General features: G+C 43.6%; 2 protein-coding genes, 2 long non-coding RNA genes and 2 other non-coding genes across 6 annotated transcripts in view; 5 read left to right on the forward strand and 1 right to left on the reverse strand.

Moving 5' to 3' along the window:
• The first annotated feature begins 3,590 nt into the window (after nucleotides 1–3,590).
• LOC119940557 lies at nucleotides 3,591–64,487 on the forward strand. The gene is made up of 5 exons (XR_005455015.1): nucleotides 3,591–3,706; nucleotides 6,207–6,273; nucleotides 12,581–12,654; nucleotides 50,286–50,398; nucleotides 64,382–64,487. It is a non-coding gene; the product is annotated as an uncharacterized LOC119940557 (long non-coding RNA).
• LOC119941117 lies at nucleotides 45,677–45,814 on the forward strand. Its single transcript, XR_005455145.1, has one exon. It is a non-coding gene; the product is annotated as a small nucleolar RNA SNORA7 (small nucleolar RNA).
• Nucleotides 64,488–68,758: 4,271 nt separating the features above from the next.
• Nucleotides 68,759–68,896, forward strand: LOC119941050. Its single transcript, XR_005455088.1, has one exon. It is a non-coding gene; the product is annotated as a small nucleolar RNA SNORA7 (small nucleolar RNA).
• Nucleotides 68,897–81,023: 12,127 nt separating this feature from the next.
• Nucleotides 81,024–94,218, forward strand: LOC119940918. Its single transcript, XR_005455064.1, has 3 exons — nucleotides 81,024–81,051; nucleotides 82,969–83,029; nucleotides 94,081–94,218. It is a non-coding gene; the product is annotated as an uncharacterized LOC119940918 (long non-coding RNA).
• Nucleotides 94,219–94,305: 87 nt separating this feature from the next.
• On the forward strand, nucleotides 94,306–109,971 carry HTR1E (5-hydroxytryptamine receptor 1E). The gene is made up of 2 exons (XM_038761311.1): nucleotides 94,306–94,692; nucleotides 108,645–109,971. The coding sequence occupies exon 2, from the start codon at nucleotides 108,803–108,805 to the stop codon at nucleotides 109,895–109,897; it is 1,095 nt and encodes a 364-aa protein (XP_038617239.1). The 5' UTR covers nucleotides 94,306–94,692; nucleotides 108,645–108,802; the 3' UTR covers nucleotides 109,898–109,971.
• A 24,366-nt stretch (nucleotides 109,972–134,337) lies between these two features.
• Nucleotides 134,338–144,179, reverse strand: part of CGA (glycoprotein hormones, alpha polypeptide) — an 11,048-nt gene continuing 1,206 nt past the window's right edge. The window contains exons 2-4 of the mRNA XM_038761351.1: nucleotides 138,521–138,639; nucleotides 136,970–137,154; nucleotides 134,338–134,553 (exon numbers count right to left, since the gene is read on the reverse strand). Coding sequence (XP_038617279.1) covers nucleotides 134,476–134,553; nucleotides 136,970–137,154; nucleotides 138,521–138,632 — 375 coding nt within the window. The 5' untranslated portion in view covers nucleotides 138,633–138,639 and the 3' untranslated portion in view covers nucleotides 134,338–134,475. The remainder of the gene's footprint in view (nucleotides 134,554–136,969; nucleotides 137,155–138,520; nucleotides 138,640–144,179) is intronic.

The following is a 144,179-nucleotide window of genomic DNA, read 5'->3' on the forward strand; positions in this document are numbered from 1 at the left end:
TTGATTAGGCAGAGATGCTGGTCAGGACCCTTGAAAGAACTTGGGAAGCAAGAGGGAGGAGCAGTCAGTCTGGAAATAAGCATTTAACATCACCATGCTGCCCAAGTGCATTGTATTTATTTGACTTTCCTCCCATGAAATACTTGTTCTTTCTGTACCTTGCTCAAGGTAAGTGATTAGGCTAAAGCTGAGTTCAAGGAATTTATAAAAGCATCAAGAGCCAGAACTATTTAACAAGCTTACATCAGATAGCGAGGCTCCACATGATTAGGTCACAAAGACGAAAAATGCAAATCTGTCTCTCGTCCTACATTTTCCCCTGAGCTAGTATCGCTGTTATTAGATGTTCTCAAAGGTTATTTCACTTGTCCATAAACTCACTGGGTTCCTCTCCTTGCCACGAGCTCTGCTGTCCGCCTGTCCTTCTTTCCCAGCTTCTCTACGGTCAGCATTAGAAAGCCCCAGAAGTCCCAACCTTCTTTAACATTTCCTGCATCCAGCCCACTTCCCACAACTCCTTATGGACAGGGATCGTGTCTGCTAATTCTGTTGCATTGTACCCTCCCAAGTACTCAGTACAGTACTCAGCACACACTAAGCTCTCAATAAATACCATTGATTGATTGATTGATTGTGTGAATGATCAGTCACTGGAGTTGATTTAGCAGGGGGCAAGGTCCTCAGCCCCCTCCAGATATCTTGCCCATTTGCTGGCTCAGAAAGCCCTCTGAAGTCAGGCAGTAGGCTCCAAAGGGCACACTATACCAATGACTCATCTGCCACCTTTAGCATTTATGTGTCAATTGATGTATTATTCCCTCATTCATCTATTCATTCGGTTTTTAGCTTACTTTTGCTATTGCAGGTTATAGCCATGTTTTTCCTTCTGCTCCCATTGTACGTTTGGGAAAAGGAGGAAATTTGTGTCTGCTTCCCTCATTGAATTGTGTACTACTCAAAGAGAAACCATGTCTTTTTTTTTATGGTATTTGCTACTGTGTATTAAGTAACTGTACTAAATGCTGGAGTAGATGCAAGCTAATCAGGTTGGACACAGTCCCTCGTCCCACATGGGGCTCTCAGTCTTAATCTCCATTTTATAGATGAGGTAACTGAGGCCCAGAGAAGTAAAGTGACTTACCCAAGGTCACACAGCAGACAGTTGGTGGAGTTGGGATTAGAATCCAGGTCCTTCTGACTCTCAGGCCTGTGCTCTCTCCACTGGGCCATGTTGCTTTTCTTTTATCTTTTGTATTTTGTTGTGTGCTCCCAACTACCTAGTTCAGTACTCACACATAGAAGATGATCAAGAAATCCCAATAATGAAGGAACCATTGAGCAGACAGCAAGGAAGGGAACTTGCCCTGCCCTCCCCACAGGGAATATGTATATCCATTCATTAATTCAATTGTGGTTATTGAGCACTTACTGCGTGCAAAGCACTGTACTAAGTGCTTGAGCACTGTACGAAGCACTACACTGTACCAAGTGCTACACTTGAACACTGTACTACACATCATCCCCTTTCACTATCTCAGAGTGTAGTGGGGTAGTTGTCCTCTAGCCCTCCTTAGAGTCAGAGATAGACCATTTACAATCCTGAACCTCCCCCTCTACTTCTCTTACTTTCCCTCTGTAGTAGTAAGGGTATTTATTGAATGCCCCCTGGAAGCAGCAAACTGTACAACTTCAATAGTAGCCCGAGGCTTGTTTCCTGCCGAAAATCAGCCAACAGTATTTATTGAGTACTATTGTGAGCAGAACCCTGTCCTGAGCACTTGGGAGAGTACAGTAGTGTTGGTAGACATGATCCCTGCCTACATGCTAATGCACGCTAATAAATATTTACATATAATCAGAATAAATAATCTATTATACCTACACACACACCACCTGCCACAGATACTTCCAAGCTCCTCTTAAACCAATTACTATCTGGAGTCTGCACATCTTCTTGGTGGACAGGAATTCCATCTTCTTTCCATCTGCTTACCACCTGCTGTCTGAAGAAGTGACAGTAAAGTAAAATGTGTCCTTCCACACTGGTGCATGATTATGGTGGCCCCTTTGAAGCCAGAGGGGTCTGGTTTAAGAAAGTCGTTGATGGAAGAGTGAAATAGCAGTAGCAATAGAGAGTCATGGGAACAGTTATTAAATCTTTCAAATAAAGGAAATCATCATCACTTGAACACTGTATTTGTAGTATATTTCTGGAAGATGGCTACTTGCTTGTTACACGGTGTATGTGTGAAAGTTGGATCTTTGCTGGGAAGTTGTATCTCCATCCATCAGTTTGGTTGGAGCAAGTGTCCAACCAACTAAATGGGAGAAGCAGCATGGCTTAGTGGATACAGCATGAGACTGGGAGTCAGAAGGATCTGGGTTCTAATCCCAGTTCTGCCACGTGTCTGCTGTGTGATCTTGGGCAAGTCACTTCAATTCTCTAGGCCTCAGTTACCTCATCTGAAAAAATGGGGATTAAGAATGTGAGCCCCATCTGGGATAGGAACTGTGTCCAACCTGATTAACTTGTATCTACCCCAGTGCTTGGAACAATGCTTGGTGCACAGGAAGTGTTTAACAAGTACCATAAAAAATAAGTGTCCCTTTACTAATACTGATGCCTTTAGAAGCTGTCATGCCTTAACCTATTATTTCTTCCGTAGCTATCTGTTACAATCGTTCCTTTTATCCCCTCACCCCACCCTGAAAGTTTAAGATGCTCCTATCTAGAAAATGATACCTTTTATGGGACAAAGAAAGTGTTTCCATCATTTATTCCCAAGCAGAAGCAAGAGTGTATGTGCTAAGAGAAAGCCATGAAAGCTAAAGCGGGGATTCTTCATTTAGAATGAAACAAAAGCTTTTTGTTTGGAAAGTACAAAAATCCTCAGAGTGGAGGCTTCTAACAAGGGCAGAACAGTTTATGCAGTCTTGGGTTCTCCCAGTTTTGACAGCTCAGTGTGCAGGTGTGAGAGTGAGTGGAATTTTTATATCTACCCTCTAGCATAAAAGGGTCAGAGGTTAATGTATACTAATGGGAACGAACAGTAGCTGGTCTTCATTTACGTTTTTCTCCCATGCTCTCATCTGGATTCTCCTATCCAGAATTATCTTACAAAGCAGACTAGCTTTTCTTGGCTAGCTCACAGACTTTTTCCTTGGCTCAGAAAGCAGTTCTCTGTTGGATCCCATGTCTCACCCCGTTGCTCATTAAACCTCACCACTGTCCTGTGAGATAGGCCAATCATTGGATTTATTCAGCCTCTTTTACAGATTGGGTAACTGAGGCAGGAAACCGTGAGTGCTCTCCTTAGCCCTCAGAGGGAATAAGGGGCAGAACCAAGATTCAAAAAACTAAGTGCTGTCTCTTTTCCCCCATCTCTCCCACTTTTCTGCTGCTTATAGCCAAGAGCAGGGAGGCTTGGAAATGCAGATTCAAACGTGACATCTCAGACAGAGGGAAAGAAAATCCATCCCCCTCAAAGTCTGCCTGACTTGTTCATTGAGTATCTATGCCTCTTTCCATTGCAAACTGCCTGAAACCTGACAGTACTGTGTCCTTGACCCTTTTCCCCATCCATAGCATCAACTTCAACCACAAAAGCCTCTTCTAAATCTGAAGGCCAGCATCATTCAGTGAAGTGGATTCACTCGGTGACAAGACACCTGTCACCCCTGAAGAATAAAGCCGGTCCACAGCTGGGTAAGTGATTTGCCTTTGACCAAAGCCCAGGGGTCTGCTTTTGGGAAGGGGGGAGAGCATGTCACCAGCTGCTTTGGAATCTGCTCATGCATTCAGGGAGCAGTCTCCCCACTGTGCGGTTCTCTTGCCCACTGTGATTCTGACCAAAGGGTTTTGAATTTAGGTTAGCCATAGTCCCCTCAAAATCAAGCTTCACATTCTTGTCAAGAACCATTCCTCCCACAAAAATTTTCCTGGACCTACAACATTTGCATGAGCTCCACCCACATTTATCAGTGGCACCCGATCAATCAATCAATGGTATTTATCGAGCACTTACTGTGTGCAGAGCACTATTCCTAGCACTTGGGAGAAGCAGCATGGCTCAGTGGAAAGAGCCCGGGCTTTGGAGTCAGAGATCATGGGTTTGAGTCCCGGCTCCGCCACTTGTCTGCTGTGTGACCTTGGGCAAGTCATTTAACTTCTCTGAGCCTCGGTTACCTCATCTGTAAAATGGGGATTAAGACTGTGAGCCCCACGTGGGACAACTTGATCACCTTGTATCCCCCCAGCGCTTAGAACAGTGCCTTGCACATAGTAAGTGCTTAACAAATGCCATCATTATTAGTATTATTACTACAATACAACAGAGTTAGCAAACATTTTCCCTGCCCATGATGAGCTTACAGTCTAGATGATCCCCTTTCCGATCTCAAAACCTTGTATCTTCCCCAGTTCTTACCACAAAAAAGAGTTGAACTAAATGCTTAATAAACACCATAATTAATTTGTACCACTATTAATATCCCAATTTTATGGATGAAGGAAACTAAGGCTCTGAGAGGTTAGGTGACTTGCCCAAGGTCCCACAGCAGGACTCTGGCGAAATTGGAATTAGAACCCAGATCCTCCAACTCCCAGTCCAGTACTTGTACCTCTATATTACAATGCCTTCTTAATTTATTAGTGTTCAACTTTTGCACCAGATATGGTCACAGAAGAAACCATGTCCCTAGGGACCTTTGAAATGGGGTCATTTGTATCACATGTGACATGTTTCAAGTAGCAGCGAATCTTCTAGATGAATATCTTCTTCCACAGAAATCGTACGTACTATTGATCATTCAAAAAAATTAATTTAGAATCCATCAGGTGTCCCTTTTAGCTGTGAGAGCCAAATTGATTGCATTACTTCACCCGCAAAGCTATTAGGTGATAGCCCTAAAGAATCAACAGCAAAAAAGTTACAGTATCAAGCTGAAGTGGTTTGTTAGATGAAAATGTCCACTGTCAGGGAAATTGAATTAATGAAAACTTAATGATGTTTCTGACAGGTCCATTAACCCAAGTATTTGCTTGTTCAGTGAAAGTGCACTAATGTCTGTGGAGAATATGGAAAGAATTGCAGGCCAAGTGTTAACAAGTTTGTGAGGAAAAGAGAACAGAGCATCATTCATTTTCTGGCTTGAATTTCTTTGGCTTTTGAAAAAAATGTTAAAAATGAAGCACTTGAGGCAATGCAACCCAGAGATGGGTGACACTTTTTTCCAGTTCAAACAGCTCCCTCATACACAGTAGTATCTTAGTCTTAACTGTGTATTTTTCCCATCCCTTAGTACAGCGTTTTACACATGGTAGGTGCTTAATAAATATTGTTACTACTATGCAGTTCCCTCACCTTGTCTTCACTCAATCACATCTGTGACTGTCATCTGTCAGTTTCTTCCCCAGAGTCTCAATTTTGAGTGAAGGTTTAAACCCTATCTATGGAGCCTAAATCTTTAGGAAATCCTCCCACCCCCCACATCTTCCTTTCCATAAAAGGGGATTTGATGGTATTCCACACATAGACATCATACCCTCTGAAGCCTGGGTTGAGTTGTTGGTGGCAGGACCTCTCCTGAGATTTAAAGTATATGAGGGTGTGTTGAGAGCCTTCCTTCATGAGTTATCTTCCAAAGACATACCTTTCTCCCGCCAAATACTCATGGATCCAAATTAGTCATCCCTACATAGAACTCTCCATTGTGTTTGGAAATCAATAGCTATTTGAGAACACAACATTAGTCCCTTGAGCTACTATATAATTGATCGAGCACATAAAATACATTCTCCAAACACCTCTTTTATTTCCAATACTCTTAGTTGCCAGTGAAGTTCATAAGGAAGTTGATTAAAGGTGCTTGTTTCCAAAAAAAAAAATAAATGAGGTGAAAATGTCTCCTTAAATCTGTGTCAGTCATGCCCTACCCTGAGAAATACTGCACAGTAATCTCTCACTGGAGACAAGTTTCCTACACAAAGAACAAACATCTCAGCATTTTCTGATATTGTCTAATGGTTGTGAATGAAGACACTGACTACTTAATACTATGCAGGAATTCAACATCAAATTTAAAATAAGAAACTTAAATATGAAATCCTTTATGAACAGTTAGCAGTGATTTTTAAGGTGCTATTTGTGTCTTTGTAGAGTGGTGCTTCAAGTTGATTAAGTGCCTGGGATTTTCCTTTTCTTTAGAGAAAACAAAGCGAGGTGGTTCAGCTTTAAAGGCAGTCTTTCGGGGAAGATCACTTTCTATTTAAAGGTATGTGAATTAACTACAAAATATGCTTTTGTTCTGTGCACAGGTGTGTATCTTTCCCTTAGCCTAAATCACCTAAAAATAATTTGAAAAGGGACAGTCATTTGGCAAAATGCTATTAATTCTTAAAAAAGTATCCTCAACCCCTACTTTAAAGGTCAGGTTGATCATCAGAAAAAGTTAAGACTCTGCCACAGAAGAAATATAAGGGTAACTGCCTCCAACTGTTGCCTCATTTTCCCACTAACTGGTTATTCGGCATCACCAAGTAATGGACTCGCTTACTGTTCCAGAAGAAAAGTCCATTCATTAGAACTTTTCCACCAGAAGACAAACCAAACTTCACAGGAGATAACCCAGCCCCTTAACAACAGCTCTCGGAAGCATGAGGACTATTTTATTCATTCATTCAATTCATTCATATTTTAGTCTCCTGAACCAGTCAGAAAATTTGAGGTAATGATGGCATTTGTTAAGCGCTTACTATGTGCGAAGCACTGCTCTAAGCTCTGGGGAGGATACAAGGTGATCAGGTTGTCCCACAGGGGACTCACAGTCTTAATCCCCATTTTACAGATGAGGTAACTGAGGCCCAGAGAAGTTAAGTGACTTGCCCAAAGTCACACAGCTGACCATTGGCTGAGGTGGAATTGAGGCTGAGTCTGCCTGGGACAAGCTCTGGGGAGCCTGAGGGGCCTCCGGGTGGAAAGAGAGTATGTGGAGACTGGAAAAACTTGAATTGTCATCTGTATCAACCAGGCAGACATACCTCTAAGGGTCTCAGGATGGAGCTTAGCGACAGGACCAATGGTACTCATCTCCAAAATCATTAATCTTGCCGGAACTATTCAAGAAGTCTTTCTTATGTAGAATCAATCAGCCAAGGAAATTTTCTGCTGGAAAATTCCTTCCCCAAAATACATCTGTGCAGGCTTTCCCACTCTGTTGTGATTTCAGATTCTTAATGACAAAATCAGGATTAGGGATAACAGATTCTGGGCTTTTAGGCCCTAAGTCATACTAACACTAAATCACTGACTGGCCCTTACCACTGAACTCATTATCATCGAGGGGACAGCCTTGAAAGGGGTTTTCTGAGGATAATTTAGAATCAGACCAGAACTACTGGTTGGATGGAAGATCTTCCCAAATTACTTCAGAAAAGAATGAAATGGATCCAAGAAAGGGAAGGAGACATCTCTCTCTCTCTCTCTCTTTCTCTCTCTCTCTCTCTCTCCTCAATCAATCAGTATTTTAAATCAAAAGTAAATTGACCCAAGCACTCGTTCTCTTCCGAAGTGCCCGCACTAGGTAAGAGAAACAGGGAGCACTTAAAATGGTCAATTCAAAGAACAAGAAAATATCCTTTTCTTAGGGGAGATTTGAAAAAAAAGATTAACTTGGACCCAATCTAGATCCATAGCACAGATTCTCCAGGGCCTCTGGAGACTGAGAGGAAGTCACTAGTGGAGGGGAATCAATCAATCATTGGTATTTATTGAGCATTTTCTATAGTAATAATGATAATTGTGGTATTTTTAAGTGCTTATGTGCCAATTGCTATATTAAGTGCTTGGATAGATACGAGATAATCAGGTCCCACAAGGGGCTCACAATCGAAGGAGGAGGGACAACAGGTATGGAATCCCCATTCTGTAGTTGAGGAAAGTGAGGCACAGAAAAGTTAAGTGATTTGCCCAAGGTCACATGGCAATTAGTAGTGCTATTAGGACTAGAACCCAGGTCTTCTGTCTCCCAGCCCCGTGCTCTTTTCACTAGGCCATGTTGTTTTACTGCTATGTGCAGAGCATTGAATTAAGGGCCTGGTAGAAAACGTCAGATTCAATGTGTATGTTCCTTGCTCTCAAGGAGGTTCTACTCTAACTAAGGAGGTAGACAAACAGAAATTACATGTAAAAAGTGAGATCAGTAGGAAGAATGAAGTATAGCAGATAGTGTCAGAATAAAAAGCTGAATAAATAATTGAATATTCAATTGTACATAAGCAATGAGGACAGGATTAAAATACATAAGTGTGAAACCAAACTGCACACCAAAATGTTGTGGTGGGTACATATAAGACCACAGGAAAATCTTGGCTTGAGAAATAGTTCTAGACCTCAGATTCATCACTTGCCGGCAACAAAGGGCCTTTGTAATGCAACCCTCTAAAACTGAATTAATCTGTCTGTGTTTTTATTACTTTCTGACATTTTCTCTGCCCTCCACACTCTAATGCTCTAGTTTCTGATTTTCTGTCTTTTGGAGCAGTAATATGTTCAGAAATCACAATCAAGTGCTTCCAGAAAATATTAATTGCTCACAGCTCACTACTCCTCTGAGTCTGTGTATGTCACTACATTTCATGGAGAAGGGTGAAGAGAGGGCAAACAGCAGTAGTTCATTCTGCAATTTGTTCACTAAAAGGATCTTAGAAGTCAGAAGTGTTCTAGTAACAAAAATCTTACCAAAATCACTGCTGAGTATAAACCTCTCTTTTTAAATATATGCTCGCCATAAAGCACCAGCCCACTCTGAGAGCAGAGAAAAATTCTATATTAATCATTAAATAAAATGTGAAAAGCCCTACTTCTTCTTTATAAAAAGAAAAAAAAACATACATTTGCTATTGGACGTTGCACAAGTGCTCAAAAATGAACTCACATATAATTCTGCCTTAAAATAGATTATATCAAATGGTTTCTGAAAGGCTTTAAGCAACTGGGTTTCACACTGTGGCAAAGAAAGTGGGATTTCTTGGCAATCAGTTAAATATCAATCTGTGCATTCCTTGAAAAAGAAAAAAACACCTACCCCAGAAATAAATATAATTGCTTTTACATCCTTCAGAACGTCATGTGGGGTTTTGCTTTTTCCTTTACCCAAAATAATATTCAACAGTGTTTTATTTTTCTTCTGCAAAAATATAATTTTTCTAATAGTTTGATCACAAGTTTTGCAAGCAGTTGATTTCCTGAACCCAGTACACATCCAGCTGCATAAGCAATTTCGCTGTGATCACCTGCGAACCATTTGCGATGTCAGATGGCTGGACAAGATTGCCAACAGTGAAGTGCTGAAATGCAGTCAGCTCTCCAGCTCTGAATCAATGCTCCTTGCAACTGAGCATTGCATTACTGAGCTCCTTCCTTCCTCTCCCCCTCGTCCCCCTCTCCATCCCCCCCCTCTTACCTCCTTCCCTTCCCCACAGCACCTGTATATATGTATATATGTTTGTACATATTTATTACTCTATTTATTTATTTATTTTACTTGTACATATCTAATTCTATTTATTTTATTTTGTTAATATAATAATAATAATAATAATAATAATGTTGGTATTTGTTAAGCGCTTACTATGTGCAAAGCACTGTTCTAAGTGCTGGGGTAGATACAAGGTGATCAGGTTGTCCCACGTGGGGCTCACAGTCTTAATCCCCATTTTACAGATGGGGTAACTGAGGCACAGAGAAGTTAAGTGACTTGCCCAAAATCACACAGCTGACAATTGGCAGAGCCGGGGTTTGAACCCATGACCTCTGACTCCAAAGCCCGGGCTCTTTCCACTGAGCCACGCTGCCTCTCTATGTTTGGTTGTGTTCTCTGTCTCCCCCTTCTAGACTGTGAGCCCACTGTTGGGTAGGGACTGTCTCTATATGTTGCCAACTTGTACTTCCCAAGCGCTTAGTACAGTGCTCTGCACACAGTAAGTGCTCAAGAAATATGATTGATTGATTGATTGCAACACAGATAATGGGAGACAATGATTAAGAGCAGGACACCCATACCATTGGTCTATGATGAACTGGGAGAAGTGCATAATGTGTGCAAGATATCAGGCTGGGCACAGTCCCTAACCGGCACAGGACTCACATTCGTTCATTCATTCATTCATTCAACTGTATTTATTGAGCGCTTATTGTGTGCAGAGCAAATTCCAAGTAGAAGGGAGTAGGATTTAATCCCCATTTTACAGATGAGGAAACTGAGGCACAGAGAAGTGGCTTGCCCAAAGTCACACAGTAGACAATTGGCAGAGCCAGGATTTCAACCCAGGTCCTCGAGCTTCCAGGCCCATGCTCTTTCCACTAGGCCAAGGTCTTCCCACTAGGCCACGCTCCTTCCCGAGAAGACAGAATAAACAATTTAAAGACATAGCAAAACACAGGTTCAAGCAACGATGCAAAGCAGGGAACTTTTGGGAGGACACTGAGCAGACAGACCAGCTTGGAGTACCACAATCACGAGAGATCTTGCTCTCCTTGAGCAAAGGCTTCAGGACACCAAGAGGCAGGTTCATAATCAGACAGGTCCTATATGGGACAAAACCATTAACACAACAAGGATCTATCTTTATATGCAAATAATGAGGCAGGATGTGTCAGTCATACGTTAATCTTTTTGGTTGTACTTACACACATGGATGGGATTATACCATCAGTAGCTCCGTTTTCAAGAACAGAAAACAAATGTAGACCCATTTCTTCTATACTGTAGGGATTGTGTTCTCTGAGGATACTTCATTAAGGAAAACTCCCATTGTATTACTAATTCCATGACTGACACTGCTCACATGAACATGTGACCATTTGTTACCAGCATCGCATCACATCGTATCCAGGCAGACATGAATTGTTAGAATGTTACCTAATTCTGCCATTGCAATCTGTCCAAAATAAGTAGTGAAAACACACATTCTGGAAGAACACAGCTTTTGTCTGCGTGTGTGTGTGTTTGTACATATTTGTCTACATTCACACTTTTGTATAAATGCAAGAGTAACAAGGGGGATTTATTGGCCCAGAGCCATTTGGGGACAGTGAGATGAGTAAAAAAGAGAAAACTGTATTGCCTTTCTCATTCTATTCTAAAAAAAGGAAATAAATTACCATTCTGCCTCCTCATTTTCCAGTTAGCAATGGGAAACTGAATCTTTTCTGTCGTTCTTAAACATTTTAAATAGCAAAAAATATCATTCAAATTCATCCAGACTCATTTGATACTCATTCTTACTCATTTCTAGTTAAGCATTTTTTCAGTTCCTCTAAAGGCAGTGTTAAAAAAACCAGTCAGTGGGACTTAATGAGCACCCCCTGCACTAGTCCTTAAAAAGCTAATAAGAGCCATACTTCAAGATTGCCTGCTGTGCTCAGTACAGCTTTAGACTCCAGAGGAGCCCAGCAGATTCAATTTTAGCTTCTCATAAGATAGAGAAGCGCAGGGACCAACATCAAGGCCTCTATGTCTTTAATTTTAATATCTGTCTCCCTCCTAGCCTGTGAGCTCCTTGAGGGCAGGGATTATATCTATCAACCCTGTTGTGTTGTACTCTCCCAAGCACTTAGGGCACTATAAATGTTCGATAAATGCCACTAATTGTTGGATTGCATCTACCCATTTCATCACATCGCCCAAATGCACAACTGCTTTTTCTGACACTGCAGTTCCCTATATCCAGACTGACCCATGTTGTCGAATGAACGTCTTCTGATTCTGTAATGGCATTTGAGCATAAATGAGTAGTGAAAGTACTCTTTGTGGTGGAATCAGTTAATCTTTTTTTTAGTAAGCTTTTACTGTGTGCACAGCACTGTACTAAGTACTTGAGAGAGGACAACACACAGAGTTGGTAGAGCAGGGAATCCTGCTCACAAGGAGTTTACAATCTAGAGAGGAGTGGTGAAACTCATAATGCTTTGTTTATTCTTTCAAGGAACAAAGTGTGCTTTAGCACCATCTTCAATCTGTACTCATCCTCCAAATTTCTCCATGATCCCCCTGTTTCAGAGAAGGAATGGGCAAGATTGCTTCCCCAGCATTCTACTGGAGTCTATTCCCGGCCCTGCCTTAATACTTCCTGGACCCACACCCTATCTTTCCCTCAACTGAACAAAACTATCTACCCAGGGGTAGGCTTGGCTGAAAATGTTTTCAATAGGCCATTAATGTGGGTGCCCAAGACAACAGGCATAAGTGGTCCATTTCAGAATATTACAATTATTATACCCATTACAGGTGATGTGAGTTTCTATAAGTTTATGTTGGGAAAATGGCCTCTGACTCACAGTGACATTAACTAATCCCCCCTACTTAGATCCCTGGGGCATTACAAAGCTCTAATTTCACTGAAGAATGGGCAGCGCAATATCAACCATCAGAGAAACAGCTGCCAGTACATAAAGGGGAAGTAACTTTTTAATTCACTGTTATCAGCTATAACGGCTTGTGGGCTGTGATTACTAATGTAATATTTTTCTCCCCATCCACGAGTTTTTTTATCGGTGAAAATGTTTCTCCTATTTTGCAGCTAATTCCAAAACTTCGGAGGAGGTGAACCCACCTTATTCAGAATGAGAGCAGCAGAAGAGTTAAGAGATAAAGGTAAGGCCATTCAGAGATAGGGTCAGATCCATGCCATGTACTGATGGTGAGCGCTCATTCATAATTCTTTTATCGTCAAGGTAAAAGTGCAAGAATCGAACAGCCCTTGCTGGGCACAGGCACCAAAAGGAGCTGGCCAAGTCATCCCGGAAGGTGGGCCGGCATCAAGCAGGCACATTGTTGTTTATGCCACTTCAAGGTTTAGGTTGCCACTTCTGAGATGGGTATTCGATCAATCAATCAGTGGGCATTTATTTGCCCCTTGCTTGTGCAGTACTAAATACTAAGCTCTTGGAAGAGTACAGTATTGTACAATACAAGAGAGTTGTTAGACCCAATCCCTGGATTTTACAGCCTAGCAGGGGAGACAGACATTACACCAAATTAAGGACAGGGGAAATAGAGTATAGGGGCATGCGCCTAACTGCTGTAGAGCTGGTGTGAATATCAGTGCTTATGGGTTACACAACCAAGTGCGTAGGTGATGTAGAAGAGAAGGGGGAATAGGAGAAATGAGGGCTTAGTCAAGGAAGGCCTCTTGGAGGAAATATGATCTTTAGGAAGGCTTTGAAGGTGGAGAAAGTGGTGGACTGCAAAAACCCCCACTTTTCTCCCTGTCAACCTCAGCAGCTTGACTCCCTGAGATCCAGTCGATCCATCAGTCAATCAGCAACACTCCTGCTGAGTGCCAAGCATTGCTTTTGGCTAAGTGGAATTCATTTTTATTATTTTCAGGCAAAACAACAGTATTTCCCTTCCAAATCTCTGAGCAGCAGGAGCTAGCTGCCAAGGCAGGGAGTTTAATGAAATGGCATATTATTAGCAATAATAAGAACATTCTGAATAATAATAATAATAATGATAATAATAATAACAGTGATAAGACAGGTTAGAGGGCTTCATACTCTACACAGTACTTTACAGTCATTTTAGATTTCTAACCTAATCTCAGTTTGCTTCAAGAGAGGCTCAGGGCACAACATAGCAGGGAGTTAGGAAAACAAAATAAATTAAAACAACCCTGAAATCCTAAAGGAAATAAACTCCAGGGATAGGGTGACCAAGGAAGGATTGTGTGAAGACTTGAATGCTGCTGAGGAAAATACTCCAATGATTTCCCCTTGCTGCCCGCCAGCTTTTTATAGAACTGCAGCAGAGGGTAATGATCCTGGCTGAGAGCAGAGAAAAGGATAAGGCTGTGTTTGCCAACTCTAATTGAACTTTCTTCTGTTTAATGTCAGTCTCTGTGATTTAAATCTCCTGGAGGTTTCATAAATAGACCTGGCAGAGAGTCTGTGGTAGAAATAAATGTCTTTCCATATCTCAGAAATCATGCCATTAGAGCCAATTGCTATTGATAGGCTGACTGATCCCTCAACTTTATTGACAGAGCATCTGATGTCTACCCATGAAACAAGAGCTGTTTAAGCTCCACTGAAACAGAACGAATTTCAAGTGTGTGCAGTGCTAGCTGCTTAATCCTTTCCAGTTTTCAGCAGTTCGTGGGTTCAACTTCACGTGAAAACTGTTCCCTGCAGACAGCCCTTGGGGAAAAAAAAAAATGAATCCAGTGTAAGTCAATAAAAGTGTTGCCTAAAGGGACCATTTGCAAATGTCATAGAAATATGTACATAAAACATTTGTTCTTCCAATTCAGAGATGAGATCTCTGTCAGTGAAGTTTACTTAAGGGTGTGTATGGTTGAAAAGGCCAAAGCGGGACTGGCAGTTCAAAGATTGTCCTTTGTTGTGCTGTCATTTTTGCCTATAGAGAGCCTGGTGCTGCTTTTGTTTTTGCCTGTTTGTCTCAGTTCTCAAAAACAGAACCACTCTTTTCTTGGCTGTGGTGTACCAGGTGGGTCTGCCCCCCAGCTGCATCTCGGGAACCACTTTGCCTGAGACTGCACTTTGGTGCTAAGTGTAAATTGAACAGGGCTGGATGAAATACGTAGTCTGGCTTTACTCCACTAGCAATGGGAAATGAATGGATCATACAAGACAACCCCAGCTCTGACATAAGTGGACATGCCATTTTATAACAGTCCTAGAATCCTCAAGGGAAGCCAAATTCACTAATTGTCTGAACCTTACTGATGGTGTCAAACTGTGGCCAAATGCCTTCTAAAGTAGATGAAGGAAAAAGAATCACACCAAACCCAGGTGCCCTTGCAAATAAGCCAAACAGAAGCAACCAGTGACTCTTTTGAAATTGAGAGTACATGGTAAAGAACCAAACTAAGCACTCAAAAGATCATTTGCGATTTTGCAAGCTGCAACAATAACACAAAACAAAAACTTTCATCCATTTTCCAAAGTTCTCAATGTTTGCGCGGGTGCTGCTAAGATGGGAGCAAAGATTTCTGGGGAAAAAAATGGATTTGAAAATGGAAAATGCAAGTTCCTTACCCAAGCGGCAGTAACTACCAGCTCCATATGACAAACAGCCTATCATTTTGCTTACTGTGTAAGGAACATAGCCTCACAGTTGGTATGTTTTGCTCACATTGGCTGTAATGTTAAGCCCCGTTCTCTCTTTTTCACCCACTAAACAGGCTAAAATTGAAGCCTTGTAATTTGTATTCTGGCTAAAGTAAATGTAAATCCTGACTTCCTGGCCAGCTGAAAGCATAGTTTCAGATGATAATAACAGCACTTGGTGGGTATACTTAGTGCCTTTCATGCAAAGATCTCAAAATGGTTTACTAACATTAATTGGTGGCTTTTATTATAGTTCCCATTTTGTAGATGGCACATGGTAAGTGATCTGCACAAAAATACTTAATAGGAAAAGCACATGAACAGAAAGAACCTCAAATTCCTGACCTAAAGACCAGTACTTTACTCAGCAAGGATAGATGACCAAATATTCTATTTTAGGTGGAACAGTCTCACTCTTCAGGATTCCATCCACCAAATGAGGGACCGTTAGGGTCATGCTTTGGGCCGGGATAGCGAAAGAGAGCTCTTCAATTTTGCCAGTGATGATAGTTCTCTGACCTCCTCTCTCTCTGCCTTTCCAATTGCCTGACTCTCTCATTCTCCCTCTTTCATTTCTCTTTCCTCTTTCTCTCTTCCATCTCATTCTTTCTTTCCCATCTTCTCTCACACATATCTTTTCCTTTTCTTTTCTCTTTCCCCTCACTCTCTCCCTTTCTCTTCCCTTCTTTTTTCCACTTCACTCTCTGCCTTCTCTTTAACTCTCTGATGAATGCCAAACAAAACTTTGCTCTGTGCAGTCTTGTGGGATAGTTCAAGGCATCTCTCTTAGTACAGAAGCACTTAGTACAGTGCTCTGCACACAGTAAGTGCTCAGTGAATATGAATTAATCTGTCCACCCCCAGCACATTTTTTTACCAGGAGGTGGGTTTCCCACACCGGTCCCTGTCGTAGTGACTATGAACAGCATGTCTCCGGATCTTGAGTACATTTACATCAGTCATTTGAAGCTCTTTGTTGAAGGAAATTAAGAAAAATATATGTGGGAGGGGAAAAAACAGGTAACTTAGTGAAGTAGCATGTTGTAGTGGATAGAGCACGGGCCTGATACTCAGGGGATCTAGGTTCTAAACCCGGCTCTGCCACTTTCCTGCTCTGTGGCCTTGGGGAAGTCATTTAACTTCTTTGTCCCTCAGTTTCCTCATCTGGAAATTAGGGATCCAATACATGTTCTCTTCCTGATTTAGACTGTGAATCACTTGGGGGACAGAAACTGTGTCCGACCTGATTATCTTGCAGCTACTCTAACCCTTAATATAGCACTTGGCACATAGTAAGTGCTTAACAAATGTCACAATTTATTATTATTATTCAGTTAGGCAGGAGAGAACCCCTCTGGGGTAGAGTCTCAAGACTCACCCTTTCCCTCCCCAATGAGAGGTTTTAGTAAACTCACATCGGACCTATCCAAACATTAAAGGGAAAATGTTTCTGGTAAAGTCTGCATTTGGGATGCTGAGCCCCATGTGGGGTAGCGCCTGAATCCTATCTGATTGTTTCATATCTAACCTAGTGCTTAGCATAAAATAACTGCTGAATAAATATCATAAATAACAAATAAATATTATTTTCCCCAAGTGGAAATCACCAGTAACGTTTCTCTCTCTATTTCCCTCTCTTTCTCTCCTGTCTTTCCTTTTTGTTGCCTGACATTTAGCATAACCTTTACGATGAATCTGCTCTGGGAAAAGTCTCTTTAAACAGTCGCTTTAAATCAGCCCAGGGAAAGTTTGCTGATGAGTCCATCACTGGCTCTAAAGAAACCACTTCCTGCCCCACAGTGCCCCTGAGAGTGGATCGCTGTACTATGTGCACGGCAGAATAGGATCTAAATTCTAGTTCCTTCCTGCAGAAAGATGGATTATGCCCCTGGCGTAGCTAGAGGAAAGCAAACAGAGACACGCAGGGCCAGAGTAGTGACCTGGTGTTCAGGAGACCTACAAGGATCTGGCATGCACAGTCACTTGAGGATGATGACATTCGCCTTAGGGCTGGTGTCACCAAGCCTAACCCTTTCAGGGTGCCAGAGCAAATAAGTGTAGGGGTGCTGGTCCTTTGAACTGGGAGGGTTTGGCTTTGCTGAGCTGTGAAGATAAGAGAAGCAATTGTACACATTCATGACTATTGGTTTAATCCTGAAGAGCTATGGTTGGGCATAAGGATAATTTTCCTCCTCCCTTTGTTCCTGGTTTCACCTCTCTGTTGTCACTAAGCTGTCCCTCTCTCCAGTGAGTTCAGACAGAACACTCCTTGAGTCAGCATCATGCCAGTTCTAGTTGTGGATTGACCCTCAGCCTCAGTTCTGAGTTCTGTCACTACAGAGGAGAAGCAGCGTGGCTCAGTGGAAAGAGCACGGGCTTTGGAGTCAGAGGTCATGGGTTCAAATCCCCGCTCCGCCAATTGTCAGCTGTGTGACTTTGGGCAAGTCACTTAACTTCTCTGGGCCTCAGTTACCTCATTTAAGACTGCGAGCCCCCATGGGACAACCTGATCACCTTGTAACCTCCCCAGCACTTAGAACAGTGCTTTGCACATAATAAGCGCTCAATAAATGCCATCATTATTATTATAATCACCGCGATGAAGTACTGGACTGGCCTATGAGAAGATGCCTGGGTTGTTCCTCCATCTTTCCTTCTTCCGGGAAGAAGCGCCCGCTTCCTTGTGGGAAAGTTGAGCCTGTGACTACCACCTCTTTCAGCTGTGTGTCAAAGCCCCTCACCTTCAATAGGGGCCCGACTCAATGAGTCTCCTTTTGTAAGGTTCTGCATCAGTCACAGGCTTGGATATACCTATTGACAAACAACCTGAACAGTGATTTTCCTCTGAAATGAGCAAAACCATCCTGACCCAACCTGAAACACGGTAGTGGCCCTGTAGACAGCTGGGGAAGAGCAGTGACTACTGTGAAATACTAGTGTTTCACGGTCAACAAGAGGGAGGCTTAGTGGATGACCATTCATCCAACTCTGCACCAGACAGTTTTGCAGCTGGTCTTTTCCTTGTTCAATACTGTAGCTGGTGGGTGGTCAGCAAAGGAAGTCCAGTAGGTTTAGATGCTGTAAGTGACCAGTCTGAGGAGAAATGCCAAAAGGTGGTAATGAACTGTTCAAATTTCTGTGTGGAATTTCTCCAGAGCCATGTCAGGTAGGCCCTCGGTCACAAGGAATTGATGGAGATAAATCTGTGAGACTAAATTCTGGAGTCTAAAGCCCAGACAGATCCCCTTCTAGAGTTCAAGAGCAATTCCTGAAGACAGACAGCTGTTATTTCTCTAAAAATATCTTCATTTCACCCACTGAGTTGAGGAAAAACTGAATTTGAATAGCTGCAATCTTACATCTCCTGTTTTCATTGATAAAAATCAAGGCTTTGTGATCAGGGCCCTGCATGGAGGAGAATACAGAAATGTCACCTCGACTCTCTCCACACTTTCCCCTCCAAGGCTTGAATGAAAACAACACAAGTTTGTCTCTCCAGTGCTTCTTTCAGAGGAATCTTTAGATAGCTGCTGTGGAGGGTTAAACATTTCATTATCTAAAGAAGGCCCTTGTTGTCAAGACTGACAGCATTTTCCAAAGCAAATGTACAATAGCTTTTCACTTCTATTCTTTCTCTGCCTTACTGAATTAAATGAATAGTCACCAACATGATAGGTGATCTGCTTGTCTATTCTCTTCAACCTAATGTTCTGGCTCTGAGAGTGGCACCAAAGAATATTTGCCTCCTTACATCCATGCTCATAGTTAGGGATGGACTTTCTGATGATCCTCACAGTTTTCTCTAAAATCCCATCGTGGGTTCCCCAAGCTATTCATCAATTTAACCAACTACTTACAACTTTCAGCTTCCTTAACTGACCTTTATTAAACCATAAGTGATCCATGAATTCATCTAAACCTTCATCAACCTTATTGATATTTCTGCCTCCCAAACTTCTCCTGCCAGAGGAAACAGATAGGTCAGATTGTCTTTCTCCATTTACCATTAATTGCAAATAATGAAAAAGAGGGAATTTTCTTCTGTAGAATGAAAATATCTGCCAACTAAGCAAGAACACATCATTTACCAGTCAGTAGTATTTTTTGAGTGCTTACTCTGTTCATTGTACTACATGAAGCATTTGAGAGGGTATACTATAGTTAGCAGGCATGATCACTGCTTTCCAGGGATTACAGACAATAATAATAATAATAATAATAATAATAATAATAATAATAATAATAATAATAATAATAGATAGTGGTATTTGTTAAAGCCCTTACTATGTGCCAAACAGTGTTCTAAGTGGCAGAAACAGACAGTATAAGTAGGGGAAAGCAAGAATATAAAGACATATTCATAAGTAGAAAGAGGAGGTAAGTGGCGGGGCGGGGGGAAGTAGCCGAGTCCTTCAGCCAGCTGAGGAGGAGGAGAGAAGGGATGGAAAGGGGGAAAAAGAGAGAAGGCTCTGTTCCCTCTCCGCCCCATCTTTTCATCCCTTCTCCACTCGCACCCACTCACTCTCAAGAAGAAGTCAAGAGCTGAAACTCCAGTGGAACTCATGATGAAATATCAGCACCAAAGACTAAGCTCTTTAATGAGAATAAGTTGTGAGAGTGGTTGAAATTGGTCCTTCAATAATAACTGTGGCATTTGTTAAGCACTTACTATGTGCCAAGGACTATATGAGGACTGGAGTAGCTACCAGATAATCAAGTAAGATTCAGTTTCTGTCCCAATTGGAGCTCTCAGTGAAAGTTTAAGAAATGAGCATTTCATTCCCATTTTACAAGTGAGGAAAACAAGTCTCAGAGAAATTAAGTGACTTACACAGGGACACACAGCAGGCAAGTGGTGCAGCCAGGATTAGAAACCCAGGTTCTCTGACTCTCGTCCCCCTGATCGTTATACTAGGCCTTGCTACTTCTCTTTCTTAAGGCCATTGGATGAAAAAAATCTTTAATTTGGGTGTTCGGGCATTTTTTTTTATCAAACATGTTTTTCAGCTGATTTATTTCTTAAAACATTCTGTTTTTACTGTTCATTCTCAAAACATTTTAAAAATCAGTAGTTCACAATTGTTAATTATGTATCACTGAATGTAATTGATTCATTAGTCCTTTAGAAATGCTATTTTTGAAAGCCAATTCACTGGGTTTAGAATTGGGTTTGGAGGATGGCACACATATTGATCCCAAGAACAGGGAAAGGAAAAGAGCCACACTGGAAAGGTGGTTCTGGGAAAGTTGCTTATAGGACAGGAAACATCCCTGGAAACATTCCTTGCCAAAGGCCTTGCAAGGATTAATTGAGGATAACTAAGGCAACAATCCTGACCAGGAAGGAATCTGGACAGTCCAACATTTTTTGGTTCAATTTTAAGATTGCAGCCTTCCCAGAAAATTTATCTGGGAAGAAAAAAAAATACAGGCAGTAGAGCCCTGGAGTAGTAGAATGAAAATTCCACCAGGAAGAAGATGACTCTTTGAATCTAGAAGAATTGAAATGATAATTTGTGTGAATCATGATCTAAAATTAACAAAGGCCAAGGTTTCTGGTTTGTTCAGAAATCACATTTAAAGCCAATTGCATAAATTATAGCAAAGGGCACTTCGAAAGCCTTAATTCTGCAGGTCTGGGTAAGTACTTGATAGATTTTTCCGCAGTAAATGAAAGTGAAGATAACTGGATCTTAAATTGTTTTCATAAGGGAGGATTCAGCCTGTTCAAGATAATTATATGATAGTTTCTTCAAAGATTTTGTGATTTTTTTAGACTTCCACTTTATTCCCTGAAAATAAGTGTTTTATGCATTTCTCACGGTAAAACCGTAACACTACAGTACTACTGTAGCACTCCTACCTTTAAATACTCGCTCACCACATGATAATTAGATGATCGTATCAACTCCCTCACTGGTCTCCCAGCCTCCAGTCTCTTCCCCATCTCTCCCTTCTGTATTCTTCACTACTGCCAATATCATCTTCTTGAAATATCTCTCCAGCATATGTCTCTGCACTCCTCATAAACCTTCAGTAGTTTCCCATCTTGTTCCCTATCGAGAAAAAACATCTTGCCATTGGCTTCAAGGGACTCCACCGGCTTTTTCCATCTTACATATTGAATCTTTTCCCCTGCTGCTCCTTAGCTCACATTCTTTGCTCCTCTCAACAACACCTTCTAACTGTACCCGACTCGTGGCTCTCTTGCCTCTGACTCCTTTTCTTGTGCTGTTCCTCCAACCTGCCACTCAGTGAATACTATTGATCGAATGACTGTTTGGAGGTAATAGCAGCGATCAATAGAGGGATACAAGGTAAATGCTGGGCAGAAACGAGGTAAGCAGGTTGTCCCATGTGGGACTTACAGCCTCAATCCGCATTTTACAGATGAGGTAACTGAGGCCCAGAGAAGTTAAATGACTTGCCCAAAGTCACACAACAGACCAGTGGCAGAGCCAGGATTAGAACCCAGGTCCCTTGACTCCTAGACCTGTGTTCCTTCCATTAGGCCATGTCCCTTGAGCAAAGGCTTTGGGAAGATGGGATCATCAAGAGTTTGGTTCCAAAATAGTGATAGGCACTTGAGTGGGAATGGTAGTGTATCTAGTGGATGGAACATAGATCTAGGGAATATGAATACTGAGTTTTAAGCCTGGCTCGGTCACTGCACGTTTTGTGACCACAGGTAAATTACTTAATCTCTCTCAGCTTCAGTTTCCTCATCTGTGAAATGGGGTTGATAATGCCCATCTCTTCCTACTCCTCAGGGATTCCGGACAGATAAAATGAGATAGCTAATGTGCTTGGGGAAGTAAAAAATGCCTTATTCAAGGTATTTACGAGTGTACAGTGAGGATTGGAGCATTGGTCATGTGTGGGTCTTTTCAGCCATGTTGGCATGTATGGACCGAATGTCAATGTCAAATTCAAAGGACAAGGGAAGGGTAAAAACATAGTGGTGATGCAATCCTTTGTTTAATCTGAGTTGATCGTAATTCTAGATCATAATTTCCCCTTTTTCCATTTATTTAAGATTTCCCGAAAGTATTTAACTAGAAAGATAGGAACCATTTCCATTTATGACTCTCCAGGAGCATGTGCCTTTTTAAAGTTAAAGGTTAGGAGCAGATCATTCACTAAAAATTCGTAATTACAGACATAACCATCTTTCTTTCTGATCAGCCTTATCTTTAATAGCAAGAATCTAAGAAAAAATGCCTTTCCTTTTGCAGTCCTTAAAGAAACGAAGTCTGTTTCATTATTCTTTTGGAATGAGTTTGAGCTACTGAAATGAGCTTATTCTTTCTCTTTGTTGTACCATGGTTTCTTTCAGACCATAAAGGCTTTCATCAGAGAAGGAAAGTACCTTATGGCAACTGGAAATCAGAGGGCAGTTTATCGATTATTTTGTAACCAATGCAGATGTTATCTTCCTTTGTTCCTGTTTAACAGTTTAGAGGAGTTGATTACACCAATACTTAGAAGTCAGTCTCAGTAAAGTACTATTTTGCAGTTGCAAAACTGTCTTTTACCAAGCTTCTTTCACTTCTCATTAGAAAAAATTAAATGAGACATCATTTTTCAACCATATATTAAGAAACTGTTTCTGTTTGCCTCCTTAGCAGACTATTTTCCTAAAACGAAAAAGTCACAGACTCGTAACACATTAATAATTGCTACTAATGATAATGCAGTTTGGGAAATGCTGTTATGACACTTGTTTGCTTTCATACTCAGGAGGGAAGCTCTTTTCATTAAGGCCCTCAAACACTTATGCTCCATTGGATCCACTTATGTCTAGGGTCCAGGATTTAACAGAATTGTCAAGCCTGCTTGGAGGAGTGGCCAGGGTCCCATTTCTTTCAAGACACTTTGTAGGTTTTGAAAATTTTTCATTAATTTCCTTTCTTCCCCTGGGCTGTGGAATCTAGGGGCAATGCTTACACTTCCAGTGCCAAAAAGGAAGGAAGTTATCCAAATGCCTTTTACAATCACCTTTATAATATTTATTATTCATATCTACCTTAAATGTATTTATACATAGCATTTAACATTTATTGATTAGCCTGTAATCATATATTTTAGCTATTTTGTTTTTGGGTGAAAACACTTAATTTCTCCTCTTCTCAGATTATAGCCTCCAATTGCCACTGAAACACTCTTATTCCACTCAGACACTTGTGTACAACTTCCTGTAGCACATATGTCTATAACTTATATCCCCTATAACCAAAGCACTACTCATGTACATAACTCCTCTTTCTTCTTCATCTTTGTAAAGAATATCTGTCTACTTCCTGGATTGTAAGCCCCTTGGGGGCAAGGATCATGTCTCCTAACTCTATTGTACTCTTCCAAGCCTTTAGTATATGTTCTGCTCACAGTAGGAGATAAATACTATTGATCAATTGCCTGATGGATTGCTTCCAACTTCAAGTAGCCTTGATGATGTTCCCCGAACACCCATTATGAGGGAGACAGGGATCTTAGGTCCTAATCCCAGCTTTGACACTTGTGTGCTGTGTGACCTCGAGCAAGTTGCTTCACTTCTCCTTGCCTCAGTTTCCTCATCTGTAAAATGAGGATTCAATACCAGTTTTCCCTGCTACAAGATTGTGAGTCCCAGGCAGTACAAGGACTATATCTGACCTGATAACTTTTTATCTACCCTAGTGCTGCTTAGAACAATGGCACATAGTAAGCGCCTAATAAATACCTTTAGTAGTAGTAGTAGTAGTAGTAGTAGTAGTAGTAGTAGTAACATTCTGCCCCCAGTAGGTTCTCATTCAATACTATGGATATTGACCAAGAGGATCTCCCCGTTGGCCCTCCCCTCACCTCCCCACCCCCCCAAAAAGCCCTCATGGATTTCTTTTAGGTCTTGGGCAATGTAATAATAATAATAATAATAATAGTATTTTTTAAGCGCTTACTATGTGCCAGGCACTGTACTAAGCACTGGAGTAGATACAAGGTGATTGGGTTGGACACAGTCCCTGTCTCACATCTGGCTCACAGTCATAACTCCCATTCTACAGATGAGGTAATGAATAATAACAATAATAGTATTAGTTAAGCACTTACTATGTGCCAAGCATTGTTCTAACCACTGGAGTAGGTACAAGGTAATCAGGTTGTCCCATGTGGGGCTCACAGTCTTAACCTCCATTTTACAGATGAGGTAACTGAGATACAGAGAAGTTAAGTGACTTGCCCAAAGTCACACAGCTGAAGAGTGGTGGAGCCGGGATTAGAACCCAGGTCCTCTGACTTCCAAGCCCGTGCTCTTTCCACTAAGCCACGCTGCTTCTCTCAGAAGCAGAGGCACAGAGAAGTGTACCAGCTCTTATCTTGTTTTTCTTGACTGGTAAGGGCACTTCATAAATTTGAAGGTTACAATTAATTCGACCCTCAGACTTCTGTTCCTCAGGCTGCATAATCCTAAAACCTTTCTCCTTTCCTCATAGCATCTATTTTCAATGCCTTTAGTCACCTTCATGGCCGTCAGCGGTAGGTGTCTAGCAAAACCATCCCAAGCAAGGAAGAGAAGAAGGGGATGGTCAGCAATTGAAGACAACTCAATGAACAGTTGGTATCTTCCCTACCCCTTTCCCTTTCTCCAACCCTTCTAATCTGAGTAGTGTCTTCCATCTCTACAGATGGAAGAAAGGGAATGTTCCTTGAGGGAACCAGAAAAACTTGCAGTGATTTGTTTGACTGTGTATATTATACCAGGAGTGAACTGAAAACAGAAAATAGTCTGGGGAGTGCGAAAAAAGGTTGTAGCAAGATTTGCGACAGCTAAAATGTGCCAAGTAATCTGAACTGACCTTGAACACTGCACTGGATTGGAAATAATTTTTTCAGGGATTTGACTCGTTCTATGAACAAGTGGACTAAATCAAAAAGAGAATTCTCCAATGATTTTAATATTCCTACATGTAGCTGGTGGAGAAGCCAGCTATTGTTCACTATCTTTTATCTACCAGAGCCTGAAAAAAATGACTGTAACCTGGCAAGTTGAAGATTTGAGAATTATTACTTACCAAAGGACCTTGAAATGGCGGGAGATTCGTGTTTCATGTAAGATCCCAGGCAGTAGATAACACAAAGTCGAGGAACACAAAGTCATTTAAGTGAAAGCACTAATTTTAGAACTCCAGCAGATTTCTTCATTAGAAATCAAATAGCGTTTGGAAGGAGAAATGTGGACGTATGGAAAAGAAGCCCTCCAGGTAGATATGGGGCTGGACTTAAATAAAGCAATTAAAATGTTAAGTAGCTGAAACTAAATTTGTTATGTATGCAATTAATGGGAAACAACAATAGACAAGATTATATAGTTGAAAATAACCCAAATTTGTTGGTGAGGATAAAATAAGAAAACATGACAGTCCGATGAATTTTGGAAATGAGTCACAGGACTCAGGATTAATAATAGGGAAGGCCCTGTCCTTAGTAACAAGCTCACAGCTCTGGCTGTCTTGTGTGGAAGGTTCAGGAACAGCCCGCTGCCTTTCACTTGCCGCATCCTGCTGAGGACGTGACTCGAAGAAATGGGCCTAATTGTATGTTTCCTTAAAGGGCAGTCATTGCTGGCAAAGTTTCCTTTATTTACTGCTTTCACCAACATAATTTGCTGGGTAAATATTCTTCTGAGCTTCTTGGCAGCTTTTCTCCAGGGAGAAGTCATTAAGGATCCAGGGTGGTGGACACCTAATTCCACATGTGATTGAGATTTTTAGCCTGCCTAGTCCTCCCTGCCCCACTCCAATAAATACCATTTAGGTAAATCTTTGCCCAGGGCATGAGAATCGGCATTTGAGAGAATTTGAACTTCCTAAATTGTATTAGGATAGGTTATCTGTGGAATTTCCTTTTTTATTAAATACCTAAATGTTCCATGAATTGTTTCTTAAGGGAAAAAAAAAATAGATAGAAAAAAACCATTATGAAGCCAAAACATCTATGGAGATGTCATGCACTCCTTAAATTAGTCAAAAAAGCTGGACTATTTGTGTATTGCCATTATTTTCTTAACCCCCGCTCCACTATATTTTTCACTGTTAACACAGTCTAAGTGATGGAAAAGGATCTTTAAGGATCTTTAATAGAGCCTTTGAAGTGAGGTTATATTATTTAAAGTGATGATTTTTTTCTCCTTCCTCGCTTTTTCTAAGGTAGCTCAGAGCCATCTGGCTCTTTCTATTGAAGCTGTAGGGACCAGTCACATCAATTAGAGGGTGGAAGGAGTGAAAATTCACAACCTGCTACTATTTCTTTGCCAGCAATGATAGTGTGACTGCAGCTCCACGATCTGCTGGAAAGAGAAAACCTCAAGCATCCAGCCTTACTTTATCCTCTGGTTTGCTCTTTTTATTTGGAATCGCTTAGGGCCAATTCATTCATTCATTCAATTGTATTTATTGAGCGCTTACTGTGTGCAGAGCACCGTACTAAGCGCTTAGGAAGTACAGGTTGGCAACATATAGAGATGGCTCCTACCCAAAAAGAGTTCCCAGATCATCACCTCTTGGGTTAAAGAAACGAACCTCAACCCCTCTGAGAGACTTGGGAGATTTCATAGCCTTCTTACTACATCCAATGTGTTTTGGTTCCTTTCCCTTTAAATCTTCCAACCCCAGATAGTCAGAAAAGAGTGTTTATCCTCTGGAGAAGTGGTCTCCTGGAAGCTGCTCTGAAAGTACTACTAAAAGCCCTCCCAGAGGTGTTCTGCTCCTCAGCCACTGTAAAGTCTTTGTTGCTTAGTGACTGAAAGTCCTAGAACACCAGGGCTCTGTGCCATATGGACCCAAAGGTCCTGAATATTTGGGGTAGTGGGGGGAGAGGAGCTCTTGAGCTGGGGAGGCAGGGGTAAAGTTCCTAAAAGAGGGAACTTGTTCTGCCACACAAAAAGTTTCCTCCAAGCTTTTCCTTCAAGCCATGAATATAAGAGTATTTATTAGGTGCTTACTATGCGCCAGGCACTGTACTAAGCACTAGGGTGGATACAGGCAAATCGAGTTGGGACACAGTCCCTGTCCCTTGTGGGGCTCACAGTCTCAATCCCCATTTTATACATGAGGTAACTGAGGCACAGAGAAGTGAAGTGGCTTGCCGAAGGTCACACAGCAGACAAGTGGCAGAGCAGGATTAGAACCTATTACCTTCTGACTCCGAGGACCATGCTTTATCCACTATGCCATGCTGCTTCCCTAGTCTGTGTTTATTCTATTCTATTCCCTATGCTATGCTTCTCCATTCTACTAATGAAAGATAGAATGAAGATAAGTTTCCAGACAAACGTGTCCTGATTAGCTATCGATGAGTCCCTGTCCTTCTTGCCCACCTATCTCTCTCACTGTGCATCATGGTGAAGGGGAGAGACGAGAATGGTTTGGACTAGTAATACATTTGTGGAGAAAGACAGTTGGTTCTATCATAAAGTGTTTTTTCACCTTGTTTTTGGCTAGAAGGTTTTTAGAGAACTAAGGAAAGCTCACATGATGGCATGAGCCTATTTAGATAATGCCGGGGGATCAGAAGAAGTGGCTGGTATGCAGGCATATGTGCACATGTGGTGTTGGAGTGAATTTTCCTTATTGCAAGGAATTCAAGAATGCAAGCTTCATACTGTGGAACTGGATAAAATAATAATAATTGTGGTATTAAGCTCCTGTGGGTCGGGAATATGTCTAGCAACTCTGTTATATTGTCCTCTCTGAAGCATTCTGTATAGTGTTATGCACACAGTAAGTGCTCAGTAAATATTATTGCTTGCTTGATTGATTCCTTAAGCTCCTAATATGTACCACGCTCTGTACTAAGATCTGTACTAAGCACTAGGGTAGATACAAGATAATCAGGTCAAACACAGTCCCAGTCCCACACGGGGCTCGCAGTCTACGGAGAAGTGAGAACAGAGAGAACATGTATTAGAGAAGCAGCGTGATGTAATGGATAGAGCCTGGGCCCTGGAGGCAGAAGGTCATGGGTTCTAATGCTGCCTCTGCCACTTATCTGCTGTGTGTCCTTGGGCAAGTTACGTCACTTCTTTTTGCCCCGATTACCTCATCTGTAAAATGGGTGTTGATACTGTGAGCCCCATGTGGGACAGAGACTGCATCCAACCCAATTTGCTTGTATCTATCCCAGGGCCTTGCCCATAGTAACTCTTAACAAATACTGTAATTATTATTATTATGTATTCCCGTGTTCCAGAAGAGGAAATTGAGGCCTAGATTTTGTGGACTCTTTAACAGTGGACTATATCATTCCCTATACCATAGAGGCAAAAGGGATTTCAAACCAACACCCAGCCTGTGTCTTGAGCTAGGCCCAAATTCAAACCATCACAACAAGAAATGACTTTCCTCCTCTTAAAGCCCTTCACAGAAGGAGACTGACTAGATTCATTCAGTATCTTGCACCATAGTAAGCACTTAACAAATACCACAATTAGTATTATTATTATCATTCAAACCAATTCATAAAATTTTGAAAGGAAAACGCCTTTCATATTCATTTACTCCGCTTGTTTACTCCACTTGGTGATAGTTTTAGCAGATATAAGGTTGCCTGGGTAAATGGGATTTAAATAATTTTCAAAGGTTAGAACCAGTTTGAGATAAAGGACCCAGGGCTATCAAGTAAATATTAAAAAGGTAATTCAAGCAGCTCCTCATGGACCGCTAGTGTCACTAATGCCTATGGTGTCTATAATGCTTTGGATGATATCTCAGTCCCCAGAGCGCTTTAAATCACTGGAGATTTCCATCAGAAAATGTTCTGAAACCAGAATTTGCTAATACTAAAATCCTTTCATACTAAAACCCTGAAATGTCACGCAAGGCAGTGACCCAGTGACCCTATAGGGTTCCTGGTCTTTCAGCCCCAGACTGAGAGAATGATTTCCTTTAGCTAGCCAAGGTGGAGTCAAGGCTCAAGGCCAGGATCTTTTCTGTATTCACTGCTGATGCTCTGTCTCCATTGCCGAGTTAAAATGGCACCTTCCCTGCACTCCATCGATACCTCTTTTAAAGGCATGGCCTTTCATGCTATTAATCCATTAGCGCATCTCATTATGGGGAACATAAACGCTTATTTAACTGTCATTATACAGCACATTTACTTTAGCCCTCCTACCCAGTGCATTTCTGGTAAGTGCTGTATCCTACCCAGGCCATCAGAAATCACCTCCCCTAAGTGGAAACTTCCAAAGATAAAAGGGCAAGCACTCAGGACAAACTGTTTTTAATTGAACTTATTACCAAGACAGATTGTTCTAGTGAAAGCTTTCAAAGGCTGATGTGATTGTTCTCTTTGGTGTGCCTAATAGAGCTTGTAATCTGGAAATCCCGGCCCCAGCCCCGGCTTCTGTGACCTAGCCAGCTGGGTCAAAACTGAAATAGCTTCGTCTGCTCTTTTCCTCACCATCCATGAAATGAAGGAGATGTGGTCCTGATCAGCTTGGTTGAAGAGCCAGCAAGGAATATAATTTCAGTTTCACAACAACTGGCCTCCCTGGCACTGGCCTAAGAGCTGTAAAAGCCTGGAGAGCAATACAGCAACACAGAATTTATGCAGATGAAAATCTTTAGTTGTGTCGGGGATTTCTTGGATGCATGCTGGCACACAATTTGGTTTTATTCAGGCTTAATGTCAGTACTGTGTGAGTTCTGCAAAGCAATGTGTAATCATTTGCAGATCTTGTGTATGTACTTTGGAAACAGAGGTATCAGCATAGAGCAATTTGGATGACTGTCTCAGAGTATTTTTGACCCATTAGATTGCAGGTTCCTTGAGGGAAGGGATGGTGATTTTTACTTCACTGGATGTCCCCAAGTGTCTAAGACAATGCCCTGGATGCAGCAGGTGCTTGATAAAAATGGATGATGATGAGGGTGATTGGTACCTAATAAGCTGGAAGAATTTCCCAGTGGATCAGAAGTGTGTTATTACTCCAGGACCTTCATTGCTCCCTCAAGCATGGCAGAATGAGGTAGGTCAGATAGGATTAGAGTGATCCTAAAGTCCTTCTTTATTCTACTGGTCATGGTCACTAGGTTGAGGTGGGACCACCCAGTTAACCAACAGAGAAACAGTGTGGCCTGGTGGAAATAGCACGGGCTTGGGAGTTAGAGGACCGGATTCTGATCCCCACACTCTGCCACTTGCAAGTCCCTTCACATCTCTGCGCCTCAGTTCCCTCAGATATAAAGTGGGGATTCAATACCTGTTCTCTTTTTCTTCTTAGACTGTGAGCCCCATTTGGGACATGATTATCTCGTATCTATCCCAGTGTTTAGTACAGTGCTTAGCACATAGTAAGTACTTAGCTACTACGATTATTATTATTATTATTATTATTGTGAGCCCCATGAGGGACAGGGACTGTGTCCAGTCTGACTATCTTGTATCTACTCCAGCTTTTAGTACGTGCTTGGAACATAGAAAGTACTTAACGAATACCCCAGTTATTATTCTCAGCAGTTTACTAGGATGGCTTGTATTAGGTCTATTTGAGCTTCACAGGCGTTTATTTGTCCCCTTCTGATCTCACTATTCCCCTTTGCCATCTCAGCAATGGAAGTTGGAAAAGGATCTATAACAGGCTCTGGTAGAGCCTGCACTGTTATGCTGACCTCAGTTTAATAGGTCAATTCTCAGTCAGGATCAAGTGGCATGTGATTTCATAAACATTATCTTTGCCACGGCAAATGGTTTAGTCTTCAATGTCGGCTTTGTTTCCATTTTTCATTTTTTGGTATTTATTAAGTGCTTACTATGTGTCAGGCACCATACTGAGCACTGGGGTAAAGACACATAATCAGGTTGGACACAGTCCAAGTCCCACAGGGCTCACAGTCTTATTCCCCATTTTATAGGTAGGGTACCTGAAGCACAAAGAAATTAAATGACTTGCCCAAGGTCACACAGCAGACAAGTGGCAAACCTGGGATGAAAACCCAGATCCTCTGACTTGCAGGCCTATGATCGAGGCCACGCTGCTTTCCATGCAGATTTGGATGAAAAGAGTCATTTTGTTAAATTAGAAAATTGCTTTCACAAAGTGCACTCTGACTTGTGCAGGTCCAGGCTTTGTGCCTTAGTTTCCCTTTTGAAAAATGAAAGTGACATTTGCTATTGATCTGCTCCTCAAGAATGTCATCTGAATTATTGAACCAGAAAGCATTGGAGGTATTGCGATGAAAAGCATGCAGAGCTGCTCTAAGGGCCTTGATGAGTTATCTGTGTCTTTGTTGTTTGCCTTTGGAGAACTGCACAAGATTACAAAGATGACCGACTACCTTATCACCTTATCAAGCTGCTATACGTATCACTGCCTAATAGTGTTTTTATCAGTCTCAGTGATAAATTGGTTTTGCCTCAGCTCATATTTATAACTGCAATTTCTTAGCCTCATTTCTTGAGAAAACTTAGTCAGTGCTTTGTTTTTTGTTTTTCCTGATGACACTTGTGGCTGATTAGTTGTATTTAATTACAGTTGGAGGGTGGGGGCTTTTAGTTCCAATACAGACCAATGATGGTATTTATTAAGCCTTTGCTAACTGCCAAGCACAGAGGTAGATAGAAGATAATCAATTTGGACACTGTCCTTGTCCCACATGGGATTCACAGTTCTAAGAGGGCAGAAGACTAGGTATTTTATCCCTATTCATTCACTCATATTTACTGAGCACTTACTGTGTGCAAAGCACTGTACTAAGCGCTTGGAAAGTACAATTCGGCAACAGATCAAGCCAATCCCTACCCAACAATGGGCTCACGGTCTAGAAGGGGGGAGACAGACAACAAAACAAAGCAAGTAGACATTAATAGCATCAAAATAAATAAATAGATTTATTAGATATATATATATATACATTAATAGAATAATAAATATGTACTTATATACGCAAGCTGTGGGGTGGGGAGGAGGTAGAGCAGAGAAAGGGAGTAGGGGTGATGGGGAGGGGACGAAGAGGAGAGGAAAAGGAGGGATCAATCTGGAAAGGCCTCCTGGAGGAGGTGAGCTTTCAGTAGGGCTTTGAAGGGGGGAAGTGAGCTAGTTTGACGGATATGAGGAGGGAGCGCATTCCAGGCTGAGATAGGACGTGGGCCAGGGGATCGACACCGGGACCGGTGAGAAGAAGGCACAGTGAGGAGGTTAGCGGTGGCAGGGGAGCGGAGTGTGCGGGCTGGGCTGTAGGAGGAGAGAAGGGAGGTGAGGTAGGAGGGGGCAAGGAGATGAAGAGCTTTGAAGCCAATAGTGACTTGCCCAAGGTCACAAGTGGTAGAGCTGAGAATGGAATAGAATCTGAGTCTCATGACTCCCAGTCCTGTGTAATAATAACTTATCTGGGCCTCAGTTTCCTCATCTATAAAATGGGGATTCTCTCCCTTCCTTAAATTGTAAGCCCCATGTGAGATGGGGGCTGTGTTTGACCTGATTGTGCTGTACTTACCCCAGTGATTACTACAGGGCACGGCATATAATATTAATAGTAATGGTTTTTGTTAAGTCCTTACTGTGTGTCGAGCACCGTTCTAAGCACTGGGGTAGATACAAGTTAATCAGGTTGGACACAGTCCCTAAACCACATGGGGTTCCCAGTTTTAGGAAGGGAAAGATATCCCTTCTTGGGGGAGTGAACTAGAAGAGATCACCATGGAATATCGAGATGCTTCTTTTTAACAGCTTTCAGGAAACGAACATAGCAAATGAGACAACTGACAAGCCTCGGGACCCGACAAATTAAAAACAAAGGTCAAGCATTAGAGGAAATGACAGAGGTGATTTGTACATCAGTGGACAATCCAGGAAGAAGCTGAAAACATTACTGCACCCTCTTTCTGTCCTTGCGGTCTCCACTCCCCTTGGAGAAGAGAAAGCAATCACCGCGGGCCTGCCCCCTTCTCAATTCTGATTTGGAATTTGGCATATTTCTGGTTCAAACAGAAAACCCTTGTCCAGGAAACAGCTGTCTGTCCTGCCATCCTCCTCCTTTCTCACCCAACAAGTCTATCCCAAGCGCTTAGTACAGTGCTCTGCACACAGTAAGCGCTCAATAAATACGATTGATGATGATGATGTTGGGGGCATCAGAGGGCAGTTTTGATCAGGGCCAGATCACCCACAGAATAATAATAATAATAATAGTGTTTGTTCAATGCTATTTCCCAAGAACTGTACTAAGCAGCGTGAGAAGCAGCGTGACTCAGTGGAAAGAGCACGGGCTCTGGAGTCAGTGGTCGTGGGTTCAAATCCCGGCTCTGCCAATTGTCAGCTGTGTGACCTTGGGCAAGTCACTTAACTTCTCTGGGCCTCAGTTACCTCATCTGTAAAATGACTGTGAGCCCCCCTGTGGGACAACCTGATCACCTTGTATCCCCCCCCAGTGCTTAGAACAGTGCTTTGCACATAATAAGCGCTTAATAAATGCCATCCTTATTATTATTATTAAGCACTGGGAGAGATACCAGGTAATCAGGTCAGACACAGTCCCCACCACACATGGAGCTCAGAGTCTAAGGGCACGTGCTTACTGCCCTGACCTGGGTATTCCCCTCCCCACTCTACACTTCACCAATGCTGGCATCACTCCTCATGACTCTGAGAAAGGATTCCATCACTGTGAGGCTCTAGCAAACAGGAGTCCTCCAGACAGGAGACATTTTCATACTTGACAGTTGCCCACACTCAAGTCACAGCTTCAGAATGGACCAAATTGCTTCCTATACTGTACATCCTAAGCGTTGGACTTTCCAAATGGAAACTCTGTTCTTCCTTTGTTATGCAAGCAGTCCCTGCTAGTGCTCTTTTCTGACCAGTGCGTTGATTTCTCTCTAGCAATATCAGTGGCAATTCAATTGCTCCTTTCGGTTCAACGGTGTCAAAGGAGAATCAACATGGTACTGATGCCCTGAGGAATTTACCTGGATGAAGTTATGGGAATGAATGCGTAATGGGTTGATTGTTGTGAGTGGTTTATTCTGACCTTCCAATTTGTTGATTTTCACCTTGGAAGTGATGTTTAGACTGTGTGCCCACTGTTGGTTAGGGACCGTCTCTATATGTTGCCAACTTGTACTTCCCAAGCGCTTAGTACAGTGCTCTGCACACAGTAAGTGCTCAATAAATATGATTGATTGATTGATTGATGTTGCTTCCAGAGATTTATCTGTATGTGTGTTTCCCCTAAAAAAACGGAACTATCGTCTCTATTTTCTTTTCAATACTTTGACTTGTCCTATTCCTGCTTCTTTTTCATTCTTTCTTTGTGGTAGTTGTTGGGAGAGATTATTGCAAATTATTTGAACAGATTTTTACTTGGGAGCTCATAGCTGTACCAGAAATAAACACTAAACCAAATCTCACATGCACAGTATCTCTCTCTCTCTCTCTCTCTCTCTCTCTCTCTCTCTCTCTCTCTCTCTCTCTATCTCTCTCTCTCTCTCTCTCTCTCTCACTCACACACACACACACACACACACAACACACACTCACACACACTCCCATACCCATAATCTTACCTGTAAAACTTCCTTTGACAGAATGACAGTGAGTGATTGATGGCTCTGTGTTCCATCAATCAATCAGTCATCGATATTTATTGAGTGCCTGCTGTATTCAGAAAACTATAGTAAGTGCTTGGGAATGTACAATAGAATAGTTTACAATTTATAATGGGAGAGAAACCCTAAAATAAATTACAGGGAGGAGGAAGCAATAACGTATAAGATATATGCTAGTACAAGTGCTACTGCGTGCTAAGCACGCAGGTGCCTAGGTGACATTGAAGTGACAGTAGTGAGGGCAATAGGGTGAGATGAGAAATTAATCAAGGAAGCCTTCCTGGAGGAAATATACACTTGGATCTATGCCCCTTAAGAACTTGATATACACCCCACCCCCTGGACCCACAGCACTTATGCACATATCCTTATACTCTGCAATTTATTCTAATAGATATCTCACCCTAGACTGTAAGCTCCTTGTAGGTGACACATTCCCTGCCCACAGGGAGCTGCCACTTTGATGGCTACAGATATAAAAATCTTTTCAAATAGAGTAATACCAGTATGAAGCGTGTACCATCCTTTTATGGGACACAAGTCTATTTTGAAGGTTTCAGGTAGCCTGAACCCAGCAGGACTCTGCAACCAATTCCTTGCTGACCCCTTTCTGCTGTGTCCCATGTTAAGCCACAGATCTGGGGACTTACAAATGCTGCTGGGGGCTGGAGAGGACCTCAGCATTTTCTCTGTTTCCCTCTGGGATTTCTTCAGGATTTTTCAGTGTAATGGAAACAGAAAGCAGACATAAATGATGACTATACCACAGTGAAAAGAATGAAAGAATAGATGTAACAGAGAAGAGTATATAGATCAATCAGTAAAGAATACATAAACCTGATGCTCCTGAGGGTGAGAGGATGGCATGGCTGATTATTTGGGGAAAGTACTTCCTAGAGGAGGTGATTTTTTAAAAGGGTTTTGAAAGAGGAGAAACTTGTGTATTAGGATAGTTGAAGGAGAGACCATCTTAGATGGGGTGAGAGGGGTGAGCAGCGGGTTGGAGATGGGAAAACTGAGAGTCTGGGATGGTATATAAACATAGAAATGGATCAATATATCATCTCAGAATGGGCAGACCAAGAGGGAGCATTTCAGCTTTAAGTTGCTGACAGTTTTCACCTGAATAATGAAATGCTCTTGAATCTCTTCAGATATCTAAATGGATGGAAAGCTATTTTGCTGCCTGCAATTTTAAACCTCTTTCATCTAAATCCGAGATTGACTTGGAAACTACAGCACAGAGGAGTCTTACGTGAATTTATTTCATATCTTTGAGGATTTTAGCTTCCCAACTTCCACCTCTTCATTTGACATGGTGCCAATCGACTAGAATCAGAGAGAAACTTTTCTTTTCTAATCTCTGCCTGAGATATAAGCCCCATGGTGATAGGGACTTGAAAAAATGAGAGATAACACTATAATGGCCTCATTGTGACATATAAGCTTATTTGGTTTTTAAACATAAAAACTAATTTCCGTCAAGCTTATTTGGTTGTTTCCCACAGACGAGCTATTAAAATTTAAAAAAGTTCCAGAAATGATTAAAAAAACATTTTACAGGCTAAATAAACTGGTAAGCATATATAAAAATTACCTCTTTCAATTTTGTGGATTGCACAATATAGGGAGAATTTTCTGCTAGCTGTAGCAAAAAAAAAATAATCTTTAGGAAAAAACTTGGTATAGTGTACCACATAAAAAAATCCTCCAAGGGGAGTGATTTGATTTAGAAAGTGCTATGGTCCAGGAAAATGTTATTCACAGTAATAATTATGGTATTTATTAAAGCATTTACTATTTGCCAAGCACAGGTAGAAGCAAGGTAATCCTATCAGCAGTCTCTTTAAGTTGGCCCTATACAGATGTCCTGATTTTACCAATGTTTCACACAAAGTTGGCCAAACACACAGCATTAAGCCACAACAGCTAAATTATTCCAAAGGACAAGCATTCGAGGGGTTTTCAAGGGCTATGAGGAGGTGTGAGTTAGAGCCCAGATTACAGTAGGAGCTAGTTGTGAGTAGGAAATGTGCCTGCAAACTCTATTGTACTGTTTTCTCCCAAGTGTTTAATGCAGTGCACTGCACATAGTAAGCATTTAATAAATATCATTAATGATGATGGTGATAAAATGCATCAAAAGAATAATTGGAAGTGGTTGGAACTAAGGATAAAGTATTTACAGAGTCAGGTCTTGCCCTCGATCAATCACTCAATCAATCAAATCTATTGAAGTACAATAGATTTGGTAGACACCAACCTGGCTCATGAGGATTTTATAATCTAATGGAGTCTATAATCCAACAGCAGGTAGTTTAAGAGGAAATGGACTGAACCATCTATGAGGTTTGATAAAATTTTATCAAATACTTTTATTACTCATCTGAATTGTCCTGGTGACAGAGAATTGTGTCTTTTATTTGCACTCTCCCAAGAGCTTAATGGAGTGCTCCAAAAATACTCGATTGATGCCAATGTGTAAACACATTGGATTTTTTGAGTTGTTGAAGGCTCCTGGCATTTGGATGGGTCAAGCCTTGTGGGAATACTTGGACAGTATACTTCTTCCCTGACTCCTGGTGCTGGCGGTGCCCCAGGTATACTACGAGGTGTTTGGTGGGTTAAAGGTAGAGCAGTAATTTGCTCCCATTACAAGAATTCCCCAGGTCTCCATGACTCTGGCAAAGGGATAGGGATAGAAACTATGCTGCTTTCTCTGCTGCCTTTAAAATTCTGGATCAAATCTGTGGAAACTCCAGGGTCCCCCTATCAGCCCTTCATAGCCAGCATTGTCGCACCACCATGGTCAAACACGTCTAAAGTGCTTGACTCTGCATCCCAGATTACGTAACAGTTCCAGAAATGTAAATTCTCTGGGTAAGGTGACCCGTTCATTCATTTATTCAGTCGTATTTATTGAGTGCTTACTGTGTGCAAAGCGCTGTACAAAGTGCTTATTGTCCCTATTTTAGCAGAACACCCCTCAAGAAGCCGTGCTGTCTAATGAAAAGAACACAGGCCTGGGAATCTGGAAACCTGGGTGTTCTAATCCTAGTTCTGCCACCTGCCTGCTGTGTGACCTTGGGCAGGTCACTTCATTTTTCTGTGCCTCAATATCCTTATCTGTAAAATGGGGATTAAATACAAGAGCCCCCTCCCTTTTAGACTGCGAGTCCCTTGTGGGTCAGGGACTATATCTGATCTGACTATTTTGGGTCTACTCCATCATTAAAACGCATAGTAAGTGCTTAACAAATACCGCAAGTATTAACATTATTTGCTTCAAATCCCTCCCTGCTATCAGATTTCCCTCCCCTTCCATCTGACACACACACACACAAACAAACTTTTTATATTTACTGGAAGGACAGAGCGTGAGTTCTCTCTCTTTCTGTGCAGCAATTTCCCATCTGACAGGGCGCCGGGTGCCATTTCCTGACTTCCTTCTCTGCAGGAAGTAGTGAATCCCCGTGTGCCCACTGTCTCAACTGGCAGAGTGAGGCAGAACCCCGCAGTCCTATCCAGGTAGAAAGGACACCCTATCAATCAATCAATCAATCAATCAATCGTATTTATTGAGCACTTACTGTGTGCAGAGCACTGTACTAAGCTCTTGGGAAGTCCAAGTTGGCAACATATAGAGACGGTCCCTACCCAACAGTGGGCTCACAGTCTAGAAGGGGGAAACAGAGAACAAAACCAAACATACTAACAAAATAAAAGGGGCAGAGATGGGGGGATGGATTTGGGGGAGTCTCACTTAGGGGAGGGGGGCATCTCACTCTCCCCCAGCCCCCTAACCCAGCCAGGGTCACCCTACCACCTGATCCCTCCCCTCTCATTCTCCTCGGCTCCCTTTCTGTTGGAGATTTGTCCACAGTGAGGCCTGGTTGACCTACCCTGACCCCTCACCACATGGCAATCTTCCAAATTCAATATGGAGCCATTTACCAGGTTTCACGCTGTTCTAAGAGGTCCTGGTTTGGTGTCAACAAAGAAGAGCAAAAAAAAAGGAGGGAAAAAAAAGTCACCGCCTTTAATCCCTTTAATTCCCCAGTTTTATGTCCGGTCTTATGACCCACCAAACACCCCTGTCAACCTCCCCACAGCCCCACATGTTTTTTTAATGCTCCAACCTCAGAGTGAGGAGTGAATTTCCACTGTCTTATGAGTCACTCCATCAGAGCTGAGTAAGCCACAACAGGCTTAGCCTTCCAAGGAGTAGCAGGATGATTTCCTGCATAAGGAAAATTTTTCACCGTTTCCATAGTTTCTTCTTGACCTTAAAAATGAATGACTAAAGAAAAATGTACAAATATACTAGGGTTGACCATTTAATGGTTTTAATCAGGTGATAAAAATGATGGGCAAGCAGATACCCGCCACTTGTCTGCTGTGTGACTTTGGGCAAACCACTTAACTTCTCTAGGCCTCAGTTACCTCATCTGGAAAATGGGGATTAAGACTGTGAGCCCCACGTGGGGCAACCTGATTACCTTATATCCACCCCAGTACTTAGAACAGTGCTTGGCACATAGTAACTGCTTAACAAATACCATCAATATTATTATTACAAATAATGGGCAAAGAAAAACTTCTGCTGTTTGTACTGCTAATTTGGTGCCGGATCTAGTAATTGGTATTTTCAGTTGATCCCCTTCCTTCACTCCCTCTTTGCTAATGTCAGGTTGGCCAACAGCCTTGAGGGTCCACCTTATGCAATGTTCCTTGCACTTGATCCTGTTGGGAGTAGCCAAGGCCAACAGTAATAGCTGTGGCATTTCTTAAACACTTATAATAATAATAATAGTTAAGCACTTATGATGTACAAAACTCTGGTGTAGATACAAGATTATTAGGCAGGAATTAGGCAGGATGGGGCTCATGGTCTAAGGGGTAGGGAGAAGAGGTATCTAATCCCCATTTTAACAGCTGAGGAAATTGAGGCACAGAGAAGTTAAGTGACTTGCCCAAGGTCACACAGCAGGCATGTGGTGGAGCTGGGATTAGGACGCAGGTCTCCTGACTCCCAAGCCTATGCTCATTCCACGAGACCATGCTGCTTCTTTAGACACAGTCCCTTCCCTCAAGGAGATTATAGTCCAAGGTATTCTCCTCAACCTCTCCTCTGTGGGCTTTGACACTGACAAACACTTATCTCCTCCTTGGCATACCCTTTGGATCTAGTTTTCAAGTCCTGCCAAGACCTGCTTCTCCTCTTACCTTCCAGATAAGTGCTTAGTACAGTGCTAAGCACTCAGTACGGTGCTTCACACACAGTAAGCATTCAGTAAATATGATTGAATGAATGAAATCACTTCAGCAACTCCTTTTGCTGTCCCTTCCTCCTCTTTCTCCACCCAATCCACAAGTGTGGACAACCTCCTAAATACTGCAGTGGGTCAGTCAATCAATCAGTGGTATTTACTGAGTGCAGTCTGTGTGCAGAGCATTAAAGCTGGGAGACTACAATAGAGTAAATAGGCATGGTCCCTGATTGCAAGGAGTTTATAATCTCAGGACTCCTCCACTTCTTTCCCTCTCAGGGAAAGAGAGGTTATGGTTCCTCCTGCTCAGTGATCTTGCACACAACACACTCACCTCAGAACACTGGTCCCAACCTTCCCTGATCTGGAATACCTTCCCTCCTCCGCTTCCTCAAAACATCCCTTCCCTTCTTCCAAGCTCTTTTCAAAACCCATCTCCTCCAAGAAGTGCAGGCCAAAGAGAGGCAAGCAGACACTCTTTGCCCATGGCAACCAAAGCCAAAAACATCACAACGTTTCTCTCTGGTAAAGCTAATTATATACCTGAACAAATGTATGGCTGCCCTTTGACTTTACATTATGTTCATAGGCTGTTATTCTAAGATAAAGAAACTATTCAAAATTTTTTTTTAAATCCTGACATTACTGAGATAATGTATCTGAGCTATAGACAGCTTGTAAGATTTCCAGTAACCTGCATGCAATATATTATAGGTCTAATTGTTCCTTATACTTTGCCTTTCACATTTCAAAACTTCATCCTAGGAAAATGTCAATCTCCTTGACAACAGAGAATACTAGAAGTGCCCTTTATTGTACATAACAAGCATTTTATAGCTGAACAAAATATCTGGATAGCAGCATGGCTAGTGGATAAAACATGGGCCTGGGAACCAGAGGACCTGGATTCTAATCCCTGCTCTACCACTTGTCTTCTGTGTGCCCTTGGGCAAATCACTTCACTTCCCTGGCCTTCAGTTCCCTCAACTGCAAAATGGGGATTCAATATCTGTTCTTCCCCCTACTTAGCCTGTGAGCCTCATATTGGACAGGGACTGTATCCAGCCTCATCAACTTGCATCTACCCGAGGGCTTAGAATAATGCTTGACACAGAGGGCTTAGAACAATGCTTGACACAGTAAACACTTAATAGACACCATAAAAGAAAACAAAGATAATCTGCTAAATCCAGTTAAACTTGATGTTTTATTAGGCAAGATCAAATTCCCTTTTCCTGCTTCTTAAAAAATACCAACAACAGAAGAATGTATAAAAGAAAAGACGCTCCGTAAGCATTGTTGTGAGTATTTTTCAGTAGGCACTGTATTTGGCAACGGCTGATTTAAAAGATTCAAGTTATCACAATTGCTCTGTCTCAAAGTGTGAAACTAACTTCCCAAGGGAGAAGTTGAAGTCTTCCAAAAGACACTGCAGCCAGTATAGGAAGAGTAAAAGCAATTTTTTTCCTCTACATGCTTAACCATTTCCACTGAGACCCCAGATGAAGCTCTACTGCCCATCAGGCTTTACTAAATCCCCAATAGAAATGAATGTTTTAAAATCCTTCCCCAAAAAACTAGGTTTGAACATCCTCCAAGAAGACACCTGGTCCTACAGAAAAGCGTATCTTAGAAATTCCCTGTTGTCTTCATTCGTGGATGGTAACCTTCATTCCCGGTTGCAAAATTCCTAGAGAGTAGGAACCCCAAGATAAAGTTTTAGAAACAGTGGATTTCCGTGGGGAGCCAATACTGTGCTTTCCAAATGCTTAGTACAGTCCTCTGCACACAGTAAGTGCTCAATAAATACAATTGAATGAATATAATAAACCGGGGGCAATTTATCTCATGGGCTGATGGGATATCCCTGATAAATGGTGCAAGGGCTTCCCATCCCACCGCCCTCGGGTTCTCTGCACCCCCGGAGTGGGAGTGGAAAAGGGGGTGGGCTTAGAGAAGAGCTCTAAGGGAGAAGGGAACGTGATTCTGGAAGAGGAGGAGATGGAGGAAGAAAGGCATTCTTGGTAGGGGAAATGACTTAAGCAAAGTTTGGAGATGAGAGAAATATGGGTTGGGAGTAGTAAGTGAGTGGGCAATGGAAAAAGGAAACACTGGGAAACCATGTGAGAGAGGCTATTACATTCCCATTCATTTTCTTTATTTCAATCTCTCTCCAGCAGCGGACTCTATCTGGATCTGTTCCAGGCAGTGGGGAGAAAGGCCCAGAGACTTGGGGACTGTGGATTTGGTGCCTTGTGAGAAATTAACCCTGGTATTTTGATCAAAATCAGCTCATAGGTGGTTCAGGAAAGTCAGTAGAGCAGCGCTAACTGGGCCACTTTAAGATTATATTTTGTGGAAAAAGGTCATACTTTGCCATTCTAGGGCAAAGCCAAGCAAGTAGTTTGCTTGAATAATGGAGAAGCAGCATGGTGTAGTGGGTAGAGCACTGACCTTCGTGGAGGTTTAAAAGGAAGAAGACCACCCAGCGAATCATCTGAAAATAAAGTCAGAAAGCAATTTAAATGTGGTGCTTGCTTTTGATTTAGTTTACAATGACTAACAAGGTAATAAGACCCAGTTGGGGTTATTTTAAGCAACACCATTATAAATACAATTTCACCGCCATCTGAGTTCAAGGAAATGCTGGAAAATAATTTCTACTTCAGGTTGCTTACCTCTTAGAATTCCAAAGCCCTGACCAGCTCATCTCTCAGTTTTCTTTTGTTGCTATCAGCTCAAAACAGGATGTTCTGGGAGCCAAGAGAAGAATCAGTAGGTTCATAGGAATATCCCATCCTGTTCCAAAATGGAAAATGGAAACCACGGCAAGAAATTTTCTCAGAGCTTTGTTGTCTTTCCAAGTACTCACCCAAACTCTCAACCCCTTTCCCCCCTTATTTCTATAAAGGCCCATGGATGCTTTGCTGCAAAGTGTTTTGAGATTTTCACAGGGAAGTTGCTGAAAAAGATGAGAGAGACAAGGAGGCAAAAGAGAAATCAGAGCTAGGCGCTGCAAACATTAAACATGACAACACAACTAAGGACGGTCTTTCTGTGTTCACAGTGTGGCTGGATTGTAGGTTTGTTCCAATGGTCTTTTCAACCACACACCCACACTCATAGGTGAACTTCACCATCACTGATTTCTTCTCCGATTTTGAAGGACAGATATATAAATGATACCAAACAATTCAAGTGAGGATTCTTCCTTCGTGATGTTAAAATCTGGGGCTGTTGACAAGAGAGAAGGGTGTTCTTCCGGAGGTGCTCAAAGTTAGTTATGGCCTTTTCAAATGGGGTCAGTACTCCAGAAATAACTTTAATTTCAGTCATTATTGTTTGGGAGCAAATTGCAATTATTTTCATTTCTGTTAGTTGTCTACAAAATCAGTCCTGCATAATCACCCTGTAAACAAAAGGGAAATTAAAAGTTGCTGACACTTTACAAGGCAAAGCCAATCTTTCTTGCTTCCTTTGAACTGGTATTGTTTTATTAATGCTAGGGAAGATGAAGGGATTTAAAGGGACTCCAAAATTACTCAGACTCGAGCAACCCACACACAACCAAACCACTTGTCTGCTGTGTGACTTCGGGCAAGTCACTTAACTTCTCTGTGCCTCAGTTATCTCATCTCATGTCAGTTAAATGGGGATGGAAACTGTGAGCCCCATGTGGGACATGGACTATGTCCCCCCTAATTAGCTTCTACCTACCCCAGTGCTTAGTATAGTGCCTGGCACATAGTAAGTGCTTAACAAATACCATAAAAAAACCAAAGGTTTTCAAAAAAAGTCCCAGGCTTAATGCTGTTACTAAATTCTGCTGCTTAGGCAGTACACTCTCCAGTGAGCCATGGATAGATGAATAATAGAAAATGAAGTAAAAAAGGCCAAGGTGGCGATTGTCAGATTGACAGATACAGTGTGACAAAATGGAGCATCAAGTTTTAAAGCTGCTTTGGTTGTGTCCAACCTCCTGTGTGACCGTTCATTCATTCATTCATTCAATCATATTTATTGAGTGCTTACTGTATGCAGAGCACTGTACTAAGCGCTTGGGAAGTACAAGTTGGCAACATATAGAGATGGTCCCTACCCAACAGTGGGCTCACAGTCTAGAAGGTCCATTAGAGCTGGACCTACTACAAGGCACTTCAAGCTTCCTGAACAGCTGCCTTATTGTCATCTAGGATCTATATTCAACATGAAATGGCAGGTGCTTGTCCTGTTTTCTGTCTAACGTTAAGAAGAGAAGCTCTTGGCTTCTCCTTGCCCTTTAAACAATGACCAGGTCTGCAAGGGCCAAGTGTATTTTTGGAGAGGATTTTTCTGGTGGAAGTACCTGTCTTGGTCATCTAGAGCCACTAACCCCACATCAGATCCCTCCCAAGAACCCAGAGAAAAATATTTTGCAGTAGCCTTACATCCATGGAGTTAGGACTAAATCTCTAGGAGTATGTTCTGCTGCTGCAGCCATAATGGCCACTGACAAAACCCATTTTCAAGGGTGGAAAGACCAAAAGGGGCAAAGAGCCATCAGGGAGGATGAGTGTCACACAGGGTAGATTTCCGAAAGAAGAATAGACAGTCTTGCCCACAGTAGCCTCCCATCCTGATTCCTTTTCAGCTCTAAAGGAATTCATTGATTTTGATGATGTTCCCTTGGCGCTGGGTTAGGTGAAAACAAAGATAAGGGCTCGAAGTGGTCATAAAAATGGTAATTGTGGTATTTTTTAGTGTGTTATGTGCTTACTATGTGCCAAGCACTGAACTAAGCTCTGAGGTAGATACAGTAGAGACAGATTGGACATAGTTCCTGTCCCATAGAAGGTTCACAGTCTAAGAGGGAGGTAGAACAGTTATTTAATCCTCATTTTACAGATGAGAACACTGAGGCACAGAGAAGTTAAGTGATTTGCCCAAGGTCGTGCAGCAGACAAGTGACAGAACCAGAATTAGAATTCAGGTCCTCTGATTTCCAGGCCTGTGTTCTTTCCATTTGGCCACACTGTTTCCCCAAAAGTGAAAAATGCTTTTTCTTCAAGTAACTATAGAAGTAGGGTTGGCAGTATGCTTTTCTGGAGGGCTACTTGCCCATTTTTACCACCTCCATCCCTGATGCCAGGCTTATATCCCAGCACAGTCGATGGTGCAAAACATGGTACAGCCTTTGAAGAAAACTTAGAAAATGTCTTTCTGTTTGGTGAAACCCTGTTCACCCCTTTAATAAGTCTAATGTTGCTTCGGTGTGGCTTAGTAGAAAGAGCACGGGCTGGGGATTCAGAGGTCACAGGTTCTAATTCCGGCCACACCATTTGTCTCTATATGACCTTGGGCAAGCCGCTTAACTTCTCTGTGCCTCAGTCACCTCATTTGTAAAACCATATAACAGACACATTCCCTGCCCACAAAAAGATTGCTGTCTAGAAGGGGAGACGGACATTAATATAAATAGATAATCACGGATACGTACATAAGTACTATGGGGCTGAGGGGAGGGTGAATAAAGGGAGCAAATAAAGGTGACACAGAAGGGAGTGAGAGAAAAGAAAATGAGAGCTTAGTCAGGGAAGGCCTACTGGAGAAGATGTGCCTTCAATAAGGCTTTGATAATTTTATATTTTGATAATGAAATTTCTAGTAAATTTCCTTAGCTAGGTTGAAAATATCTCTGGCCTAAAGGGAAATGGGACCCTTGCAGGGTTGCACTTGGAGAGTTTCCAGTACTCTACCAGTCTCAACTAAAGGAGGGAGAGTCAAGGAGAGGCATATCCATTCCATTCCTAGCTCGGCCAGTGGCTAGTGACTGGAAGACAACTTGCTACAAGTCAAGACTCCCTTTTGCTGGGTGTGGGAGAGAGTCGAGGGCGGAGACCCAATTTTAATGTGCAGAAGGAGGCAATGGTAAACCACTTCCATGTGTTTGCCAAGAGAACGCTATGGATACACTGCCAGAATGATAGCAAATGGAGGTGGCTGATTCTAGGAGAGATGTGTCCATGGTGTCGCTACGGGTCGGAGACGACTGGACAGCATAAGACAAGACAAAAAAAGGGAAAAGGACTGAATTTAGAGTTAGGAAACTCTACTTCTACCACCATCTGTGGTTCTTTACCTTTCTCTGTTTGGATTTCCCTCTGAATGAGCTGGTTTAGCACCACTGAACAGGAATGTGTGAGAGTTAAAACTGGCATGAAGCATTTGTGTTTCTTAAAAAAAGAGCAAAAAAAAGCTTAAAAGTGGTTGTTATTATTATTATTGTTCCATGCTAGACATTTCCAGCGATAACAGGGTTGTCATACATAGATTAGTAATAACAGACTGAGGCCCTTTAGAGGTGGCTGTAAATAATCAAACATTCAGATGCTCTTGATTCCTTAAACATGGGGCTAGTTGGCAAATGCAAGGCAGCAAGCTGGTTAACATCATTTTAATTTAAACATTTCTCTTGAGTTCTACATTTGTTCTGATATTTGTATAAAACGGAGTTTTTCAGTGTCTTATATTGTTCAACATCAGTGCTCGTGACTGCCCAGGGCAATCTAATGCCAGTTTACAAAATCCAAGTATTTCTTAATGACCCACACAAAAACACCTCGTTAGCACAGATTAATGTAATTTGCCGCAAGCACAGTAGAACTGAGAACTAAAAGGACTAACTAACATGGAGTTGGGTTCTTTATACGTGCTTCCTGATTGACTTAGATATGTGCCTGATTGACAGCTACTGCTTGACTCTGGTCCCACGGTACCCACGGTGGCAGGAGAAGAGGGGTCAGGACTAGGAACTGGAAAATGCAAAATTCTTGAAATCACATGAAACAGCTTTGGTCCCAGAATTCCTGGGATTCTTGTGTGACTTCAAAAACCAATGGTCCAATCTACCCAATATCTATCCAGCGCCACCCCTACTGAGACAGACTTGGCATCTAAATTCAAGGCATAAGGCTGCGCAACAGGTATTATTACTGCTGACAGGGAGTGAAAGTCTTTACACATAAGGATGGAAAAGGGTTGAATTCCAAACACTTGGGTTGAGGGGATTTGGTCATCTAGTTTTGAATTGAATATTTGAATATTAATATTTCTTTCACCCTGCCTATTTTTCTCAAATCAGTGGCACAAATGAAATCCTAAATGAATGCAGATTCCTGAGAGAAAAATCATATTCATAAGGCAGAATTAATTTGTCCTGATGTTTCTAGACCCTTGTCTAAAGAGTGACTGTCCCTTTTTTCTAACCCTTTTTTTAGGAAGACCTTGGGCTTTTGATCATTTGGCTACTATCGAACAGACCACAAAAATTCCAATTTTCATTTATCATCAAAGCTTCGTTTATACTCCTCCCCTTCCTACACCACCTGGAGGATTCTCAAATAAAATTCAGCACACTCTTCTCCAATCTTTTGATAATCAAGAACTAATTCCTCACTCATTTTTTGTTCTCTCCCCCTGCCCCTCTGTGCCTTTACCCTTAGAGAAGTTTAAGACAAGAAGATGAGAGAAAGCAGGGCATGGACTAGACTTTGCCACATGGATCCATCACATGTCAGCACAGTGGGGCTATCCTACCTCCTGAGTGACTGTGCCCACTCAAAACCTGACAAATGTTTGCTCCCCGTGGCCGAAATCAATATAGCTCACAGTTTGTGAGTTTGTAATTCAACTTCAGACAGACTCTGGGCATTAAACAAATAGTCTGAGTCCAAGGCTTTTTGGGATCCAGAAATAGTCTTAGTAAGATCCATCCTGAAAAAGGAAAGGAAGAAACAATGTTGTTCACCCAAATGTAAAAACCAAAGTTTACAGGATAATTAATGCTTGTTTAGCTATGAAAGGTGGAGAGAAGAGGTGTCACTGAACACCCTCTTTGTTTGTCATTTGTTTGTCTTCTAGACTGTGAGCCCACTGTTGGGTAGGGACCATCTCTATGTGTTGCCAACTTGTACTTCCCAAGCGCTTAGTACAGTGCTCTACACACAGTAAGCGCTCAATAAATACGATTGATCGATTGTATTTATTGAGCATTTACTGTGTGCAAAGCACTGTACTGAGTGCTTGGAAAGTACAATCCATTCATTCAGATGCGTCACCAAATGGTCACCAAATTTTGGCTCTCAATTGCTAAAGGACATGAGGGCTTTATCTATTCAAGTATCATTGCCTATTGTACTGCTAAGAAGTCAAATTTGCATTCAGCATTAAGCTCTTCATTGCAGATGATTTGTGCAGACTTTAGAGAGACATAAAAAAGAAGAGGGCAATTTAATTAATAAACTAAATGGATGGGGGAAATTCATTTTCTGGATTATTTTTATCTGCCAAAATAGCTGAATTATAGGAAGGCAGCCTCTGGAAAACTTCAGACCTTTTTATATTGCTTTTAAAAAATTCTAACTTGTTACCTTTTTATTGTCTAAAAAATAAAATTTTGCTTCAAATAAAATCAAAGTATGTGGAACAGTCAGAAGCAATTGGAGGTTGTTTCTTTTCATTGCCTTGGCTCTTTTCCTTCCTTCCTTCCCTCCTTCCCTCCTTCCTTCCCTCCTTCCTTCCTCTTTCCTTCCCTCCTTCCTTCCCTCCTTCCTTCCCTCCTTCCTTCCTTCCTTCCTTCCTTCCTTCCTTCATTCCTTCCTTCCTTCCTTCCTTCCCTCCTTCCTTCCTTCCTTCCTTCCTCCCTCCCTTCCTCCCTCCCTTCCTCCCTTCCTTCCCTTCCTCCCTTCCTTCCCTTCCTCCCTTCCTTCCCTTCCTTCCCTTCCTCCCTTCCTTCCCTTCCTCCCTTCCCTCCCTTCCTTCCCTTCCTCCCTTCCTTCCCTCCTTCCCTCCCTCTCCCAGCATCTGCCACAATTCTCACCTCACGCACAAATAAGTAGGTGGCCCTGAGGGATTCCCTTCCACATCTCCATTGTTTTCTTTTGTTTTGATTTATTTTTTCAGCTCATGGGACTGAGAAGATTCCCCAAAAAGAAATTGCAGAATAATTTAAACACAACTTGCTTCCACAGTGATTGCAAAGCGACAAATATTTCCCCAAACTAGGTACTTCAAATTGGACATTAAAGCTACTTTTTTTTTTACCACTGATTTGTTCATCAAGGCACGTTAATAGAATTTTCCTTTGATGATATCAAATATCAAATTATGGATCAAATTAATCAAATATCAATCAAATTAATGGATGTGTCTGATGTGAAGAATTATTCAAATGTGAAAGAGCTTGGGAAAAATCACTGTGGGGGTGAAGGAGAAACATGAAAACTAGCTGGAGTTTCTGATAAGCATTTGTTATGAAAAGAAGCAGAGAAAAAAATCATCTTCCTCCCTTCACATAAAGCAAAAGAACTCTCTGCCTATATAAAAAGCCATCACAAGGGAGCCTCAGCACAAACTGGCAATCCTATCTGAAGAGCAGTAGTTAGGGAATGCTGGCTGATTTATGAAAACTTCTAAGATTCTTCTGCAAGTCAAATTCTGTTCCTATTTTTTATTGCCTCTAAATCTGACTGGAAATGTTCTGTCCAGCATAAACAAACCTTTAATATTGTCTCCTGGTGTCAGTCTGCTCTGTTGGATTGCATTTTGAGAAGCATGATTACTGCAAGAAAGTGATATTTACCCTTTCTTATGGGTCTTCAAAGGAGCAAGGATCTAAGATGTAGTAGTAGCAGTAATAGTAGTAGTAGTAGTAGTAGTAGTAGTAGTAGTAGTAGTAGTAGTAGTAGTAGTAGTAGAAGAAGAAGAAGAAGAAGAAGAAGAAGAAGAAGAAGAAGAACTGCTAGTTGTAGTAGTAATAGTATTTAATTAACCATTTTCTGTGTGCAACAAACTGTATTAAACCCTGGGAAATAATTCATGGTGGGAATTGGACTTGACCCCCTGTCCATCAAGGGGCTCAATCTAAGAATATAAGTGGGAAGATGTCTGAGAAAATGTTTGGGCAATGTAAAGAAACAACTCAGAAAAGAATGACAGCCTCTTTCTGATAGCTTCTTCTTCTTTTTTTGCTTAGTTAATATCCAGAACAAGAAGTTACAATTTTATCTGTGAGTGGTTAATCAGATAATGTACTGTTAGGTTTCCTTCCTGTTAATAAAGCTGACATTAAATTACAAAATGTTCCACAGCAGATTCTGTATGGTCACACAAGAGATTTAATTTTCCATTTATACATCAAGATTTCATTTTTGCTATTATTTGTGTAGATGGAAGATAAAGTTATTCATGCATTTTGAGGAAGCTCAAAAAAGCAGAAATGCACAGTATTAGATTTTCACAAGAAAACTCTTGATTACTCCTTCAGACCTCCATTAAGGCTAAAGCTACAGCATTGAAGTGGAACTCCATGTGTACTGGACTGCCTCAGAGGACAGGAAACCGTTTCTGCCAAGACACCCAGGCTCTTCCACCATTTAGGTAAGCAGTGCTAAGCTTTGGCTGAGACCACCTCCTTCCCCAGCCAACACAACTTCTTAGGGCTCCAAAACCTCACATTCCCACATGTCTAAGTCAGAGCGACTGGTCATTGCAACTCCGACAAACACTCAGCTGATTTTCAGCTTTTCCCTATATGTTGCAGCATGACCCTTTCCTCCATTGTTTTCTACAATTGGATTTTGTAAGTAAGAACTTGGTAAATACCAGTAATTAATTGCAAGTGTGCTGGGATTTAAGTTCAGTGTCCCAAGTTCATTACAAACTAACATGATAAGACAACTTTCACTTCATTGTACTAAGACACGGAGTATCTGGAGACTTCCCAGGGGGACTTTCAGAATCTTCTCCAGCCCAGGGCCCCAGATCTTCCTGCAGGAAGAGCTGGACTCTGCCTGTTTCCTTCTGAGGATATTTAAAATGTTATAACATGTTTTGCACCTCTCTGAGGGCAAACCTAATGAAATGGATAGTTGTATGGATAGTTGGATAGTTTTTAGACTGTGAGCCCACTGTTGGGTAGAGACTGTCTCTATATGTTGCCAACTTGTACTTTCCAACCGCTTAGTACAGTGCTCTGCACACAGTAAGCGCTCAATAAATATGATTGATTGATGATTGATAGGTTGTTTGCATTTCCCCTCCTGGGGAGAGGAACCTGTGTACAGGTTTAAAATGTACCCACTAGAAATAATGGCATGTGGATAAATGAAGGCAGGCCAAATCACCCAGGCTTACTGGATGCAGTGGAGCAGTTCTGCTCTGGAATTGTCTCTTTCCTTCACATTACAACTGGAGAGGTCAATGCTGATGCATTTTCCAAGGAATTTACCATTCAAATTTTAATTCCATGAAGAGTATTCAAGAGAAAATTTGTCCTGAAAGGCGAATCTAGACAAGACTTTTCGGTCAGTGAAAATTCCCTTACTATTTCTGTTACAAGTGGCTAGTTAAGAGTTGGATGAAAATGCCCCAGTATGAAACATCTCCTCATCTTCTTCATTGTATATTATGATTACTGCTGAGGCTATGAACTATCCGACACCACCCCCAAAAATAGCAATATATGTTTCTGCAACAAATAGCCCCTTTTATCTTGCTCGTACTGAAAAAGAAATAAGGCTCTATTAATTATGGAGCAGAACCCAAGGTATGCCGTGTGTTTTATTGCTTTAAGTTAAATCTCTCGCAGCATATCATAAAAAAGCAAAAAATATCCAGCAGTTCAGTTTCCATAAGCTGTGTTTTCTACAAACTTTAACCAATCATCATGTGTGTAGCTGAAATGTGTCTCGTCGCATTCCTTTGCAGAGGCTGTCTCTATGGTAATCTTATTCTTGCCAATTCACAGCTTTCTTCATATTCTTCATAAACACTTTTAGAATATGAAAATCCTACTCAGCCCTCAAACTGATTCACTTGCCATGATCTTCAAAAATAGCAGGAAAAGGGCACCACACCACTACCTCCCCCCACCTATTCTAAATGATGGGTAAAAGAACCAATCTAAATATGAAAGATTCCAAAACATAGAAAGACAACTTCTCTTAGACTTCTGACAGTTTCCTTAGTTTTCAAAGGGAGTCAAGACCTGTCTGGAGGTTTATGAAGGGAAAAACATTCTGTCAAAAGTCAAAAAGAAAATAACCAGGCTTCCTAAGTGATCGCAATTTCAGAGCCGTTTAAGGATGTCTTTTTTTCATTGAAGAATAGGCACCTGACTTTCCAGCTTTCTCATTTAGTCTCAGTGGCTATTTTGTTCCCCCTTGCTTTCTTTACTGCTCTTCCTCAGTTCTTTCCTCTTTTACCTGTTGCTTATAAATGTGTTTGCTTATATAATAATAATAATAATAATAGTATTTGTTAAGACCTTACTATGTGCCAAGCACTGTTCTAAGAGCTGGGGTAGATAGATGCAAGATCATCAGGTTGTCCCACTTAGGGCTCGCAGTCTTAATCCCCATTTTTAAAGATGAGGTAACTGAGGCACAGAGAAGTTAAGTGACTTGCCCAAAGTCACACAGCTGATAAGTGGTGGAGCCAGAATTAGAACCCACAACCTCTGACTCTGAGTACAGTGCTCTGCACATAGTAAGCGCTCAATAAACACGATTGATGACTCCTAAGCCCATGGTCTTTCCACTTAGCCACACTGCTCCTCTAATAAATCTCAAGTCCCCTACTCTAGATTGTAAACCCATTGCAGGCAGGGAATGTGACTGCTCATTGTTCTACTGTACTTTCCAAAGTGCTTGGTAAAGTGTTCAGCCCACGATATGCTCTCCATAAATGTGATTGAATGAATGAATGAATGGGCAGGGAATGTGACTATCATACTGTACTCTCCCAAGTGCTTAGTACAGTGCTCTGCACATAGAAACTGCTCAATAAATATAATTGATTGATAGGTTTATCTCAGTGACGGAGAAGTAAGGAAAGCAGAGGTCAATCCCATTCAATGCACCCAAGCACTTAATATAGTGCTTGGCACACAGTAAGTGCTCAATAAATACCATTCATTGATTGATTGATTGATTGACTGATATAACAAATAAGGAAACTGAGAGCCAGACATGTTAAGTGACTCATCCAAAGTCACACAGCAAGAGAGTAGCTGAGCTGGACCTAGAACCCAGGTCTTCTGATTCCCAGTTCCATGCTAGGCCACGCTGCCTCCTGACATCACCGACATTTCCCACATCCAAACTACTGAATCAAATTTCTGGGTGAATTGGGAACCTTTACTTTTTTGGGAACTCAAATTTCCAATACTGAAAAGTGTGATAAGCACTTTGAAGGAAGTATTTTGCACACAGTAAATGCTCAGTAAATACCGTTGAATCATAGAAGATATTGAGGGGAAATTATATCACATGTGTAATGTGATGCATCAGAACATATTCATGAATGAGCATGGTTGATTTAATAAGAAATATTTCTGGGTTGGAGAGGTAAATCACAGAAGCGGCTTGGCCCATCCAGGGTCTCTAGAGTTTAAAATTTGCATTCCACAAACAAGATTTTTTCATGTAAACCAAAGAAACTAGATTTCTCAAAAAGGGCAAGCCAAACTGTGGGAATTAGATCATTCAAACTTCTCAGTCAAGATATCTTCAGGTAAAATGCCACCAGAAAAACATACTCTTCATCTTTAACACTTAAAAGTGCCACAGACTCTCCCACAAACCCACTGTTATCCTTCCACATCCCTCCCAAATAAGAATACCTATGGGTTTGGGCATGGAAAAAAATGAATCAGAGGGGATAATGACTTTGAAAATTGTGAACATCTGAAACTAGCCCACTGTTGGGTAGGGACTGTCTCTATATGTTGCCAACTTGTACTTCCCAAGTGCTTAGTACAGTGCTCTGCACACAGTAAGCGCTCAATAAATACGATTGATTGAGTGATTAAAATGGATGCACTCTTTAAACACAATTTGCCCTATTGCAGCCTTCTTTTTCGACTTTGTCGTGCTAGAGATTCACTGACTGTAAATTGGAGTTCCTCATTTACTAGTGCTTCAGGATAAAAAAATGAATCTCAAAGTTTTCTCAGAAAACATATTTTTGAATGGTGAAGTGAAAACTCCTTTGATTCACTGAGTCCGTTTAGCATGACATCATTCTTCAACAAGTATTCTTGCTTTGATCTTTTCAACATTCCAGGAAGGAAGGAAAGCAGATATTCATACCCCCATTCCATAGTTTGGATAATTGAGATGCAGAGGGTAAAGGTCACAATTTACAGTTCCAGGGTCATAAGAACCTCTTTGTTTAAGACATTAACTCTAATCTTAGCCCTGCACCCCCATAACATTTGTTACCATCTCAGAGCTACACAATAAACACATTAATCGTGACTTGTTAACAACCTCGTCTAATAAACACTATATTCCTACCTATACAAACCAGTCAAGGACAATTTAGAAGTACTTAACTTGGTTGCCATGTCTACCTCAAAAGCACTTTCTAATACTTCATGCATGTTTATATAAAAATTTGGCAGCACAAAATTGTCAGTAATTTCAGTTTCGTGTGAATGTCCTTGTCTAAAAGGATCTTAGTAGTAGCAGCAATACATTTGGAGGATTACCAGATGCCTAAATGTGGCAGGTGGGGAGACGAGTTGCAAGAATTCCCGTAATGAATTTCATGTAACAAATTTCAGTTATCACTCCTCTGTTAAACACAAAAGAATATCTTTTACACTGTGAATTTTGCACTGGGCAATAAGCATCTGCTGTTCAGATGGGAGAATTTGTTGGTTATTTCATAAACAATTACACCCTTAGGAGAACAGTTGGAATTTAAAGTGATGTCTATTACACAAATGAAATGTTTTCATCAAACACTTGCGGATTTCTTACTGAAAAGACAGGGAATAATGTAACTATCCTCAGAGTAAGCGGCAATCTTAAACCAATGAGAACTAGACATCTCATGTCTTACAAAATAGCCTATAGTTTGCCAATCTGCAAATGATTTTCATGAGTGATGCCTAAAACATCCACTCTGATTTTTATGATTATTAATAACACTATTTGTATTATTATTATTATTATGGTACTTGTTAAGCACTTACTATGTGTCAAACACTGTTCTAAGCACTGGGGTAGATACAAGTTAATCAGGTTGGGCACAGCCCCTGTCCCACATGGGGCTCACAGTCTCAATCCGCATTTTACAGATGAGGTAACTGAGGCCCAGAGAAGTAAAGTGACTTGCCCCAGGTCACACAGAAGACAAGTGGCAGAGCCAGGACTAGAAGGGTCTTCTTGCCTCTCAAAGGGGATCTCTGTTCTGGAGACCTGGGACAGCTTGGGATTCTGGAGCGATTATTTTACCTGAAGGAGCCTGCCCCTCTGGGTCTGCCTCAGGACGTTCTTCCAGGTCACGAGGCCAAACTCCAGCACCTGCTAACCCAGATGTCTGTGCTTTCTGGCTTCCTCTCACCCTCCCTTCTCCCTTTCCCCTCCAAGAATCCTTTCTGCTAGAACTGAACTGAAGAGAAAAGTGAAAAGAGCTCCCTGTCCCGGTTACATTTCTCCTGGAAATAAGGGTCACTAAGGACATCTCACCTGCTGCACTCTCTCACCCACAGGGGACCTGTGAAGGGATTCCTCTTCCCCAGACTTGATATTTCAGAGCTCTCCATGCTATCTTCCAAGAGAATGATCTCTTCTCTTTTCAATGAGTCATCTACTGCAATCACTCCCCTGAAGATTCAAATAAGTACATATAGTTCGAGGGAGCCTTTTTTGATACTGGGGAAGCAGCGACTTGACCGGAGGCTAACCTGGATGCTAGCGTTTGATCTGAAAGCTTTAAAGGTTCTCATTTATTTATCTAAACAGGTGAGGACTCAGCACAGAAAAGGGATGTTGCAGTGATTATTACTTTAGTAGTAGCCACAAATAGTGAGGATAGACCAGAACGAGAGTACATAGGAAGGCCCTTCAACCTCAGAATTATTTTTCTCAAATGCTGTGAGTTCCTGGGCCTGGTTCCCAGCACATCTGAATTACCAAGGAAACTGGCAAGGCGTTTGAGACAGATGTTGATTGAAACGGATCTGCCAATTTAATACTTTCTTGAGTAAATCTAGCATAAATGGATTACCCTGAAAGGTAATTCAAGTTCACCAGGAGAAAGATGCCAAGGAAAAGTTAGTTTTACAGGCTTGGAAGTTCTCTGTGTTTCTTTCTTGTCCATTTAAGAGAGGAGGGTGGGTACTAGATAGCTGAATGGAATAGGATTCGAGGTGATAGACTACCATGAGAAGCAGTATGTTCTAGTGGGGAGAGCACAGGCCTGGAAATAAGAGGACCTGGATTCTAATTCTGGCTCCACCACTTTCCTGCTGTGTGACCTTGGGCAATTCATTAAACTTAAAATCATGGATAAAATCATGCTTAAGTTTCAAAAATTTCAGGTTTATTAACTTTAACTTTCAGGGTTCACAGGCAGCAAACCATGCTTGGCAAACATTTCTTTGTTTCTGATGTGTTCAAATGACAAAAATAGCACAACAAATGCAGAACCAAACCTTCCAGATATTCCATTCCAAAATACATTTAGACTGGATTGACAGTTCATCATAGTTCATCAATCAGCTTACATAAACTGGGATAGAATTAAGTTCATTTTGGCTGTGAAAGTGCCAAGAAAAACTTAAATTTTTTTAAATTGAATTTTGGGGATCTTATTGAGAGTTTTTTATTTTTTATTTTTAAAGGTTAATTGGTAAGTAGAAATTAGGTTAAATCGGATAAAAACCCTAGTCCGTACCTTAGTGATCAGGATTGCCAAATCCAAGTGGGGTGAGATGGGTATACTGCCCAGTGTGATTGGTAACAAGTGGACAAAGCTATTGGTCTTTTGGGTAGGTCAGACAGCCCCATCCCATACGCTGGAGCAGAATTGGGGCCGGACAAAGAACCCAAGATATCAACCCCATCTGTGCCAGTGGGCAGCAGCCCTAGTGCCTGCAAAGTTCCAGCCATCCTCTCTGGGCAGGCTTCAGGGCTCCTTTGGCCTCTGCCCAGACTGGCTAGGGAATCCTCCAGAGATGAAGCAGTGGTTGAGGCTCTGGAGCTACTGCGACGGTGGTTTAAACTCCACAGGGCTGTTGTACCCCGGCCTCATCACCACCACCGACCCCTTATCCACATCCTCCATCTGGTCTGGAACTCCCTCCTCAGTCAATCATTCCATCAATCAGTAGTATTTATTGAATGCTTACTGTGTGCAGAGCACGTTACTAAGCACTAGGGAGAGTACAATACAACAGAGTTGGGAATCATGTTCCCTGTCCACAGTGAGCTTATTCCTTCATATCTGACAGCCCACCACTCCCCCCACCTTCAAATCCCATTAAAATCCTTATTAAAGTCCCATTTTCTTCAGAAGGCCTCCCCCGACTAAGCTCTCATTTACTCCCTCTCCCTTCCTTGTACCTTTGTACTTGGATCTGTACCCATTAAGCACTTGATATTCACCCCACCTTCAGCCCTACAGAACTTATGTACATATCCATAATTTATTTTAATGTCTGTCTCCCTCTAAACTGTAAGCTCCTTGTGGGCAAACAACCTACCAACTCTATTGAATTGGGCACTCCCGAGTACTTAGTACAGTACTCTGCTCATAGTAATTTCTCAATGAATACCACTGATTGATTGATGCAATTCAAGAGAAGGGAGACATGATCCCTACCCTCAAGGAGCTCACAGTATAGAGCGAACAGTAGTTGTTCACTAAGTACTACCGAGGTGGATGATAATGAACAACTTGTCCACGTCACTCCTTTTTTCACTTTGAAGTGTTTTCAGTATCACTCAAGAGCATGTTCATTATGCAGTGATAAAGGCAATGTAGACAGAACAAAATGAATTGAAGCAACACCTGTGTAGAGCAGAACAGGCAGAAAATAACCATCTGCCCAAATTCCTTTATCAATAATTACGAACATATCATCAGCTCAACTCTGTTCCCTACCCATTTTGACACATCTGATCATGCTGGCCTTAAGCCACAGTTTCTGAAGGTACCAAATTCCCTTCCTTCTGGGTATCACACAACCCACCTTCATTAGGAATGAAAATGTGCAAATGCAGAAGTTTCTTAGTAGCACATGTGGAAACAACCCTGTTTTCAACAAAATGAAACCAATATTTGAACCTAGTTCTTTGCCATAACTCACTCTTACTGGCTGAACTTGGCTTTTTGATGTTTTTGTTAAGTTTAGGAAGGGTGCCTTGTGCATTGTCTCCGATTGGCTAGAGGATCTACCTAGTTGACACTGTTGCCCAAGGCTTATCTGACTTCATTTCTGGTCTGCTAATGGTATTAATTGCACCTTATCTGCTCTCATTTACTGTTTCTTACCCACTTACCAGCTGGGAACAACTAGAGAGAAAGACTATCATTTTGGAAGTTTTGTTTTTTTTTCTGAGGGAGGTCATTTATCTTTCTTAGTGGTGATTAAGCTACTTCACCTTGTTGAAGTAAGCAAACTATCTTGACATTCAGGTCGCCAAGAAGCAGCTCTCTCTGCAAATTGCCTTGCCTTATCAACTTGCCATGTCCTGTATTATCTCAGAGCTTTCCTGAGGAGCGGGAGAACAGGACAGGGCTGGAAAAGTCCACGTGAGGCTGCCATTCAGATATGATACTGTTGGCAAGGATTCTAGGATAGATTCTGAGGAGCCGCTGGATAAGGAGACAAAAGCAATGTTAGCTAGGATACACCAGGCACATAGCGTAATATGTTGATGTCACGTGCTATTCTGTTGAAGTACATCCAAATTTAGCCTAATCCAAGGCATCCTCCCCACTTTCTTCAGAGCCTTTGCATTCCCCTCCCAGGACCCTTGGGAACATAGGAGCTGTGCCTGAGCCATAGAATTTGACATCTAGAACCAAGGTAGGAGATGGCTAGGTGCAATTAATAACTGTACCAGGCAGATGACAGGCCCACTAAAACCAGACTGTCCAGTAGAAATGCAGATCACTGGCCACTCTAATTCTGAGATAGAATGATAGGGCTACAGTTCAAAAAACATTCATCTGCAGAGGAAGATCCTTACTACTATTCATCGGCATGTAACAGACTTATCTTGTGCAAATTCTGGTCAAAAAATGGATTTTTCCATTGTAAAAACCTTTGCAAAACAGGCCCGATCTATGCCTCTTTTTTTTAACCTTTGAGGCTTTCTGTCAACGAAGAGCCTTTCCTGGTAATATCTGTTTGGAAAACTTCACCCCGTGCTGGGCAAGTTCTCACTCCTTTACAAACCTGGGCAAGGGCCTCTGGGACACTTGGAAGGATGGATTATTTTTCATTTCACAGTCCCAGTCTGTTTTGTTTCTGGGCAGTGACCAATAAAGTAACAATATATGTTTGGTAGATGGACCCCAACAATCGAAGACGTATACCTGACTCCAAACACTCCAACCTTCTCACTTTCCACTTTCACTTGTTCCTCAAAGAAACCTACCTTTATTCCCGCATGTGAAGGGTGCAGCTCTGGGCCTCAGACTTAGTCTGGGGCAGATAAGACACCTGTGGGGTGCATCTTGAATCTGCTGGTTAATTTGGTTTCCTAGTCCACGCCCCTCAAACTGCAGACCCCTCTCTCTCACTTCCTCTTCCTGATGCTTTGTAAGAAGAGGCTGTCCTCAGGTTCCATATTACAATAAATAATGCACACAACCTACTTTGAAATCACCTCATTATTTCTGGAGCTTAAAGCCCTCCAAGAGAGCTTGCTGTTCGAGCAAATCTCAGCAATTCATTGATTGTTAAATAATGACGATGTTAATTAGCAATCACACATTTGCTGCATTTATGAATTCTAATTCCTAGAATGCACAACACCACTCCACCATCAAAGTGGACCCTAACAATTGTTGCTATCAGAAAAGTGATTCTGAACACCCAAGGAAAAATTGCTTGTTCTCAGTCTTAATGATGTTTTCAGCTTCAGTTGACATCATTAATGCTGATCCGACGAATATAAAGCTGAAGAGAACTGCATTAGAAAATCAAAACTTCCTAGTTATTAAAACTTGAATATATCCCATACTGTTTTTATAGTTCTGAAAGCAGTATTTCAGTCTTTCTGAGTTAGATTATTCTGCTGTAAACACTTCCTTTGAGCTTCAAATTAGCACAGGAAGATTTAGCCTCAGGGAATTCAATTTTATTTTCTTGTACAATTTGTTTCTAAATGCCCTTTTTAGGTTACCAGTAGACAAGAGTAGCAGAGTTTTCAGAATCCAAAATAAACACTCCACTCAGAGAAATTGTTGGTGTTCGATACCGAGTAAAAAGTCCCTTAGGGCAGGTTTTCATCCATGGGTGTTTCACAGGAAGCTTGGTTATTAAAGTGATGACAACAACAACTCCGCTGAGAATTCCAGGCAGCCCAGCAAGAAGTAGGGAGGTAGCATAGCCTAGTGGAAAGAGCAAGGTACAGGGAGTTAGGAGCTGTGGATTCTACTCCCAACTCTGTTACTGGCTGGCTGTGTGACCTTGAGCAAGTTACTTGACTTCTCTGTGCCTCAGTTTCATCATCTGTAAAGTGGGAATGATACCTCCTCTCCCTACCTCTAAGGCTGGTAGGGCTAAGATTTGACCTTCGATAATCTTGTATCTACTGCTTGGCTCCACATAGTAAGTGCTTAATGAATGTAACTTTTATTATCATTATCTTCATCATTATTTAGAGTGCAGCAGCTAGAGCTGGTGAGAAAGGAAAGTGCTTCTCCTGCTGTTGCCACCACCTGCAGATATTCACAGAGCACGAACTCTGAGGAGCCAGTAACGGTGGCAGCAGGAATGGTATTCAATCATTCAATCAATCATATTTATTCTCATCTCACCCACTCCTCCTGCCCCTGCTCTGCTCCCTTGACACTGGCTCCCCTGTGAGTGATGGAGTAGGGTGAGAGAAAGATGGTGAGGTTTGAGGGAAGTGGGTACTTCGAGTGGGACTTTGAGGGGGCACAGGTTCTAAAAAATGTTGACCGTTTCCACTCTAAGAGATCAATCAATCAATCGTACTTATTGAGCACTTACTGTGTGTAGAGCACCGTACTAAACTCTTGAGAGAGTACAATGTAATAGAGTTGGTAGACACATTCCCTGTCCTCAACGAGCTTACTGTCTAGAGATTAAAAGCCACGGCAGCTACGGTGACCTCGCTAAATCCACCTAACGATCAACTACGATTTATCCAGCATGTGAATTATCCTGAACTCACTTCTCTCCAGTACTGTCCACGTCTTGGCCATTTTCCTTCTCTTTGACACCTCCTTCTGTGGTTGGCCAGAGTCAGGAATAGAGGGGACAGTGCAAATTGAAGCAACTGGTCTAGTGGAAAGAGCCTGAGCCTGGAAATCAGAGGACCTGGGTTCTAACCCCAGCTCCCCCATTTGCCTGCTATGTGGCCTTGGACAATTCACAACTTCTTTGTGCCTCAATTTCCTCATCTGTAAAATGGGGATTCAGTACCTAGCCTCCCTTCTACTTGGACTGTGAGTCCCAAGTGGGACAGGAACTGTGTCCGACCTGATTATCTTCTATCAACCCCAGTGTTTAGTAGTGCTTGGCATAGAGTATGTACTTAACAAATACCACAGTTATTATTTTTATTAAATTGATCCATTTGGGCACTGGACCTTAGAGGGGACAGGCTGTCAGTGGAGTGGAGGCAAGTGAGGGCTTGGATTCACTTGGAAATTTGTTGATTCACATGATTCTGGGTCTCCAGAACAAGAGTTGAGAGTTGGATGTCCCTCAGCTAGAGACTTGTGCCGAGCATGTGCTGTCCACAGCTTTCTTTTCATTTCCAAGGCCCCTGGGCCATACTCCAGATCCCCTTCAAATTCATTTTCTGGAAGGATCGTGGAAGAAGAGGGATCTGTATCATTTTGAGATATGAAACTCATGGTGGCAAAACATGTGTTGCCAATTGTCTTTTTCTCTGTCCTCTATTGCCTGTGAGGCTCGCACCTCAGGTTTCTAAATGAATTGATTCAGCTCTGGGCCTCCCTTCTGCAAGCTGATGCCAATGAAAAGAGACAAGCTCTTCATGGTGGATGCTGGTCCTCGTCAGCCACATGAATAAGAAATAAATATACGTAGAAGAGAAATCACGAGCTAAAATAATTTATGCCACTTGGGAAATTTTTGAGAGTCTTTCAAGAAAGAAGAAATTCTGCATGGGAAATGCTTTTCCCAATTCAGACTGCTCATGCATGAAAAACTCTTGACAGATATTTGCTTCTTCCAGAGCAATGGAAGCATATTATTTACCAAATTCGGGAGAACTGGGGCTTTTTATAAAAACCCAAAAGACAGTTCATGAAAACACTGCCACATCGGTCCACATCTCTGCAAATAATCCATCGTGTCTCCGAAGGCAGCAGTGTCCCCAGAGTCTCAAAAATGAGCTATTTGACTTTTCTGGTGATGAGAATTCTTCTTCCGAATCATGTGAGGCCAAAGCAGGATGCACTTTCTGCTAGTGAAATCTAATCAAAGTCAAAATTGTTTAACTAGCCTTCACTTTCCCTCTCAGAGTCCCCCTCTTGTTTAAATGATTTGGAGCTTTAATTAGCTACATATCTTTTCGTAGTTTCAACATGGTTTAGCCAGAATATTGCTAATCTGATGGTTCTGGAAAAATCAGTGTCAAGTCATTCTTTTGCCTTATATCCCTCAACTTGTCTCCAAAGAACTTGCTTTCCTTGTCTGAGGGCTGATTGTATTCCCTGTTCTCAAACTGGGGAAAGATAGTGGTGGTGGAAACTTTCCATGACAATACATGCTATTTCAGGTTGGGATGAATGATGACCACAGTAGCCCCAGGTTCAGGAGGCAAGGGATAGGTGGGGAAAGTGCAGTGAGAAGAGAAGGTGGAATGATCTTATTAATATGGTATTTTTTTCAGTGTTTACTGTGTTCAGAGAGCACCATCCTAAATGCTCTATTACTGACTTTATTGTACCTGCCAAGTTTTTAGAGTTGATCCTTGTTCTCAAGTATCTGATCGTCTAGTAGAGGAGAGAGAGACACTAAAATAATTACAGGTAAGACAGTTTTAAAAGGGGTAGATTCAAAACAAATGAAAGGAAAGCATTGTTCCTAAAGTGGGTAAGGATTTCATTATCATGGGTGTTGGTGGGATTTTTTTCAAAAAAAAAATACCCATATGTTAAAGAAATATTTTGAAATATTCCTGGATAAGAGGCCATACGAAGCTATTAGAAGGAAGGTTATTTATTTAGTTGGTAGATCCAGAAGTATTATCCAGCAGGCAACCATCACTCAGTTTCTAAAGGAATTTTGTTGCCGTTGTTGGAGACAGAATTCAAGACTGAGTGGACCACTGGCCAGCCTTCCAGTGGCAGTGCTTGTGATCTCATTTTTTTAATGGTAATTGTTACGTGCTTACTATATGCCAGGCAACATTCTAAGTACTAGGGTAGATACAAGATAATCAGGTTGGACACAGTCCATGTCTCAAATGTCTCACAGTCCCATTTTACAGATGAGGTAACTGAGGGACAGAGAATCAATCACTTGTATTTATTGAGTGCTATGTGCAAGCACTGTACTAAGTGCTTGGGAGAGTACAGTACAACAGAATTAGCAGACACATTCCCTGCCCATAACAAGCTTACTGTCTAGAGATAATAGTACCTTGGTATTCTATAGTGTTTTTAAAGTTCTTTGTATTAGAGCTGAAGGCTTAAAGCTCTCTCATATTAATTAATTCATTTCAGTCCCCACAACAACCCTATGAAGTAGGGAGAGAATGCAGGTTACAGATAGGGAAACTGAAGTACAGGGAAGTTAAGTGACTCACCCACGGTTACATGGCAGGTTAATGGCACAGCTTGGTTTCGAACCCATGTCCTTTGGCTTCTGGACCAGCTCTCTGTCATTTCGCTACACTGCTTCCCCAGAGAAGCTAAGTGACTTGCCCAAGGTCACACAGCAGACAAATGGCAGAGTCAGAATTAGAACCCAATTCCTTTTGACTCCGAGGCCCATACTCTGGGCCACTCTGCTTCTCTGAGTTCCACTCTAGGCCACTCTGCTTCTCCGAGTTCTTCTAAAACAATTGAACAATATTCCTGGAAGTGCATCCAGAAACTTTGGAAGCAGCATTAACTCTTCTGAACCCCTGACAATTTACCGAAGGGGCTGCTTAGATAAAGAACGAATTCAGCTTCCCCAGATGCGTGACTTCCCCCCCTTATGCAAAGCTCCCACATTGACTGAAAATTCAGAAATATTTTTATTGAAGTTAATATCTTCTAACATCTTTAACCCACACTTGTCTATTTGAGTGATCTAAATGAGATCACTTTCTGTGATGAGTCTAGCACACAGGTGCAAAGATTAACACTGTCACAACACTTGGGAAACCTAAATGTCTCTTTTCCCAGTTTCAGATATGAGAACCACAGATTTTCCGAAGCCTGAAACTGCCTAGGGAAATGTCACCACCCTCAAGAAATGCAGCACTCGCTGGGCCTCTCGCGGCTAAGAAATGACCAGTGAAGGTGACAGGTTCCTTTAGCTTGATGGTGAGGAATTCTGCAAATCGGAAGGGATGAGGGAAATGTAAAAAAAAAATATTTGCTCCTGTTGTTGGCACACAAAGTGGAATGGGATAGCTCCTTGAGATCTGTTCATCAGACAGCTCATTGAAAAGCCAAGCGTCAGAAATTCCAATTTGTAAACCGTTCTTCCCGGGCTTAGAGCTGATTCCAGGGAACTGAAATTGCTAACTCTGGAGACTGCCTGGGCTTCAAGCCCCTCAGTCAGCTTCTCGGGTCTTCAAAGGCCATATCTTTATATACAAGCTGAAGTTAAATTGGCAATTATCCAGGTCACTAGCTCCTGATCGCCTTCAGCGGGGCTGGGCATGGGCCAAAAGTGGGGACAGGAAGAAGGAAACGATCAGAGAGAAGAAGGAAGAAGGAGAAAGGGAGAGGGGAATATAGGTGGAGAGGAAAGAGAAGGGGGAAAAGGAAAGGGGAAAGGGAAGAAGGGATATGGGGGGAAAGGACAGAAAAATGGGATAGATAGGGATGAGGGGAAGGAAGGCTTAGCACTGCTGCTGTCTGCTGCCATCTGCTGCCCCCCTAAAAACTTTATACAGCATTTTGGGTTGTTGGGGTTGCCACTGCTACGACCCAGGTGGCTCAAAACTCACAGTCAAGCTGCAGGGCACAACAGCGGGGCTCTCACTACATAGCGGTTCTACCAGCCAAACCAACAGTGGCGATCAGGTTGGATGCAGGATAAACCTCAGGGAAATCAATCAGTTAATCGATCAGTAGTCTTTATTGAGCACTTACCCTATGCAGAGCACTCCACTAAGCACTTGGGAGAGTACAACACAATCAGCAGACATGTTCCCTGCCCATAACAAGCTTACAGTCTAGGGAAATGACCAAAGGGGCTGCAGCACTGATGGGCTGCTGCTGTGGATAAAGAAGACAAGGCATGGAGGAAGAGGCTAGATGCAGTTCTACTCCTTATTATTATTAATAATAATAATAATGTAGCTTACTACGTGCCAAGCACTGTTCTAAGAGCTGGGGTAGATACAGGTTAATGAGGTTGTCCCACGTGGGGCTCACAGTCTTCATCCTCATTTTCCAGATGAGGTCACAGAGAAGTCAAGTGACTCACCCAAGGCCGCCCAGCGGATGAGAGTCAGGCCGGGATTAGAACTCATGACCTTCTTACTCCCAGGCCTGTGCTCTAAACTCTGTGCCATGCTGCTTTTCCTAAACTCCTGTTCTTACCAGCCATCCCCACTCCATATAGGAAACTCTCATTGCATTCAGAAAGTAGCAACATTCTAGACTGGACAAATCTTCTGGACCAAATCCTTCTCTTGCAGGATTCCCAATTCTTTTAGGACCCAGGTTCATCTAGAAGCCCAATGAGAGCCTCCGAGGGGATACTGGCTTCCTGAGGCTGGTGATCAATTGATGTTTGGCGATGAAGGGGATGACTCTAGACAGGAGGATTGTGGTCCAATGATAAGCTGTGTATAGAGCCTGCTGGAAATAAGCTTTGTCAAAAATGCTGAATGAATGGGCTTTTTTCATCCTTCCAGTATTACAGGCCATGCTCGCCAAAAAGAATACCAAGGTAGCACTTTGTATTGAGTTTTTATAAAGGAAGATTAACTTTGACAGGGAGATTGGAGGAGAGAAAGTGTTCTGTAGCCCCCAGTAAATTTGTGAATGATTGATTTTTACTCACAGTAGAGTCAACTGTGGAAAATTTCAACAAATACATACACCATATTTTCACTCATGAGGCTTAGGGAAATAAAGTGAACTGTAATAAGAAATATTTTGGTTTTGAAATCAAGTCAATTTACAATACTTCCTTTTAAATTAACAGTATGCCACCCGAAAACTGCATTTTGATATGAAAATCTCATCTGATTTTGTAGTTGAAATGATGAGGCTTCTTACTGAAACAACTGCAGAACAGCATTTTATGGTTAAAGAAAATATGCAGTTTAGATTTATGTAGCTTAATTCTTGTTAGACAGAAGATGGTGTCAGCCAAGGGTTGAGTCTGCCCCGAGTTTTTAAGCCAAGTCGGAACATGCGGGTGCTCTTGAATAATGGTATACTTTGATTTTTAATTGTCTGCCAGGAAGGGAATCTGGAACAGCGGAGAAGGAGCCATACCTGAAAATGCTCCTGCCCCATGGGAGAGAGGGAAAATTTAGGTGGGATAATGAATAAGGAGGGGGATTTGAAATGAACCCAGTTCTCCTGTAACCTGAGTTGAGTTCTTTCCATGGTCTGAGTCAGTTGTGTCCTCAATGCTGTGCACAAGTACAAAAGCAGCTTCTTCCAATAACACAGCACTTTGAGCGTAAACGGGCTCTGATCCCTGGGAGAACGTTTCTAATTTCCCTTACAGCGTTCAAACTAGAAATGAAAACCTCCTGTTATGGAGGGACTGAATGCATGAATAGTGCTCATTCCCTTCCCCCCGGCCCACCCCCCAGCACCAAATGAACATCTATAGTAACAGTGGAATTTATTTAGCACTGGGGTAGGTAGAAGATAGATCAAACACAGTCCCTGTCCCATGCAGGGCTCACTATCTAAGAGGTAAGGAGAGTAGGCGTCATATTTTACAGATGAGGGAACTGAGGCAAAGAGAGCCTTGGTGACTTGCCCAAGGTCACGGATCAGCAGGCCAAAAAACAGCTAAGACTAGAACCTCGGTCTCCTGACTCTTAGGTCCATATTCCTCACTAAGGCACACTATCCAAGCTCAGCCCAAACCTGCTGAAAAGAGCCTCTGCAATCACACTTCGAGTTGTAAATATTTAACATCAAGCTTATTCCAAGAGTTGGAGAGAAAAAGTGTGAGAGAAGCCTTAATGAAAATGTTCATTCAGAAATGAGTCACGTATGTGATAAATATTGATTCTAAGAAAGGGAAAGGATATCTTCAGCCAGCATGACCAACACAGGGTTGTCATACCAACTGGCTCTTTTGGGAAACCACCATAAATCTGTAACCTTAAATCCAACAAGACTACTTAAAATTCCCATCTTTTCTGGAGCTGCTTTTGCCCACCTTATGCCATTATTCCAGCTACAGTGGGAACGAAAAATGACCTCTGAATTGGTCTACTCAGTGGAAAACACAATAGAAAGCAAAAAACAAAGAAGGTTGAGAGGACCTTTCTTCCAAGAAGCATAACGCATTTCACCTATATTCCTGTCCCTCATCAATCTCTCACCTTCCCTTCGAGATAAGTAGGGGAAGGTATTATTTCTTTTTCACAGATCACTCCATCAACCGATCAATGACTGTATTTGCTGAGGGTTCATTTTATGCCTTGGGAACTCACAAAGAAATGAATTGCTAAGGTGCTTGCCTTCCTATCAAGTGGAGAAGACAAACAAATTGAAATCTCTGAAGGCTTAAATTTTTAAAAGGTGGGAAAACCAATGGCTCACAAAAAAGAGAAATAAGTTCAGCGTGGCCTAGTGGAAAGCTTATAGGATTGGGAGTCAGAAGACCCCAGTTCCAGGCCTACCGCTGCCACTGATTGTCGGTCTGACCTTGGATCAGTCATTTTACCTCTCTGTGTCCCAGTTTCCTCATCTATAAAAAGGGGTTAAAATACAGGTGGGGTAGAAACAGTGTCAACAGTATCTGAACCGATTATCTTGTATTTGTCCCCATGCTTGGCACGGTGTTCAGCATATAGTAAGTACTTAATCAATACCATTATTATGGTTATGATTATTAGGTAAATTCAGGTCTACTGGCTCCCTGGATGCTGTCTGTTTCCCAGGCAATATTACTTCAATGAAGAACAGCTCTCGACTTTCTATTAAAAGAAACCCTGCTAGAAGAAACAAGATTAAGCCCATTTTCTCTGAATGCAGTCAAATGTTAATTCTGAACACCACCACGTAATATCCCTTCAAAGGAACCTCTGATCTGGTCCAGGTCTCCTGATTCTGGTGAAATCTCGACTAGGGCCAGCTTCCGTGGAGGAAATTAGGCCTTATCCCTCTATCTGGAACGTCACCTGGAGAAGACTCGAGGTCAACTCAATTCAATGCTTGAGCTTAGCAGAGTGCTTGATCTGTCCAACTAACTGTCAGAAAGCACGCTGCACTCTTGCTAGTTGTATGCTGCACAGCAGGAGTGAGACTCAGGACAAATGAGATGGTTTCGCTTTCACCCATGAGAAGTAGGAGGCAAAAGTGTACAGGTAGCAGTATCAGTATTCACGGTTTTTATTGAGCACTCTTACCCTCTCAGGGTCACACCTGGAGAGTTTCCAGTACTCTACCAGTCTCGACTGTGAGAGGGAGAGTCAAGCAGAGGCCTATCCATTCCATTCCTATCTTGGGCAGTGGCTAGCGAGTGGAAGGCAATCTGCTACAAGTCTAAACTCACCTGGGCTGGGCAGCAGTGGCACAGGAGAGAGTCGAGGGCGGAGACTCAGGTTTACTGCGTAGAAGAAGGCAATGGTAAACAGCTTCCACATTTTTACCAAGAAAACTCTATGGATACACTACCAGAATGATTGCAGATGGAGGTGGGGCTTTCGGGGAGAGATGTGTCCATGGCGTCGCTATGGGCACAACAACAACAACATGAGCGCTCTACTAGGTGCTTGGGGGAGATACTGCAAAAGCCCAACTTGTACTTCCCAAGTGCTTAGTACAGTGCTCTGCACACAGCTCAATAAGTACGATTGAATGAATGAAAAGTAGAAGGTGCGATCATTGGTCTTGAGAAGCTTACAGTCGAGAGCAGGAGACAAAGTTCCTGGCGCTTCATGGGGATCCATTATTCATCATGAGCTGCTTGAACAACCAACCTACTTAGTATCAGTGAAGTTGAATGACAAATTCTTTTTTGGCTTTGAGATGGAGCCCAGGAGTAATGTAGAGATAGATCCAACATGCACTTCAAAATGTCACCAAAATACACTGCAACAACCTTTTGTGAATGTCAGTTAACTATACACTTCATCCCTGGCATATAGCTATTCAACTCAATGATATATACATTTGGCATGAAACATTAATTCCTTAAAAGAATCCCACGGGAACCCCAATCTCCAGCACCCTGGGATACCAAAATACCAATTTCCCATCACTATCAGAAGCTAGCACCCCATCTATAGCCGTCTCTTAAAATCCCACAGATTCACAGATACAACACAAAGCCAGTAATCACACGCCTGGAAAATAATCCTGAATCTACAGCATGTTCCTTCAAACTCCCGCATCAGTTCTGATTTTTGAATATAGAAAGAAGACTTGATTTTATTGTGGAGATTACAATTTGAAATAGCACCAAATCCAAATCCAGCTGTAGATAGCAAGCATGGTGTCCTGCTGGAGAGATCATGGGCCTGAGAAGTAGGAAGACTTGGGTGCTAGTCCCGGCTCCACCCCTTGTCTGCTGGGTGATCTTGGGCAAGTCATTTCACTTCTCTATGCCTCAATTACCTCATCTGAAAAATGGGGATTAAGACTGTGAGCCCCATGTGAGATAGGGACTGTATCCCACCAGATTCGTTTGTATTTACCCCATGGCTTAGTATAGTACAGACAAGTGGCAGAGCTGGGATCATTCATTAACTCATATTTATTGAGTGCTTACTGTGTGTCAAGCATCATCATCATCAATCGTATTTATTGAGTGCTTACTATATGCAGAGCACTGTACTAAGCACTTGGGAAGTACAAATTGGCAACATATAGAGAGAGTCCCTACCCAACAGTGGGCTCACAGTCTAAAAGCGCTCAATAAATACGATTGATGATGATAAAAGGGGGAGACAGAGAACAAAACCAAACATATTAACAAAATAAAATAAATAGAATAGATAGGTACAAGTAAAATAAATAAATAAATAAATAGAATAATAAATATGTACTGAACTAAGTGCTTGAGAGAGTACAGTATAACAGTAAACAGACACATTCCCTGCCCACAATGAGCTTACAGTCTAGAGGGATTGGAACTCAGGTCCTTCTGACTCACACTGGCCCATAATCTATCCACTAGGCCACGCTGCTTCATTCATTCATTCATTCAATTGTATTTATTGAGCGCTTACAGTGTGCAGAGCACTGTACTAAGCGCTTGGGAAGTACAAGTTGGCAACATATAGAGACAGTCCCTACCCAACAGCAGGTTCACAGTCTAGAAGGGGGAGACAGACAACAAAACAAAACGTATTAACAAAATAAAATAAATAGAATAAATATGTACAAGTAAAATAAATAAATAGAGTAATAAATATGTACAAACATATATACATATATACAAGTGCTGTGGGGAGGGGAAGGAGGTAAGGCGGGGGGATGGGGAGGGGGAGAGCAAGGAGGGGGCTGAGTCTGGGAAGGCCTCCTGGAGGAGGTGAGCTCTCAGTAGCTTCAGCCTACTTCCAGCACTTAGAACAGTGCTTTGCATATAGTAAGCGCTTAACAAATGCCATTATTATTATTATTATTATTATTATTATTATTATTATTATTATTATTATTGCCAGGCTGGACATGAACAAAACTAAAATTGTACATTTCTGGCAGCATACTGAAAAACGTTAGATTTCTCTTCTCCATCTATTTTAATAAGTGCATTTCCATAGTTCTCTTTGCCTAATTATACCAACTAAAATACAATACCCACATGATGACAACCATACAATGTATATTTTGGTAAAGGTGATTGGTGTGTATTTTCAAAATGCCCAGCTAAATATTCATGAGAAGTCGTTTTGTTGCTAAACTGTTTTTTTTTTTCTTACAAGATTTAAGTCCCATTAACCATTAATGCCAGGATCTATTCCGTTGCTAAGTTACAGATGTCTCTGACAGGCATTCGGGTCCTAACAGAATCAAGTCATTGTCAATAATAGATGGATGATTGCATAATCAGTTAAAGGAGGTCCAGAATAGTTTAATGTACAGACACTTGAACTCCAAGTGACTTTAAAATAAATGTCTCCCAGCTGGTTAAAAAGGCAGTCAGAGCCTGGGGACCTAAAGGAATTAGAGAAAGGATAATGGGACACAGCAGGGTCATACTACCCCAGCTGGCTTCAAGGCATTGTCCAGTGGCTCATCCAGGGTTCCAGAAGTGGGTGGGGAATAACAGAGTCTGGACTTTTCGCTCCAATTCCACCCTTCCCTGACTCGGGTCCTTTTTCCATGTCAATCAGGACAACTTTACCCCCGAAGTTCCACATGACGACGTGGCATTTTGGGAATCCGCCTTACGTGACAAGCCTGGAAGGAAACTAACCTACACCTCCTCCACCACTCTAGGACCTGTAATGTAATAATAATAGTAGAAATACTATTCGTTAAGTGCTTATTATGTGACAAATTCTATACTAAGGGCTGGGGTAATCAAGATAATCGGAGGTCCTTCTGATCTCCGGGCCCGGGCTGTAGTCACTAGGTCACACCGCTTCACTTGCTGCGAGTCTGCTCAGCTGGAAGTGGCAGGCTGAGAGCAAGGTGCCTGGGGAAATACTGACGAAAACTTTGTCCGCCATTCCACTCCCCCATGCCAAAATCCACTTCCGATTCCCCCGGCTGAAAATAAAATTTCAGTGCTCATGCTCACTGGCACAGTTTGTAATTGTTTTTGCCCATTAGATCTCATTCAAGGCTAACTGCTTTGTTCAAGCGTTTTTAGAATAAAGTGTTTTTCTAGCATTTTGCATTCAAACACATCTTAGATTATTGTGTATGTGAAAAACCTATTGTTCCTGTAGTTTGGCAGTCTCTTTCAAAGCTTAGAATCGGGTGTCCTTATGTGTTGCAGCTTTTGCCTTTTGTATGTAAACTCATTTGCACTTTGAAGAAGTCTCGTACATAGGCTATGATGATACAGAAGAAGGCTGGAAAACAGTAAGTAGGGGAGACTCTCCAAACTGCTTTGATTCTGACAGCACACAACCCTAGCTAGTTAAACAACTCAGTAGAAACCCAATTTTACAGCACATTGCTTCAGTAGACCTAAATAGATTTGTTTTGTTCTGATTAAACTACAGAGACAACAGATCTTGGTATGTTTCCCAAAGCTTTTTGTCCCTTATGCTCTGACTTAAAATATGCCTCACTTCCAGAAATTGAATTAGGGTGAGTTTAAGCTCTCTGTTATGTTGTGTTGTACTCTACCAAGCACTTAGTACAGTGCTCTGCACCCAGTAAGGGCTCAATAAATACAACTGATTGGTTGATTGTTTCTGCGGTTGGTAATCTTTTTCTAAAAATGGTTTGTTCCATCATCTTCCATCATCTCTAGCCGTTTTGAGCCATAGGTATGGTTAGTTGAGTCATTTCACGGCAGTGATCTCTTTCCAGGAAAGATTTGTTCCATTGCCTGCCCATGTTTCTGATCATTTTTGGCCATGGATATTGTTAGCTCAGTCATTTCACCCCTGTTTTGGGCCACTCCTGTACCAATCATCCAGTTGCCTTCAAAAAGCCAAGCCTCATTTTGCTGAAAATATGCTCCCAGTGGATATAGCATGGCTTAGTGGAAAAAGCACAGGCTTGGAATGACTGTGAGCCCACTGTTGGGTAGGAACTGTCTCTATATGTTGCCAACTTGTACTTCCCAAGCACTTAGTACAGTGCTCTGCACACAGTAAGCGCTCAATAAATACGATTGATTGATTGATTGATTGATTGGAAGTCAGAGGTCATAGGTTCTAATCCTGACTCCGCCTCTTGTCAGCTGTGTGACTTTGGGGAAGTCACTTAACTTCTCTGTGCCTCAGTTGTCTCATCTGTAAAATGGGGATTAAGACTGTCAGCCCCAGGTGGGACAACCTGGTAATCTTGTATCTACCCCAGCACTTAGAACAGTGCTTGGCACATGGTAAGTGCTTAACAAATACCATCATTATTATTACTCGAGAAGCAGCGTGGCTTAGTGGAAAGAGCACGGGCTTGGGAGTCAGAGGTCACGGGTTCTAATCCTGGCTCCACCATTTATCAGCTGTGTGTCTTTGGGCAAGTCACTTAACTTCTCAGTGCCTCAGTTACCTCCTCTGTAAAATGGGGATTAAGACTGTGAGTCCCACGGGACAACCTGGTTACCTTGTATCTACCCCAGTGTTTAGAACAGTGCGTGGCACATAATAAGTGCTTAATAACAAATACCATTATTATTATTATTATTGTTTAGGTAATTTTAGGACACTTGTCAAAAAGTGACTGGGACCATCAGATTCCAATCTTTCCCTGGGACTCTTTTCATATTATGAAGGAATGAGAACCTTCAGTCTGTCCAGTGGAATACGATGTTAAAGTCACTGAGTCTGACTCCTGAGCAAAGCTCACAAGAAACCCTCTGTGGCCTCTGTTTCGCCCCACCCGCCCCTCAAGATACCCACCCGATTCATGGTTTGAAGCTGAATTTTCTGGCTTTCTTTCTGAGAGAACTCGAAGCTGAGGTTGTAGAGTGCAGTGATACCTTGAAAGGAGCTCTGGAGCTTTTAGAGCATAAGCCCGAGTAGTAACACATCAATCAAGCAGTTGATCCATGGTGTTTATTGAGCACTTACTGTGTACAAAGCACTTGGGAAAGTACAATAAGTACAATACAATAGAATTGGTCAATGTGATCCCTACCCACAAAGAGCTCACAGTCTACTGGACTGCCATGTCAGCACTCATCAGTGAATTTAGGTAGGTTCTCTGAAACTCTTTTAGTCTCATGTGGGGCAGGGACTGCACTTGACCTGATTGTCTTGTACCCACTCCAGCGCTTGTTTTTTTTGTTTTTGTATTTATGCTGTCATAGTCTCTGTTTCATCTCTTCTTATGTAGCCATCACCAATCCCTTCTCCTTCCTTTTATTTTCAGAATGCGAGCCCCCGAAAAGGGACCCACCTGTGTATTCTTTCCCAGCATTTAGTACAGTGCTCGACAGTCAATCATTGGTATTTGTGGAGTGCTTACCGAGTCCAGAGCACTTGCACTAAGCACTTGGGAGAGTACAGTCCAACAGAGCAGATAGACAAGTTCCCTACCCACTAGGAGCTGCACCCAGTAAGCGCTTAATAAAAATGATTACAAAAATAACAACTACTACTACTACATAGTAAGGGCTTAAGGTCTCCCAGCTTCACCACTCTGGAGAGGGGACTTGGGCACTGAGATAGTGGATAGAGCTCATGGGAAGCAGAACAAGGCTACAGCCCCTGAATGGCCCAGCCCCAGCGGTGGGGACCCTGCCTCCCTGTAGTTCTGTTTGGCCGTACCTATCTACATGGAGAGAGAAAAAGACAGAGGCAGAGAGATGGTCTTCATTTTTGGAGCTGATGTTACTGATGGGAGCTCCTCTCCATGTGTGTGAGTATGGCTGAAAGGCAACTGTGGGTCTGTAGAGATGCCTTGCTGCGCCTAACGTCTTTGAGTCTTGCAGGACTGATTCTGTTTTCAAGTCTATCTTCCCGTCTCCTCATCTTTGTGAAGCCTTTGCTCAAGGAGAGTAGCAACCCCTTTTCCAATTGCTGCCCTCCAGACTGCATATAAAATGTGCTTCTGCCTGGGCTAGCACCAAGTGCTTTGATTTGCACTGCGGTGACTCCCAGTTGGTAGTTGATTGGGAGAGTTGGTATACAAAGGGCCGTTCATTCTGAGTATGTTCAGATATTTTACGTGATTATTTTTAATAACTGATAATGTGTTGGGAGTGTTCCTTTCTTCCCAGAAGGAGGTAAAGAAGAGGTGAAGGGAGGAAGGGAAATGGATAGTGGAGAAAAGACGAAGAGAGGAGAGAAGATGGAAAGACAAAGGGGAAGAGGAAAGAAGGGTGAAAGGGATAAAAGTTCCCCCCCGTCTTCCATTCTCTCCTGCCCCCATTCTTGAATCCTCAAACTATACCAGGCTGATTTAATTGTTTTGATCCATTCATTCATTCATTCAATCGTATTTATTGAGCGCTTACTGTGTGCAGAGCACTGTACTAAGCTCTTAGTACATTATACACTTCTTATTTCCTCCCCCTTTTCCCTGTCTCCTGCAGCTCTTTGCACCTTACCCTACCTCCCCTGCAGTCTTTCAGAATGGCCATTATACAGTGGTTTTACTCCAGGACTTCAGCTCACAAGAAGAAAAGGAAAGGAAATGATTCTGTCAACTGAGAACGAAGAGGTGCTGTTTAGCAAAAAAAAAAAAAATCCCTTTTTTTAAGGTTGATTTCAAAGGGACACCTATTCCAAGAATAAGGCTTAGCTTGCCTACGCAGGATTCCAGAAATCCTTTGTCTTTGAAAATCTTGGTTTTCATTGCCTGTTAAATAGGAAAGAAATCTTAAAATATTGACGTTTTTCACATTACCTTTTGCACAGCCACTTACAGAATCATTTTATTCAGCTTTATTCTTCCTGACAAAGACTTTGAGATGTTTGCCTAAGGAAATGATTTATGAATTCGCAAGATGGGCTCAACAACAGTCAGATTCTGATCGGAACCGTTCATCCAGTTGGCTCCGAAATCCAGTTTGGGAGGGATGGAGAAGCTGCGGTAATTACAGACAAGTCGCCTCACTTGGAAGTCATAATGCCAGGTAATGAACATTAATCTCACAAACCATGTTGTTCATTGTTGTTAGTATTACAAGATATTCTTAAGACACATTTCCAGTTTTGGGGGAAGAGCAGTTGTCTCTGGAGACCCTGAAATCCTGGCACCAGTGGAGGAGTTAGAGCCATCTGGTCCAGCAGCCCAGTATAGGCACATGGGAAAGCCCAAGGGCCAAGATATATCCAAGCCAGATCCCATCTGGCAGCGAAGAGCTGGGCATTGTTAGCACCCCCCACCTCTAGAAACTGGCTCTCCGGCATCACCAAATAAAAAAAAAATTATGGTATTTGTTTAGCGCTTCCTATGTGCCAAGCACTGTTCTAAGCGCTGTAGTGGATACAAGGTTATCAGGTTGTCCCACTTGGGGCTCACAATCTTGATCTCCATTTTACAGATGAGGTAACTGAGGCCCAGAGAAGTTAAGTGACTTGCCCAAAGTCACACAGCTGACAAATGGCGGAGGCAGGATCAGAACCCACGACCTCGACTCCCAAGCCCAGGCTCTTTCCACTAAGCCACGCTGCTTCTCGTGACCCACTGCAAGGCACCCAACTGCTCAGTGGAAAAGAGCATGGGCTTTGGAGTCAGAGGTCATGGGTTCAAATCCTGGCTCCACCACTTGTCAGCTGTGTGACTTTGGGCAAGTCACTTCACTTCTCTGGGCCTCAGTTCCCTCATCTGTAAAATGGGCATGAAGACTGTGAGCCCCACGTTGGACAACCTCATGACCTTGTATCCCCCCAGCGCTTAGAACAGTGCTTTGCACATAGTAAGCGCTTAATAAATGCCATCATTATTATTATTATTATTTTATCACCTGATCTAGGACCTTTCCTCTGAATGGCCAAATCAATGTCCCATCCCACTTCTGTCATCCGCCTGCTCCCAGACAGTTGGTTACCTCCCTCAACCCCCCAGAACTATCTATTGCTATTGAGCCCAGGGTCACAGCAGAGGTGGACAATGCCATCCCTCCCCAACCCAATCTTGGTACAAGTTTGCCTTCACCCGTAAGCAAAATCTATGTGGAAAATAGCAGTGGGCCTCACCCAGGAGACACCTGCAAAGCTGAAAGCACCCAGAATGTAGGAGTGTTGACAACGGGGCTGGGGGCGGGGGGGCAAAGTGGGAAGCAAAGTTCACTCCTTGCAGCTTCAGATCAATAGAGGAGTTTTCCACCTGGAAATATCTTTCTATAATAATAATAATAATGATGGCATTTATTAAGCGCTTACTATGTGCAAAGCACTGTTCTAAGCGCTGGGGAGGTTACAAGGTGACCAGGTTGTCCCACGGGGGGCTCACAGTCTTAATCCCCATTTTGAAGATGAGGTCACTGAGGCCCAGAGAAGTTAAGTGACTTGCCCAAAGTCACACAGCTGACAATTGGCAGAGCCGGGATCTGAACCCATGACCTCTGACTCCAAAGCCCGGGCTCTTTCCTACTGAGCCACGCTGCTTCTGTGGAGTATAGATACACTCCACCCTGGCCCAGATCCTGCCATGATAGTATCCACACCCACATCAGTTAAGATAGATCAGTTATCAAAAGTTGGAACCTTAAGGGAACACGGGGTGAGAATAGATGGAAATTGCTTGAAAACAGCAGCAAGAAAACGGCCAGGGTAATTCCAAACAACTCAGCCCCTTAATCTCAGATGAATAAACACATTCGGGATGATTTTTGTGAGCTATTCATTAGGTTTATCTCACCCCCTCTCAATCGTTTACTAAACACTTTCGGGATGATTTTTGTGAACTACTCACTAGGTTTATCTCACCCCCTCTCAATCGTTTACTACAACCTGTGCTCCCAGATTTCAGGCAGCCTTGAGCAAGGATTTTGTTCTTGGGTGATTCCATTCATCTCAGGTTGCTGATGGGGCTGGCTATTGCTGCTTGAAGCTCCAGTGACTTCCAGTGAATGACCTCTGATTGACTCTAGTTGTCTGTTCCCCCCGCACCAAGCCCTGGAAGCCAATCTCTGCAGGGTCTGCTGGTCCTGTAGCTGGTGCCAATCAGGAAATTGGGGGTTAAATTAAGGGTGATTCCAATAATAATAATAAGACTTAAGTGCTTACTATGTACTAAGCACTGTTCAAAGCACTGGAGTAGATACAAGTTAATAATCTTGGACCCAGTCCCTGTCCCACATGGGGCTCACACTCTTAATCAACAAAGACCATGAGGGTCTTTTCTCCTGGGAGGCCCCCTCCCACAGGGAAGGACAGGGGGGCACCTTAGGCGTCAGGGATGCAGCATGATATAGTGGACAGACCCCGGGCCTGAGAGTCTGAAGGTCATGGGTTCTAATCCAAGCTCCGTCACTTGTCTGCTGTGGGACTTTGGGCAACGTCTCTGTGCTGTTATGTTACCTATCAAATGGGGATTAAGATTTGTGAGCCCCAGGTGGGGTAGGGGCTGTGTTCAACCCGACCTGCTTATATCCACCCCAGCGTTCTGCCACTCGTCTGCTGTGTGACCTTGGGCAAGATGCTTAACTTCTCTGTGCCTCAGTTGCCTCATCTGTAAAATGGGGATTAAAACAGTGAGCCCCCCTGTGGCACAACCTGATTTCCTTGCATCTATCCTAGCGCTTAGAACAGTGCACGGCACATAGCACTTAACAAATACCATAAATACCCTGTATATATGTATATATGTCTGTACGTATTTATTACTCTATTTATTTATTTTACTTGTACGTATCTATTCTATTTATTTTATTTTGTTAATATGTTTTGTTTTGTTCTCTGTCTCCCCCTTCTAGACTGTGAGCCCACTGTTGGGTAGGGGCCGTCTCTATATGTTGCCAACTTGTACTTCCCAAGCGCTGAGTACAGTGCTCTGCACACAGTAAGTGCTCAATAAATATGATTGATTGATTGATTAATAATAATTGTAGTCATTATTGGATTCATTCATTCAGTTGTATTTATTGAGTGCTTACTGTATGCAGAGCCCTCTACTAAGCGCTTGGGAAGTACAAATTGACAACATATAGAGACAGTCCCTCCCCAACAACAGGATCACAGTCTAGAAGGGGGAGACAGGCAACAAAACAAAACAAGTAGACATGTGTCAGTACCATCAGAATAAATAGAATTATAGCTATATACACATCATTAATAAAATAGAGTAGTAAGTATGCACAACTATATACAAGAGCTGTGGGGAGGGGAAGGGGGTAGGGCAGAGGGAGGGAGGGGCCGATGGGGAGGGGAGGTAGAGCAGAGGAAAAGGGGGGTGCTCAGTCTGGGAAGGCCTCCTGGAGCTCTCAGTAGGGCTTTGAATAATAATGATAGTATTTGTTAAGCGCTTACTATGTGCAAAGCACTGTTCATTCATTCATTCAATCGTATTTATTGAATGCTTACTGTGTGCAGAGCACTGTACTAAGCACTTGGGAAGTACAAGTTGGCAACATATAGAAACGGTCCCTACCCAACAGCGGGCTCACTGTTCTAAGTGCTGGGGGATACAAGGTGATCAAGTTGTCCCACGTGGGGCTCACAGTCTTAATTCCCATTTCACAGATGAGGTAACTGAGGCACAGAGAAGTTAAGTGACTTGCCCAAAGTCACATAGCTGATAGGTGGTGGAATGGAGTCGGGATTAGAACCCATGACCTCTGACTCCCAAGCCTGTGCTCTTTCCACTGAGCCACGCTGCTTCTCTAAGCACTTGAAGGGGGGGGGAGAGTGATTGGTGGATTTGAGGAGGGAGGGTATGCCAGGCCAGGGGTAGGACGTGGGCCAGGGGTCGACTGCAGGACAGATGAGAATGAGGCTCAGTGAGGAGGTTGGATGGATGGATGGATGGATGGATGGATGGATGGATGGATGGATGGACGGATGGATGCCTGGATGGATGGATGGATACCTGGATGGATGGATGGATGGATGGATGGATGGATGGATGGATGGATGGATACCTGGATGGATGGATGGATACCTGGATGGATGGATGGATGGATGGATGGATGGATGGATGGATGGATGGATACCTGGATGGATGGATGGATACCTGGATGGATGGATGGATGGATGGATACCTGGATGGATGGATGGATGGATACCTGGATGGATGGATGGATGGATGGATACCTGGATGGATGGATGGATAGATGGATGGATGCCTGGCTGGCTGGTTAGATGGCTGGCTGGGTGGCTGGATTGATGGATGGATGGATGGATACCTGGATGGATGGATGGACGGATGGATGGATGGATGGATGCCTGGCTGGCTGGTTAGATGGCTGGCTGGCTGGCTGGCTGGATGGATTGATGGATGGATGGATACCTGGATGGATGGATGGATGGATGGATGGATGGATGGATGGATGGATGCCTGCCTGGCTGTCTAGATGGCTGGCTGGCTGGATTGATGGATAGATGGATACCTGGATGGATGGATGGCTGGCTGCCTGGCTGTCTGTCAGGGAGCGGGTCCGTCGGGGCAGGGATCGGGCCGCGCCGCCCTCTTGTGTCCGCAGGGGCAGGGAGGCGGTGGCCTCCTCTCTGGCCGCCCACCGGCCCTCCCTCCCTCCCTCCCTCCTCCCCCCAGGTTCCTAAGCCATCGGGGTTGGGCCTGGGAGGCTCCCGGCTGGCAGGCCGGCCGCACTCAGCCCTCGGCGCCCAGCGCGCGGCATCCAGCACGCTCCGCCCAGCGTCCTGCGAGCGGCAGCCAGCACGCTCCGCCCAGCGCGCGGCATCCAGCCCGTCGCCCCCAGCCAGCCATTCGCTCCATCCGATTCCTAGTGCGTGCGGACCACTGCCCTAACCGCTTGGAAAGTACAATTCGGGCCGGCGTCCAGCAGGCTGGCCCCTGCGCGGTGCGTTCTGCACCCCCGCAAGCCCCGCTCGCCAGGGTCCGGAGCCTTTTGGCTTTTGCTGAGAGAGGAGGAGGAGGAGGAGAAGAAGGAGGAGAAGAAGAAGGAGGAGAGAAGCCGGGGGGCAACCGGACCCCCTCAGGTGAGGAGCGGACCCATCCCGGGATGGATGCCCAAAGCCCCGCCAGGGGAGGGGGGATAACAATAATGTTGGTATTTGTAAAGCGCTCACTATGTGCCAAGCACTGTCCTAAGGGGGGGCCCGGCCAAAGGACCTCCAGGGGAGGACCAGAGGGGGGTCGTTGGAAGGACACTGCCCCCCCCCCCCCCCCAGCCCTGGCTTTTAGACTGTGAGCCCACTGTTGGGCAGGGACCGTCTCTATATGTTGCCAACTTGTACTTCCCAAGCGCTTAGTACAGTGCTCTGCACACAGTAAGCGCTCAATAAATACGATTGATTGATTGATTGGGAGAGGACTTGGTGACCCCCGCCTTGGTCACCCCAGCAGCAAGCGGCCGGTGCCCCGAGGCCCTGGCCATTCATCCATTCATCCCATCGTATTTATGGAGCGCTTACTGTGTGCAGAACACTGGACTGAGCGCTTGGGAAGGACACATCGGCAAGAGAGAGAGACGGTCCCTACTCAACAACGGGCTCACAGTCTAGAAGGGGGAGACAAACAGAACAAAACAAGTAGACGGGTGTCAATACCATAAGAATAAATAGAATTATAGTTCTCTACATATTATTAATAAAATAGAGTAATACATATGTACGAATAGACACAAGTGCTGTGGGGAAGGGGAAGGGGGTAGGGCAGAGGGAGGGAGGGGGGCGATGGGGAGAGGAGGATGAAGAGGAGGAAGAGGACCCCTTCCTGGTCCACCTGGTCGACCTCATTAGCAAACCTGGGCGAGAAGGAAGGCATTCCGGGCCGCTTGGCCCGGCTGGGAACCGAACCAGACTGTCTCACCCGAGAAAAAACGCTGCTTCCCGGTGCTCCGGACACTCAGATCCAAAATCTGTCCCCCGAACCCCCTGTCCCGGCTTCCATCCCAACCCGAGGCACCGAGGCCTAAGGGGGAGCGAAACAGGGAAAAAGCGTGGCTCAGTGGCAAGAGCCCGGGCTTTGGAGTCGGAGGTCATGGGTTCGAATCCCGGCTCCGCCAATTGTCAGCTGTGTGACCGGACAAGTCACTTAACTTCTCTGGGCCTCGGTTACCTTATATGTAAAATGGGGATTAAGACTGTGAGCCCCACGTGGGACAACCTGATCACCTTGTAACCTCCCAAGCGCTTAGAACAGTGCTTTGCGCATAGTAAGCGCTTAATAAATGCCAAAAAAAATAGGGTCTCCCCTTCTTACCCCCCAGACGGGGGTCGGCCGGCTTCCCTCCCGGCCCTTCGCAAGCGGGATCTGAAGAGGACCCGAAGAGGAGGCCGAGGACCCGGGCTCTTCGGTGACGGGGCATAAACGAGCTATCCCGAGGAGAATTCCAATCGCTTCCCGACTCCTCCTCTGCGGGAACTGCCCGCCGGGGAACGGGAAAAAAGTAAAGTGCTCTGCAGCTGCCCGAAGTCAGAGAGCAACAGGTTTGATTGGGCCACCTTGGGGTGAAGTCAGCGCCCAGGGGTACACATCTGGTCATCACCATCATCATCAATCGTATTTATTGAACGCTTACTGTGTGCAGAGCACTGTACTAAGCGCTTGGGAAGTACAAGTTGCAATTTAGAGACAGTCCCTACCCAGCAGTTGGAACAAAAGGGGGACGGTCCCTCGGCGTGGACTCGCCCAGGTAAGACATTCGGGCTGGGTGGGCTGTGCCATCCGCTGAAGGAGCTGTGGGCACTGAGAGGAAGAAAGTCTCCAAGAAACCATTTTTCCCCCCAGGACTCCTTTAGAGTTGGCAGGAAAAGAGATGGGCCATAGGGACACAGTTTTAGGTTTAAATGACAGGGAAACAACTGGTGAGGCTGTCAAATCTCAATTAAATGTCATCCCTTTCTCCTTCTCCTCTTCCCTCTCATTCCTCTGCTCCTCTTTCTTCATTCCAGGAGCAACACATACCTGCCCCATGGTATCATGCAAATTTTCACAATGTTGGGAGAGATGGAGGTAAGACACCCCCCCCTCCCCCCCCGTTGTTTTTTGTTTTGTTTTGGATGGTTGTTTTGTGTTCTCTTTATTTTATTTTGCGCCTCGTGAAATGTTCCAAGCTTTGAAGCAGACACCGGGATCTGCATCTAGTTGAGACAGCCGGATGTGTTTCGGAGTGAATTTCCTCGTGCCCGAGCACTTTGAATAGTGAAATGATTGATAGCTAAGTGCAACAAAAATAATCATGGGGCTGAAACAGCTGCCACACAAGGAGAGGCTGGAAAGATTGGGACTCTTCAGCCCAGAATAGAAGGCTGATTGGAGACATAATTGAAGATTGTATTGTTCCGAGGAATTTGGATGAACTCAAAATTATTGTTCTAAGTTTGTGAACACCCTGAGAAACAGTGACCATGTTTAATTCCTATATGCACTCTCAGTGCTTACAGTACTCTGCACACAGCAAGTGCTTAATCAGTACTACTACTACTACTACTACTATTGTTCAGCAAATCCCCTAACACCAGGACAAGAGGACAACCACTGAAACTCGAAGGAGGTGGGTTCAAAGCAAACCAAGATCATATTTTTATGACAAATAGGATTGATTAGAGTTAATAGATACTGTCATTGCAGCACAGTGCTCAGTTCTTAGTACAGTGTTCTGCACACGTTGGGTACACTATTACCAGCATTCAAATGTTCAGCTTGTTATGTGCAAGGCCCCTAGGGAAAATAGTGAACATGAATCACTCAAACCATTATGTGAATCACTCTTGAAAACTCATAGAGTAACAGATTAGAGATTGGTTGTTTCAATTTATGGGAAGGAGAGAAGTTAGACTGCAAATCCCATGTAGCACAGGGACTGTGTCCAACCTAATAAGCGTGCGTTTGTCCCAGCTCCTGGAACAGTGCTCGACAGAGTAAGTGCTTAACAAATACCATTTAAAAAAAAGGACAAGGACGTTACCCTCAAGTTGCAAGTTTTGTGGGTTATTCCCAGATCCTCAACCTCAAAGGTTGAGAAGCCTGATCATTCTCATGGCTATTGTTTGTCTTACTATTCCCAGATATATTGATGGCTCCAGCAATCTTCAGATTTTAACTCTGAGACCTTGGGACCTTAAATTAAGGCGTAAATATAGGGGGGATTGTAAAGGAGTTTGTCTACTGTTTTTAGATGTGTCATGGCAAAGAGTAGAAAGTGGGTAAGAGCAGCTGATGTCTGCTGCAAAAGGACTGTCCCAATTCTAGGACACTTTGTATATTTTCTGTTTTCCTAAAATTTCCCCGGTCAGCCTACAGAAAACCAGAACTGTTCTGGATATACTAGGCTATCCGATCAGCCCATTTTACCTGAGAGAGTTCAACTTCCTGGTCAGCAACAGGGATAGCATCATTCTCTCACTATTGAGGATGATTTTCCTTTCCATGTGAGCCATTTGTGTGTGTGTGAATGTGACTAATAAAGCCAATCTGGGACCAGCAGGATTTGCTGCAATTTGAGTGAACAGTTCAAAGGAGGAAGGTTGATTCAGGCTTTTAATTTGCTTCTCGCCTACTCCATTTGGCTGCAGGAGGCAGCAAAGGACTAGACTCCTTGTGTTTTGTTACTTCTTGCCTGAGGGTCTACCAAAATTCCGGCTTTACTTTGCATTTTTAAGCGAGGCTTGAGGCATTAGAAGTGCCTTATTAGGCTTAATTAGGAATACAGTGTTTATTTGGGGAGCCTGGACTCAGACGTGCTGATAGACATCCAGGGAAGCTGGGTTTGATGATCACTGCCTCAATTGCCAGCGCTGCTCCCAAGTGTCCTGGAGGATCTTGGATAGGCAATATCGATGGGATTTTTCCACCATCTGAGGATGCACCGTGTATGCCGTTCTCATTTTAGCCCTGTACATAGGCAGGTGGGCATCTCAACTTGCCCCGTGTGATTCATTTCAACATCTGATGTTGCAGCCTTCAAATAGCCATTTCCTCAGGTGCCCACAGACCAGGCTTTTATATTCGAGGTAATGCTGGCTTTCTTTATCTGATGGCCTCTTAACTTTGCGAAGGATATTCGCCTAGGAGTGGGAAATAGCCCACCTTCCCTGGTGCCTCATCAAACAGCCACAGCCGGAGGCAGCTCACCAGAAGCACTTGGATGAAATGCCTTGATCTGGTTGTTAAGCATCCACCTCGTTATTCCGGCTGCCTCCGGAGAGTCTTCAGTAATTTCTTGGAGATCAGCCCCTGAGTCGGCGCCTGCTGTGGTAGCAGCACCAATATGCTGTTGGAGATCGAAGGTTGTAGTTTTCATTTCAGGCTGGATGGAATCGAACTGAATTTCATTTAATTCTATGCCGAGAAAGGGTTTATCGTTGCTTGATCTAAGAGTGGAGAAATAAATATCAAAAGGTGTGGAAAAGGAGCATCTTGGCCTGGCGGAAAGAGCACTGACCTGGGAGTAAGAGGACTCGGGTTCTAATCCTGGTTCTGCCACTTGTCTGCTGTGTGATCTTGGGCAGGTAACTTCATGTCTCTGTGCCTCAGTTACCTCATTTGTAAACAGTTGGGATTAAAAGTGTGAGCCCAATGTAAGACTGTGTCCAACCTGATTAGCTTGTGTCTATCCCAGTACTTAGAACAGCTCTTGGCACAGAGTAAGCTCATAACAAGTACCATAATTATCATCATCATTATTATTACATATCTCCACTTTAGCCTTTATCGTGTTATCGTGCACCTTATCTTTTATTGCCGCACCCCTTCATGAAGCAGGGAAAAAATGTTGACACTATATGGTGTCCATCGCCGCTTCCAAATAATCCTTCCCAGTGTTTCCGGAAGACTTGCCGAAGGCCTTCCTAAATTGAGGAATGCCATATGTTCTGGTTAATGCTGCTCTTGACATTTTTCCAGTTGTTAGCGTTCAGTTGTCTCAGTCCGCCATGAGATTCTGAAAGCTGTTCAGCAATTGAGAGGATTGCTGCAATGATCTCTCTGGTGGTGAGACACCTTTGCAATTCCCACAGCTCATTCTGCCTCCTATTTTGAATATTGTATCAACCAAATCCCCTCTGTGGTTCTCTGGGGTTTCCACATCACTTCAGAAGATCCTGAAGGACTTGAACTACTTCCTATAATATACTCCTGTTTGTACTGTTTGTAAATAGTTTTTTTTTCCCTTTTATATTTTGAGCTCCTTGAGGACAGGGGGTATGTGTGTCTTGCTCCTGTCCGTACTCTTCCAAGTGCTTAACTCAGTGCACAGTCAATAGGGGTTCCGTAAATACCATAGATTGATAAGGATGTGGAGCCAGGATGCAAGTAAATTTATCCATCAGTGGGGGTTTTTTTGTGGATTTATTCCATGCCATTTGCCACACTAAATATTTGGGAAAGTTCAAGAGAAGCAGGACAAATGCTTCCTATCCTCCGAGAGCTTACAGCCTAATAGGGATATGCAGACAGAAATCGCTTATCAAGAGAGGGAGCAGGAGGAAGAACCAGGATTTAACAAGTAGTTGTGTGACTATTCCACAGATGCCCATGTTCCCAAATAACTGTCTCCTTTTACTCAGTCTCCTCAGCTTCCCAGGAAGCAAGTTTCTAACTAGCCCGTATCCCACCCCAAGCACCTTTTTCCCTTGCAAATAAATCATTATACCAGAAATGTAGTGGGCAGCTCTGCTTTAGAGGATGCAGAAAGCCCAGTTCACAATTTAATTGAATCTTCAGATTGTTGACAAGAGGTGATGTGTTTTTGTAACCTACGTTGTCTCTCTGGAATATTGGAGTAGAGAGTGTTTCCTTTGATCCGTTGCTAAGACCTCTGGACCTTTAGTGTCTTCTTTCAATTGGAGTCTTGCCATCCCAGGAGTGATCCAGAGTCCTCACAGCTCTACACGGTAACAAGAGCACAGAGTCACCACAGGGTAAGAGTAGAATCGCCTTGCGGCATCCCTCTTGGGATCTGAAAAAGCAAACAGGCTGATTTACTCTCCTCAGCCAGCAAGGTCAAGAGCCCAGCAGAGGGTAGCAGAAAAAGCTGTACCTGGAAATGAAAACTTCCAAAGCCTTCTGCTACTGCCCTTAGCTGGGCTGCGAATCACTCTAACCATCCATCAATCAGTGGTATTGTTTGAGCATTCATGTGTGCAGTGCACCGTACCAAGTGCTCAGGAGAGTAAAATATAACAGTAGACATGATCTCTGCCAGTAGAGAGTTTTACAAAAGTAAAGTAAATTACAGGTAGGGGGAACAACCGAGCATAAGGATATGCTCACCGTCCTCATTGTCTGCCTTCCTTTGCCACCTTTGGAAGGGTCAGAGCAGCAGAGTCGTAGGTGACGAAACAGGGAGGTCTGAAACAGGATCGGGAGATAGTGGGGCTCTTCAGTGCTAAGGGATGGGCCACATCTTAGTGGCTAGGCTTGAGCCTGGCCATTAATAATGATAGTGTTTATTAAGCAGTTACTATGTGCCAAGCACTGTGGTTGAGACAAGACTGGACATAGTCTCTATGTAACTGAGGGAGAGCAGGTATTTTATTCTCATTTTACTGATGAAGGAGCTATGGCGCAGAGTAATAAAGTGACTGGCCCAAGGTCACGAAACAGGAAAGTGGTAGATCCTGGACTAAAACCCAGGTCGATCAGTCAGTCGTATTTATTGAGCATTTACTTTGTACAGAGTGCTGCACTAAGTGCTTGGGAGAGTACAATGTAACAGAGTTGGTAGAAACGTCCCCTGCCCACAACGAGCTTACAAGTCCTGCTTGTCATTCATTCAGTCGTATTTATTGAGTGCTTACTGTGTGCAGAACACTGTACTAAGCGCTTGGGAAGTACAAGTTGGCAACATATAGAGACGGTCCCTACCCAACAGCGGGCTCACAGTCTAGAAGGGGGAGAGAGACAACGAAAAAAACATTTTAACAAAATAAAATAAACAGAATAGTAAATATGTACAAGTAAAATAGAGTAATAAACCAATTTTCTTAAAGCCATTTTTCTAAAAGTGGTGAGAGTGGGGGTCTGTTGTATGTGAAAGGGGAGGGGGTTCCAGGCTAGAGGACATGGGCAGGGATTCTTGGCTGGTTTGGTGAGATCAAGGTACAATGGGTTGGTGTTAGAAGAGTGAGGTGTGTAGACTGGATCATAGTAAGACATCAGTGAGATAAAATAGGAATGAGGGAACGATTGGGTGCTTTAAAGCCAGTGGTAAGCCGTTTCTGTTTGATGCAGAGTTGAATGGGCAACCAGTGAAGGTTCTCGAGGTATGGGGAGATATGGACTGAACTATTGTTTTTTTAGAAAAATGATCCAGGCAGCTTGTGGAGTATGGAATGGATCTGAGAGAGACAGAAGACAGGGTAGTCAATGAGGAGGCCGATGCAGTAATCACGGTGGGATTTGATAAGTGCTTGGCTCTGCATAATAGCAGTTGGGATGGAGAGGAAAGGATGGATTTTAGCGAGGATGTGAAGGTAGAATTGACAGAATTGGGTGATATATTGAATATATGGGTTGAATGAGAGAGCTAAATTGAGGATAATGCTAAAGTTATGGGTTTGTGAAGCGGTGAAGATAGTGGTGTTGTCTCCCAGATGGGAAAGACTTGAGGAGGAAGATGAGGAGTTCTGATTTGGACATGTTTTGTGTAAGGTGTTGGCGGGACCATCCGTGTAGGTCAGAAGGCTGAAGAACAGTTAGATGGAGCCGTAATAGATTATTATTACATAATAGATTATTAGTTCCATCCTTCATCGCAAGGATAGTGGTTTAATGAGGGCAACCCTCTGTGGCCCAGTTCCTCCAAGCATCTCATAGCCCTTTTGAATAATAATAATGATGGTTTTTGTTAAGTGCTTACTATGTGCAGAGCACTGTTCTAAGCGCTGGGTTAGATAGAAGGTTATCAGATTGTCCCACGTGGGGCTCACAGTCTTAATCCCCATTTTACAGACAAGGGAACTGAGGCACAGAGAAGCGAAGTGACTTGCCCACAGTCACACAGCTGACAAGTGGCAGAGCCGGGATTAGAACCCACGACCTCTGACTCCCAAGCCCGGGCTCTTGCCGCTAAGCCACACAGCTTCTCTTTTGAAGACAGAGTCTTGGTTGGATGACCATTACTGTGACCCAATATGGCAATTGATGATGATTGTTTATAATATTGTGGAGTAAGGTAATGAGCCAATAATCAAGGCACTTCTGCAGTGTTTGGCCAAAGTACTGATTACCTGGTTTGGAAATTATCCAGACCCTTTTCTCTTCACTTTCTTCCCTATTCATTGCCTTAGGACTGCACTGCCCTGCCAGAGAGTGGAGAAAAGCAAGTTGAAATTCAAGTCTGTCCACTTACCTGCTCTTGAACTACCCTGTTAGCAGTTTGGCCAAATGGTAATTATCTAAATAATTCCAAGCCACATGAAACAGTACCAGCTAAGGACAACGACGCAACCCAGTGCTTAGAACAGTGCCCAGTGCTTAAAACAGTGCTTTGCACATAGTAAGCGCTTAACAAATACCATAAAAAACCCCCAAAAAACCAACGGGCGACCTTTCTGGGTGTCCATTGTGGCAGGAACTATGGATCCCTCTTTGGCGCACTCGTAGGTGAACTTCACTGTCAGCAGTGTCTTTTTTGAATATGAAGGACAACTGGATATAGTTCATGCTAAAATCTTCTCATGCTTAATTATGTGATGCTTTAACACAAGAGCATTTTTTATCGGAATGATCTGGAATAATTTCCTTGATTTTTTCCACTTCACATTTCAAGTGCAGATCAGGTCTTAGTCATGGTCCCATGGGTTTTAGATTTCACAGGTTTCCAAGTAGGACAGACAAGAAAACCTCTTCCTGGCACCCCAGCTCCTCCACCATGAGCATTTTCTTTTTTATTTAGGTGCAAATACTCGTTTGTGTGCTAAAGGGGTAAAATTATTCAAATTCTTCTTATCAAACCAGTAGCTAATTGCCAAGGGCTTGAATCATTTGGGCACAAGTTAGCAGATTCATATTTACCTAACGAAGCTTTCAGAAAACGTGTTTGTTGGGGGAAAGCAGCTGTCCTTTTCAAAATGTAAACCAGAATTTGTCATGTTTGGTTTCGGGTGGTTTTGGACATATGGTAAATGAATATACATATTTTTTGTGGATTTTTCCACGAGGAAGAGAGTGCCTAGCACAGTGGATAAAACCTTTCCAAAGTATGCACAGGTCGAAAAATTGTCATTCTTAAAAACGAAGCATTAGCTCTCTCCCTTAATGCCAAATTATATAACTTCCAAAAATAGGTGTTCCTTACCTCATTTTTAATATCTTAATGTGTAAGAACCATGCTTGATTTAAAAATACTGGCTTCCAACAGATTCAATACATGAGACTGAAGTAGTTTAACTATCCCAGGTTTGATGGAGTTGTTAAAAGCTTTGAAAAAAATTGTCCTCAAAGTAGATGCGGGAATTGCTTCACCAGTCGATAAAGATTATAGTGTAGGTTTTAGCTGGCGGTGGATTCCCCAGTTTGTCATCCTCGGGCCAGGGCTGTGCAAGCTGGGATTGTTGTGATAGGTAGTCTCCCGATCTAGTTTATGTAAGGAAGTTTGGGCAAAAATTGCTAGGAATGTTGTCTTCCGGCCTGATGGCAAAAAGGAAGTGCAGTTGGAATTTACAGCTAATCCAGACTCTCAAAAAAGGTGCAGTCCAGGGCAGCCCCAAAATTCACTCTCTTGGGCTTGGCCTCTTAAATCCACTACTCTTAAATCAACAACTACTTATTGTTTGTTAATAGGGCAGTTCTGTTTCTCACAGAACTGTAGAAATGGGGCTGGGGGAACAAGTGTCAAAAACTAGGCTAATGAAGAGCAATCCGACAGCCTGTGCTTTGATTGACCTGACTTCAAAGGGAATGTTGTTATGTTGCTGGTGAATTTGTACACAATTCAGCCAATACATTTAATCTTTGTACTTAACCATTTGCGCAAGACAGACAGGAGGAGGAAAAGTTCAATGCTTCTCTTTCCTAGTATTGGGAAACTTCTTGGAAATGGCCCCGGAACTAATGAAACAGCAGGTCATGGGAATCAAGATCACAGGGATTGTTCAAAGAAGATGGGACAGTGGTAAGAGGTGGTGGGAAGGTGGCTAGTGATGATTATAAACTTCTCAAGCAAAGTCTGGCTTATGCATTTTCAGTAGAACCCCAAAGCATCTAGTAAAGGACATGGCGCTTAGTAAATATCAATTATAATGATGATGATGAGGTAGTGATGGTGCACTCATTGAGTATTTGAAGACTACCATGGGGAGGACCTTGAATTTGATGCTAAGAATGGGAGAAGTGGCATGTTGTAGAGCATAGAGCATACAGTGCATAGAGCGCTGTACTAAGCGCTTGGGGGAGTACAGTCTAACAATATAACAGACACAGTCCCTGCCCACAGTGAGCTTACAGTCTAGAGGGGGGAGGCAGACATTAATATAAATAAATTAATTGCAGATAAATACAAATGGTCAGAGTAGAGGGATCCAGTAAGGAAGGGAGAAAATGAGACTAAGGACTAAAAACTAGGTATTTGAAAGATGCTCCATCCCTACATTCCCTCTTCCTCCGACAATCTGAAATACCTTCAAACATTCAGAGAGTCAGAGAAGTGCCACCTGATTATAGAATTCACTAACCATCTTTGGCCAAGGAAACAACTAATTTTGCAAGCAAACTGCTAATTTTAGTTTTCCGGGAAGACTGTGGATTTACGGTCTGCTTAGTTTTCATTGCATTCTCTTCCTGTTTTAAATTGAACGTAATATATTTCTCTTCCTTTGATTAGAAAACCCTTCTGCCCTCTAAATTATCTCCTTAGGTTCTCCATCGACTGATTGATTAACAGTTTGACACGCATGCAGCCGATCCCAATCAAGTTAAGCAATCGTTTAAATCATTCTGACTTCGAATTGAGCAACTCCTCATCCTCAACCTAGAAATCGATGGTTTCTTTGGAAAGGTGTAACTTAACCACTCCTCCTTTTCCATGGGTTTCAGCTGAATTTTAGGGAAAAAGTGGGAATACTCAAGATATTCATGATAAAACTGAAATGGTTGTTTGAGAGACGATGAGAAGATGTCACAATCAAACGGGGTGGAGTGGAATGGATATTCAGAAAATACTTGTGGTTGACTGGCTGTCCTGTGATTTTTCTGAAGATTTTCAATTAACATAATGAAAATTATTCATAGATTTAAAAGAAAAATTGACTTATGCGTAGCTAACTGTGAAAAATGGACCTCAGGAAAACATTCTCCTCCCCTCTTGCTCTCCTTTCTGTCCCTCTGCCATCTAAAATACATTCAGAGCTCCAAAACATCAGCTCTAGAGGTATATGAAAAACGAAGTGGTCATGAACCATCACAAATATCCACTTCCCACGAATAGCCTGACTTTAGTTCTCTGTTGACCAAGCTTTGCCCCAAATCTTCCATATTTTTCCTTTCTATTCTTTTGTGGGTAAAGAAATGATAGCCAAAAAAGGAATCTAGAAGTTAGTTCCCTCCAAGTTCTAGAATGAAATGGTTAAAAGCCGCATTTTGTTAGAGGAAAAGGAAATGTACTACGTAGTAGAGTATTTATTTTGATTCACATTGCAAGACGCGGCTCCCTGTTCCCACCTAGAATTAGATTTGGATTCTACCAAGGGAGATGCAAGTACGGCAGTGTTCCTGGTGGGAGGCCACTGAAGAAAATATGAGAAGCATTTTCTTTCTATCATACTCTCAGATCAAATTCCAAGAATGAAGGATGCTCAAACTGCATTTTGTCAGCAGAACTGTCTCCAGTAACCTTAGTTTAGTTTTAGTAATGGTTAATGCACCATTTCTTCTTGGCATCAATCTGATAGGTTAACACCCCAACAAGAGCAATTGTCCTGCTGCATATGATTTCTTATTTTTTAAAAAAATGTTACAGCTGCTGTGTATTACAATACACAGACTCACACCACTAAAAAATGTCCATCAATCTTAAGTGATTCGAAAGGCGACAGAGACTTGTATCCAGTGGAATCTACTGCCCATTTGACAGTTCAACTCTTTTCTGGTTAGCCCCCGAGTTGCTCGGACTAAATCTCCCAGCAGCACCGAAGGGCAGCCAAGTGCATAATATTGCCTCCTTTGGTAGAGCTGTACTACTACTAATAATAGTAATATCAATTAGGGTATTGGTTAGCACTTATTATGTGCCAAGCACTGTAGTAAGCCCTGGGGTAGATACAAGATAACCAGGTAGGATACAGTTCCTGTCTTCACTTGGGACTCACAGTCTAAAGAGGAGGGAGAACAGGTATTGAATCCCCGTTTTACAGATGAGGAAACTGAAGCCCAGAGAATTTAAGTGATTGCCCAAGGTCACACAGCAGGCAAGCAGTGAAGCCAGGATTAGAACCCAGTCTCCCGAGTTCCAGGCCCATGATCTTTTCCCAGGCCATGTAGCTTCTCAAGCTAGGTACGGGTCGGGCCTGGGGTTAGCGATAGCATTTATTAACGATAGCATTTATTAAGCGCTTACAATGTGCAAAGCACTGTTCTAAGCGCTGGGGAGGTGACACGGTGATCAGGTTGTCCCACGGGGGGCTCACAGTCTTAATCCCCATTTTACAGATGAGGTAACTGAGGCGCAGAGAAGTTAAGTGACTTGCCCAAAGTCACACAGCTGACAAGTGGCAGAGCCGGGATTCGAACCCATAACCTCTGACTCCAAAGCCCAGGCTCTTTCCACTGAGCCACGCTGCTTCTAAACAGCGACCCAGTTGACTGGGTTGTGTCTGGCCTCAGATTTCCAGCGCGTTCAGGGCTCTTCCAGTAAAGGCCAAGATGGTCCCCTGTCTCATGTTCCATAATCCCAAATTCATTTCAGGTTTTCCTATCTTAAAGACTCATTCACCCATATCAAGGGGACTGCAAAGCATCAGCTGCTAAAAATTAGCCGTCCCGTACAAGTCCCTAGTAGAATAACACTCCTTCTGACGGCCGAGAATCAGCGGGGGCTGTAATGTGTTTCTTCTCTTGTGCCGTAGGCTCCACGAAATCCAGCCACACTGCAAGCGGCCTGAGTCTCCTCACCATGGCCCCTCAGCTCGCACCAGCCCTGGAGCCCTGCGGAACTGAGCTGGATACGGAATAGAAAAACTCATGAGTTAAAAGCCCCAGGGGGAGGCGGGGAAGGGTTGAGCGAAACCAATTTGGATATACAAAAACAGCATTTTAGAGAGCTTTATCGAATTCTACTCAAAAAAGAAAAAGGAACTATGAACCGTTGGGTCTGGCCCCAGGGTCCCAGGTTTGGGTTTCGATGGCGGCCGCCTTGTCCTCAGATGGGCCGGGTGACTCTCTTGCCCCCCATCCCCAAACTGAACGTGCTTGGTGCCGGGATTTATCATGTGGCCGCTTTGGCCCCCGATACATAAAGCAGCCTGGGAGTTCCCTCCACCCTATTGTGGCGCCTGGGGCTGTCGACTCTCAGACCGTATACAGAAACACCGAAGGAATCGAAAGAACCGAGTCCTCCCAGCAGAGTCTGCCCACCGGGGTTGAAGAAACCCTTCCAGACCGGGCGCTGGTGGATTTTGAATGCTTCTAAGCGTCATCGTCCCAGAGGAGGCGGCGGGACTGTCTTTAAAAATAAAAAGGTACGTGCTGCCTCCCCCTAGGCTCTGATTGTCGGTGGATCTCTGGGTATCGAAAGGGAATGTTTTGGAGGTTTGGGTTGTTGTTGTTTTTTTAACTCTGCAGAGTCGCTTTCACTTAAACTTTCCAGAGTATAAATTAGATCATTGCACTGTGTCATGCAGTTGATTCAGGTTGCTGGCTCACCCTCCCCACCCCCTGCCCATGATGCCTGGGATCGGAAGACCAGAAAAGCAGCATGAGAAGCAGCTATGCCTAGTTGAAGGAGCACGGTCCTGGGAGTCAGATGACTTGCATTATAAACCCACCCCTGCCAAATACTTGCTGTGTGACCTTGGGCAAGTCATTTAACTTCTCTGGGCCTCCGTTCTCCTGTTCTCTGTCCTACTCAGACTGTGAGCACCATGTGGGGCAGGGACCGTGTCCGACTTAATTAACTTGTAACTCCCCCAGCGCTTAGAACAGTGCTGGGCACATAAGCACTTAACAAATCCCACAAAAAAAAATGGTGAACAGAGAAAGGATTAAGTGCATGCCAGGGCCTAATCTGGAGCTGACAGAGAGAGTCTCTTAGAGTTCTTCCTCCATAAACTCCTCAGGAAAGACTTCTCCCCCACTTTCCCTATATTCTGTAAGCTCCTTCTGGGCAGGGATTGTACCTACCAACTCTGTTGTATGATACTTTCCCAAGGGCTTAGTACAGTGCTCTGCACATAATAAGCACTCAGTACCATTGATTAATGGATTGATTTCCAGGCTTTGGCCACTGTGAATCTTATTCCTAGTCAGTGAGTTCCCTTTTCTTGCCCAGCTCTGAGCAGGCGCCTTTGGTTGGTCCCCTCTTTCCACTTCCCAATATTCGGGTTCATCCCACACCTTGCCAACCCAACTATTCCTCACAGGAGCCTCAAGATGTCATGATATCTCTTTGGTTTCAGCCCCACATTAATGAGATTGATCCTGGGAAAGAAAATTCCTGTTGTTCCTTAGAATGTGGCCTATGGTATTATTATTATTAACAATTCTAATTACTACTACTAATATTACTATTTTTTCTCTTAGCCAGAATGGTTAGCTAGGGCAGTGGGGACAGAGACATTAGTTTTGCTCATTAATTTGAATACAATAATACAAACAATAACAGTAATAACAGTAATAAAAATGAAACATTCGACTCTTGAGGCAGTCCTGCATCTTTAACTTCATTTTCAGCCTTTCTGTTTTGAATTAAGCCCAATTTGGGTTTTGTTTTTTTTTTTGCCTGTGTTTTCTACATCTGCTCTGGAAAATCAATACTATTACAGTAGTTTAAACTTCCACCTATTTAAAAATGTTTAATCCTTTCCGAACCCTTGCCCATCACCCATTCAGTATTTTCTCAGCTGTATATTTTGACCTGTCCTAATTAATTAGGGCTTTTTCCTTCTTACTCCAATGACTATTTTGTCTATTCTGTCCACAATAATATTCCATGTTTTTACCATCATAGTTCAGAGCTCAAACTCAACTGGGAGGGGCAGCAGGGAATCAAACCCAGGGTTCATGTGTACCTACTTCTCACTTTAGGATATGATTTTGTCATTGTTTCCCTGGGGAACCAGTCGGTCTATTCTGATTAGTTTTCTGTCCTTGTCAACGGATTGAACGTTCCACTCTCATGCCTATCCTCTGTCTGCCAAGTGCATCACCATGGTATCATGACAGCGGGTATTACTGAGTGCGAAGAAGAAGCTTTGACTCTGAAGGAACGAACAAAAGCAATGTTCCCGGTAGGAGAAGAGTCTTATGACTGTGTCCTTAGGCATTTTTTTACCCCACTTATTTTGCTTATAAGCTTTATCGTTACGAAAACACCATTCTGTGTACATGCTGTAGTCCACTCTGAGTTTACCATAATGGACTCCCAACTGAGGCTGCTTTTCATATGTGTTACTGGATAATGGAAACTGCCAAGGCCATTGTCAACCCTCTTGCTCCTGTCCCAAAGAATTCAGGGGACTGGTAGGAAAACTCAAGGTAAGATCAGATGAGAGCTGGCAAGAAACTTAAGCTTGACCCAGAGATACATAGCTGGGAATCAGGATTTTAGTGTTGGACCTCAGTAAGGTAGCAAGCTGGAACAGGGAAAGGGACATGGAAATAAACTTCACCTAAGTCTAAGCTCCTTATAACTGACAGCTGTCAGACTTGTAGTCTCTGAAGTACATTTTCCAACATTCTGTCCCTCACTCCGCAGGGGGCATATGTGGGAATAGACTAAATGATCCACATCATTATTTTCAACGTCACCTAAAACTGACACTTGAGGCTATGAAACAAGTGAAAAAAAAATGCAGAATGATGTACTGTCTCCCCACCCTCCTTTTTTTCCTGTAGCATTTTGTGGGGAAAGAGCTGAGGATGGGAAACACGTGGCAAAGGACCAAGTCACATAATAATAATAATACTGATAATGATGATGGTATTTATTAAGCGCTTACTATGTGCAAAGCACTGTTCTAAGCGCTGGGGAGGTTACAAGGTGATCAGTTTGTCCCACGTGGAGCTCACAGTCTTCATCCCCATTTTACAGATGAGGTAATTGAGGCACAGAGAAGTGAAGTGACTTGCCCAAAGTCACACAGCTGACAGTTGGTTGTGCTGGGATTTGAACCCATGACCTCTGACTCCAAAGCCCGGGCTCTTTCCATTGAGCCACGCTGCTTCTAGGATGTTGACTTTTATACCGCTAATTAATGAAGGTTTGCTTGTGCTTTGACTTGGGCTTTCTACACATCAGCAGGATAAGCAATAATTCCAATGCACCTTGAGTCCTTTGGCCTCATTGACAAAATTCTCATAAAACATTGATTGAAAGAGCCAATGAGGGGTTCAGAGGTAAAACCAAATAGCTATATTTATTAGTCCCATGGAGATACTTGGACTTTATTTAAAAAAGCTACAGTAAGGACATATATCAAGTTAATGAAAGAAAAACAAATCTCAGCAGAACAATAAACAAATCTAGGATTAGGTTGAAGAACTGAAGGGAGTCTAAAATTTTGCAAACAATCTGAAAAAAAAAAATCCCCATGTTGCTCTGGCAACCTGCTTCAAACCAAATCTGCCCAACAAACAGTTGGCAGTCCTTCTGGTAGAGAGGTTTTAAGGAGCACATGGTTCTGGTTGGAACCAGGACTTGGAGCCCTTGTAAGACCATGACATAATAATAATAATAATAATGGTATTTGTTAAGCACTTACTATGTGCAAAACACTGTTCTAAGCGCTGGGGAGGTTACAAGGTGACCAGGTTGTCCCACATGGGGCTCACAGTTTTAATCCCCATTTTACAGATGAGGTAACTGAGGCCCAGAGAAGTTAAGTGACTTGCCCAAAGTCACACAGCTGACAGTTGGCAGAGCCGGGATTTGAACTCATGACCTCTGACTCCAAAGCCTGTGCTCTTTCCACTGAGCCACGCTGCTTCTCTAATCTCACGGGGACCTCACCCTCGTGGCATCCCATGGTTTTTGGTGCAAGAGGTTGTGTTAACTGAAGACCTCAGTTATACTTAAATCAGTTTCCATTGAAATTCCACTTTAATGTCGTAGATACAGCTTAAGTTTCTAAAGGAATGTGGCGGAGAATATGTATATGCAACTGACCCCTTCCTCCACTTGAGAGCATCCATCAATAGATCAATTGTATATTGAGCACTTACTGTGTGCAGAGTACTGTACTAAAGGTTGTCCCATCCTACACTGACATGTGTGTCACATGAAACACCTGTTGCTGTTTTTGAATTTTCCCTTTAGTCTCCCAGTCTTTCCAACCTCTGTTCAAGGAGATCAGTCCCTCTCTTACTTGCTGCCTGCAGCACTGTTCTGCCTGTTGCCCCATGCCCTAACACACACACAATCTGTTTTTTAAAGTATTGCTTAACCCTATGATTCAACCTGCTTTTAAAATGTTTGTTATATTCTGTCCTCCCTGTTTGCTCAGGCCCAATCTCAGTTCACCAGACAGGAGCTGCTTCATTAATTCATTCAGTCGTATTTATTGAGCACTTACTGTACTAAGCTCTTGGGAGAGTACAATACAGCAACAAACAGATACATTCCCTGCCCACAACAAGCTCACACTCGAGTGTCCTGTGGTCATATATTCTCTGTAAGTAGCTTGCTATGAAAAACTGGGTTGCGGTGAGCATTGACTAAATGCTGATGACCTGATTGGGTTTCAGGACCTATTGGAGGTGATCCTACTCTGCCATTTGTTGTTCAGTCCTACTCACAGGTGCTATTGAATAAATTGTTCAAAATCCCGGGTGAGCCTTCAGTGGTATCCGGGTCTCTCGGCCACGTACAAAATTGGATATCACCGCAGCTTTGATCGTTAGTTTGGAATGATAGTTACTGTGTCATTCCTGCTGCAATCTGTCAGTCGCTAAAGGACATTCAGGCTGGTTGACCCTTTGATGAATTGAGGATTGCCCAAGTGACAGAACTCTAATTATTGACCACCCAAGAATGATTTCAGCACTGCACATCCAATCATCAGGAATTAAATCATCAATATGATAGACGTCAACTAAATTAATCATCAAACTTTATCCCTAACCCTTGTCCTAATCCTCTCCTTAACTCTTAACCCTTGTGTTAACCCTATCCCTTACTCTAATGTTATTTTTCAGGGATTAAATTTTATTTTATAAGTACCACTGATTGATTATTTTAAGCTTTGGTTTTTGACAGGGTAGATGACTTGGATTTGTTGATACCTGGCTTTGGGGGTTTTGTTTTATGTTTATTTTGTGGGGGAATTTCAACAATTTTACCACCCAGGAGTCCATCCCTGAGAAAGGATAGAGGGGAACGTGCCAGGGTTGGGGGAACAGGGAATACTGGAGTACTCTAGGCTTTGAGGGATTCAACAGGCATTAAAAATGGAAAAATGGGTTCTAGAAGAGAATCCAGAAAAGGATACGTAAAGAGGGGCATCCAGAATGAGAGGGCCCATCCTGCAGCTGAAAGATTCTGAGTGAAAAGTTAGTACAGTGCTAAGCGCTTAGTACAGTGCTAAGTGCTTAGTACAGTGCTCTGCACACAGTAAGCGCTCAATAAATATGATTGATGATGATGAAAAGTTCAGTGAAGATGGTCCCAAGTTAAAATAGGTGAAAAGGGAAGGATAATATGAGTAACTAAAGGTTTTTAAAGGAAGCTATTTTACCGGTGTAGAGTATTCAGACAGAATATTCAGTTAGTTGGCCAACAAACCTAAAAACAGCACAAATGTCCAATAGGTGTGAGAGAAGGGGGGATGGGTTGGGAGTGAAGCAGCTAGATGTGGCCAAACTGCTGCTGCCTGTTGTTTCTTCAGTCCCTTTCTCTCTTCCCTTCAGCCCCCTGTACCTTGGGGTCTGGTGGAAACTGGAAATCTTGGAACCAGGACTCTAATCCCAGCTGTGCACCGTGTGCCGATTTGCTGTGTGACCTCAGGCAAGTCATTTACCTTCCCTTGGCCTCTTTTCTTTAAATAGGGGCAAGTATCCAAGCCCATCCCTGCCTCCCTCGGAGGTGTTAGGAGGGCACAGTGAGACCACTAAGGAGGAAGCCCTTGGAAAACCCAATGAGCACCCGGTTCTTACTTAATTTAAACTAGAGAAGGCATTTGAAAAATAACAGAAATGCATTTCAAAAAATATTTTGCCATTCAGACTTTTTGCCAACTGAGACTGAAGCAGTGTAGTGAGGCAGTGGGGGTCTAGCAGAAAGAGCACTGGACTGGGAGTCAGAAGACCTGGGTTCTAGTCCCAACTCTGCCCCTGGCCTGCTCAGGGTGGCCTTGGGCAGGTCATTCCCTTTCTGTGCTTCAGTTTCCCATCCGTAAAATGGGAATAAAATAGAGTGGGACAACGATAATGTCTGATCTCAAGCCCTTGAATCTACCCCAGCACTTAGAACATGGTAAGCATGTAGTAAATGCAATGAAAAGAAAAGAAAGAAAGGGGGAAAAAAAGCGAACCCAGACATCATAACGCCAGAGAAACCTCTCACCCCATCTCAGGGCCTGGGCCGGCCAGACCACACAGAGAAAATAACCCTCTGCTACACGTGTGTTTGTGACCTCCACAGAGTTCCCTCCAGCCCAGTGGAAGGTGTGTAACTCCTAGCAGGGCAGCAAAATTCATATAGGCAATAAACCTCAGCTGAGAAAAATGGATAGTGATAGTTAATTAATTTTTCCCTCCCCTCGCACTTTGGTCAGAACCCCAAGGTAACAGAGGGAAAATGCAAGTGGACAGAAAAAGGCCTCCACCCAGTCTGGTCTATTTATAAGGTGCAATCTGAAAAGGAAGGGGAGACGTTGGAAAAGGGCACGGTTATTAATGCCATCTGGAAGCAAATGGAAAAGTTATATTTTAAATAATTGGTTCAGTTCCAGTTCTTTTTCTTTGTATATAAATATCAATTCTTGCTGGGGAAGTTATTGAGCCTTAATTTTGTTAGAAATCCATTGGCAAAACGGCTCTGCTACAATCAAAGTCCCGTCTAGGAAAGGAATGGTCAGTGTTACTATTTTACTGGAATTAAACACCTACAGTGGGCCAGGGAAAGTCTCCGGGGGGTTCATAGATGTTGTCCCGAGAGTGTCTCCCCAGGGCAGAATTCACCCCTATTTCCCTACCTCTGCAAACCATTTGCGTGCACCCCTTTCTGAGGCTCTGTGCATTGGGAAGGCAAGCTCAGGCCATCTTCTACTCCATCGAGGCAGGGAAGCATTTACTGCCACAGGGCCAGACGAGAAGGGTGAGGTTGCCTCGGCCTCTGGGCAGGGCTCACAATGATGAGGACATTTGGACCACTGCTGATCTTAAGGACAGTTGAAACTTGGGAAACTTGGGCTTGGGAAAGAATCTGGGGAGGGATCCTCGGGAATAAAAGATCCCAGATTCACTGGGTAAGGACCATTTAAAGAACAGACCTACTGTTCCAGCAAGTTGTTCTGCTCCTTAAACCATCATCTCCACCGTTCATCAAGTCAAAAAGCAGCCCTAGTCCAAACCTATAAGCGGGGCCGTGAGCCCACCCAATTTAAGAGATGTAACCAGTCGAAGCCACAGAGGTGACAGGCCTGCTGGTGGGATGGTTTCAGACCCCCAGAAAAGGCCACTTCAGGTGAAAAATCCAGGACTGAGAGACAGTTCAGTAATAATAATAATAATACGCGCTTACTACCTGCTGGGCACTGAAGTGGATGGGGTGAATACAAGTAAATCAGGTTGGACACAGTCCCTGTCCCACGCAGGGTTCACATTCTCAATTCCCATTTTACAGATGAGGTAACTGAGGCACTGAGGCACTCAGAGATGTGAAGTAACTTGCCCGAGGTCACACAGCAGACAAGTGGTGGAGCCGGGATTAGAGCCCAGGACCTTCTGACTCCCGGTCTGTGCTCTTTCCAGTAATAATAATAATAATGGTACTTGTAAAAGTGCGTACTGTGTGCCAAGCACTGTTCTAAGTGCTGGGGTGGATACAAGTTAGTCAGGTTGGACATAGTCCCTGTCCCACGTGGGGGTCACACTCTTAATCCCCATTTTACAGATGAGGTAACTGAGGCCCAGAGAGGTTAAGTGGCTTGCCCAAGGTCACTCAGCAGACATGTGAAAGAGCCGGATTAGGGCCCAGTTCCTTCAGATTCCCAGGCCCGTGCTCTATCCATTAAGCCACACTGCTTCTTAGTAATAGTAGTATTGATTAAGCATCCACTGGGTGTCATGCGATGTACTAAGCACTTGGAAAAGGTCATGGGTTTGAAGCTAGTTGCGATGCGTATTAGCTTCATGTGGAAGGAGATGGGAAGCTGATCTAGGTTTTTGAGGGGCGGGGAGGCGATACTTCAAGGAGATAATCTTTGCCGCTAGCTTGTAAGATCCTTTAGGGCAAAGACCGTGCCTACTATATTATACTCTTCCAAGTGTTTAGTACAGTACTGTACACCCAGATAATAATAAAAATGATCGCATTTATTAAGCACTTGCTTTGTCCCAAAGACTGTACTAAACACTGGAACAGGTATACAATACTCAGGGCGGACAAAGTCCTTGTCCCACCTGGGGCTCCCAGTCTAAGTGGCTGCTGAGTATTAACTGTCTGGTTGAAATATAGATGGGGCAAGGGAGAGGGTGGAGGGAGGAAGACTAGGGAGGAGACTGGTGCAAGAATCCAGCCTGCTCACTGTTAGTTGGGAGAACACACTGTTCTCCAACTGATACTGTTGTTACCAGAAAGTTATTAGGGGCAAGAGGGCATATTGCCCAGCTGGGTTTGTTCCCACACAGTGGCTGCACTGAATCATCATCTGTTTACCCCCAGAAAACTCCTGACTCACATACCAAGTATGCCTCCGGAGGAAAAAGTCAGGGTCATATGATCATTTTGGGGTAGCCAACTAGATTTAAGTGAGTGCCCAGCCAGATAGGATAACCCAAGGAAAGGAACTGAAGAGGACCTGTAGAAGATGGTAAAAAAGGAGTACCCCAACTGGTGGTGGTGGTGACGATGATGGTGATGGAGCCTCCGATTGAGAATGATGGATGGGCGTCCATTACTGACAGTTGGCAAATGGGACCTATTAGAAGGAAGGTAACTAATGAGCCTGGCAGGCACTATGAATGCTGCTGAGGGAAATCCACGAAAGAGTGGGATAAAAATAGTAATAATAATAATAATAATAATAATAATAATAATATTATCCCCTGAGCCCCTTCCTTCCTCTCCCCCTCATCCCCCCTCCATCCCCCCATCTTACCTCTTTCCCTTCCCCACAGCACCTGTATATATGTATATATGTTTGTACATATTTATTACTCTATGTATTTATTTTACTTGTACATATCTATTCTATTTATTTTATTTTGTTAGTATGTTTGGTTTTGTTCTCTGTCTCCCCCTTTTAGATTGTAAGCCCAATGTTGGGTAGGGACTGTCTCTATATGTTGCCAATCTGTACTTCCCAAGTGCTTAGTACAGTGCTCTGCACATAGTAAGCGCTCAATAAATACGATTGATGATGATGATGATGATAATAATAATGGCATTTATTAAGCACTATGTGCAAAGCACTGTTCTAAGCGCTGGGGAGGTTACAAGGTGATCGGGTCACCCCACGTGGGGCTCACAGTCCTAATCCTCATTTTACAGATGAGGTAACTGAGGCACAGAGAAGTTAAGTGACTTGCCCAAAGTCACCCAGCTGACAGTTGGCGGAGCTGGGATTTGAACCCGTGACCTCTGACTCCAAAGCCCTTGCTCTTTCCACTAAGCCAGCCCAGACTATGGAAAGCCCTACAGTAATAATACTGCAGTTTTTTCAAAACTCCTGCAGTTCAATCAATCAATCATATTATTGAGCACTTACGGTGCACAGAGCACTGCGCTGAGAAGCAGCGTAGCTCAGTGGAAAGAGCACGGGCTTTGGAGTCAGAGGTCATGGGTTCAAACCCCGGCTCTGCCAATTGTCAGCTGTGTGACTTTGGGCAAGTGACTTAACTTCTCTGTGCCTCAGTTCCCTCATCTGTAAAATGGGGATTAAGACTGTGAGTCCCCTGTGGGACAACATGATCACCTTGTAACCTCCCCAGCGCTTAGAAAAGTGCTTTGCACCTAGTAAGCTCTTAGTAAATGCCATCATTATTATTATTACTGAGGCTTTAACTAAATCAAACCAGCCTTACCTCCACTCTCCCCCTCTTCTCCTCTCCCTCAATTTGGTAGAATTAGAGAAGCTTTATTGTACTTCCGTAATTTGTCCCATGTGTATAAGTTAGCATTTGAAATTATCTAAAGAGTAATCGCAACCTCAAACATGAGTGTAGGAAAATCTGAAAATGATCTTAATGCTTTGCACTAATCAGAAGAAAATTATATTACTGCAAATTGCTCCAAAGACCCACAATCTAATAGTGGCAACGTTAGAGCCATACTGTCTGCGGTTGATGACAAAGCTGTTATAGTATTAGCGCATTCCGCTTACTAATTACTGATATTTTCAGAATTGTAATTGCTTAGCTAGGGAGCACATGCCTGCCCAAAGGATGGGAAGTGAAAGAAGAATTTGATTTGAAACATTTAGGAAGAAAACTAAACTGCCAGCTTTGAGCTCCCTGGATATTCACCGGGCAGGGTCATGTCTGCATGGGCCATTATTCATCATCATCATCAATCGTATTTATTGAGCGCTTACTATGTGCAGAGCACTGTACTAAGCGCTTGGGAAGTACAAATTGGCAACATATAGAGACAATCCCTACCCAACAGTGGGTTCACAGTCTAAAAGGGGGAGACAGAGAACAAAACCAAACATACTAACAAAATAAAATAAATAGAATAGATATGTATAAGTAAAATAAATAAATAAATAAATAAATAAATAGAGTAATAAATATGTACAAATATGTATTCATTTAAAGGAGAAGAGGTATTTCATCCCTAGTTTCCAGGTCAGAATCTGACCAGGGAATTAAGCAATTTGCCCAAGGGCACACAGCAGGCAAGCGGCAGAGCTGGGATTAGAACTCAGGTCTTCTGACTCCCAGCCCTGTGGTCTTTCCACTAGGCCACACTGTGTATCAGACCCTCTACTGGCTCAGTTCTAAATTTCTAATTTTGTCACTCCAGGTATTACTAGGCACTGAGGAGAAGCCGTATTTCTAGATATTTCCCATCCCTCCCCCCCACAAATGCCTGAGTTGCATGGAGGAGTATCTATTTGGCATTATTTGGGGAAAGCAAACACGTACCCTGGAAGACTGCTGAACAAACAATATCGATTCCAGGCAACATCTTGAATTCTTCCCGTTTGAAACAACTAGAAAAGGAAGAGCAAAGGTCTGGGCGTTGGTGGTCCAAATGAAGATGTAGACTGCACCTTTTGTCTCCCGTGGGTGAGAGATAGCTGTCGGTTCATGGTTAGGTATGCTGCTGCCAAGGTGTGAAAAATGCTCTGTCTTCAATTCTGAGGAGGCTGCACAAATAGCGATAGGGGCCTGGGGCTGTGAGAACCAGCATGACCTGGTGGAAAGAGCCCAGGACCCGAGATCAGGAAATAATCCCACACAGAGCAGGACAGCAGCCAGGGATTGATCTACAACAACAACATACCAGCTGCCAGTCACTTATGACATTTTTTGTAAAGAAAGTTTTTGTTGTTATGGACATTGGTGGGGCGGAGGAAAGGTAAGGATTAGACCTGAGGGCTGGAAAAAGCAGAAGGGAGTGGGAGTGGGTAGTTATAGTGAACAAAACAAGGGCAGAGAGAGCAGCGTTTGGCAAGAAGTGAAGGAGGTGAGGGAGGAGAAGCACATAATCAGGTACAGATAAGGGATTTCCTCTGGTCACTGTTTAGCCTGGGAGCATCTTTCAAAGTTTGATTGGAAAGAGACAGACTAATTACAGTGGACTATTTCCTTCAATTACACACTCCTTTTTTTCTCTCTGGTTCTTGCGAAATTCAGTTATGAGTTTCAGAAGAATCTATAACGTTCGTAACTGTTGTGGCTGACGTCTATGTCTCCAACCATCTGAATGTGGGATGTGGTAAGGTGAGGTATGGGAGGACGCCTGGGAAGGGAGGAGCGGGAGAGAGTTGAAAGACAGGGGAAATTGGGGGGAAGAATTGAGTAGCAGGAAGAGGTAGACAGGAGAGAAATCAGAAAATATTTTGGCAGGTATTATTGGGAAAGGGAAGATTTGAGAGAGATACGGAGCAATGTGGGAGACAATTAGGGGAAGACAATTGGGAAGCAGCATGGCCTAGTGGATAAAGCTCTGGCCTGGGAGCCAGAGAACTTGGGTCCTAATCCCGGCTCCTCCACTTTCCTGCTGAGTGACCCTGGGCAAGTCACAAAACCTCTCTGTACCTCAGTTTCCCCAACTGCAAAATAGGGATTCAGTGCCTGTTCTCTTTTCTACTTAGACTGTGCACCTCATGTGGGATGGGGACTGTATCTGACCTGGTTAACTTGTATCTACCCCAGTGCTTAGAACAGTGTTTAACACACAGTAAGCATTTAACTAATACCTTGGGGGAAAAAAACGAGGACACTTGAGGAATACTAAAAGTGAACAAACTAGTAACATTCAAAACTAGATATGCAAAAATAGTTTGTTCTCCGTGAGGCGTAGGTGAGCCGGGTTTGGGGGCTGAGCGGGCCCCTGGTCTGTAGGAAAAGCCGGTGGGAAATGAACCAGCAGCCAGAAAAGTTGAGCAGGATGGGCCCCAGCCTCTCATACTTCAGGAGCTGGTGAGTGGCTTCTCTTTGCCAATATTTCCCCACTCTCGGGGTTGGATGAGAGGGCAGATTTATTGTGAAGTCCTCCTGAAGCTCCCTGGGCTTTAGTCCTACCATTGTCGTCTGGTGTAGACATCCTCAGTCTATCCCCTGACAGCTGAGCCCTGCTGTTACATCATCTGCTGGAAATGGCTGAGCCCTCAATTTCTTGTTAGCCCCCAACTCCTGCTGAATCTCGCTTCTCACTGGTCCAGGCACTCTTTCCAGAAATTTGAGCTGGCCGTCACAGTTTCCCCAGGTATCAACAGATCCAAACCATACTTTTCAAATTTAACAGAAGTTAAGCTTATTGGCATATATTTATTATCCTCAAAGACCAAGGGCTGTCCTAAATACACATGCCCACACATACCCCTCTCCTTCCCACACCCCTTCCTCCATCTGAACAGCCTACAGGCATTCAATAAATACTTCTTGGTGGGTGGATAGTTTACCCAAATTTTGTCTTTCAAAGAAAACATATTGCCCAGGGAGGGCAGTTTCTTTAGGCTTGTGGACAGTGATTTTAATATTTGATCAAGTGTCTAGTCAAAATTCATTGTAAGTCTTCAAGGTTGACTCAGGCGTAGGAGGACCAGTAGAATGTCAGGTATAATTAGATAAAATTGTATGATCAATGGTCATCAACCCCCTCTATGATACTAATGCATTATTGAAGTTGAATACTTGCTGCGAAAGTTTCAGCATTTGTTTGAAGGCTGTTGATTTCTAATATGGATTTTTTTCTAGTGGGCTGTTCTTGAGATTTATTTAAAAAGTGATCTTTATAATATGAAAAATGATTTGAAATGTTTGGGGAAAATAGCAAGCACACACTGAAATCGGCTTCTGATTTATTGCTTAATAGACTGTCTGGAAGTACCGCATCTGCAAGGAGAGGGTAATAATGCCACAGCATCAATACATTGCCATGCCAACAGCTCATCAATAGGGGATCGATACCCTGCCTCTCTAGAGTTGATTTCAACCCATCAATCAATATAATTTATGGCGCACTTAGTGCAGAGCACTCTTTGAAAGGCTTGGGAGAATACAATATAGTAGACCCGATCCCTGCAATAATAATAATGATGGCATTTGTTAAGCACTTAGTATGTGTCAAGCACTGTTCTAAGCGCTGGGATAGATACAAGGTAATCAGGTTGTTCCACGTGGGGCTTACAGTCTTAGTCCCCATTTTACAGATGAGGTAACTGAGGCATACGGAAGTTAAGTGGCTTGCCCAAAGTCACACAGCTGACAAGTGGCGGAGCCGGAATTAGAACTCACGACCCCTGACTCCCAAGCCTGTGCTCTTTACACTAAGCCACGCTGCTTCTGTTACAATCTAGTGGGGGGACAGACACTCCCACCTCACCCTCCCCTCTTCCCACTCCTTAGGAGCCCCAAGAACTCTTGGCCTTTAACCTGAATAGGGTAACTGTGACTCACAGTCACCTCTTGGTGCTCCATTATCATTTGGGGAATTTGACTTGCAAGTAGCATTTAGTATCCTCCCCGTCTAAGCAATAGGGAGACTGGATTAAAACTTACTTATTGTTTTAAAGAAAATAATTTAGCGTAAGAGAGAAATGAAGTCTGTCTAGGTATAAACTGACGGCATTCTGTTTTCTAGGGAACCTTCATCAGGAGGAAGGTCGGGCCATTAGCCATGAAAAGGAGACGTAAAGTCCCACCAATCGGAGAAATATTTTGAGCTTCCTGAAACCTGGACAATCCCTAGCGAGAGGAAAAGTAATTATTTTTCTCAATAGTGTATTCTGGAGAGGAAAAATGAATTTCACAAACTGCACCACAGAACCCAGTGTGGCTATGAAACCCAAGACTGTCATGGAGAAGATGCTCATTTCCATGACACTAGCGGTCATCACCACCTTGACCACCATGCTGAACTCTGCCGTCATCATGGCAATCTTCACCACCAAGAAGCTCCATCAGCCGGCAAACTACTTAATCTGTTCGCTGGCCGTCACGGACCTGCTGGTGGCCCTTTTGGTCATGCCCCTGAGCATCATGTACATCGTCATGGACACCTGGACGTTGGGCTACTTTGTCTGTGAGGCGTGGCTGAGCGTGGACATGACCTGCTGCACCTGTTCGATCCTTCACCTCTGCGTGATCGCCCTGGACCGCTACTGGGCGATCACCAACGCCATCGAATACGCCCGGAAGAGGACCGCGAAACGGGCCGGCTTGATGATCCTCACCGTGTGGACGATTTCCATTTTCATCTCCATGCCTCCTCTCTTCTGGAGGAGCCACCGCAGCCTCAGCATCCCCAGCCAGTGCACCATCCAGCATGACCACGTACTCTACACCATTTACTCCACCCTGGGAGCATTCTACATCCCCTTGACGTTGATCCTGATTCTCTATTACCGGATTTACCATGCGGCCAAGAGCCTTTACCAGAAACGAGGCTCCAGCCGGCACTTGAGCAACAGGAGCACGGACAGCCAGAACTCCTTCGCCAGCTGCAAGCTCACGCAGACCTTCTGCGTGTCCGATTTCTCCACCTCGGACCCGACCACGGAGTTCGATCGGATCCATGCCTCTGTCCGGAGGCCCCCCTTCGATGGCGACTTGGACCCGGCCGGGGACCGGCAGCAGATCTCCAGCACCCGGGAACGCAAGGCTGCTCGCATCCTGGGGCTGATTTTAGGGGCGTTCATTCTGTCCTGGCTGCCATTTTTCATCAAGGAGCTCATCGTGGGCCTGAGCTTTTATACCGTGTCCTCGGACGTGGCTGACTTCCTGACATGGCTTGGCTACGTTAACTCTCTCATCAACCCTCTGCTCTACACTAGTTTTAATGAAGATTTTAAACTGGCATTTAAAAAGCTGATTCGGTGCCGAGAACATTCGTGAATACAGAGCCCTATGCTGGGACCGTGGCAGGCTAGTCAACCTTATGGGTGTTGAGTAGGGTCGCTCAGGACTGTTTCAGGGGAGGGAGGGAGGGAAGGGGTGTGTGAGAGAGAGAGAGTGTGTGTGTGTGTGTGTGTGTGTGTGTGTGTGTTTTCTTCTCTTTTTTTGAGTCCCGTCATGTGTCATGTTGTTTCCTACCTCCGGATAGTGTTCACACTCACTAGTATAAGATAAATTTTATGGTCCATTCAATGTAAACTTGTCATGGGAGGAAACAAAATAGGAATAACTAGCCATTATTTTTTTGTGATTGTAATTACGCCTATAATTGATCAATCCCCCTTCAAATCTGCTAATTTGCCAGGGGACAAGTACGTGATTTAATTTGCTCCTCGATGACATGGAATCTGACCGCACGGCTCCGTAAGCGCACACTCATCTGGAGGATGTCAGAAGGTACAGGAAGACTAAAAGGAGCTCCCCATCTTGATCCATGCTGTGGGCAAAACTGAACTGAAAACAATCATTGTAGCCCTCTGAGTGCCCAGCCAATCCATCCCAGGGGCAGATAGCCAGCCCACCATTTTCCACCTGTCACCCCAGAGAATAAACTTGCTCAGTCTTTAAAAGTGGACTTGCAATGCTCAGATTCTTTTTGCAAGCAGCTTGAGACTGAGTATGTTATATGGACTGACTGAAGTATGGGAAGCAGACTCATTACCTCTCACTGAACCACTACAGGAAACCCACAGGTGGAATCTGTTCACGATATTGGATGGTGGCAATGTTTGCCTTTAGATGGAACTCAAATCGAAGCATCGGCTATACCCAGCGTGGGGTATTGTGAGTGAGTTAAGCTTTTCTCAAAGGTCCTAGGCCTGACCCCTTCTGATCTCCTCCATCAATTTCTGCTCCCCTGCCACTCTCTCTGGGCACCCTTGCCTCAGTCTGGTTGGGTGGGAAAACTCAAGGGAGGGGAGGGGACAGGAAAGGTCATGGAAGCAGTGCCAATTGAGTCAGCAAAGTGATGCAGGTAATGGCAGGAGAAGTTCTGGAGGCAGTACCTGTCCTGTCCCTTTCCCCATGGCCTCCTCTGGAAATAACATGGGCCAGCAAAATCCTTGCTGGTCTGATAGGATGGAAGTATGAGTTAAAGGTGATCACTTAGAAAAGTGGTAGTCTTAGAGTGGTCGTAAGGGAGTCAACTGGGACCCAAGGAGATTGGGCAAATTAAATTTATATTTCACTTTGCTCCCTTCATTAGTTCCAGCATGTTCAAATGTGGGAGCGTTTTCCCTCTGAGCTGGATTCCAGAGTCTTTGTTCCTAATTGGCAGTCTCAGGACAGCACCCAATTTGCCCTCCCCTAAAGTCACTAGGCCTCAGAAGACTTTTCCAACAGCTTAGCAGTGTCATGCTCATCTTAAGGAATATATGTGGTGGTACTCCCTGCTGTCCAGTGTCCAAGATGGAGACCTGGGTTCCCCATAAATGGCAATAAATCAGTAAATGAACATCAGGTCCCGATTCCCAGAGTAATGTTCTACTACTAAACCAGAGTATTTCAACATCGAGTTAGATGAACTTCGTTGGCCTGGCTTGACCTGAAGACCCAGTTAAAGTACATAAAATAAGAAAGTAAAATTAAGCACAGTAGCAGAGAGAAGTAGCCACTGAGCAGATAAAGAAATTCCTAAAGGCGAAACTCTGCATTCACTTCCTGATGGAAGGGTTTTCTTTCACAAGGGAAATTTGTCCGTATTAGTTTCCAGAACAGATCACTCCGCTACAGCCTGTGGTGCAAATGCAGAATTTGCCATCAGAGCTTGTCTAGGCTAGTGAGTATGCCTCTCTCTATCACCAGAAAGAAGCAGGATGTTCACTATGGGAAGCGTTTTTCTCTTGTTTGGTTACTTGTACCTCCATTGTTACAGACCGCCTACCACAAAGCCCTCCAGTCCAACATCGAGGACTCAGTCTGTTGTACGTTCCAGTCTGGCAGTGTTTCTAAGATGCGAGACCAACTTGAGGACAACCTCGGTGTTGGAGAAACCCAGGGCGGTAGGATGCTTCCACTGATTTTGACTCTTCCTATCAAGCAGAGGGGAAGATGGAGCTAAGATTAGTCCAGTTACAAAACACTGGGACAGCCTCTTCTCTCAGAGCAAATAAAACTGAGAACTGGAGTTTTCCTTCCTGTTAACCCAGTCAATCAATCAGGTTGTACTGCACACTGAACTAAGCACTGGGGAGAGTACAGTATCGTTATTAGACACGGCCAGAAGCAGCGTGGCTCAGTGGAAATAGCCCGGGCTTTGGAGTCAGAGGTCATGGGTTCTAATCCCAGCTCCGCCAATTGTCAGCTGTGTGACTTTGGGCAAGTCACTTCTCTGTGCCCCAGTTACCTCATCTGTAAAATGGGGATTAATACTGTGAGCCCCACGTGGGACAACCTGATCACCTTGTAACCTCCCCAGTGCTTAGAACAGTGCTTTGCACATAGTAAGTGCTTAATAAATGCCATTATTATTGTCTAGTAGGGAGGCTCTCTTGTCCCCACCCTGTTAACAATGAGTTTTCTCGTATCACCACCTCCTCTCATAAAACCTACCCACCTCATCTCCAAGTCCTCTACCTAAATTTCTCTTTCCTGCCCAGAAGAACCCTTAGTTATTTCTGGGATTTGTTAAGCACATACTTTGTGCCAGGCATTGTGCTAACTCTGGTGGTAAGCACTAGATAATCAGATTGGACAGAGTCCCTGTTCCACATGGGGCTCCTAATCTACTGGGGAGGGAGAACACTTCTTATTGCTGAATTTTGTTTCTTAAAGTGACGGATAATCTCAGTTTATTCATCAATGGCATTTCCCCCTCAGACACGCTCTCTAACAAATCACTTCTGTCTGCTTTTCATCCCCCTAACAATATTTTTACAAGTTTATAAATGATAATTTTTACTCCTAAAATATACTTTGCTGAAGGATACATGGATCTCATTTATGAAGACATTAAGGAGAAGGCCCTCGAGTCCCAGAAGACAGTGTTTTAGGATTCGTAGGGAAGCAATAAGGTTTAATGAAAAAAAACGGCCAGGAAGTCAGGAGACCTGAGTTCCAATATCTGTTTTGCCACTTATCCTCTCTGTACCTCAGTTTCCTCATCTGTAAAATGGGGTTGATACCTGCTCCTCCTCCCTCTTAACATTGTGAGCCCCATATGGAACAGGTACTGTGTCTGATCTGAGTCTCTTGTGGTTGGCAGATTAAGCGCTGAATAACACCGTTAAGATTATAATTATTACGATTGCATTTATTAATAATAATGGGAAAAAATCCATTATTCCAAGGATTAGCAGCCAGAAGTTACATTAATGCCATTCTGAGGTGATAGAGCAGAGGGAGGGGGGCATGGGGTGGTTTCTGCTAGCATCCCTGCTGCGATTAGAAGCCCCCAGGCAACGTGATGGGTCACTAAGGCCCTCAAAGGGCTTTTCAGCTGGTCTATCTACTTCTGCTGCTACCAGCACCCGGCTACCCTAGAACATCATCCGAGAGAGAGATCAGGTTCTTCACATTCATTTTTCCTTTCGTCTCATAGAACCTATTGATACTATTGGTGCTGCTGCTTTCAGCAACTCATTGTACATCCCGAGGTTGCTGTGGCAACACTCCCCACCCCAACCTCCTCCTCGCCTTGTATGAAAAGGTGAACTTTACCTAATGTTTTTGATATTTGTGCCTGCCGGTTCCAAACCCTCACCGGGTTTCCTGGCTGCAGTCACAGCTGCCGGCTCCTTGAGGACAGTCGGGAAGGGGGAGGGAGCAAAAAGGAGAAGCAATGGGATTAATCTGCTGATAGCACAGAGGTGGTTTTTTTTTCTTTCTTTTGTAAGGTCCTGGGCCAGAGGGGTCAGGTATCTTCCTTTCCCTCTCCCTATCCCCGAGGGTTGAGATATGATGTTTCCACTTCTTCCTTACCTCAGAAAGGAGGCTTGAGAGTGAAAAAGGTCCCCAGATTTTTTAAGCCAAAAATGGGGTCAGCTTTGACTATATTGTATCTACCTCAGTGCTTAGTATAGGGTTTGGCACACAGTAAGCACTTACGACCACAATAATTATTAGATACCTGTCAAAATGTTACAGGTTCTTTTATATTTTTCCCCTCCTTCCCCATTACTTTCACATCTTCTCTCAAAAAACTTTCCAACTTCTGTTCCAGACTATTCTGTCACTCAAGTCCTTGTTTTCCTTCCCCACATTGTGCACTGGGCTCTCTCCACCCCCTTACTCCCTGCCTCCCCTCAGCACATTTTCAAATCGAGCCGAAAGTTGATCATCCAGACCCTCCCTGAATCCTACCAAGGCAGTTTAGGTGCCCCTCACCACCTCCACTACCAAAAGAGTTAAGATAATTGAACCAAATTAGCAACCAGCCTGTCCAAGGGAACCAAACCCAATTTCATCCTCAAGTGAAAAAATTATTTTTGTCCCAAATGGGGGTGGGCGAGGACTTGCTGAATTTCCTGAAGTGTAGACGTTCCTTGGAATCTTCAGGAAGCCTATAAAATAATCCTGCCACCTTTGCTGACCTCTCCTCTGCCACCCTCTAGGAGAGAGGAGATGTGGCTCAAAAGAAAGAGCTGCGGATGTCAAAAGCCTCCTGAGAGAGAAAAGCTGGGGAAACCAATTGTGAGGGTGGGGTATTGTGGGGGTGGAGACCTTCGCCCCTCTGGGTCCTGCAGATCCTCAGGTTGAAGAATTCCTGAAGAAGCGTCTTTGTGTTCAGATCCCTCTCTGGAGTGCTATCTCCTCTCTTGAAATTTCTTCCCCTTTTTTTAGGGTATTTGTTAAGCGCTTACTATGTGTTTAGCACTGCCGTAAGCAGTGGGGTAGATACAAGTTTATCAGGTTAGACACAATCCCTGTCCACGTGGGGCTCACAGTCTGTTTGCTTCCTCAGCACGTGGAAACAACTGGAGTTTCAATTTCAACAAAGGCTCCTATGGAAGAGCCAGGACTGTAACCTGAGATAAAAGCAAAGTGGGAGAGCAGTGGTACCGAACCCTTTAATGTGCGTCCACAATACATCTGAAATGTTCCCCTCCCACTCAGTTTGCTCTGCTTCCTTTATTTCTGACTGATAAGCCTCCTCTCCTCCACCCTAGGGTTTGAGGCACTCAGCCTCGGAGGAAAAATAAGAGAAGGTGGAAAGAAGTATTTAAACAAGAGAGTGCCAATACTTGGGCTAAGTGAAGGCTGACTCTAAAGACTCAGCAGATGTCCCCATTGTTTTTAAACTGTGCTATCAGAGCTGAGCTGTTGTAAATGACAATCCTTAGTTTTTATCAGCTTTGTTCCAAGTAATGCATGTGTACAAACACACACACATACACACGTGACTTAGGCAAAGATCAGGTCAGGCTTATTGTGTAAACTTTGTACTCTATTGCCTATTTTGCAGTTTTTTTAGACTGCATAAAGATATGGAATAATATGTGCATAGGATATTGTACATGTAACTACCCTTATTACCATTCACTGACTATTCCCCCTCCACCTCCGTGCTATAGGAAAACTTTGATATAAATATACAAAATAGGGGTGGTAGCACAGTTTGAGGCAGGAGAGTGCCCAGTGCTGACAGAATAAAAGTCTTAATTAATCTTTGCTGCAGTATTTGCAGGTGTGCTGAAAGTACAGCAACTGTCAAGGAAACTACAATATTTGGAATCCATAGACACAATCCAATTATTTTCCCCATCACCCTCTACAGGCTCTTGCCCCTGGAAAATTCTTGCCAATTAGTAAGTATGAAGCTTAAGGTTTTATTCTATTTTAATAACCTGAGGTAATTAAAACTAAAAAGTGGAGAGGAGCCTAAGTTCCATTTCTTGCTTTAATGGAAAAAGTACTCATCCTTAGTTCACTAGATAGATTTTAATTAAATCACTAGCCTTGCTCAGAGCTTCAGTTTTCTGCTAAACTGCTGCCCTTTGCTGAAGTCACCCCGGCTCCCAGTTTTACTGCCTGCAGAGGAAGAATTGTTTCAAGGTGTCTTTTGTTAGTTTGCTCCACCCCTCCCCAGTCTAATACCTTATGAAATGATGGGCGACATGTGGGGGCCTTATTTTGTAAACAAAATAAGAACCCTAATGACACAGCAGTGCCTTCTAGTTGGGTTTTTTTCCCCCCAGTTCAAATATTAAGAAGGATTAATGATTGGGTTCTGGGGGAGGAGGGGTTTCAGTGAAGGGAAAAGTGTATTTAATTTCATTTTACAGATGAGGAAGCTGAGGCCCAGAGAATTGAAGTGACTTGCCCATGGCCATATAGGAATTGGTCATGGAACCAGGATTAGTACTCAAGCCACCTGAATCCCAGCCCTGTGCCTTTTAAACTAACCCCTGCTACTTCTCCTTCGGTGGAGCAGCATGGCCTAGTGGCAGGAGCACGGGCTTGGGAGTCAGAGGTCGTGGGTTCTAATCCCACCTCTGTTCGGAGAGACCTGAGTTCGGAGAGAGCAGTAGAGGTAGGGAAGGTGATTGCTCGCCCGTTCACCTCCCAAGAGGTACAAGGGACGAACAGCCTCAGGTCCAGCCCCTTCTTCCCTTCTCTTTGGTTCCCCATCCGAGCTACACCAAGGATTCCCAGGCATGCGAAATTTTGGCACCCTATTCGCAGGAGATGTTAGCAGGAGACATCTATCACACTGGATGGGGTCGTCTCAGACAGGGCATAGCCGCTTTGATCAGTGCCAGCCCTCTTCGATTACAGAATCTTCCTCGAGGCCTGCGCCTATTCCTCACATACCCTGCCCTTGAGCCCTGCATACAATGGAGTCGGTTATGCTAAACTTTTAGGGAAAATGCAGTTAATGCCGCTTCTTCTGGAGTATGCAGTTAACTGTGGAAAATGTAGTTAATGCCGCTTCTTCCGGAGTATGCGGTTAGGGTGGACAACAAAGGTAATGAGGTTGTCCCACGTGGGGCTCCCAGTCTTCGTCCCCATTTTACAGCTGTTGTCACTGAGGCCCAGAGAAGTAAAGTGACTCGCCCAAGGCCACACAGCATTTGAGTGGCAGAGTCGGGATCAGAACCCACGACCTTCAGATTCCCAGGCCCGTGCTCTATCCTCTGTGCCATGCTGTTTGTCCAACAGTGTGACATTCACAAACCCCCCACTGTTGGGTAGGGACCATCTCTATGTGTTGCCAACTTGTACTTCCCAAGCGCTTAGTACAGTGCTCTGCACACAGCGCTCAATAAATACGATTGATTGATTGAAACCCCAAACAAACCCCCTTCCAGGCTACCTCGGATGGATTTGTGCTTTGTGTGTTGTACTGTGCTTTCTTCCCCCCAACCCCAAGATGAATAGGTTTGGAAAAGGGTTTCCCGGGGCAACAGGGGGGTAGCCAGGGTGGGGGATGCAGCAGCTCCGGGCCTGGAGCGAGAGGTGATGCTCGGCATGGGGGGCGGCCTGTTTTTTAAAAAGTTGTTGATATTGTTGTTGAGGCCTGCCCACCTGGTGCCCCCTGAAGAGGACGACGCTCCAGGGCCCCCGCCCATCGTCTGACAGGAGCCCCTCCTCACCCCGGCCATCATCATCATCATCATAATAACATTAATAACAACGGTATTTGTTAAATGCTTACTATGTGCCAAGCACTGTCCTAAGCGCCGGGGTGGTTACAAGGTGATCAGGTTGTAATCCGTGGTTCAGTGGAGAAGAGCATGGGCTTTGGAGTCAGAGGTCATGGGTTCGAATCCCAGCTCTGCCACATGTCTGCTGTGTGACCTTGGGCAAGTCACTTCTCTGAGCCTCAGTTCCCTCATCTGGAAAATGGGGATTAAGACTGTGAGCCCCATGTGGGACAATGTGATCACCTTGTATCCACCCCCAGCGCTTAGAACAGTGCTCTGTTCAAACATGCCCATGTCTCTCCCATCCTAAAAAAACCCTCTCTTGACCCCACCTCACCTTCTAGTTATCGTCCCATATCCCTCCTACCATTCCTTTCCAAACTCCTTGAACGAGTTGTCTACACGCGCTGCCTAGAATTCCTCAACAACAACTCTCTCCTCGACCCCCTCCAGTCTGGCTTCCGTCCCCTTCATTCCACGGAAACTGCGCTCTCAAAGGTCACCAATGACCTCCTGCTTGCCAAATCCAACGGCTCATACTCTGTCCTAATCCTCCTCGACCTCTCAGCTGCCTTTGACACTGTGGACCACCCCCTTCTCCTCCACACGTTATCTGACCTTGGCTTCACAGACTCCGTCCTCTCCTGGTTCTCCTCTTATCTCTCCGGTCGTTCTTTCTCAGTCTCTTTTGCAGGCTCCTCCTCCCCCTCCCATCCTCTTACGGTGGGGGTTCCCCAAGGTTCAGTGCTTGGTCCCCTTCTGTTCTCAATATACACTCACTCCCTTGGTGACCTCATTCGCTCCCACGGCTTCAACTATCATCTCTACGCTGATGACACCCAGATCTACATCTCTGCCCCTGCTCTCTCCCCCTCCCTCCAGGCTCGCATCTCCTCCTGCCTTCAGGACATCTCCATCTGGATGTCCGCCCGCCACCTAAAGCTCAACATGTCGAAGACTGAGCTCCTTGTCTTCCCTCCCAAACCTTGTCCTCTCCCTGACTTTCCCATCTCTGTTGACGGCACTACCATCCTTCCCGTCTCACAAGCCCGCAACCTTGGTGTCATCCTCGACTCCGCTCTCTCATTCACCCCTCACATCCAAGCCGTCACCAAAACCTGCCGGTCTCAGCTCCGCAACATTGCCAAGATCCGCCCTTTCCTCTCCATCCAAACCGCTACCCTGCTCATTCAAGCTCTCATCCTATCCCGTCTGGACTACTGCACTAGCCTTCTCTCTGATCTCCCATCCTCGTGTCTCTCTCCACTTCAATCCATACTTCATGCTGCTGCCCGGATTATCTTTGTCCAGAAACGCTCTGGACATATTACTCCCCCTCCTCAAAAACCTCCAATGGCTACCGATCAATCTGCGCATCAGGCAGAACTCCTCACCCTGGGCTTCAAGGCTGTCCATCACCTCGCCCCCTCCTACCTCACCTCCCTTCTCTCCTTCTACTGCCCAGCCCGCACCCTCCGCTCCTCCACCACTAATCTCCTCACTGTACCTCGCTCTCGCCTGTCCCGCCATCGACCCCCGGCCCACGTCATCCCCCGGGCCTGGAATGCCCTCCCTCTGCCCATCCGCCAAGCTAGCTCTCTTCCTCCCTTCAAGGCCCTGCTGAGAGCTCACCTCCTCCAGGAGGCCTTCCCAGACTGAGCCCCTTCTTTCCTCTCCCCCCTCTCCATCCCCCCGTCTTACCTCCTTCCCTTCCCCACAGCACCTGTATATATGTATATATGGTTGTACATATTTATTACTCTATTTATTTATTTATTTATTTATTTATTTTACTTGTACATTTCTATCCTACTTATTTTATTTTGTTGGTATGTTTGGTTCTGTTCTCTGTCTCCCCCTTTTAGACTGTGAGCCCACTGTTGGGTAGGGACTGTCTCTATGTGATGCCAATTTGTACTTCCCAAGCGCTTAGTACAGTGCTCTGCACATAGTAAGCGCTCAATAAATACGATTGATTGATTGATTGATTGATTGCTCTGCACATAGTAAGCGCTTAACAAATGCCATCATTATTTTAGACTGTGAGCCCACTGTTGGGTAGGGAGTGTCTCTATATGTTGCCAACTTGTACTTCCCAAGCGCTTAGTACAGTGCTCTGCACACAGTAAGCACTCAATAAATACGATTGATTGATTGATTGATCAGGTTGTCCCACGTGGGGCTCACAGTCTTAACCCCCCCTTTTACAGGTGAGGGAACTGAGGCACAGAGACGTGAAGTGACTTGCCGAAAGTCACACGGCTGATAAGTGGCAGAGCCGGGATTAGAACCCACGACCTCTGACTCCCAAGCCCGAGCTCTTTCCAGTATGCCACACTGCTTTTCTGGCTTCCTAGGCCCGATCTCCGACCTTGCGGCCGCCCCATCACCGACCTCAGCTCCAGGTAAGATGGTGCCCTGACCCCCCGCCCCGACCCCTGGATTTTTGGAAGAGTGACTTTTAGACTGTGAGCCCACTGTTGGGTAGGGACTGTCTCTATATGTTGCCAATTTGTACTTCCCAAGCGCTTAGCACAGTGCTCTGCACATAGTAAGCGCTCAATAAATACGATTGATGATCAGAGGAGCAGGCCCTTCTCTTTTCTTTTAGACTGTGAGCCCACTGTTGGGTAGGGACTGTCTCTATATGTTGCCAACTTGGACTTCCCAAGCGCTTAGTACAGTGCTCTGCACACAGTAAGCGCTCAATAAATACGATTGACTGATTGATTAATTCTCCAGGGCCGTAGATCCAGCCTAGAAATGGGAAGAGCTTGTTGCTTGGTTTTGTGAAGATACCTTGGTGCCCTCTCCTGGCCGAAGTAACGCCTCCAAATTCCTCTAGAGAATCCAATCTATTTTTAATTTGGTATTTGTTAAGCACTTATTATGTGCTAGGCACTGTACTAAGCGCCTGGGTAGATACAAGTTAATCAGGTTGGACACAGTCCTGTCCCACATGGGGCTCACAGTCTTAACAGTCTAACAGCGTGGCTCAGTGGGAAGAGCCCAGGCTTGGGAGTCAGAGGTCATGGGTTCGAATCCCGACTCTGCCGCTTGTCAGCTGTGTGACTCTGGGCAAGTCACTTAACTTCTCTGTGCCTCAGTTCCCTCATCTGGAAAATGGGGATTAAGACTGTGAGCCCCACGTGGGACAACCTGATCACTTTGTAGCCAGCCCAGTTCTTAGAACAGTGCTTCGCACATAGTAAGCGCTTAACAAATGCCATCATCATCATTATTATCATTATTATTATTATTATTATTATTATCCCCCATTTTATATATGAGGTGACTTGAACAGAGAAGTTAAGTGACTTGCCCAGTGTCACACAGCAGACAAGTGACAGTCGGTTCTTTGAAATGGACACAAAATATAGAATTTGAATCTTACTTGGGTTCCCTTTTTCTAAAAAAATGCTCTTTTACTGTCATCCAAGTCCATTATAAACAAACACGTTAAACGCAGGTTTGATTGGGTCCTAGCAACCATAAACCAATATGCTAAGCTTCCTGGTGCCCAGGCAAGTTGTGGCTAGATGCCATTGCCTGTTGCGGGATGGCTCAGTGGCTTAGCCTTTTCTAACACTGGGTCAGAGGGGAGACAAAAAAAAAATATTCCTTTAAGTTTTCTGCCCAAGATCACTTGAAGCCACTCTGGAAGGCAGAACAAACATCACATCATCCACCACTAAACCCTTCTGTCGTGTTTTTCCAGTACCACACACACATACTCAAAAAATTAGGATCCATGACAGATGTCAGGTTGTACCCAGTTTCCTGCCTCCTTTTGGAAATAATGCGGATGTTGATCCAGATAGGGGGATTCATTTGTCAGTCATTAAATGAAACTGCATATCATTTATGTAAGTTCCCTAATCCAGCCTACGTAGGACCTTTGTTCTAGGACCAGTGCTAAAGTATCAGATGGCAATAGAAGAATAGCTGACAGCCAGGTAATGTCAGTGTAATAGTTGCTTACCATTTGGGCATCATTGCCCAAGATTGTCACGTTTTTTATTGCAGACAGCACCGAGGCAACTCCTTCACCCTCGACCTTCAGAGTATATTTGAAATGCAGGGACACGAAATATTTTCAAGCCGAGGAATGGGATTTTTAATACACAGCAAGCAAGTGCTTAAAGGGGACACCTCATAACAGTGCCGGGGCTTTGAAGGAAAGTTAGAAGTTCTGCCAACAACAACAGAACCCGTTGGCCAGTACAAACTGGTTGCAATCAAAGTATGCTTTTTATGTGAACTGCTGAGCACAAATTAGGGTAGAGACAACAAAGACGTGAGATGAAACACTAGCTCCCTCCCTTACCCTGTGCTGGAAATAAATCAAAACTTATGCCAACAGCAACTTGCACTGAATTTTTTAATATTTTTTTTTAGCATACCCTTGTTTCAGCACCTAATGTTTTCTACGGCTTCTCCCACGACAGCTTTGAATCCTATATATTGGCTGGTTGTGCTTCCTCTTTATTAACAATTGTTTGGACAGCTCCTGTGACTTGCTCGGGGCCAAAATTCTTTTCAGCCAACATTCTGTCAAAGATATATAGACATCCCCTCATCAGGAAAGAGGAATCTGTCATTTGCCAAAAGGAACTGAAGCCTCTGAAAGCACCCTAGCCGTTTGCTGCCTTTTCTAGCACTGCACATCCTGGGTTCTGCCCATTTTATAAATGAGGAAATTGAGGCCCAGAGAGGCTAGGTTAGGCGATTTGCCCAGAGTCATAAACCAGGTTATTAGCAGAGCCGAGACAAGGACTCACCTGACTTCCAAACCTGTGTTCTTTCCATTAGGCCGTGCTGGGTAAGACTAGTAGTAACAATCATTAAATTGACCTTTCTTTAGAGGCTTAAATTGTTGTAGGGAATCACTTTCCTGAATCTGTTTTGAATCTTTTACATCTATTTAGAGTGTAAGACAGCTAAATCTGGAGATGTGACTTGCCACGGATCTACCTAATAATGGACTTGATGGTTAAGAGGTAAAGATTATTACCACTGGACAGCCCTTTATAGAAAGAAATAATATGTGTGGGAGGGTGTGTACACCGTTCATCCTATAGTTGTCTTTGGAGAGAGCCAGGGAAATCTAGTTCAGTAGAAGAGCTTGGGAATAGTTCATAGTAGTAAGTCAGTTAATCCTAGTATAGTTGTCTTGTTTACACTGTGGATGCACTTTTGTACATATTGATTTACTATTTTAAGCCTTTAGATTTCCATCTATCTATTTTTAGTCTCATTTTCCTCCGATCTCAATCGTATTTATTGAGTGCTTACTGTGTGTAAAGCACTCTATTAAGCACTTAGGATACTATAATATACAGAGTTGGTGGACATGTTCCCTGCCCACAATAGGCTTACAGTCTAGAGATAAGTCTAAAGCTTACAGTCTAGATTTTAGATTTACAAAATAACCTGTAAATTATTTTCTCTTTCCCCTCCATTAGCTTGTAGGCTCCTTGAGGAGAGGGACCATGTCTTCCAACTCTTTTGTGTTCTCCCAAGCACTGAATATCAGACGCTTTGCATAGTAGGCACTCAGTAAATTCTAATGATTAATTGATTATGGGGGCAAGCAAACAGCATGGCTGAGAGTCCAGAGTTGGAGATCCAAGGGACTTCCTACAGCAATTCTGTCAGAGCTATCTCAAAAAAGTACTTGGTGATGATGATGATGTCAGACCCACCTAACTTTAATCAACTACATCTTAACTTCTGTCCAAACACCAGTAAGCCCCAAATGGCTGTGGTCTGGTTCAGGACACAATAGGGAGACATAGGAGGGCTCGTGACACTCACAAGGCATGTGGAAGACTGCTTCCAAGCTGTCCTCCTCTTGATGTGGGTGACAGCAGTTACAAAACCTCTTTATCCTTGATAAGCCCGATTATATGTCACCTGGGCATTTCACAAGAAAAATATCCCCAGGAACAAACAGGAGAAATCTCACACGGTTTCCAGGAGCAGAAGAGAGTATTGATAATGATTTTTGAAGGATCATTCAGTTGCCTTGACGAGGGTAGATGTGTGGGAGTGAGGAGAAGTGGGATGGTGGAAAAAGCTGTTGTAAAGTGGGTTGGGTTTTCCCCCCTATATGCAAACTAGATCTATGGCTAAAAATTTTGCCGCTGAGCCTGCTGCCTAGCAACAGTAAAAGAAAAAATGCATTTACCTAACTGCAGCTCAGAAAACATCATTCTCCCCCTTTCAAAAATAAATAACATGTCACATGAGCAAATTGAATTTTGACAGGATCCCAGGGAGATGCAGTCCAAGCAGATCCTGGACCTCAGGGCTTCTTGTTACAACTCCCAGACCCCATTTTAGTGCCTACTGAACTTCAAAACGCACACATTTTCCAAAAGGAAAAAGCTCACTGGAAAAAGTCAGCTTAAGAACTAGGACTGAAACCCCGGAAAGTTGAAATGAAAGTTGACTCATTTGTGGATTTTTTTTTAAATGATATTTGTTAAGTGCTTACTCTATGTCTCACCATCCCACATGGGGCTCACAGTCTTAATCCCCATTTTACCGATGAGGTCACTGAGGCACAGAGAAGTGAAGTGACCTGCCCAAAGTCACACAGAAGACAAGTTAAAGAGCCGGAATTAGAACCCAGATCTGCTGACTCCTAGGCCTGTGCTATTTCGACTAGACCATGCTCCGTCATGTGGGACAGGGACTGTGTCTGACCTAATTAGCCTGTACATACCCCAGAACTTAGAACAGCGTTTGATACACAGTAAGCACTTAACAAATACCATTAAAAAGAAAAAAGCAAACAGGAGCACTTCAGCCATCTGGAGCTAAGTGAGAAGGTGTAAGACAGGCTACCACCCCATACTCCTTGATTTAGGCTTCTCGTTTCCTTGCAGCTCCCCCAGGCCTTAATAATAATAATAATAATAATAATAATAATAATAATAATAATAATAATAATGGCATTTGTTAAGCGCTTACTATGTGCAAAGTACTGTTCTAAGTGCTGGGGAGGTTATAGGGTGATCAGGTTGTCCCAGTGGGAGCTCACAGTCTTAATCCCCATTTTACAGATGAGGTAACTGAGGCACAGAGAAGTGAAGTGACTTGCCCAAAGTCACACAGCTGACAGTTGGCAGAGCCGGGATTTGAACCCATGAACTCTGACTCCAAAGCCCGGGCTCTTTCCACTGAGCCACACTCCTTCCTGAGGGACCAGGGCAAATGACAGCAATATGGGCTGTCTGGGAGAAAGTACTCATTTGGGTTGTTTCCTTCCTGCTTTCCCATATGTCAGGGAATCTTAAAGTCACGGAGTTACATTATTCCTCAGTAAAAGTGTTTGTGAAAAGCTCTGGCTTTTAGGCTGATCGGTATCGAAGCCTTTTTAAGATTGCTCCAAAGGACAGAAAAATCTGTCTCGTCAGATCGATGGAGGTTAAGGGTATAGTGTCCCCGAGCTGCCTGTCTTCTGGCTCGGGGAAGGCCAAAGTTCAGAGAAAGAGAACTAGGGCTTTGCTTCTGATTGCTGAGTAACTGCACGGTCTAAATGTCTAAGTAATCAGAACAGAATTCCCGCTAGGGCCAAACGTGTGTCTGCCTTCACAGCACTGATGAATGTGACAGCTGAGGCCAGTGGGATGAGCCTGCCCAGTGGCTGCCTTTCACAGGAATCTCATCTGGGACTCTCCTACCTCTCTCCCGAAATCAGTCGTATTTATTGAGCACTTACTGCGTGCAGAACACTGAACTAAGTGCTTGGGAGAGGACAATAGAAAAGAGTTAATTGATTCGTTCCCTGCCCGCCACCAGCTTACAGTCCAGATGGGGAGACAGACATTAATATAAATAAATAAATTATGGATACGGACATAATGCTGGGGGGCTGAAGGAGGAGTGAATAAAGGGGGCAAATCCAAGTGCAACCCAAGTCCCTCACTCACTGTGTCCGCCTCTTCCCCCAGCTGGAATATCCACCCTCTTCAACTTTGCCACTCCACATCCCTCCCCTTCTTCAAAGCCCCCAGGAGACCCTCCCCAATTTCCCCACCACACTTTCCCTTTGACTTCCTCAGCCCATTCCTACCAGCTGTTTCCTTAATTGTCATTTGGAACTGGTTTATTCATACCCAGTGTTCATTCTTCGTATCGTCTCACGTGCTCTTCCCTATTAGATTGTAAATATAGTATAAAATATAAATTATGTATTTATAATAATGTCTATCTCCCCCTCTAGACTGAAAGCATGTTGTGGGCAGGGAAAGTTTCTACCAACTCCGTTTTACTCTCCTAAGTGCTTAGTACAGTGTTCTGCATGTAGTAAGTGCTCAATAAATACCATTGATTGTTTAATTGATTAAAAGCCACAAGGGCAGAGATACTGTTTTTCAGTTTTTCTGTTGTATCCCGAAAGTCTAAGACACAGCTCTAAATGCAATAGACACCCAATACTGGAAATCAGTGCCCAGGCAGTTCATTGATGGTGATAATATTTATCAGCATGAACAGGAAAAAATGCCTCTATCCAATTTCAGGCTTTTTGTAGTTGGACTTCTGTAGGTTAATTCTAAAGGGTGATATATAATGCAATTATTCATAAAAACCTTGTTTAGTAGTAATTTTGTTTAAATGTGATTATAGTCTACTTCTCAAGGTTAGGAAGTAATAGTCTGATAACAACTGAATCCCATTAACAACAACTCCCTGGAGGTCAAGAAGGAGTTGTCCAGCAGGAATAAGTTTTGCGGGAATAGTTTTATGTGTCCAGAATGGAAGTTAGTATTACCTGCCAGAGCTAAATACCTTAGATCCCCACCAGCCAGAAGACTTATGTTGGCCAAAAAAAGGCTGGGACAGAAGCTAGTGGAGAAATCAGATGCATTTGGAAGGCTGTAAGGTTTGCGTACAGTTTTTAACCATTCAACATCAATAACAGAAAATATTCACAACTCAAAAACAGGCTTCTCCAATTACCAGGGAGTTTGCCCTATAGCAAGCAGATCTATCAAGAATGCAGGCATCATTTGAAGATCAGAAAGAAGGGGAGAGAGAGAGCAAGAGCAAAGCCAAGAGAGAGAGAAGGAAAAACATCTTGGAGAAGATGTGGCACAGTAAAGTTGTGAAGGTGGGGGAGAGCATTTTTCTGTCAGATACGAAAAGGAAGGATGTTCCAGGCCAAAGGGAGGATGTGGGTGAGAGGTCGGAGGTGAGATGTTGGAGGTGAGCTAGATGAGATTGAGTTACAGTGAAAAGATTGGCATTAAAGAAGCCAAGTGTGTGGGCTGGGTTGGAGTAGGAGAGTAGCAAGGTAAGGTAGGAGGGGGCAAGGTGATCAAGTACTTTAAAGCCAAAGATAAGGAATTTCTATTTGATTTGGAAGTGGATGGGCAACCACTGGAGGTTCTTGAGGAGTGGGGAAACATGGCCTGAACGTTTCTGTAGAAAAATGATGCAGGTATCAAAGTGAAGTATGGACTGGAGTGGGGAAAGATTGGAGACAGGGAGGTCATATCCTCTTTTCATATAAGAGTCTAAATTCTGGGCATGTCCTTCTGTCGCATCACTTTACCCTGACCACCAGTCCACCTGGCTAAGCATCATTACCAGTCCAGCAAATGCCAGCTCCTTCCCCAACCTTGCCCTGAGAGTTTGCTAAGGAAGTCTCAGGCACTAAACTGCTTAGGGTCCACGCTTTGCACCAGCATTTGAAAACAGAACAAAATGTAACATCTTTATGAACTATTGGACAGATTTCCAAAAACGCACCTTTTTCCTAAAATGGATGTCCAGGAACTGAGTTAATCAACCAGCAGTAATCAAACCGCATTGAAATGCACCCACGGGCACGGATAGTCACACAGGCATGAATAGTCACACAGGCTGGACTTATCACCTATAGTGGGAGTTGCAGAGAGAAAAAGAAGTAGTCCCTGACGTGGAGGAGTTAATGGTCTAATTAGCGACCAGTTTATAATATAATTGTTCTCTCTTTGGCAGGGCCTTAGGTGGCCCTAATGCCCAGGATGGTTGTACATGTCGTAACTGCAGCATGACTGTGTCTCTGTGCTTCCAAAATATCTCTGCACGTTTAGAGAATGGTCCAGGTATCCCCAGGGACCATGGACATGTGCGAATGACTCCCTCTCAATCCCTTCCCAACCCTGAAGAAGCTCCATCAGCCCAAACATTTTCAACCAGCATACAACTCTTCCAGGGGTGACTAACTAATCTCTGTGCCACTGGGTGGCACTCAAAGTCCATTAAAAATTTCTGAAATATCCAGCGCCTCAAAAATGGGAAGGTCCCAGAGGCAGAATGCTGCCCATTACCCCTGGAAATCTGTAAAATGTTTCCTTCCTTGATTTACACCTCCTACAGAGCAAACTTGGGAAGAATGAAGGAATCCACTCTGCTCAGAAAGCATCCCTCTTGGACGTCGGCTGGAAGTAGTGGGGACTCCAAGTCTGTGCGGGAACCGGTCGTTTGCAGTCTTCGGACAAAGACAGGATCACCTCCCAGCAGCCGTGGCAAAGGTTTGTGACTCCTGCCTCCAGAGGATTTTGCGTCCAACAGGAGGTTTCTTTAATTACAAACCACTGTCTTGGCTGCCTCTCTGAGGCGGGGATAAGTAGAGAGATATAGTCGAGAAAGGAAATCAATCAATCAATCAATCGTATTTATTGAGCGCTTACTGTGTGCAGAGCACTGTACTAAGCGCTTGGAAAGGTGCCGACCTGCTGGCCCAGACTGACCAACTGACAGCCTCACCCCCCTCGATGATAACTGTGGGTGGAATACTAATCAGATTCCCAATTGTTTGAGCCAAGAGGCCTTGCCTTTTCCTTCTTGGTCAAAAGGGGGAAAAAAGCAAAGTGGGGAGCTTTTCATTATCTGTCATTCAGTTTGCTTCCTGTGGAAGTCAGGAATATGGGGCATATCTGTATATCAATCCCCAAATGAGATCCTGTTTATCTCTGCAGCGCCGGTGGAAGTGTATGTGTTTACCAGGGGCATTAGACTGAGCAATGCACATTTTCAAAACTGCACATTCCTGACCCATGCTTGGCTGCACAAGGAAACAGGAGCTATGAGTGCAGACAGACATAAGTGCCTTTCAGCCTGCTCTCAGGGATACACTAGCTGGGGCATGGGACTGCCCCAGAGCCCCAGCCCCAACCATCTAAGAATTTACCCCGCCCCCACGCCATCCCTTTTCAGCAGAACCACTGGGGCTTTTGAGGATGTCATTCCTGGGCCTCCAGAGGGGGAGATTGGAGATCAGTGATCCTTTCACTCTAAATCCCAAAGAGCTTAAAACGACCTTAGGCTGGGGGGGAGGGGGGTGGTCTGTGCCATTTGAAAGGGCAGGGAGCCGTCAGAGACTCCCCTCTGCCTGATGACCCTTGAGAGACCTAAGCCCAACCCAGTGAGCCTCTTCCCTTTTGATCCACCCAACTAAATCAATTTTTTTTTGCCCCCTCAAAGTCAGAGACGCTCTGGGAGAATGTGGCAGCTTTTGCCAAAAACCCACTACCCATAGGAAGAGCCTTGGTTTCTGAAGATTTTGCATATGATCCCCCCTTGGGGCTTCCGAAGAAGGCAATCAATCAATCAATCGTATTTATTGAGGGCTTACTGTATGCAGGGCATTGTACTAAGTGCTTGGAAGAGTACAGTATAACAGAGTTGATAGACACGTTCCCTGCCCACAACGAACATTTCCTGCCTGGCATTGAGTAAGCACTTAGCAAATACCATTTAAGAAAAAAAAAGTGAACAGGGAAAGCCTCATCTCTACAGCTGCAATTCTGGGTGCAGAATGAGGGTTTCCAGCCACCTTCTTCCTAGGGGGCACAGTTCGAATCCTCCGCCCCTGGAGAAAGCTTCCCCACTCCCATATCCCCACAGCCAGCTCCCAACTACTTGTTCTTGCTGAGAGAGACCATAGGGAGTGGGATTTGAACTCATGACCTCTGACTCCAAAGCCTGTGCTCTTTCCACCGAGCCACGCTGCTTCTTATATGGTACCTGGGAAAAGACAGAAAGCTGTTTACTACTGTGGTAGATGGGATTAAAGGATACCATCAGTTTTAGCAATGCTTTATGGATCATATACCTGCAGTTGAACTGGTCTTACTGATTTCCCCTGCCCAGGATATATAATAATGATAATAATAATAATAATAATGGCATTTATTGAGTGCTTACTATGTGCAAAGCACAGTTCTAAGCGCTGGGGAGGTTACAGGGTGATCAGGTTGTCCCACGAGAGGCATACAATCTTAATCCCCATTTTGCAGATGAGGTAACTGAGGCACAGAGAAGTGAAGTGACTTGCCCAAGGTCACCCAGCTGACAATTAGCGGAGCCGGGATTTGAACCCATGACCTCTGACTCCAAAGCCCGGGCTCTTTCCACTATGAATTGTTGGGAACAATAGCCATTGTATTGATTTCTAGAATAGAATAGAACATATCTATTCTATTTATTTTATTTTGTTGGTATGTTTGGTTTTGTTCTCTGTCTCCCCCTTTTAGACTGTGAGCCCACTGTTGGGTAGGGACTGTCTCTATATGTTGCCAATTTGTACTTCCCAAGCGCTTAGTACAGTGCTCTGCACACAGTAAGCGCTCAATAAATACGATTGATGATGATGATGATGACGATAGGGAGGGCCTGAAGGCCGCAGAAACCTGGATCCCCCTGTCTGAAACTCACCCCACCTTATTCCTGGTGCCCTTCCTCCCTGCACACAATTCTGATTCTGTCTACCACCACCATCCGTCCCCTTCCTGGAGCTCCCATGCTGACAGCCGGCATCTGGCCTCTAATTCCGGGTGGTGGAAGGAGTTCAACAAGGACCTTAGCTACCCGTTGAATCCACTGGGCCAGCCCCTTCTTGTGCTCCTCCTTCCCAGGAAGCAACTTATGTTTTCAGAAGTTTCACTGAGTCTTGGGGGGTTTATTTATTATGGGGCAGCTTCCTAGCCTCACTCTGAGATCGCCACCAAGGGTGGTTATCTCTGTTGTCTGGCTTCTTCGGGGCGAAGCTGGCAAAATAACATTTCTCTCACATAAAAATGCGGAGTGAGGAACGTGACCAACGACAGCGTGTGGACGACTCCTCTAATTTGAATGTAGAAACTCCAGAGGAACTCCACTTCCTCCAGCTTGCGCTTTGCTTGAAATGTTTATTCACTAAGTGGGAGGTGAGAGATAATGCAGGATTTAGGACACTTGAGCAGGCTTCAAATTCAGAGCCAAACAACTTTGGGGAAAAAGAGATTTCAGGAGCAGAATTAATGTAATCAGGCCCAGTTTCATTCAGATCTGCATCCAAAGCCAAGTGCAGCTCAGGCAGTTGTTCGGAGGAGACTATTGTGTTAATAACACTTAGCATATTTATTGGGTTTTCCATGCTCTGGGGAATTTGCAATGGTAAATGAATGATTGGTTCTCTCCTCCTTGGGAAGTTGTTATCTATTCATATGCAAGAGTAATAGCTGAGACATGGAATGGATCTATAATCTCACATTTGCCATTTGAAAGTTGGGTGGACCTTCATTCTGACTGATATCATTTTCCTTGAGTGACATCAGGAGGCACACTGTCACTTCTGTCCACTGAGACCACCAGGTTCCAGAGCCCATAGTACTCCTCGAGCTCTCATAATCAATCAGTTAATCATATTCATTGAGCCCTTACTGCGTGCAGAACCAGAAGTGACTCTAAACAGATAAACTCTGAAACTGGCATTTTTCTTTGTAGTCAGTCATTAACATTTGTGCCCACCGAGTTGGGAATGTTGTATTTGGGGCAGAGGAGATGAACTTACCATCTAATGGGAATAACTAGGCAAATAAATAAATCTATATTAAGCTGAGTTTAATTATCCCAACAGGTTGAGATGAGAACAAGTTAAACTATGTAGATTTCAATTATACCTTATAAATTATTTCTTTATATTGATGCATGTCTCCCTTTCTAGACTGTAAGCTTTGGGCAGGGATCGTGTCTACCAGCCCTGTTGTATTGTACTCTCCCAAGCACTTAATACAGTGCTCTGCACAGAGTAAGCCCTCAATAAATAAATACCATTGATGATGATGAGAGGCAAAAGAGAGGAACAGGTAACTTTGCAGGTGAATTCCACAGCCCTGGTAAAGTGCAGGCCACCCCGGAGGCCTCCAAGCCAATACCCAATCCCCTCTTGGCTAGTGAGGCCTTAATCTCCTCCTCCTCTAACCCACTTCTCCTTTTGGGTTGCCATTGACCACGCCAAAGTCGGGGGAACTATATTTACCTTGAGCCCGTTGTTGGGTAGGGATTGTCTTTATCTATTGACCAATTGTACGTTCCAATTGCTTAATACAGTGCTCTGAACACAGTTAAGAGCTCAATAAATACGATTGAATGAATGAATGAATGAATACCTCCATTTTCACCCAGACCGTCACACAACATGACAGAAGAAGGGCCACCACTCCATCTCAGCGCTTAGAACAGTGCTTTCCACATAATAAGCGCTTAACAAATGCCATCATTATTATTATTATTATCTCCTTTTGCCCAACCAGCAGGTCGACAGTGATGGGGGCTGAAGGGAATTCCAGATATCCCATGACCAGACCGTGGGTCCCTACAGCCATGATGGCTCCATCCCATTCTGTAGTAACACCTAGCTGGGTTACTGTATGTCAGACTCCCCAAAGTCCATAGCAAACAGACCAGTCCTACTGCTTTCTCATCCAGAGGCAGGTTATGAATCCCAAAGATAAAAAAAAGAATGCTAAAAGTGAATGAAAATACTCTTCATCTATAGATTAATAAATGAGTGTGAACTAGATTTTCCGTCCCATTAGCATTTCAGAAATAATGTGATTGATTCTTAATCAGCAGAGTAAGTCACAGAACCTTGCTTGAAGGTTTCCATTTGGTTTTTATGCTTCTTCCAAAATTAGCCATGGTGAAGGTGTGTTTGCATAAGAGATTAAAGTACTGACCTATTGAAACAGAGCAGGGTATTTTACAGATGCCTCTGGTCGGAGAGCCCAGGTGTTCAAGTGCTTGTCCTTTACAATTTGTTTTCTTGACTCATTGCTTCCCGTCCAGCCACCCAACCCCCTTTCTTCCTTTCCCCTTCTCTCCCCTTCCAAACCCCCCACCTCTTAGTCTCTTGAACCTGATGAGCCCCGGGAATCTTAAGCACTGTCTCCAGAGCAATGCTTTGCTGGAGTTCAGTAGGGAATGGCATTCAAAACATCCAAGAGTTATTTCCTTTTCAAGTCTCCCGTTTGAAGTCAGATAATTAAGTCCCCGCTTTGCTTGGGAGGGAAACACACAGAGAAAAAGAGTGCACCGGTTCTTTGTGAAAACAGCGTTTAGTATTTACAGTTCAATATCCGGCCCTGCTTGGGAAAAGAGAGCATTGAGAAATGAAAATAGGCATGTGGGGGAAGAGAGTTTCCTTTGTCTCCCGTCTTCTCTCCTGAGGTCTGCTGAGCAGGGAGACTCATTAAATCCAGTATGAGCGTGTGGGCATGAGGTGGAGAATGAATCAAAGCTGTTTTGGCTAAACGGCAGGCTTACCCTGCGGCTCACGGACAATGATGTCAGATGTTTCACGACCCAGGTGGTGCTTTTCGTGACCTCTGAGGTCGGGGTTTCAGCCAGTATTCGGGGGAAATGTGTCCATTAAGATCTTGTCTGTCACTCTGCAGCATGGAGAACATTCATCCTTTTTACAGTCCAGGTACTTGCCTGCCTCTTCCCTGCCCCGAAACCTTTGCGGCCTTATCTCATTTCTTTTAATGTCATCTTTCTTGGGGAGTAAGACCTTTATTTTGGTTTAACTTCCTATGGGGCAATGTACTGGGAAGATTTTCCTGTGTTAGCTGAAAAAGTAAAGGTGGAATTACAAAGAACTTGAGCAATGCTTAAATGCATAAATGGACCAACCCTACAGGGATAAACCCTCCTCCTTCGATTCCCAACCTCCAGCCCAACCTCTCCCAAGTCTTTCAAATTATGTCCTCTCCCCCAGGAAGTTTACTCATTCCCTGAAGCCAAGGGCAGCTGATGGGATGGAGAAGCCAAGACACCCAGAACAGAGAGTCTGTCCTTGGGAACTGGACCCAAGCAATGCTCCCAGACTAAGCTCTCTGCGGCACTCCCCCACCCTCCACATCCAGGAGGAGAAGCCATGGGAAGGCACAGTGAGCCCTCTCCTATGTTAAGTCTCTGCAGATCCTTCACTGCCTCTGTCCCACTACACACCAGGCCCCTTTATCCGCTTCCTCTGCCATCCCGGCTTTCCTCTTTTAACTGCCTTTCCCCACCTTCTGCTCCACCTCCTTCCTCCCTGTCTGTCTGTCTGTCTGTTGTAGTTACACCTAAGATAGTTGAGTTTCATCTGGCTTTACCACCCAAAAAAGAGCCAATGGGAAATTGCCTGTCAACAAGTCAGCAGTTGTTAGTGTCGTTAAACATTCAGGTCCCAAGAAAGTTTAAAATCTACCTTGGATTTGCCCCATCCTGACACAACCTGTGGGTGATTCAACAACTCCCCAAGAATGGTGATGCTGTCCACTGTGAAAATAGCTTTGTAATAGCCAGCCTCACCCCAGAGCAATTCTATTAAACCCCCCTTTTCCCACCCCTTAAGAAAAGCTGAGTACGCGGGAATGTAATGATGACATAATAGACACTTTATTTTATATGGCCTTGGCCTTCGAGACCGGCTCCATGCTATATACATCATTCCAAATGAAAGGAATTAGGATGCTGGTTAATGCCGGAGGAGGGATAAAAGCAGTAAAATGACAGTACATTGCAAGGCACACCGAAGCACGTTGGGAAGGAAACCAAGGATTTACATCGCAGTGCTGGGAAGGCAACTTGTTTTTCCTTTCAGGCAAACAGCAGTCTTACACCTCAGGATTAAGATTTGTGATAATAGCAGGTACTACAAGTGCATTCAGTGTGGTTCTCTACCTGTGTGTCAGCCATCACTGTAACCTATAAGGAGAAACATACATGTGACAATTACACCAAAGAGAAATAAGCTTTTCTTGCTTTTGTGACTCAGGACGGAGGCTCAACTCCCAAGTTGGGGAGACTCCTAACTTGCCCCGGAACTCTTGGGATGAATAGGTGATAAACAGTGATTTGGGGCAAGGTGAGAATGAGGATATGGCTCACAGCTCAGCACCCAATAGAGCACCTTCATTCCAAAGCTAAATTGAGGGCAGAGGCTGGTGGGCTCAGGGAAGGCCTCATTTTAGCCTTACTGGTCCCAGAGAGGCTCTTCTCTGGGTTTGGCTGCCCTGCTCCGATCTCTTCTTCCTGATTGCTGGGCCAGTGAGGATGTGGATGAAGGGAAGGAAGAGGGAGGTTAGACTGGGGTTGCTCAGTTCCCCAACCTCTAGCACCCTTCCCTCACAGACTTAACAGGGGTGGCAGTGGAAAGAGTGTGGGAACCACAGGCATGAGACCTTCAGTTCCTCCCTACAGACACCCTCTCCCCTTGGTAAGGCTGACCCTGCTGGAAACAGAGATTTTCTTGCAGTGAGCAACTGCTCACATCTGAAGGGGACCTTCCCATCTGAGCTGATGAGAAAAATCATAGGAAAGAGATGAATAATAATAATAATAATGACATTTGTTAAGCGCTTACTATGTGCAAAGCATTGTTCTAAGCGCTGGGGAGGTTACAAGGTGATCAGGTTGTCCCACGGGGGGCTCACAGTCTTAATCTCCATTTTACAGATGAGGTAACTGAGGCACAGAGAAGTTAAGTGACTTGTCCAAAGTCACACAACTGACAATTGGCAGAGCCAGGATTCGAACCCATGACCACTGACTCCAAAGCCCGTGCTCTTTCCACTGAGCCTCGCTGCTTCTCACCTTGCCTCTCTTAACTGACATCCCAGTCACCAGAAGCCTGATGCTCACACCCCACACACCTCACACTGAATGGGAGTGAATGAACGGCTGCAGAAGTGGAGGTTCTGCGGCTCGCCAAGGTCCACGGGAAAAGAGGGACCCCCAGGAGTTGGGGAGGACCTTGATGATATTGGTATTGCTAAAGTCTTGCACCTCTGTGTCCCAGAGGGCGCAAAGGGAATCCCAGCAGAATCCTGCTCCCATCCCTGTAGCTTCCTTCCATCCTGAACCATGAGGAGCTCCAGAAGTCGTCACCATGACAGCTCTGAGGGAAAAGCCAGTTCCCTTGCAGGGAATGTCCAGAGGGTAGGTGAGAGCAAAGCATTCTGTGTGGCCAGAGCTGAGGGAAAGCACAGTCTCCTGCTCCAGTCCCTCTGGGACACATGCTGAGATAGGGTGAGGGAGGGAGGGAGCCATGCTTTTCCAGGGCCCATTGGCAATTTGGGAATGAGGAAGGAGGGCTGGCCTTCGCAACATTTCCTTCAGTCAATGAGGGAGCATAGCCCAGAACCTCCCTTCCTCCTCCCGCTACTAAATTGCTTTTCAGCCCTTCCTCCCCAAAAAGGCTGTGACAGTAATACAATAAAAACTTGACTTTCTGTCCCTTTACTAACCAGGAAGCTCTAGTAAGTAGCATTTCTGATCTCCCCTTGGCTGATTGATTCCCTGTTGGGAAGACCTCATCTACCCAGCAGGCAGAGTTTCATTGAGCAGAACATATTTGTATATTTGAACTCTCCCTGGGTAGAGAGGAGGTAGTAAAGTCAAGCTGGGTGCAGTTCCCTTTGGGCTTTCTCCCCAGACTCTTCCAGGAGTTGTAGTAGGGCTGTTTGGAGTAGCAAAGTAGCTAGGTGGCTGCTAATCTGATCAGCAGGCAGCTCAGTATTGGTGTTAGGATGGGGTTTCCAGGGACCATAAAATCCCCGAAACTAAGCCCCACCAGGAATCAACCAGTCAGTGACTTCCTTTTCCCCCCATGCTGTTGTTTCTGTTCTTGGTGGGCCTTCCTCAGGTCACTGAGCGGTGATTATCACTAGTCTTCTGGGCAATTTTGGGAAGCCCCTGACTAGCAGCCCTGACTCTTAGTTAACCAGAATTTTGACCATCCTAGGGTCTCCCTTCCCTAAAGGATGGATATGGGATCTATATTTGTAGAGCTCTCTCTCTATACATATACATACATATATATATTTATACAGCTATATTTTGCTAGATTTCCTGTGTGTCTGGGGCACGATTAAGTAGGAATGGGGCAAAATTACCCTAATGCCCAAAGGTGAAATACCCTAGGCCAGGAGCGTGTCTGGGGCACTGATTTTTCACTTGGTCTGGGTTTTAAAACCCCAAATTTTACCCCCCCACAAAACAGCAACCACTCATGCCATCACCTTTCCCGACTGTGTATTCTCTCCTAGTCCTTAATACGGAGCGCTGCACACCGTAAACGCTTAATAAATACTATTACTACTATTACTACTGCTACTTCTACCTTTACGGACTGATTGGCCACACAGCACGTTGCTTCTGATGTGATATTCTTTGGAACCAGCATTGTCTTCTTTGATCGTGCGGGAGTAGGGTAAGCCCTGGAGAAGCAGCATCCTATGCACTGATAGACGGGGAACCCGATCTTGGTGAAGAATTTGTTTTCCCTTAGCCTGCATCCTGGACAGCCTATCACAAAAAAATAATAAATAATGAAGAAGGCTCTTGAAGTGTTTTTGACCTTTTGAGAATAAGGTGTTATAGTTTTTTTCCCCTTGATTTCATGTTCTCATCTCTATGATTACATCAACTATAAGTTAACACCGATTGGGGTTGTATGTGGGACATTTTTTTTTTAATTCAGGGTCTGAACTCCAGTCATCTTTTGCCTTTAACATGGGAATTTCCTACGCTGATGCTAACTGGGTGCTTGGAAGGGGAGCAGAAAGGCAAAATGAGAAACACTAATGATGACCTGAAGCAGAGCTAGGTCCGGACATCGATAGAGAAAGGAATTTGAAGATTGAGGGGGCAGGGTGACTATAAAGAATAAACTCAAAGGTAGGACTGAGCCTTCCCCAGGAGTTTATTTTTGCTTACTGAATTTGATAAGTAATATTCACTTGGCTCAGTAAGGTTTGCTCACTGTGCAAAAATAAATACATGCTGTTGACTGACTCAATGCCTCATTTAAGGGGTTGCCGCCTGGACTAAGGTTCTGAGATGACAATTTTGCCATCTTATCAGAGAAAAATATAGTCTAATGGTAGTGTAACATTTAGTTACAGGCGTAAGTCATCTGGAAGATGTGATTGTTCAAACCATAGGGCAAAATACATTAATTAGTGCACAGAATGCACAGGGTTTCTCTGCGTGAGAACTGATGTGTAAACTCCCCAGCAAATAAAATGTTAAAATCAGCTTCATTGCTTTGGGAAAATGAAAAAGCATGTCTGAGCAATTGAGCCAAGGGGATTTTGTATTTGTGGCACCCTAGAATAGATAAAGAATACTAAGTAATTTCTCTAAACAAGATGAAAATATGTGTTCTGGGGAACAAGTGGCAGTACTGAGGATCATTAATGCTTTACATGCTAGAGAAGCAGCATGGCTCAGTGGAAAGAGCACGGGCTTTGGAGTCAGAGGTCATGGGTTCGAATCCCGGCTCCGCCACATGTGTGCTGTGTAACCTTGGGCAAGTCACTTAACCTCTCTGAGCCTCAGTTATCTCATCTGTAAAATGGGGATTAAGACTGTAAGCCCCACGTGGGACAACCTGATCACTTTGTATCCCTCAAGCGCTTAGAACAGTGCTTTGCACATAGTAAGCGCTTAACAAATGCCAACATTATTATTATTATTATTATTATTTACACTCTCTGAACCTATCTTCAATATATCTTCCCAGCCTAGGAGTACAGAGATATAATATTATCTGGTAGCCACGATTTATCACTACGTTAGATGAGGTAGAAGAAATGCAATTAAATGTGGTCACTGTAGTTCATCTAGAAGTGTGCGGTACCCTGATTTTTGAAAGCTGAATTTAGCTTACCTGTCATAAGCTCAGTCGACACAAAATCTCCATCTGGAAGGGAATGGAGAATGTGCAGAAATACAGACAATGTGGCCAGAATGACTGCAGCATATTTTTTATAGTAATCCATGGCTCTTCTGCAAGCACATACAAAGAAAATGATTAATTTGTGAGCAAAAACAAAATGGACTTAGGTAGCTCTCTTCTCCCTAAGAACTTAAACAGTTTACTCCTATGTTATCTGTCAATTCTTACCATATCCTGGTGTGAGTAGGGCCATATCTTGACTCAATTTGGGGTTGGAGAAATGGGCGCCAAAGGTTCAGCAGCCTGTTCTAATTCACCTATTTGGTTACTGCCCGCCCCCCATGAACACTCCTCCTTGACCACGACTACAAAGACAAAACCTGCGTGTTGCCTGCTGCCGTTGCCCAACGGAATAAAAGTCTGCCTTTTCTAGAGAAGGCACATGAATAATTTAATTGCTCAATATAAACCACAGGTGGAAAACCCCATCAAAATAGAGTAATAGCAAATAAAGCTGAGGATAAAATAAAGACCCAAGTCATCAATTTTATTTAATGCATGCATATCCAAACTTGTCTGTAAACCAATGGTCGCTGTAGTCCTTTAAAGCCACAAAGAAAATTTGCAGTTGAAACTCGTTCTTCCTTCTTAAGGCACATGGATTATGCTTTGGTGTCAGCCTATATTTTATGAAAACCATTCTGCTGAAGAGCCATTCATTCAGGGAGAGAGAAAATCCTAGCACAAAAGTAGGACAGAGGCAAAAGTATTCAATGCAAATCTTTAAATCAACATTATTTACATTGGGAAGCTAGAGTTTGGAAAAAAAACACTCCAGGGACATCCCATGTATATTTCAGATTTCAATTCTGTTGAGGGTTTTTTAAGCTGTTAGGGTTTTTTTAGTTTTTTTTAATCCTCACCCTCTTCAATCTCAAATTCCAGGGTTTAAAAGGCATTTCATAGCCCTTATTCCCAAGTCAACTCTCTTTAGATTTCTTATTTGTAAATCATTTTGGGGGAGGTATTTTTAAATCTATAAAAATCGTCTAGGAAATTTAGGCAGGGGGTGGGGAAGAGGAAGGTGATGATTATTTCTTTAAACATATGCATCATTTAGTTGAGGGCCCTGCTCAAATCTTCCTAGTGCTCTTATCAAGTTTATGTAGGACCCACTTAAAAAGATGTGATGAAGCCAATGGGAACGTATGGGGAGAATTGTTCTTTGTGCACAAAGATGTCATTGACAGAGAAGTTAACCTGTGGTTGGATGTGTGGCTGAAGAGGTCAGTATGGGACCTGTAGACTCGACTACACTGTGCACACGCAAAGACTGTTCCTTATTGTACTGAAATGTTGCTTGCAGCACCTGGTGCTGTTTTCGTTTTTTGCCCCTTGTCTCACCATCTTTAGGAAAGTTTTGCTCAAAAAAACTTTTACTTGATTGCAATGTGTTATTTTGGTCTATCCGTGGCATTTGGCTCACAGTTTTCAGCTGCGATGCAGCATTGCCTGGGACTTTGTTTTACCGTACCCTTGAAATGTTTCCTCCGACTTCCTCGCTTTCGGTTTCCCAGCTTAAGTTTGCCATTCAGCCGTTGTTGAGGTATCCTGGTGTTGTCCATTCTCTTCCCCCTTCCCACTCGGCACAGTTGTGTTGGGGTAAGCTTAGCTTCATATTAAGAGACTGACCTCATCTTTGACGATCCTGTCATGCCACTTGGTGTTGAATGTAGCCCAAAATGTGGCAGGGATGGAACTGCTGAAGGAGTCAAATGTGGCATTTAAGGAGAGTCCACAGGCATTGAGAAGGGCTGTATTCCCTAGTCACATTACCTTGATTTGGACCAATAGTTTGGTCTGGAGTCTGATAACTTGCCACCATCCATTGTTTGACAGGTTCCCCCAAAATGTTCTGGCCTACATGTACAGCTAAGTGATCCACAGCACCAACATGCATTGTAATTCATAATTAAAACTGAGTTGCATGCATTTTCACCAGTGGTTACATCACGGGTGTGATCACAGTGGAGAACTGGAGTGTCGCTCCCAGTCCCAGCCCTAAATTATGATCCAGAAGGGCCCTGTTCTCTGTTTAGCCGGGCTGGGTGTCAGCTGACCTGGATCATCCAGAGAGGGAGGCCAGGAAAAATTACAGGAGTTCAACCTTTTTAAAACATGGATTTGTTTGTCTTTTTCAAGACCCGTCTTTTAAAAACTAATCTAGTCTTGAGTGCCTAGAGTTCTTTTCTTCTGATGACTCCATTTAGGGACTTTATAACAAAGTGTGATCTTCTACTCTAAATTGTTACTTAAGGATTCTTTGCTGTGTTAACCTAATTATGTAATTATAGGCCTGGAGGCTTCATTACCATTATAGTCTCATTAGCTTGTTAGCAGGTCTTTAAATGTCTCTAACTCTAAAATAATTTATGTGCTAAAAATCAATATGAAATGTGGATGGGGAAATGGAAGGAACTGTAAAATAGCTGTGCTGGTAACAACTTTTTAAAAATTTAAATGGTATTTTAAGCACTTACTTCCCAAGAGCTTAGTACAGTGCTCTGCACACAGTAAGTGCTCAATAAATATGATTGAATGAATGAATGAATGAATCGAACAGTGTTCTAAGCACTTTGGTGGATATAGGCTGATGAGGTTGGGCACAGCCCCTGTCCCATATGGGGCTCACAGTCTAAGTTGGAGGGAGAAGGATTTAATCCTCATTTTACAGATGAGGTAACTGATGCACAGAGAAATTGAGTTGCCCAAGGTCACATAGCAAGCAGGTGGCAGAATGGGGATTAGAACCCAGGTCCTCTGACTCCCAAGCCTGTGCTTTTTTCCACTAGGCCATGCTACTTCTTGTTCCCATTTTCTAGTTCCCATTTTCCCTCATCCAGAAATATGCCTAGAAGGGGTGAAGAGTCCTGTCCACTGGGGCAGTGATCATAAGCAAAAGTTGGAAGTTCTGCATTTAAACTTGAACTTGTACTTCCCAAGTGCTTAGTGCAGTGCTCTGCACACAGTAAGCACTCAATAAATATGATTGATTGATTGATTGATTGATTGATTGATTTAAATCTCCTCCCCAGACTGACACTTCACTGATGTTGCCTCTTCACTCCTCCTGGCATGACTCCAAAACAGCCCGAGGCCCACATCTTAGGGAACTCCATTCCCTCAGCAAAAAGACATCCTCAAGCAGCTTCCATGTGAGAAAGGGGAGGGAAAGAATCTGACTGTGACAGTGATATTTCGGCCTTGCAACCAACTCTCGTTCCTACCCAGTGGTTCTCATCGGTAGTAATGCTCCCTAGGGAGCAGGGACTGGACCCCGATGGGCCTCCCCTTAGAATGGTCTTGCTTACTTTAATGAACATCAGGTAAGAATCCATTTTCTCTAAAATGAAGTATCAAATCATTTCAATTCAGCAGTCCACCCACCCTAGGATATTGGGTTCCAGTGACCACTAAAGTTTCCAGAAGCCATTGTTATTGCTGGAAATGTAATCCATATAGAGTTTTATTGTTGCCCTGTACTTTGCAATCTTTCTACTAGTTAGCTTCATGCAACCCTCAGGCAGATTTGTTTTATCTGTATTTTACAGGTAAGAAAAACTGATTTTTTTTAACTCCCCACACTAAGTGGAGATTTGACAGTTAACCCGTCAATCTGATCAAAATAGACATCTATCCGATATCCCCTGTGGGAAGACACTTAGGTGTGTCTCCCCATATCCAGGTGGAATGTTGGGTGTTACTTTCTTCATTTGATCAATCTGAGACATCCAAAATTGGCCATTCTGGACAAAAATAAAAAATCCACTTTGGGGCTGAAATGGTCCAATTTGGCAGGCTCCGTTGGGTCAGTGAATAAGAAAACAGCCAGCTCTTTCCTTTCTTAAGTGTGGGGAGACACATCTAAGGGACTTCCCCCATGAAGCTAAGATGGAAATCATGGGGAAAGGACTCTGGCATTTCAGCTTGCGTTGCTTGGAAAGCAAACGCATTGCAACATAAAAGATTCCTTTAATTTTTTGTATTGAATCCATCATATTTGGTCAAACTAGATTGTGCTGAATCTTTGTGCCCATTTGCCCTGTAAAGGCAGGGCCAGATTAGGGCTGTCATGGGCCCAGGACAGCAAAAACCCAGGGGAGACCCCAAACCCAGATTAGCTTCCTCCCAACCTCCCCAAAGTACAAACCCATTTACATCCAGTTGCACCCATCCACGGCAGTACAGGAACTACATTTAATCCAGCACTGGTCACTAAAGACCCACTTAGTTTCCCCGAAGCAGCCCCGAATTTAGACAAACAGCTTCCCGCGGAGATGTGCTGTGCTGTGATGTGCTGGTCCTATCGGAAGTGTCTATGGGAAACATCTCAATTGGATGATATTAACGTTTCTGACAGTGAGGGCAAGTGATCCAACTTTGGGATCAGTTTAATCAGCTCTTGATCAAGACTCTCATCACCTAACAAATCTCCCATGTCCCCTTTCTCCATTAATGCTATGCAAACCTTTACACAAATTCCAGGTTGACTGAGAGAGGCTGCTTAGAAATGGAAGCACCTGTTTTCCTAAAGCTTTCTCACAGGCTGATGTGAGACAATGGGAAATATGGTTCACTTAAAATCTCACAATTCAGTTGTGTGGGGAAAAGAAAAAACACATTTTTTGAAACCCGAAGCTGAAGATTCAATCCAAAATAAATAAGCCTTTTCCAGCACAGAAAGCCTTGTAAGAAAAAGGATGGCCATGGATAAGAGGGAACTGATGAGAAATGGGCAGTATGAGGCACACATTTTAATAACTGACATAAAGGAACATCCATTTAAATAAAGCCTGTCAAGTAATACCTTTAAAAGCCATCAGCAAATGCTTAAAGAGATTACTGTATCTTAAGGAGCAATGTTTTTCTAATGCACAAAAAAAAATCAAACTAGGGCTGTGGTGGGAGGAAGAAAAGAGGGATGGAAAAGTAAATGATTATATGAAGTTGTCACTATGCCTAGCAGACCCTCACTAAAATGTAACATTTTTGTTCCCCCTAGAACCGAATGCATGAAGAATCCGAGGGTTAGGTCTGTGCTTCTCAGTCTGCTTTCTTAGAACTCAAACCCACTGCAGTGCCATTAAAGGGTTAGATTAATGTATCATCCAGCTCCAAATTCTGCCTCCAAGAGTGGCACCAGGCTGCCTGGAAGAATCATGTGAAGTTGGCTTCCCAGAAGCAGCGTGGCTCAGTGGAAAAAGCACGGGCGTTGGAGTCAGAGGTCATGGGTTCAAATCCCGGTTCCACCACTTGACAGCTGCGTGACTTTGGGCAAGTCACTTCACTTCTCTGTGCCTCAGTTCCCTCATCTGTAAAATGGGGATTAAGACTGTGAGCCCCCTGTGGGACAGCCTGATCACCTTGTAACCTCCCCAGCGCTTAGAACAGTGCTTTGCACATAGTAAGCACTTAATAAATGCCATTATTATTATTATTATTATTATTATTACTATATCCTCAATGTCAAGGATGGACCATCTAACATCCCTAACCTTCTCTTCTCCATCCCCAACTGTTTCTCTTACTGGTTCATTCGACACTAATCTACAGTGCTCTCCTCCAGGGACAGGAGAGGAGTAGCAAGATC

This window comes from Tachyglossus aculeatus, chromosome 19, assembly GCF_015852505.1.
Source record: "Tachyglossus aculeatus isolate mTacAcu1 chromosome 19, mTacAcu1.pri, whole genome shotgun sequence".
Lineage (NCBI taxonomy): Eukaryota > Metazoa > Chordata > Mammalia > Monotremata > Tachyglossidae > Tachyglossus > Tachyglossus aculeatus.

What these genes read in the sequence shown, in the direction of transcription:
- HTR1E (XM_038761311.1), top strand. Translation starts at nt 108,803, where the DNA reads ATGAATTTCACAAACTGCACCACAGAACCCAGTGTGGCTATGAAACCC.